The sequence below is a fragment of the Eretmochelys imbricata genome, chromosome 10 (genome assembly GCF_965152235.1).
Source record: "Eretmochelys imbricata isolate rEreImb1 chromosome 10, rEreImb1.hap1, whole genome shotgun sequence".
NCBI classification, from domain to species: Eukaryota; Metazoa; Chordata; order Testudines; family Cheloniidae; genus Eretmochelys; species Eretmochelys imbricata.
In genome coordinates, this window is record NC_135581.1 from 29,662,999 (window position 1) to 29,770,855 (window position 107,857).

Below are 107,857 nucleotides of genomic sequence, written 5' to 3' on the forward strand. Positions count from 1 at the left end.
CAATTGCAGAACATGGATGGTATTTGCCTTTTTACAAAATTTAATAGAGCAAAAAGTTTATTCTAGAATCCTTTAAAACATTTTTTAAAACCTGTCTGTACAAGGGTTATAAATAAAGGGGACTGCCAGCTAGAGTGGTTTTAGAAGTATCAGGGTTTTTTTTTTTTAAGCTGCCATACCAAGTTGTTTCCTCTGTCTCACATGCCAACAGGAGCAGGCTTTGACCTCTCCTTCCTATCTTTTGATATACTTCTCAACTTGCTGAGACCCGAATATTTTATGAAATGTGGAGGTGAACCCCCAAAATGAAGGGCACAAAGTTATTCATGCAGGAAACTTCCTTTAGTGCAAATTCAGTTATGTGATCCTTTATTGCTGATGTAAATGATTTTTATAGTAAAAACTAGAGGGACACCACTTTGGTATGGAACATGGTAAACTTTGGGACTAAACTAAATGAGGGACATACAAAAAGTTAAGTGGGAGATGTGTTTATAATTGCATTGCCACCTCTGAAATTACCTCTCTACAGGGGCAAGGTACAGAAAGATGACTTATTGTGCAAGATTCTCTCTGGAGTCTCCCCCTTACTGGTATACCAAACAACATCTTGAATTAGATCCAGATGCCATAGGATCAGTAGCATAGGCATCTCACTGTGTTACTCCATAATGACACTGAGGCTTTACTATCCTTATACACCCATCCCATGGATCAAGGCAATTGTGCAAAAGAAATATATATACACAAATCTACATTCAAAGAAAGTTAAAGCAGCAAAGTCAAGCACTCAGCTTAGGAAAAGCCAGAACTCAGCTTGTCTGTGCAAATTTAATTTGGCCCCTTATTCATTTGCATTGTGAGAGTCTTGAATTATGTGATCACATACTGTTTCATTCAGCACACAGACTAGAATGTGCCCACTGAATGAGTAGGTAGTTAATATTTCCTTTTATCCTCATTGTTCAGTCTGACCCCAGGCCCTATGTACTGCACAGAATGCCCTCCTCTGACGACAGAATTATTTATTTCCTTTTTGGTTTTTCCATGGTGCTCATCACTGATTCATCAGCATGCTTCACAAACATGCTTTACAGTAGCCCTGTGAGGTGAGCTAATATTATCCCCATTTTACAGATGGCAAATGGAGGCACAGACACATTGAATGTCAAAAGTATCCACCAATTTTGGTGTCCAATTTGAGATGCCTGAAATTCAGAAAAAATATTACTCTATATTTGTTCAGAGAACAGCTCTCATAGACTTCAGTTGCTGCTCTCAGTGCTCAGTACTTCTGCAAATCAGGGTCTAGGGCAGGGCAAGTAAGTTTTTTTGGTTTGTTCACAATTTTGAAAAGTCAAAAAGGGTGAGAATCAGACAATGTTTCATTTTGGTGACTGAGCATTTTAAATGTTTTTGAATTGAAAACGTTAAAGGAAATTTTGAAAGAAGTCATGTCAAGCTAGAAAAAAAATAACCAGAACATTTTAATTTGGATTTTTAAACAAACACACAAACCAATTCAGAGAAACTGACATAAGTTCACAGGAGGTTTCAGGGTCACTGAATCTTCTCTTTTACCAAAAAATTTTGGTAGAAAAATTTTGCCCAGCTCTACCCAGGCATCTCAAGTTGGATGAGAACCCACAAAATGAGAAACAATGTGGCCTCTTATGAAAGTTGGGGTTTAAGACACTTGCCCACTAACACACAGGAACTGTATGGCAGAGGTACAGATAGAGTCCTGTTCACTAGAACAGAATTTGACTGCCTTAGCCACTAAACCATCTTCTCTATTCCTGCAATCCCCTGGCCTCATTCTCTTCCTACCATCCAACTTCTGCAGTCAATAAGGGCAGGGGCCTACTGCAAATAGCACCTTTCATTGCACAATCCTTATTTCATCCCCACAGTAAGCTCCAGTGTGTGCACTGAATGAGACAGTGTCCTGCTGAAAAAATAGCATATGATTATGCAGTTAAACCCTGTATCATAATCCATACACACAAGGGGCCACAATTAAGGATGCAGAGTACTGCTAATGTTTGAGTGTGTGATTTTGTAATCTGAATGTTGTTTCCAAAAACCTGAAAAATTTCAGCGGAAACAAGAAAGTAATTTTCTTTAAAAAAAATTTCTTTGTTGAGTTTGGGGGGGAGAAGAAATTTATCAACCACTTCTATTTATGGACCATGGATTCTCTAGACAGAAATTCAAGCAGGCTGGAAGCAGTGCCTAAGATCCTTTTAGTCTGATTTAAGGTTATAGTCACAACCTTTGCTTGTTTACAGCTTCATTGCCTTTTTACTTCATGATTTTCTGAATAGCTTGTTGAGATCTGTTGATTTTATGTTGCACTCTGGCTTGGCAAAGTGCATTTTTTCATTCACTTTTAAAAGTAGACTTTTACCTGGGACATACTGAGCCATTCGACAAGTTTTTTAAAAAAAGACCTACCTACCTATATGGTCACCAAAGGGAGCCCTGTGTCACTTAGTGGTCTGACACAGAAACAAACAATAATAAAATCAATAAGAAGCTTCTTTTCAAGCTATCCAGGTACAGAAACTTGAGGGCAGACATTGCAGCCTATCTATGCTAGGATAGAGTCCCCAGGGGGCAAGGTATTTAGGTAGAGAGAGACAGAGGTCAAACAGCTCTCTGGGGAATAAATTATTGAAATCAATTATACCTACTGTAACCTTCTTGTACAGGGGTGGCCAGCCTGTGGCTCCGGAGCTACGTGCAGCACTTCAGAAGTTAATATGCAGCTCCTTGTATAGGCACCGACTCTGGGGCTGGAGCTACAGGTGCCAACTTTCCGACGTGCCAGGGGGTGCTCACTGCTCAACCCCGTGCAGTGCCACAGGCCGACTCCGCCCCTTCCCACCCCCTCCCTTGGGCCTGCTATACCCTCGCTCCTCCCCCGAGCCTCCTCCAAGCTACAAAACAGCTGATTGGGAGGCGCTGATTGGCAGGGCTGCCAGTGGGCAGGAGGCCCTGTGAGGGCAGGGAGCTGCTGACATATTACTGTGGCTCTTTGGCGATGTACGTTGGTAAATTCTGGCTCCTTCTCAGGCTCAGATTGGCCACTCCCGTTCTTGTAGATGTGATGCTGATGTTAACAGTTATTTCCTAAGCGTCTGCATAACAGACTCAAAACCCGTGTGTATTTGTTTAGAGTTTGAAAGTCAATTTCTGAATGCTTATATGACAAGGATCTCAGAGGCCATAGTAATTAACTGTGAAGGAACCTAGGGCTTACCTCCACCACCTTACTCATGTTAAAACTACAGACTGCCAATGAAATTCATGGGTAGCAGATTTAAAACAAACCTAAGGGAGTACTTCTTCAAAACACCCGCAGTCAACCTGTGGAACTCACTGGCAGGGGATGCTATGAAGGCCAATAGTATAACTGACCCTACAACCAGGACCATATGGACTCTCCTTTTTATTTGCATTCTTGGGAAGATAGTGAGCAATGAGTGACTGGTTACCGCAAATGTCACAATGGTCCTGCTCAGGGGGTAGCAAATGTATACTGGAGGGGACAGGCTTTTCCAGTGTTCTGCTTTTCCCAGATTTCATTTAAAAACAAAAACAAAACTAAAAAAAAACCTGACACTACAAAAGCACATTGGGAATCGTTCCATGCACACACTAATTAGTGGCTAAAACTGGTGCCCTGGATTCTCTAGACAGAAATGCAGGCCCTGCTGTAGATTGGCCATTAGCTTTTTAACCACTGCATCATCTGCACCTGCTCCGATAATTGCTTAAAATGCTCTGCTACTGCTGCAATGGTGAGAGCAATAGTGAGAAATATTAAGAAGTCATCTAGAGTAGAGAAGGCCATAGCAAAGCAGAGTTTCAGTTCTGGGAGTGTACTTAATTGTCATCACCTCCCTATCCTCTTCTGCCTATTTATTTGACAATAAATAACCAGGCTCTATGCTCAATTTCACTCCCCCTACCCCCTTGAAATCAACTAAAATTCAGATAATGCAAATTTAGTGCAATTTTCAGATAAGTACATTTCTACTCAGTTACATACAGCAAATCTATCAAGTAACCCCAACTTACAATGGCAGGATCAAGGTGCAGTCACCAGGCAGAAACTAAGCAGGAGTCCCAAGTTAAGTAGGGTAGGGAATAACACCTCTCAAAGTCAGGTGTTTTTTTCTGATGCAACCAAAATAGAATAAAGCATCAGGCCCTCTTCTTTGTGTGCAGGCTAATACCCCTTGAACTTCAAAGCCCACCATATAACCAGGGCAGCTTTCATACCTCACTGAAGTTAAACCCCCCTCTGTTCTCAGAAACATTGCTGTGAGCCAAGTCCCTTTTAACTAATTCAGCTGCATCTAATCACCTCAGGTGTAAACAGGCATCCTTATGGTTCCTACAGCCAGAGCTCAGGTCAGCTAAGGGAGTCTTAAAGGGATAGGTGCAATTGTCCTCTGTTATGCCAGTGTAATGCTGGATACACCATCACTAATGTCAGCATTATTCATGTTTCAGTCAGGGGCACGGTTTGCCCTGGAGGAAGCTCCTGCAATGCTCAATTCTATAGCCCCAACCCCAAACCCTGCCTACAAGGTCACCCTATGCAGAGAATGCCATTTTGAGACCCCAGGTGGCACAGAGCAGAATGGAGCAGCTAACTCTCAGCAGGCTGGATCTGGCTTTCAGGGGTCCCCTCACTGCCTCCAGGACCCCCTGCGACTATATGGGTTGCAAGTGCCTAATGCCACCATTGGTTTCGGTAGCTCTCAGAGGTCCATTGTGCCTAGTCACTGTACAAACACCTAGCATTTTATTGAGATTTGTACAAGATGTACAAAGAGCATCCATCCAAAGCTCTGGGACCATTGACTATTTTTTAAAATGACACTAAAATCGAAAGATTCCCTGCCCTGATGAGCTTCAATTCTAAACCAGGCCAGGGCTGGGAGGGAAAACAGGCACAGGTAGGCCACAGCGAGTCACCAGCAAAGCTAGGGATAGAACCCTTGTTTCCGAGTCACAGTGCAATGTCCTAGCCACTAGACCACACTGCCTCTCAGTACAGGTAGACTGGGATAAAATGTGTAAATAACAGCAGAATTGGGTCCAGCATCTGGAAGTCCTGAGATTTAACCCCCAGATTCCCAGTGTCAGTATTGGTTGGCTGGGCCTCCCTTTTGGGACAACAATGGGCTGTAAGAGACCATCATGGCTGTCAGGTCCCCTCTAGGGGGTATATACCCCCTGTCCCAACTACATGGCATCCCAAGGATTCCCAAAGCACTTTAAATCACTTCACCAGCCACTGAAATGCACTGGCTCTGGGGAGAAACACAGTAGCTGTTCAGCAGTACGCAACAGCACCAGCTACATAACAGTTTGGAGCTCATAGGGTATGTCTACACTGCAATAAAAAACCCTCAGCGCTGATTCTTGGAGCCTGGGTCACCTGACTTGAGTTCATGAGGCTCAGGCTGTGGGGCTAAAAATAACAATGTAGACATTTGGGCTTGGACTGCAGCCCAGGCTCTGAAACCCACCCCCTTTGCAGGGTCTCAGAGCCCGGGCTGCAGTCCAAGCCTGAATGTCTACACTGCACTTTTATAGCCCTGCAGCCTGAGGCCTGAGCAGGGGTGGCGAGTGCTGCTGGCCATGCTACAGGAATATTCTGGGCCCAGAGGCCTGGCTCCACCAATGTTCGGGGCTCATTCTCTCCCCTGGCCCCGCGTGCCGCCCCATGTGCCTCCCCTGGAGCGTCTCCCAGCTCCACCTACCACCCCTGGGTGATTTAAAGGGCCCCTGACTGCCGCCGCCACCACCGGCAGCGCAGTGGGGCTAAGCCAGCTTCCTGCTCACCCTCGCTCCACACCACTTCCGGAAGCGACTGGCACATCCCTGTGGTCCCGGCGGGGTGGTCTCCTCGTGCTGCCCCTGCCCTGAGCACTGAATCTGCAGCTTCCTGTTAGGATATAGATATTCAGGCCTGTCTGTAAAGGCCTATACTCTAAGAATTTAGGTGTATTCTTATCACTTGGCTAACTATAGAGGTATAAAAGAAAGAATCAAAATCACTGTCTGCTGGTGTAAGGGCCTTCTCTTACTGTGACAGTCTGAGGCCCTGTTCTTAGGCTAAGGCCTTTGGCTAAGCAGCAGAGGCAGCCATAAGCTGGGAAGCGACCGGTCACATCCTCACACTCCAAACTAGTCACATTGAAATAAGGTGCTATTGGGCTCTTAGGCACTATCAGGACAGGATTGTATTCCTATCACCTCCAGAGAAAGGGAAGTGCCTAGAAAATGTAAAAGGAAACTTAGTTTGATAGCATCCTGTCTGGCAAGAACTCACTTATCAATAGCTGGGATGTGAAATCCTCACTTCTGTATTGTTCTGTCATTATAGTTCCCACTTTGCTGTTGTTTGTCTATATAATCTCTGTCTGGTTCTGTGATTGTTCCTGTCTGCTGTATAATTAATTTTGCTGGGTGTAAACTAATTAAGGTGGTGGGATATAATTGGTTATATAATCATGTTACAATATGTTAGGATTGGTTAGTTAAATTTCAGGAAAATGATTGGTTAAGGTATAGCTAAGCAGAACTCAAGTTTTACTATATAATCTGTAGTCAATGAGGGAGGTGGGGAGATGGGAACAGGGAATGGGGGTAAGAAAATTGGAATCATGTTTTGCTAAAGGGGGAAATGGGAACAGGGAATGGGAGTAAGGAAGTTGGAATCATGTTTGGCTAAGGGTAGGAATGGGAACAGGGACACAGGTCAGTGAGCCTCACTTCAGTCCCCGGAAAAATCATGGAGCAGGTCCTCAAAGAATCAATCCTGAAGCACTTACATGAGAGGAAAGTGATCAGGAACAGTCAGCATGGATTCACCAAGGGAAGGTCATGCCTGACTAATCTAATCGCCTTCTATGATGAGATTACTGGTTCTGTGGATGAAGGGAAAGCAGTGGATGTATTGTATCTTGACTTTAGCAAAGCTTTTGACATGGTCTCCCACAGTATTCTTGTCAGCAAGTTAAAGAAGTGTGGGCTGGATGAATGCACTATAAGGTGGGTAGAAAGCTGGCTAGATTGTCGGGCTCAACGGGTAGTGATCAATGGCTCCATGTCTAGTTGGCAGCCGGTGTCAAGTGGAGTGCCCCAGGGGTCGGTCCTGGGGCCGGTTTTGTTCAATATCTTCATAAATGATCTGGAGGATGGTGTGGATTGCACTCTCAGCAAATTTGCGGATGATACTAAACTGGGAGGAGTGGTAGATACGCTGGAGGGCAGGGATAGGATACAGAGGGACCTAGACAAATTGGAGGATTGGGCCAAAAGAAATCTGATGAGGTTCAATAAGGATAAGTGCAAGGTCCTGCACTTAGGACGGAAGAACCCACACAGCTACAGACTAGGGACCGAATGGCTAGGCAGCAGTTCTGCGGAAAAGGACCTAGGGGTGACAGTGGACGAGAAGCTGGATATGAGTCAGCAGTGTGCCCTTGTTGCCAAGAAGGCCAATGGCATTTTGGGATGTATAAGTAGGGACATAGAGAGCAGATCGAGGGACGTGATCGTCCCCCTCTATTCGACATTGGTGAGGCCTCATCTGGAGTACTGTGTCCAGTTTTGGGCCCCACACTACAAGAAGGATGTGGATAAATTGGAGAGAGTCCAGCGAAGGGCAACAAAAATGATTAGGGGTCTGGAACACATGACTTATGAGGAGAGGCTGAGGGAACTGGGATTGTTTAGTCTGCAGAAGAGAAGAATGAGGGGGGATTTGATAGCTGCTTTCAACTACCTGAGAGGTAGTTCCAGAGAGGATGGTTCTAGACTATTCTCAGTGGTGGAAGAGGACAGGACAAGGAGTAATGGTCTCAAGTTGCAGTGGGGGAGGTTTAGGTTGGATATTAGGAAAAACTTTTTCACTAGGAGGGTGGTGAAACACTGGAATGCGTTGCCTAGGGAGGTGGTGGAATCTCCTTCCTTAGAAGTTTTTAAGGTCAGGCTTGACAAAGCCTTGGCTGGGATGATTTAATTGGGGATGGGTCCTGCTTTTGAGCAGGGGGTTGGACTAGAAGACCTCCTGAGGTCCCTTCCAAGCCTGATATTCTATGATTCTAGGTGTAAGGCTCTGTGGTGTCAGAGCTGGGAAGGAGGATACTAAGGAAGGAAACTGGAATCATGCTTGCTGGAAGTTCACCCCAATAAACATCGAATTGTTTGCGCATTTGGACTTCGGGTATTGTTGCTCTCTGTTCATGTGAGAAGGACCAGGGAAGTAAGTGGGTGAAGGAATAAGCCCCCTAACACTCCCATTGGCCAGAGATTTAGGCAGGTGGTGGGGGCGGATGGGACTTGGACCCATTCTGGGCACCACCAAAAATTATACACACCTGCTGCCCTGGCCCTGAAAGCCCAATCAGCTGGCCCAGGCCAGCCATGGTAGTGCTATGGGTCTTTTATTGCAGTGTAGATGTACTCTGAGGTCCCCGTCCTACATTCCCTCTATGTCCAAAGCCTCTCTTGACTTTGTAGTTAGTTTTCTCCTGTGCATGATCAGTTTTGTGTGGAAAGTGTAGTGATGGGGCCAGACCTTCGGGGTGTAAATCAATGAAACTCCATTGACTTAAATGGTGCTTCACTGATTTATACCAGCTGAGGATTTGACCCAAGACCATACAATACATCAGCATTACGTGCAAGAGCACAAATTAAAGCTGTAAGCCCTGACTCTCCTCTCAAATCAGTGTAACTCCAGTCAGGAGTTATTTCTGATTTAACCTAGAGTAACAGAATGTTGTTCTAGTCTACTATCAGCAAGGGCAAGGGTTGCCAAAATCCAGTGGACTCTTCCAAAGTGTGATCCTGATTCTCCTTTACTGTGCACCTGCTGCAGTCATTTACACCAATGCAAAGTGGGTGTAAAAGGCTTCCATAGAATGGCAGTAGTTTACACCTACACTGCCCCAGCATAAATTACTAGATAAGAGATAGGACAATAGGGCCTGTGCGCCAGATCCTCCTCTTCAATTAAACAGTGTCACTCCATGAAAATCAACAGAGGTGCAGTGATTTACACCAGCTGAGGTCAGCCCCAGCATGTCCCTGTAACACAGGAATCTGATGTGATGCTGGGTGGATTGTTATCAGAGAAGGCGAGGGAGAGAATCTTAGGCTTGTCTATACTGGCAAGTTTCTGCACACTAAAGCAGCTTTCTGCATCATAACTCCCAAGGTGTACACGCTGCCAAGCCACTTAGTGCGCAGAAACTGCACAGTTGCAGCGTTATAAAAAAACCACCCCAACAAGAGGCGTAGAGCTTTCTACGCTGGGGCTACAGCACTGCGGTGCCAGTGTAGACACCCTAGTCAATTACATTGCTGCAGTTGGCCTCTGGGAGGTGTCCTACAATGCCTGTTCTCATCTCTTTGGTCATTGGTTTGAACTCTACTGTCCTGCCCTTGGGTGACCAATCGTGAGCTCCACTCCAAAATTCCTTGGCAATTTTGAAAGTCCCCATCCTGGATCATCCCCCACTTGGAGCAATGCCGAGCTGCTGGACCTCATCAGCATTTGGGGAGAGGAGGCTGTCCAGTTCCAGCTGCACTCCAGCCATAGGAATTATGATACCTAAGGAAAGATTTCACAATGCATGACAGAAAGGGGCCATGACCAGGACACACTGCAGTGCAGGGTCAAAGTGAAGGAGTTGCGGAACGCCTACCACAAGGCATGGGAGGCAAACTGCTGCTCCAGTGCTGTGCCCATGAGCTGCCAGTTCCACAAAGAGCTGGTCGTGAAACCCGGTGGTGATCCCAACTCCACTGCAAAGGCCACTGTGGATACTTCATTGGCTCCCATGCCAGTCAAGAGTGGACCGAGCCAGGAGGAGGAAATCTGGGACGAGGATGTGGAAGGGGAGGGGAACCAGAGGCAGAGAACTACTCGGAGGTCAGAGATGCATGCAACCAGGAGCTCTTTTATACTCCAGAGGAGGCTAGTCAGTCACAGCTGTCGGAGCTTGGCAAAGCGCAAACAGGAGAGGAGGCCCCTGGTAAGTGGCTTTGATTTGGGGAATCGCTGAAGCAAGTTGTTGGGGCCAGGAGGGTTGCAGAAAGCAGGCTTGTGTCTGTATGATGCGCTTACCACCGCATGCCTAGTCTGAGCGGTGGAACAGGGTGTTGATTGACTCCCTCACTTCACGGGAATCTGCCTCAGATCTCCATGAAACTCTCATGGAGATACTGGGCAATCCGCTGCCGCAGGTTCTTTGGCAGAGCTGCTTTGTTTCTTGCCCCATTAAGGGTAACTTTCCCCCACCACTCTGCCGTCACTGGAGAAGTCTGCAGTCTTGGAGAAGACCCTCCATTGATTCCCTGCTCACCCTCAGCAGCGAGACATCTTCCATAATGAACACAGCCTGTGGAAAATGTGAGGACAGTAATGATTATAAAGCCCCCACCACAGTGCTAGCTCTCCCCAAGAGCCACGTGCCCAGTGTACAGTACAGTCCTGGAACACTGATTTCCCTTGTCCCTGCAGTTACTCACCATTTTGGGGGTCTTGTGGCTCATGTGTGCTTGCCTGGGGTCAGCCAGTTAGTGACAGGTATGTGAATAGTGGCTGTGTTTTAAATCACCAAATCAGTGGTCGGTGTGTTGCAAACAATACTGCTTCTGTAAAATGTTGCATTTTGGCTTCACAGATATGACCTTGGGAGCCCGGCCTCCCTCTTTGTTATTGCCAGCTTGACGGCTGCACACAATTAGAACGTGGCTATGAAGAACTAAAGAGGACTTTCTGCGTGATGTCATGATGCACACTGCGGCAGAAAAACAAGAATGGAAGGAGTGGCGGGACAGCGAGAAGAGGGACCAAAAGGAGAATGTGGCGCAGCAAAACAAAGCCATGAAGTGGCTCTTAAACGTTATAGAGCGCCAAGCGGACGTGATCCAGAAGCTACTAGCATTGCAAACTGAGCAGCTCCGCACTTGCCCTCCTCTGCAGCCGCTGTCATGAAACTCTTTCTCATGTGCCCCCACCAGACATTGCTAACACACTCTTATCAACCTCCTGGCTCCAGTCTGTACCTGCAGCATTCCATTTCTTCCCCCATCACAGTCCAGCACTGCAGACTCCCAGTACCCACTGCACTCAACACCCATCCCTCTGCAGTTTAGCCCTGCTGAAGTACAGTACCCACTGCACGGTACTCTAAAGGACAAAGTTGCATATGATACCTGAACAAAAGCACACTCAACAGTCATTCTGCACTTGCTCAGCCTGTTGTTGAACTGTTCCTTGCTGCTGTCAAGGTTCCCTGTGTATGGCTTCATAAGTCACAGCATTAAGGGGTAGGCGGGGTCTCCCAGGATCACAGTGGGCATTTCGACTTCTCCTACAGTGATCTTCTGGTTCGGGAAGAAAGTCCCTGCTTGCAGCTTCCTGAACAGGCCAGTGTTCCGAAAGATACGTGTGTCATGCACCTTTCCGGACCAGCCTGCATGAATGTCCGTGAAACACCCACGATGACCCAGAAGCACCTGGAGAACTATAGAGAAATATCCCTTCTGATTAATGTACTCAGTGGCAAGGTGGTATGATGCCAGAATTGGAATATGCATGCCATCTATCGCCCCTCCGCACTTAGGGAAGCCCATTTGTGCAAAGCCATCCACAATGTCACACACGTTGCCCAGCGTTACAGTCTTTCGGACCAGGATGCAATTAATGGCCCTGCACACTTCTGTCAACACGCGTCCAACAGTCAACTTTCCCACTCTGAACTGGTTAGCAACCGATCAGTAGCAGTCTAGAGTAGCCAGCTTCCACAGTGCAATCGTCACGTGCTTCTCCAAGGACAGGGCAGCTCTCATTCTCGTGTCCTTGCACCGCAGGGCTGGGGCGAGCTCATCACACAGTCCCATGAATGTGGCTTTCCTCATCCAAAAGTTCTGCAGCCACTGCTCGTCATCCCAGACGTGCATCATGATGTGATCCCACCACTCAGTGCTTGTTTCCTGAGCCCAAAAGCAATGTTCCACTGTGGTCAGCACCTCCATGAATACCACAAGCAATCTCGTGTCGTAGCTAGTACGGGTGGCAAGATCAATGTCGCACGCCTCTTGCCTTTGTAGTTTAAGGAATAACTCCGCTGCCCCTCATGATGTGTTAGTGAGAGCAAGCAGCATATTGGTCAACTGTGCGGGATCCATTCCTGCAGACTGAAGAGGCAGAGCGTGCAGTACACAAACCATTGAAAGATGGTGCCAAATGCGGATGGAAACACAGGGATTGCTGGGATGCGAAGCAATGCATCATGGAACATTGGGACAGGACCCAGGATGCCCCACTGTATGGGGAGATTTTGGCAAACCAGTAAAGTGCCTGAAACCACTATTGCTTATTGCTAAAAGCAGCCAAGTCAGCAGGCCGTAAAGTGGCCATGCAGCAGCAGCAACTTGACCAAGGCAGGAGGGGAGGGGGTTCTGGGTGCCCCAGAAAGGGCAGCTTGACCCCACATCCATCCTGATAAGAACTGTGTTGAATTTGCTGATACATGCATTTTAGAAAAGCAGGATGTGCCCTCAGGAATGTGCCTGTTAGGGCCTCAAGGCTGTAAACTCTGGGGAAAAAAAAACACAGCTGATTAATCAATAATCAAAAGGAACCTCTTGCTTGACCATTGAAACGGCTTGCTTAACAACTTTTCTTTAAGGGACATGTCACTGTATTATAAAGGTATAAATAAGGGGGAAAAGTTTGAGGTAGTTGGACTCTTCAAGACTGGTCTCTCCCTCTGGATGCATCTTGTGTTCCCCACCAGCAGATGGGCTGCCGCTGTGCCACTTGAGAGCCACCCTCAGCTTCGGTAATTATTGAGGATTGGGGGTGTTTTACTAACCTGTTGCGGACATGTGTAAGTGCTTGAGACTAAGTGAAGTTTAGCTTTAAGTGAAAGCACGTCTGTGTTGTCCTGTTTGTGCCAGCCCTCGATCGGTCAGAGAGCCGTGTCTCCCCTGATTTATTTCCTGACACCACCTCGCACAGAGTAAAAGTTACCAAGAGCTTTGGCTTGAAAGAACCCGGGTAACACCGCAACCCCCTCTGCCTTCCCACAACTCTTAGCAGCAAAAGAGGAAGAGATGTTCTGTGGGATAGCTGCCCAGAGTGCACCACTCCAAATACCACTGCAAGTGTGAACACACTACTGCGCAGGCAGCTGACAGTGTGAAACAGCAGTTTTCCTTCAGCGCTCTCTGAGCGGCGCTGTAGCTGCCGGTGATGTAACTCTGCCAGTGTAGGCACGCCCTTAATGTCATATCCCAGATCTCAGGGTGATACTTTACAGTGATTTTACTACAAATTACAGCAATTTTGCCCAGGCTATCACTCTGTAGATAAATTGAGCTGTGTCCCATTGGACAAAAAGAAGTTATATTCCACACTATATCAGGAGGAAGTAGGTTTGTTTAATCACCTTGATTTTTAAACTTGTGCAATTTTTTTGGTTTTGCTACCCAATAAGCAAATCTGTTTGCATAACCTGATTTCAAATGCAACTCGGATCAAGATTTTTACTAAGTGGATGATTTGTACAATGAGAGCCCCTCAGTCTCTGACAGAATCGCTTTGATGAGGGGGTGTTTCTTTAATTACGCTGAAGGCCGATTACCCCATTACAGCTGCATTGTTTTGCAGATTGTATATAATTTTGCTCTTTCCAGAGCTTCGTTGCTATAACTCTGAGGAAAATGCAAACACCAAGGAAATATTTGAGACGCATTAGGCAAGAGATGAAGATGTCTTAGTGCATTCAATTTAAGCTACAACATTAAAGTTATTTTGTTGAATAAAACATAATGTAATAATGAGCCTGCATATGTCAACTCTGAGGAGAAAGTAATAATAGTTGGATAGCTAGCTTTCCCTTCTACTTTCCTACACCCCCTCCTTTCTTACTTTCATTGGAATTAGAGAGGGTGCTGCAGAGGGAATCCTTCTGTAGTACATGCTTCATTTGGGGTTAAGTATATTTCCTGTGGTTGTACTTCATAGCAGAATAATGTGTTCAATTCACAAGCACTTCACAATAATACTAATGAGACATCACAGCTTGCATGTTTCTTACCTCTTTATCACCCAGGAAGAGTAAATTGCCTTCTTTGAAGCACTTGTAATTAACTACAATGTTTTGTGGCCTGTTTTTGTAGGGCACAGTGCACAGAGGTAGAGACTCACTAAGGGTTAATTTGTCATGACCATGGCAGAGTGATAAAGAACTGTTATGGCTTGGATGTAGGTAATATTGGTCTATCATATGAAAGCACCATTTGAGACAGGAGGCCTGATTTGCCAATGTGCCTTGCCTCTCGCATAGTCAATTACGCTTTTGCAAAGTGAGTGGAAAATGCAATCAAATCTGAACTGTAGCACTTTACAACCACCATGTTTTTACTCTGTTAGATACTACAGCTGGTCAAAGCTGGTTCTACGGCATAGTTACATCCACAGTTAGCCTCAACATGGATGCAGAGGTTCAGCTTTGAGCAATGCTTTACAGGCTCAGGGCGTTAGTGTGTGGGTGTCAATTAGTGATGTTGCCCTTTAAGCATGGAGAAGACGAAGGACTTTTCATGACCACCAGCTAAAGGAGACATTTAGCTCAAGTGGCTGAGGCCTATGTTTTTGGAGCTGGACATTCAGGCTTCTGGTGCTGGCTTCCTATTTGACTGATACCTGTGTCTGCTGCACAGATGGATTTCTGTTACACTAGCCCAGTGCTTTGGTGAGTGATGAAAATGACATAACTATGGGTATTTTTACTTACATCAGGAAAGTGAGTGAGCAGAATTTAGCAGTGCTTCCTTAAACACAGAACTTTGTGGTACCCTTAAAGCCACAGGGAACATTTTAGCAATTAATTCACTGTGCAGATCTGTTGTCAACAGTTAAAGGAACAGAAATTCCTGAAGTTATCCCCTATACAGAGCTTCTCGCACTCTACTCCTCTTCCCTTCAGGTACCTCAGGTCCTCTAACATCATCAGCAAGGAGCATCCAAGCTAGAATCTGACATGATGCTAACAGTCACTGAGTTCTGAAATCTCATAATTTCCACTCTAGTCTTGAAACTGCTTGAACCTGAATTCATCTAAGGATTTTTTTACCCCGGCAGGAAAATGCATCCTTAAGAAGACAGGTCAATAGGTCAGGTAATATTGTTGCAGATTCCACCAGAGGTGCTGTGAGTTCCATACAGAGTTAACCTGCCCTTCAGTTGAACGTAGCATGGGGAGCGGAAACTCCTTTTCAGATCTTTCAAAACATCTACAATCCTATACTAAAGCAATTGGAGTTTTGTAGGTTTTGGGATGACTTGAACCATTCAAAAACAATGATACCGATATCGCTCTTCAATTATTTCTGTCCTGCTCTTTCCTAATTTATGCTGGTTTAGGAAGACCAATTGTCTGCCCCATTGAGACAAGTTGCCCAGTACTCCCTAGATTATACTACTGCAGTATGCTAGAACTATATTAGCTTTAAGGAAAATATTTTTACTTAGTCATGGAGTCATTAGTTTCTAGGGAAAGGAAGTGTAATTAATCAAGACCACCACCATTAATCATGCTGTGGTGTGACAGTTTGCAAAATCGAGTCAAGTTTTAATGCACTGGCTTCATTTTATTTAGTCATCATCCAATGAAGAACAGCTAAGCCAAACAGCCAAGCTTACATAGCCCACTGGTGAGTGTGTTCTACAACTTGAGCTAAAGAGCCAAGGGTCTGCAGCTTGGGGCTGTATCAACTCGCACTCCATTGGGTGTATGAAGCTAAAGGGGAAATGGGAGAATAAATATAGGGCAAGAGCAGGAGCTAAAAACAAGCATCTTGAGCTTAGAAAGTCAGGAATTACTCCCCTGTGGGAGGACAGCAAAGGGCCTGAAAGCAGGAGGACAGCAGCAGTTTGGACTGGGGGATGGTGAGCACCATTGGGTTTTGGTCCATTGCACAGCTGAGTGCCCTGTATAAGGGGATGATCATGTGTGTGTCTGCAGACATGGCCACTGGCTTTGTGATTACTCCAGTCCAGTGTCCACAACACATACATACCCACCCCATGTGGGGGTTACACGGAGGACGCAGTCCCTGTGACATTGCATTCCATATGTTTATGGAAATATGCTTATGAGTGTGAATATAATGTAAATGGAATATGCTTTATGTTATCATTACAAAATTTATAATCTTGTAAATTATCATTACAAAGTTTATAATCTACTGAGTGTGTTCATCCTATTTGTATGTATGTATCATTCTTGTATCTGAAACTAGAAATATGAAGCATTACTCTGAGGTCCTATTGTAATTATGCAAAGTGTGAGCCATTAATGGTGGCTTAGAATCTTGATGGCTCCCATTGACTGGGACAATTGGTTGCAAATGGTTTATTTACCTGCAAGCCTTCTTGTGGACCTGGGGGCCAGCCTGTGGGTAATGAAGTATGAGGTCTTACAGTGGCATGTGACCATGTCACCTGATACTGGAATCCATCTTAAACCTGGTGCTTTTCCATTTAGAAGGAGGGGTGGGAACACAGAGAGACAAAGGATTCCCACCTTGGGCCAAAACTATAAAAGGGGGTGGAGCAGAACAAGGTGGGGGGACAGCAGTCATGAGAAATCCCCTAGTTACCACCTGAGCTGGAACTAACAAGGACTGTACCAGGGGAAAGGATTGGGCCCAGACTAAGAAGGAGTCTAGTCTGTGAAAGAAGCTTATTGGAACATCTCTAAGGGTGAGATTTACCTGTATTCAGTTTCTTAATGTATTAGGCTTAGACTTGCGTATTTTTGCTTTATTTTACTGGTGACTTACTTTGTTCTGTCTGTTATTACTTGAAACTACTTAAATCCTACTATCACTTTTGTTTATTATTAAACCCAGAGTAAGTGATTAATACCGGGGGGGAGCAAACAGCTGTGCATATCTCTCTATCAGTGTTATGGAGGGCGGACAATTTATGAGTTTACCCTTTATAGACTTTATACAGAGTAAAACGGATTTATTTGGGGTTTGGATTCCATTGGAAGCTGGGTGTCTGGGTGCTGGAGAGAGGTGACCTGCTGAGCAGTTTTGGTTAAAGTCTGCAGCTTTGGGGGCGTGGTTCAGATCTGGTCTATGTTGCTGCAGACTAGCATCTCTGGCTCAATAAGGCAGGGTTCTGGAGTCCAAAGCTGGCAGGGAAAATGGGCTCAGAGGTAACTCGAGCACGTCAGGTGACAGTCCGAAGGGGGTTTCTGTGACCAAACCCATAACAGTCCCAATGACTGGGTCACAGCAGCAGTTATGGAGCTTCCCCATTCCCTGCTCCCAGCCAGGGGTGGTCCTCATCCTCTCCAGCCCTTGGTAGTTCCCTTCACAAACACAGTTGACTTTGCCTTTGTGCAGGGCTCTGTGGAGTTGAACTTCATTTAAAAACGTTGGAATCATTTAAATCCTGGGTAGCTCTGAACAGCCTTATAACTGACACGCAAGAGCAGAGATGGTCTGATTAATTGTAGGGGCATTTTCTGATTGGTTTAATTAAAAGAATGAGCTAACCCTGAGGAAGAGTTACATTATTAGCACTAGAAAACTGAGGCCCAGGAGACTCCAGTAGGTAGCACCATATCTTCCTTTGGAAAAGGAAGAAACCAGTGAGTCCAGTTCCTTTCCTCTAACCAGAGTTTTTCATCCTTTACTCTAGTTCCTCTGTGAAAACAGAGTTCTAAAGAGGGAGGGATACCAGCAGTTCTCACCATCATAACAATATATTTGTACAACTTGGCGACTAGATTACAAGCCAGATAAATGAGTAGTCACGGGGCCTACACTTTCAAAAGGAGAAATACTTAGTTTTAAATCAGATACCTACAGTTTCAGACCCTCCTGTGATGAGGATAGCCATTCTCCTACACTTACCATAACCTAAAATGGGAACAGAATGGGCCTGGCTCCAAAACACCAACTCGACATCCGCAATCACCACATCTGGGGCAAATAGCATATTTGCTTTGCAGATGGCCAGCTAGATACGTGGCTGGCATTTGGGTGTACATAGAGCTCCGTGTGGCTCAAGAGCTTTATTCTCTCACCAACAGAAGTTGGTCCAATAAAAGATATTACCTCATCCACCTTGTATCTCTAATATCCTGGGACCAACACAGCAACAACTACACTGCGTACAAGCCTTTATTGTCTATCTATGACCCTCACTTGTCATGTCACACCTGAATTCATAGAATCATAGAACCATAGGGTTAGAAGGGACTGCAAGGGTCATCTAGTCTACCTCCCTGCCAAGCTACAGGATTTGTTGTGTCTAAACCATCCAAGACAAGGGGCTATCCAGCCTCCTTTTGAAAACCTACAGTGAAGGAGCTTCCACAACTTCTCTAGATGGTGTGTTCCATTTTCCTACTGTTCTTACAGTTAGGAAGTGTTTTGTACAGTGTTTTGCTATAGTTTGAACCCATTTTGCTGTAGCTTGAATCTATTGCCTCTTGTCCTGCCCTCTGTGGCAAGCGAGAACAACATTTCTCCATCTTTTTTATGGCAGCCTTTCGAGTATTTGAAGACCGCTTTTATATCCTCCCCTTAATTTCCTCTTTTCCAAACTATACATACCCAGTTCCTTCAGCCTTTGCTCATATGGCTTGTATTCCATCTCTTTCATCATCTTTGTTGCTCACCTCTGGATCCTTTCCAGTTTCTCTACATCCTTTCTATACATTGGTGACCAAAACTGGACACAGTACTCCAGCTGAGGCCTAACCAGTGCCAAGTAGTTTAGTACAATCACCTCCTGTGACTTGCATGCTGTGCCTCTGATAATGCAACCTACAATTGCATTTCCTTTTTTTGGCGACATCACCGCATTGCTGACCCATGTTGAGGTTGTGATCCACCACAACTCCCAGATCCGTCTCAGCAGTGCTGCTGCCAAGCCAGTTATCCCGCATTCTGTATTTGTGCATTTGGTTTTTCTTCCCTCAGTGTAGCACTTTACACTTGTTTTTGCTGAATTTCATTTTGCTTTCTATAGCCCAGTTCTCCAACTTCTCAAAATCTCTTTGAATTTTAGCTCTATCCTCCAAAGTGTTTGCAAACCCCAACCCAGCTTTGTGTCATCTGCAAATTTGATCAGTATGCTCTCTATTCCTACGTCCAGGTCATTAATAAATATTAACACCAGACCTAGAACAGATCCCTGTGGACCCCCACTTGAGATTGCCTTCCACTTTGATATCATTCCATTAATAGTTATTCGTTGTTTGTGATTGTTTAACCAGTTATGTATTCACTTAATGGAAATTCCACTGTGCCTGCATTTCTGTAGCTTACTTCTCAGAATGTCATATGGAATGGTGTCAAAAGTCTTGCCAAAGTCCCAGTATATTATGTCCTTCCCCTTCCCACCAAACCAGTTACCCTGTCAAAGAAGAAAATCGAGCTGGCTTGGCATGATTTTTTAGTAAATCCAAGCTGGCTGCTAGTGATTACCCCTAGCAATGGGTTATGATGACTGCAGTAGCATCTAGGGATCCCCAGCCAGGCAACAAGGATCCATGGTGCTAGGTGTTGTATACACAATAATAGGCAGTGATCTGGTTTCTGCTTGTTTTTTGAATCACCTAACACAAGTTTGGGGCATTCTGAACAAAATGGCAGAAAAGACCCAGGTGATTGCTGAAATGGGTTTTATTTTCAGACACTTGCTCTACTTCTCCCCCATTAATGCCATGTATCTCCATCCCACACTCTACACCATGCACGCATCTCCATCTGGCACTCTCCTAGGATAGCATTCCCTAGGGACAGCGCTGTGAGAGATGATCAGGTCATATACCAAGTGCATAACCTCGCTGGGAAAGAGCCCTGCCCATCCTCTTGCATTTAACAAACTGTGATTTAAGCCCAGTATTTATCATTAAGTTCAATTAAAATCTCTGAAGACATGATTTATTAAACATTAGTGCTAGCTCTGATTCCATACATTTCAGTTTTAGATCATTAGCATTAAAGGAAAGAACCATTTGTACAACTTAGGCAGAAGTCTACAAGTGACGAGGGACTGTAGAGTCTAAAATCTGCTAAAGTGTATTCAGAATTACATTGTTTGCATCTAAATGATTAAAAGTTTCTTTCTTGAACTAAATTTATGATTGCATTGGCACTGGCTCCATGGAAGTAAAAACTAAGGACAAAATATATTAGAGACTGTGCCGAACTGGGTGCTGGTGAGTGGAACTACCATGACCATTTACTGATGGAGAGGTAAAGAGAGAGATCTAAATGGTTGTCATTAAAGACTTCCCCACTTCTCCCCCTCTGAGCTAGCTAGCATCACTGTGGTACCCCTGACGCTGTAACTCGCCTACGTTTATGAGGGGGAATATTAACAATGCTACATTGTAGTTACTTTGTTATCAAAGGCCACTTAAAAAAAAGATTGGGGTAACCTTGTTACCTGCTTCAGTTGAACACACTGGGCCTGAGTGTCTGCTCTGCCCGAGCCATCTTTGGTGAAGGGCCAGAGTGAGACAGACAACAAGACTTTAAATCACCTTTACGTTCTCCCAATCCTGGGGCAGTCCAGGGCGAGCTCAACCTCCAGTGTAATTTAGAGCAGCCTGCAGGTCTCAAGGGGGCATTCTAGCAACGGGGATGTGGCCATGTTTCCTATGCTCTAAGAACGTCACCTGTACTAAGGTGGACTGGAAGGAGTGTAGAGCCACTTCAGCATCTCCACATGATCTGTGGTCCCCTATGCAGAAGGTGAATGATCAAGGAAACAGGTCCCTCAGCTTCTCAGCTGCTTCATGCCACTGAAGAAGTGCAAAGCAGCCCAAGCAGGGCCAACAGAGTGGCCCATTTCTGGCACACTCAGGGCCCCCTATACTATACACACTATCGTATCAGGAAACCTGCCTACAACATGGCTGTCCCTTCAATGTATTATGGACACATATGCAATTTGCAGTTGAGACTGGGCCAAAATGTGATATATGGCAAGAGCTTCTTGCAGCCAAGACGAGTTTAGCACAGCACCTATTAGCCTAGTTAGAGTTAAGCTCACGATTTGTTCCCTATTGGCCACAAGGGCCCCAGCTGGACTCCCATCTGAGGCAATCTGTGAGATAGATGCAAAATATAGAGTATCATGAATAGAGGATTCCAGCTAAGTCTGCTCTAGTCTCTGGCCAGCAACTGAGACACACAACCAGTCTAAATTGGAAAAACAGAACCGTATGGGCTAACCCAGTGTCCTGGGGATTGCGCCATTTCAGATTATCTGAGTGTGTCCAACAGGCTGGTGACTCTCCAGCTGTTGAGATTATTGCAGAGGCAGCATCCTCAGTTCCTGTGGAGTGGGAAGAATGACGATTAAGGAGTAACCCTTCTAGCATTCCAGAAGGAGTCCAATCTTTCTGAGCCAGAAAAATGCAACTGGGATGCTAGAGCCTGAAGGGTCAGCCTATATGAGGAGGAATAGCAGCTGGTGAGAGGGAGGGAACGTCTATGGCTCTCCATGAAAGATGGAAAGGCAGCAGTGCTCATTATTGTATAGATGTTCTTCCGCTTGGAAAACCATGACCTGGAACCAAGATCCTGTGCTTCAGGGAGCTCAGTGACAGCAGATGTGTCCCCATGCTGCCCGGGGATGCTTCTCTCCTTGATAGAGCAGCAGGGCAAAATCTGGCCCTTAGTGAGTCCAGAGGAAAGTGATTGGCATCAAGTCCAAGTTTGTTACCAATAACAAGACTATGCATGTAATCCCACCTCCACCCACTAACTAGAAACCAACACAGAGCAAAAGAACACTAGAGGAGGAAAGAGCAATGGGCTATACCATTAGTAATGAAATCATCCAAATTGCACATGATAGAATGGCTTTAAAATATTCAAGATTTCAAAAACAATTTCCTTTCTGACTTGATGGGCCTCTAGTATCTTATATTTAAAAATAAAATCCCTGCTGTAAAGCATTAGGTCTGTTTCATGGGGAAGAAGGAATACGGGTGTTAACCAGTCATGCAGAATTCCTTGAATTTTAAATATTTAGAGCAAATCCATTTATATTTCCTTTCTAAAATGCCAGAGTGAGATTAAGCTGGGATCTTTCATGGTTTCAACATAAGGATTCAGGACATCAATCTGAGAGGAAGGGGATGGTGCCTGTGGTGTTCCTTCAAATCAGATTTGAAACAGAATACTAAAACTCTCGTGCACTTGCTGTAGCAGTTAAGAGATGCAACTGCTTCCTAGAAAACATAAAGAAACATTCTGTGTAAAAGCAATTCTGCTTATCACTCAGTTTGTTTCAATTTCTATTCTCCATTTTTTTTAAATACAGCATGAGAAGAGTAACATGAGGGTAGGTGATTCAGAGTTCACTGATTCTTGCTGTTTATTCCCCACTGGAAGTCATAAATCCAGATGATGCCATTCATTTATACTGGTGCAACAGTCACTAATTTCCACCACTCAGGCCAAATTCTGCTCTCCTTCCCAAGATAAATTGTTATGGTCTCATCATCCTAATGCCCCATAGTGAGTATTCAATTGATCTACATCCCCTTACTAAAACTCAGTGGGGGTGTTTTCATTGGCTAGCTCTAGGGTGACCAGATGCCTTGATCTTATAGGGACAGTCCCGATATTCGGAGCTTTTTCTGATACAGAAACCCCCCATTTATCCCCCATCCCCTGTCCCAATTTTTCACACTTGCTGTCTGGTTACCCTAGCTAGCTCTCCGTACCAAAAGAAAGGGAAAGAGTCAATGGGAAATCAGGCCCCTGAGACTGACTGGCCCCAGGAACAATGGGGAGAGGCCAATGCTCCATATCAGCCTGATTGACAGGGCAGGCAGGCTAATCAGGGAGTCAGGAGGCCAGTGGGAGTCCCATCCTCTGTGTGAGCTGGATTTGCCTGGGTCAGACAGAGTGGGGCGGAGCTAAGGAGAAAGTAGGGGCCCACGCTGAGCTGGGGAGCAGAGCTGTGCCAGATCCAGAGGGACCAGAAACGCAGCCCAGGAAGCAGGTCAGAGCTGGGAGCAGAGTCACAGAAGCAGCCCCCAGCCTGTGCTGGGGGAAGAGCTGCAACAATCGGAGCTAGAGGGGCCAGAGAAGCAGCCACCCAGGGAGCTGGAAGCAGAGCAGCAGCAGTGCTGAAGCAAAGTGGAGCCGAAGTTGGAGCTGAGGCAGAGTGGAGCTGGAGTCCGGAGCTGGGTGCGGTGAGCAGCTGGGGACAGCGAGGGGGACCTTGGGCAGTGGGCCCAGTGCAGGGAGACGCCTCAGCCAAGATGCCCCTTGCAGGCTGCACTGGGAGGGGGATCGTAACCCCAACAGGGCGGCGGGGGGGGGTGGTGACGCTGGGGGGGGGAAGGGCCCTGCCACCTAGAGCCTGAGGGCGTGTGGCCACTGCCAGAGCAAGTGTCCGACCTGCAGCATCCCTGCAGCACAGCCAGGGCCTGAGCAGGAGGACTGGAACGTGTGAGGAACAGACTGTGAACTGCCCTGACATTCCAGTGACGGCTGGTTGTGATGTCCCCATGCCACAGAGCGGGGTTACATGTTTTCCTTTCACCTTTCCCATTTTTTTCCTTATTTTTTAAAATTAATTGCTGTTTAATAAGTTGTATTTGCTTTGAAGTGTATGTAATGATCAATGGGTCAGGGAAGCATCCAGTGGAGATAGAGAACCCCATAGCCCCTGTCCTCAGTGACCACAACAAGGTTGGGGGTCAAGCCCCCCATGAATCCTGTGCCCAGCCCTATTGGGGTTACAAGGACTTTGCCACACAGGATAGTGGAAGGGGAGACCTTGAGATCAGGTAGGCCTCTGGGTAAAGGAAGTGGGAGCGAGGACTCAGATCCTTTTGCTAGCCCACTTCACGGGCTAGTGTATAAGCCAGGAAAGTTCCCCTCAATAGTGGGACCGTTCCCCCACTTACATAAAGGCAGAGCCACCGCCAGCAGCCACGCAGAAGTAAGGATGGCATGGTATGGTATTGCCAGCTGCAGAGCTGGGCCCTCTGTCAGCAGCTGCCACTCTCCAGGCACCCAGCTCTGAAGGCAGTGCAGAAGTAAGGGTGGCAATACTGCAACCCTCCTAAAATAACCTTGCAACCCCCCTGCAACTTCCTTTTGGTCAGGACCCGCAATCTGAGAAACTCTGGTCTTCCCCATGAAATCTGTATAGTGTTGTGTAAAAGCACACAAAAGACCAGATTTCACAGGAGAAGACCAGATTTTGCAGCGGTCCATGATGCGTTTTTCATGGCTGTGAATTTGGTAGGGCCCTAATTAAACTTAAATCCCACTGAAGTCAGTCAGACTTTATCATGTATGTAAGTGCTGCCCTGAATGAGGATTTTTGTCCTGAATATGACCCCATATTTCCAGGATAATTCTCTACCCAATTCTTATTGCAATATTTGCCTTTTTTTGACGACAGCTGTCTACCCTCCTAGATGTCCACACCAATCTTTTGACAGTGATACCTGCAGTCCTATTGGCTTTAATTACAATGATGACTGTTCAGTGCTTCTGAAAACCAGACTCAGGCGTGGTCATTTGAAACACGTTCTCCTTTTAATACATGTGCTGGTTCTGTATAAAATCAACCAGGATAGTTTTCCTGTTGCCAAGTTTACATTTTATTTACATCAGTACTTTTAACATCAGCCATATTCTATGTATTGCAACTGGGTGGGTACTAATAAAAGATTTTCATGTATGCACAGTTCAATTCTGAAATGAATTTGCTATGCCCTTCCTACACCCCAGTGTATTCCCATTCTGTGCAGCTGAGTTCACAGATAGCAAACTTAGAAGTTCCATGTGATTACCCATGGAAGCTCAATTTAAATTTGCCTGGGCAAATATTTGCTCCAGAATCGCTTGTATAATCCAATCAGGGAATATAAACACTACCACAATGACATATGTAACCACTCACAACTAATCAAAACAGCTCAAATAAAGAAAACACAGAAGAGAACTGTTGGTGATCAATCCAGAGTTCAACAAAACCACAATAACAACAAAAAAATCAAATGCTTTTTAATGGTGAAGACATTTGGGAAAATCACCATCTGTCCATGGATGATCCATGAACAGAAGAGGCCTACTTAGAAAAATTGTTCATTTGGAATTTTTTTAAATATACAGGTAGCTCTACCTATGTTACCAAGATTAAATAGCTAATCAAATACATATTGCATCCCTTTTTGAATAAGCCAGATGCTTGAAATGTGTGGGTTAACTCTAGGCACCAGCTGTTGTGGCTGCATCATTTGCTAGAAAATTGTTTCTTACCAGAAATTCCAGGGAACATGTGAAAATGTGGTTTAAAAAGAAGAAGAAATGAATCAACAAAAATACCACTTACGAATACAATCTTCATTTTAAATGATTTCAAACTAATAAAAGTTAACTGGGAATATGGTGTAAATCCAGAAAAGTCCTATTTGTGACTTCGCTCCTTGCCAAAGCACTAAAGGAGTGCAAATCTGTAGCTACTGGTACAGGGGTGGAGTTTTGATTTAGCATGGGTCAATTAAACCACCCTAACAGTGAAAGGGAAACTGAGACATCATCAAAATTAAGCTCCTCCCACCTGGTATTGAAAGGAACAGTATGCACCTTCTGACAGAGGCAAGCAAACACACAAGGGTTTGAGGATGCAGACATATCTGAAGCCAGATTGCATTGCATTTCGAAAAGAATACTACTGCAGGAAGCATTCAGTCTGGATGGTGCCTCGCTTCTGCGGAATGTGCAGAGAGGCCAAGAGAAAAGGTTCTTCATATCCATCCTCTTCCTTGGCAGCATGAAATGGTTATTATGATTATTTACTATTTGTGTTACCATATCTCCTACGGAGTCAGGCCTTTAGTCATAGACCAAGACCATTGTGCTAGGCATTGTACAATTGCAGCCAGAATTTTGTCTGTCATATGTGCTAATGATATGCACATCTGAAATTCTACTAAGGCTGTATATTAAAGCCAAAAGCCTTATTTTAAAATATGGGACACATATCACATTTATTCCCTGTATATTATAGGACTAAATGATCCAGAAAATGTAGAAAAATAGCAAAGAAAAATTTCACAATATCTGGCCTTGATCTTTATTAATTTTAAGTACTATACTAATAATTTGGATATAGCAGACTATAAATTCACTGGTGCTGCTTAGCTTGTAATGGCCACAGAAAATGACATTATATATTAACTGTGTAAGTTATCTAATATTTTAGTGATTATTACATGATAGATATATCAGTAAAAGCAAAGCAGGCCTATGTTAAATACAGTAACAAAAAAATCTTAAAAATCAAAAAAGTGTGAAGTTTGATCAGAACAATAGGAATTTCTGGCTTTTTTTTTAAAAAAAGGTTATGGAATTGCGTGTATCTTGTTTATATAACTAAGGAGATAGAAGGGATCAAGGTTTGCTTATTTATTGCTTTAAGAGGTCTAGTTCAATGCCATAATTTCAAAAGACTGGCTGAGTCAGCTCTCCATCTCTGGGTGTGTCGACACTGCAGTCAGAGGTGTGGTTGCAGGTCAGGTAGTCATACCTGTCCCAGCTTTAATCTAGATAGTATAGCTCAAAATAGCTACAGTGGCACAGGCTGTACAAGCCCACCCAGAACCCTGGGTACATTCTCACATTGCTAGCCCGTGTCGGGTTCAATGCCACTGTGCCTTCACTGATATTTTTAGCCATGCCACCTAGACTTAAGCTAGGAGGCGATGACAACCCATGCTGCAATCACACCTCTGACTGCAGTGCAGACATATTAAAAATTAAACTTTATAATCTCATTAAGGTTCAATTTAACCAGTATTAGAGCTGGATGACGAGCTCTAATTTTTCCCCCTACAAAAAATTTCAAATGAAAAATTTTTGTTCAACTTTTTTTCCCAAAAATGTTTTGATATTGTAGGAAATTTTGGAATTAAAACATTCACTTAATTTTCATTTGAATAAAAAAATTCCAGACTTTTCGTTATATTCCAGTTTTTGAAATCTGAAACAAAACCAAAGAGGCTATTGGAAACACAACAAAATGAAAATTACCTGCCACACATTGAGCCAAACACTCCTCTTAGCCAGACCCCCAATCAGATGCCCAGTCTTAATAACCCCCAACAGACGATACAATGTAGTTATCTCCACATGCTCCTCTCTGTTCACCTAATCCTGCAAGCACTTACGCAACTGAATAGACCTTACTTTAGCCTGTCCTGGTAAAGTAACTAAAATTGATGACATGGGAAAATCCAGCTAAAATCAGGGACTGATATGGAACTGTCACATGGAACTGTCTGCTGCCTTTGGTTGAACTTTCACCCAGTAGATCTATTTGAACATCTTTTTTCTTACAGAGGACAGTGGGAAAGGACAATCCTAGTTGCAACATCTTGTGACTAGTCCTCCTAAGTTTTGTCTTTTCTCTCTTTATGGGTGGTACTTGTGTGTTAATCTCTTTCTGCCCATGCACTTGCTGAGTCAGGAGGACTAGATAGCTCTGGGAATTAACAATGGGATATGGATCTTTTTCATCTTTACTGCACTAATTAAAACCCCACTCAGGTTTGTAGTGACTGTAAATTGCTTAGATTGTTACAACCTGCATATGGAAATAGTTCAGAAGGTTTACCAGAAAACTTGCTATCCTGGGGACAAAACCTGCAGTGATTGTGCACACAGCATTCCCATTGAATACAATTGTTTTGCGCGGTGTTGTTGTAGCCATGCTGGTCCCAAGGTATTAGAGAGGCAAGGTGGGTGAGGTAATATCTTTTAATGGACCAAGTTCTGTGGGTGAGAGAGACAAGCTTTCGAGCTTACACAGAGCTCTTCTTCAGGTCCTTGTCTTATGGAATATGACAGCTGTATGCACAATGGTTGCTGGATCATGCTCATATTTGGTGATGATGTCAGCTCTCAACAAATGTACTGACTTTTGAGACTGACTAAATCACATCCCTTCAGGGCAGGGCTGAGACAAGAGGAGGGGAATGACCACGGCTGCTTGTGTTACACCTTGTCTGTAGCTGTGCAGAAGACTTCTGTCTCCCGCAGTATCAATATGGTAGACTTCAATTCAGTTTTAGGGGGAGAGGGTGAAATATAATGTTTCATTGGTATTCTGACATTGCACTCCGTGACGTTATTGACATGAACTGTGACCATGTAGATCATTGTTGCAACCAAGGTCCTATAGTTGCACCAAATTTTGTACAAAGGAGGTCAAGTTAGGTGTCTATGGAAAGGTTGTAATTTGCAGGTTATGATTGTTCTGTCTGTATGTGTGTATCATTTTTGTATCTGAAGTTATGGATATTGGCTATGTACTTGTATCTCAATGTGTTTGATTCTACGTAGCCTCAGTGACACATTTGGCCGGCTTCTTGAGAAAGGACTATTCTCAGTAAGTGCCCAATCAAGAAAAACTTAACTGACAATGGACTTTGAGAGACACCAGTCCACATCTGAGCTTTCCTGGGAACGTTCAAACTAACATGTAAACAATGGTGTCGGCCTGCAAAAAGCTGAATCATTCATGAACATGTGACTTGAACAGGTGGCTACAAACTCCATCTTGTTGCTGTGATTTTGCACAGGAGAACAAAGGGGTTTCCACCCACGAAAGAGAATATAAAAGGCCCTGGAAACCCCTCCATTTTGTCTTCAGCTGGCTCAAGAGATGGCCTCTCCACCCCAAACAGATGCCTGAAAGAAACTGGAACAAAGGTCTGTAACTATGGGGGTGTGAGTGATTGCTTGGGTCCAGGCCATAAGCCACAATGTTGATCTGAAAAGGATTGGGTCCAGGCTAGGAAGGAGTCTAGTCTGTGAAAGAAGCTTATTAGGACATCTCTGAGGGTGAGATTTACCTGTATTCAGTTTCCTACTGTGTTAGGCTTAGAGTTGAATGTTTTGTTTTGTTTTTCTTGGTAACTTACTTTGTTCTGTTTGTTATTACTTGGAACCATTTAAATCCTACTTTTTATACTTAATAAAATAACTTATTGTTTATTATTGAACCCAGAGTAAGTAATTAATACTTGGGGGAGCAAACAACTGTGCATATCTCTCTATCAGTGTTATAGAGGGTGGACAATTTATGAGTTTACCCTTTATACAGAGTAAAATAGATTTATTTGGGGTTTGGATCCCACTGGGAGCTGAGTGTCTGGGTGCTAGAGACAGGAGCACTTGCTAAGCCATTTTCAGTTAAGTCTGCAGCTTTGGAAGCATGAGTCAGACCCTGAGTCTGTGTTGCAGCAGATTAATGTATCTGGCTCAACAAGGCAGGGTTCTGGAGTCCCAAGCTGGCAGGGAAAATGGGCTAAGAAGTAATTTCAGCATGTCAGGTGAGTCCCAAGGGGATCTCTGTGACCGAACCCATCATAGGTATGTCCTCTTAACTGAATTATTATCTGTGTAATCTTCTGTGTCTAGTATAATTCTCATGAGTCTAATAAATTGGAGGCACTTATGTTTCCAGTGAAAATTCCCCTATCTTTTAAGTGTGTGTGTGTGTTTATTCCATTTCAAAAAAAAAAAAAAAAAAAAGAGGGCCAAAATCTGCTGTCAGTTTCACCCATGTTAATCCCATTTATGAAATTCTATTTGGTAAAATTATATAAAAACAAAGACTTTTGAAGGTTACTATGAAGAAAGCATGTGTATGTAAAATTTTGTGCAGCATGTCCAGTAGCCACTAAAACAGGCTGTTAACTCTTCATAGAAACTGGGAGTGAGGGAAAGGTGGGGAACCTTAAGTCAAAATTGCCATAGTTTAACTTACCTTAAGACAAGTTCCATTGCAATATGCTGCCCATAGGTAACTCACATCGTGATCAGCGTCAGCAATGGAACCCTACAGACAATTATATACAAGAAACCCAGAGATCACCACAGCAATCTTCATGGATCCAGTACCCTCCCCAAAACACACCAAGAAATCTGTTATCTACAGCTAGGCACTCAGATATGATGGAAATTGCTCTGAGGAGAAAGTCCAAGATATACACCATCGGAGGGCAAACTATAGCCCGCAGGCTACATCCAGCCCATCAGGGCTTTCAATCTGGCCCACAGGATTGCCAGCCACGTGGCGCAGCAGAGGCTAAGGCAGGCTCCCTGCCTGCTCTGGCCTCACACCGCTCCCAAAAGCGGCCAGCACCACATCCCTGCGGCACTTGGGGAAGGGCAGGGAGGCAGAGGGCTCCATGTGCTGCCCTTGCCTGCAGGCCTTGCCCCCGCAGCTCCCATTGTCCGGGAACAGGGAACTATGGCCAATTGGAGCTTTGGGGGTTGTACCCACAGGCGAGGGCAGCACGAGGCGGAGCTGCCTGCCTCACCCCACCCCCAGGAGCCACTGCCAGACATGCTGGCCACTTCCAGGAGCAGTGCAGAGCCAAGATAGGCAGGGAGCCTGCCTTAGCCCTGCTGCACACCACTGTGACCCTGGAGCCACTCTAGGTAAGCAGCGCCGGGCCGGAGCCTGCACCCCAAACCCTGCCTGCACCCCACCCCCTGCCCTGAACCCCCTGCCGCATCCCCTCCTGCACTCCCTACCCCCTGCCCTGAGCCCCCTCCCACACTCTGCACCCCATCCTGCACCCCAACCCCTTGCCCTGAGCCCCTTTTTGCACACTACACCCCCTCCCACACCCCACACTCCCTCCCACACCCCAACCCCCTGCCCCAGCCCTACATTAAATTTCCCCACCCAGATGTGGCCCTTGGGCCAAAAAGTTTACCCACCCCAATATACACCTTAAAACACTTACAACTGCCTTCACCAAACAAGGACAGTCCACCGGAGAAAAGATAACATCATGGAATGGGGCACCCAAAACCCACAAATAACGCCCCCATCAACTATACATCCCTAGTCGTCACCTACCACTCCACAATGGAACCCCTATGGGGTATCATTAAACAATTACAACCCATTCTTGATGGGGACCCCATCCTGAAATAAATCTTTCTTGAACCCCCTCTTCCAGCCTTCAAGCAACTCCCCCTGCAGCCTCTCCAAGCTCATCATCAGAAGCAAGCTCCCCCAGACCAGGACACACCAGCTAAAAACAGCAACAGACCCTGCCAGAACAACAGATGCAAAATCTGTAGACATATCTCCACTGCTATCATGATCATCACCCCCAAACTTTTCAAGATACATGAGTTCCACACATGCTTATCACAACATGTGGTGTACCTGATTGTGACAGGTTTCAGTCGGTCCTCCGAGCCCCTAGGGGGCAATGGAGAGCTATGATCCCACTGGCAGGCCTTAGTCACACCTTTCGGGCACTGGGGAATTAGCGGGAAAGGTGTGCCGGCCCGAGTCTGCAGCGCACCCCTCGGGCAGGGGGAGCACTGGTATGGGTTGGTAGCGCACAGTTTTGCTACCCAAGGCAGGTTGGCCGGGGTAGGGGAACTCAGGCCCACCCAACTCCACTGCGTTCCAGCCCAGGGCCCTGACAGTGGCGGGAGGCGAAGGTCCCGCCACCGGGTCAGCAGGGGACCATCCACGCCCGCTGACCAAACACACCCACCCCACGGTGCAGTTCTGCCCCTGGGCTACTTCCTACCCAGTCTCTCAAGCGGGTCTCTCCGGTCCCTCCACCTCGTCCGGGTATTCCACTGCTGGCAGCTCCAGCTCCCCCTCTGTGTCGGACTCATGCTGGCACGGACTACAGCCGGGCCCCTCCAGGTCCTCCGGGTACTCAGCAGCTGGCAGTCCTCGTTGCCACAGGCCTTCCTCCCGGTCAGGTTCCTCCTGGCCCAGGGCCTCCCCTTGGTCAGCAGCAGGATCGCGAGGGAGCAGTCAGCCGCCTGTGTCTTTCTCCCTCCCTGGTGCTCTCCTCACTGGGCTAAGGGCCCCGCCCTTTGTACTTCCTGTCCCACTCCTCCCCTTCCGGGGATTGGCATAAGCTTGGTCTGGCCCCGCCCACTCAGGCTGAGAGGGTGGCTCTTTACCCTCTGGTTCGGAGGGAAGCCACCCTGGCTCCCTACACTCATCCAGTGCACTAAATGCACCAATAACAACTATGTGGGTGAAACTAGGTAATTGCTATCCTCTCGAATGAACTCACACAAAAAATGATAAAAGACAAAAACACTATATCACATGTGGGAGAACACTTTTCACAAAAAGATCACTCTGTATCTGACCTCTCAGTCCTCATTCTCAAAGAAAACCTGCACAACACCTTCAAAAGATGAGCCTCAGAATTTAAATTCACAGTCATGCTAGACACTAAAGATCATGGACTGAATATACACAAAAAGAACAGGAGGACTTGTGGCACCGTAGAGACTAACAAATTTATTTGAGCATAAGCTTTTGTGGGCTACAGCCCACTTTATCGAATGCATGCAGTGGAAAATACAGTCGGACGATTTTATATACAGAGAGAACATGAAACATACACGCCATACACACTATAACAAGAGTGATCAGTTAAGGTGAGCTATTACCAGCAGGGGAGAAAAAAAAACCTTTTGTAGTGATAATCAAGATGGGCCATTTCCAGCAGTTGACAAGAACGTGTGAGGAACAGTAGTGGGGAAAAATAGACATGGGGAAATAGTTTTACTTTTGTGTAATAACCCATCCACCCCCAGTCTTTATTCAAGCCTAATTTAATGGTGTCCAGTTTGCAAATTAATTCCAATTCAACAGTCTCTCATTGGAGTCTGTTTTTGAAGTTTTTTTGTTGTAATATTGCCACTTTTAGATCTGTAATCGAGTGACCAGAGAGATTGAAGTGTTCTCCAACTGATTTTTGAATGTTATAATTCTTGACATCTGATTTGTGTCCATTTATTCTTTTACGTAGAGACTGTCCAGTTTGGCCAATGTACATGGCAGAGGGGCATTGCTGGCAGAGGTAAGTATAGCGGTCAGTAGGTTTCCAGTATAGAGTGGTATTCATGTCACCATCACTTATTAGCACTGTAGTGTCCAGGAAGTGGATCTCTTGTGTGGACTGGTCCAGGCTGAGGTTGATGGTGGGATGGAAATTGTTGAAATCATGGTGCAATTCTAGCAAGGGCTTCTTTTCCATGGGTCCAGATGATGAAGATGTCATCAATGTAGCGCAAGTAGAGTAGGGGCATTAGGGGACGAGAGCTGAGGAAGCGTTGTTCTAAGTCAGCCATAAAAATGTTGGCATACTGTGGGGCTATGCAGGTACCCATAGCAGTGCCACTGATATGAGGGTATACATTGTCCCCAAATGTGAAATAGTTATGGGTGAGGACAAAGTCACAAAGTTCAGCCATCAGGTTTGCCATGACATTATCGGGGTTGCGGTTCCTGATGGCTTGTAGTCCATCTTTATGTGGAATGTGTCATCATGAATAGGTCAGAAAATGAACAAGAGGCTGCTAGGCAGTTCTCCAACACCACATTCTGCAAGCCATTACACTCTGATCCCACTGAAGGTTACCAAAAGAAACTACACCATCTGCTCAAGAAACTCCGTGAAAAAGCACAAGAGCAAATCTCTACAGACACACTCCTAGAACCCCGAGCGGGGGTATGTTATCTGCTACACAAGATCCAAAAACCTGGAAATCCTGGACGCCCCATCATCTCAGGCATTGGAACCCTGACAGCAGGATTGTCTGGCTATGTAGACTTCCTCCTGAGGCCCTATGCTACCAGCATTCCTAGCTATCTTCGAGACACCACTGACTTCCTGAGGTAACTACAATCCATCGGTGATCTTCCTGAAAACACCATCCTAGCCACTATGGATGTAGAAGCCCTCTACACCAACATTCCACACAAAGATGGACTACGAGCCATCAGGAACAGTATCCCCGATAATGTCAAGGCGCTACATTGCTAAAAAGCAATGGTCACATAAACACCACCCTATACTGGAAACCTACTGACCGCTACATGCCTCCAGCTTTCATCCAGACCACACCACACGATCCATTGTCTACAGCCAAGCTCTACGATACAACCGCATTTGCTCCAACCCCTCAGATAGAGACAAACACCTACAAGATCTCTATCAAGCATTCTTACAACTACGATACCCACCTGCTGAAGTGAAGAAACAGATTGACAGAGCCAGAAGAGTACCCAGAAGTCACCCTCTACAGGACAGGCCCAACAAAGAAAATAACAGAACGCCACTAGCCATCACCTTCAGCCCCCAACTAAAACCTCTCCAACGCATCATCAAGGATCTGCAACCCATCCTGAAGGACGACCCATCACTCTCACAGATCTTGGGAGACAGGCCAGTCCTTGCTTACAGACAGCCCCCCAACCTGCAGCAAATACTCACCAGCAACCACACAACAAAAACACTAACCCAGGAACCTATCCTTGCAACAAAGCCCATTGCCAACTGTGCCCACATATCTATTCAGGGGACACCATCATAGGGCCTAATCACATCAGCCACACAATCAGAGGCTCATTCACCTGCACATCTACCAATGTGATATATGCCATCGTGTGCCAGCAGTGCCCCTCTGCCATGTACATTGGCCAAACCGGACAGTCTCTACGTAAAGAATAAATGGACACAAATCAGACGTCAAGAATTATAACATTCAAAAACCAATCGGAGAACACTTCAATCTCTCTGGTCACTCGATTACAGACCTAAAAGTGGTAATACTTCAACCAAAAAACTTCAAAAACAGACTCCAACGAGAGACTGCTGAATTGGAATTAATTTGCAAACTGGACACCATTAAATTAGGCTTGAATAAAGACTGGGGGTGGATGGGTTATTACACAAAAGTAAAACTATTTCCCCATGTCTATTTTTCCCCACTACTGTTCTTCACACGTTCTTGTCAACTGCTGGAAATGGCCCATCTTGATTATCACTACAAAAGGTTTTTTTTTCTCCCCTGCTGGTAATAGCTCACCTTAACTGATCACTCTCGTTATAGTGTGTATGGTAACACCTATTGTTTCATGTTCTCTGTGTATATAAAATTGTCCTACTGTCTTTTCCATTGCATGCATGGATGAAGTGGGCTGTAGCTCACGAAAGCTTATGCTCAAATAAATTTGTTAGTCTCCAAGGTGCCACAAGTACTCCTGTTCTTTTTGCGGATACAGACTAACACAGCTGCTACTCTGAAACCTGAATATACACACTGAGTTTATTGCTTATTACAACAATCTACAACCCACTAACTACCCCCACATCACAAGTTGTCTTTTTTTAACTCCTGCTTTCCTTCCCTCCCGCCCCCCGCCCCCCCCCCCCCCCCCCGTGACTGGAGGAGTGTAAACAGGCCACTTCACATTGACTGGGCCCTTGAAATATGGGTTAACTACTTATACTAAACCATCTGTTCCACCTTATATTTAGCGGTGACACTTTGAGTATATTTCCCAGACCTAAAGAAGACCTCTGTGTGTGTGGAAAGTTTCTCTCTCTCTCACACCAACAGAAGTTCGTACGATAAAAGATATTACCTCACCCACCTTGTCTTTCTAATAACGTACCTACATCAGTCAGCACAACAAAGGTATATCTTTACCTTCATAGAGCAACCTAATATTGCAATCAGCCTTGAAAACGTCCATTTCATTCCTTCTTTTCACCAGTTGAACAAAAAGTTAAAATGCCTCCCCCTTCCTTTCTTGGCTTTAGCAGCAAAAAGGTAATATCTATTGTTGACTAGCATGTGCTCACAGATGTATTATCCTTACAGTTGCTTACTATAAAATATCCCAGGAATATTTGAAATACACCTGTATTTGACAGGTAGAGGCATTTCAAGTCACGGGTTTCCAGGCTCCAAGGAATATTAGAACTGAATGATCTACAGTAACATGATCTTTGTGTGATAATACAAATACTGTAAAAATATATCTACTGAGTGTAAAGTCTTAGCCTTTTAGTGTTAAATTGTGAATCACAGTATACTAACAGCCTACAGTCTACAAAATATTGTGGAATAGAAAAGAGAAGAAAAAACTGCTATTTATAGCCATTGTGTGTATTTACTATTAATAAATGTTAATAGGAGCTGGTGTGACTTGAAGTTTGTTTGAAATTGTCTATGTCATGCACTCCCTTAAGGGTTAATGGGAATTCTGAAGGGAAGATAAAAAACCCCAATCCAACAACTGATGAAGTTAAGGGTGCCTTTGGAAGTAGATCAGACCTTAAATGTGGAGACCAAATTAGAGTTGCCTTAAGGGGTAGAATTGTATCCAAGAAAAGGGCATAAATAATGATAAGCATGGAATTGCTACTAATCTTGTGGCATTCGGTAGTACAGGGAATAAATAATTCACTATGAATAATTTTAATCAATGAATTTTGCTCTTTTAAAAAAAATTCCATTTAGAAGTTATCCACAAGCTGATTGCAAAAGTTCTCAAATTGTTTGTGAATTTCTTCATTGGATGATTCTTAGTCTGCAGCTCCTTGAAACTGCTAAGATTTCAGTTAATTGCACCATTTGCAATTCCCCCCTCTAGCCATATGCAAATGGCCTACGTAACTTATCAATTAGCTTGTATAACTTACTCAATTAATGACAGGTTTCAGAGTAACAGCTGTGTTAGTCTGTATTCGCAAAAAGAAAAGGAGTACTTGTGGCACCTTAGAGACTAACCAATTTATTTGAGCATAAGCTTTCGTGAGCTACAGCTCACTTCATCGGATGCATACTGTGGAAAGTGTAGAAGATCTTTTATACACACAAAGCATGAAAAAATACCTCCCCCCACCCCACTCTCCTGCTGGCAATAGCTTATCTAAAGTGATCACTCTCCTTATAATGTGTATGATAATCAAGTTGGGCCACTTCCAGCACAAATCCAGGTTTTCTCACCCCCACCCCACACACACACAAACCCACTCTCCTGCTGGTAATACCTTATCTAATTAAATAATAATAATAGCTTATCTAAATAATAATAATAATAATAAAATATTAGATAAGCTATTACCAGCAGGAGAGTGGGTTTGTGGGGGGGGGGGTGAGAAAACCTGGATTTGTGCTGGAAGTGGCCCAACTTGATTATCATACACATTATAAGGAGAGTGATCACTTTAGATAAGCTATTGCCAGCAGGAGAGTGGGGTGGGGGGAGGTATTTTTTCATGCTTTGTGTGTATAAAAGATCTTCTACACTTTCCACAGTATGCATCCGATGAAGCGAGCTGTAGTTCACAAAAGCTTATGCTCAAATAAATTGGTTAGTCTCTAAGGTGCCACAAGTACTCCTTTTCTTTTTACTCAATTAAGCAACCCAGCATGAATTCTGAACTGTATTCTCAGCTGTAATAGCCACACTTTGCCCTGTGGCCAATAGTTACATAAAACATCCTATCAGGGAACAGAAAAAAACATCATATGATCTTCTCAATTAATCTGTACAGTCCAAACATACATGTCACAAAGCATTGACAGGGGAGCAGTAGGGCTGCAGTACCAGGGTCCTAGTTTCCTTGGGTGCTTTTGAAAATCTCAGCCTGCAAGTACAAACTAAAAGTGAAGAGCTCACAGGATGGTGGAATTTATGTAGTCACTTATGAATGGCACTTAAACATTTTGCACCAGGATTCTCAGCCGGGGGAAGTCAACAACTTAAACAGAGCTACATCAGAGCTACAAAGCTACTGGCTTTGACCATTGTTGCCTAATGAATCAAGCACTGTACACAGGACAATACACACTTCTGCTGCTGCTGCATGTACCTGTCTGTCATCATGAAAACTTAGAACACATCAGTGGCCTAAGGCAAGATGAAACAGGTTGGATGCTGTGGGACTTTTAACAAGCCCCAGTTCTGTGACTGTGCCATCACCCTAGCAATCCACATGCAGACTTGAGGCCACATATATCTGGTGGATGCAGGTAACTGTAATCTGTTCTTGCTGAAACATCAGAAGAACAAAGCAGCACAGATCCTCCAGTTAAGTGGTTCCCCTTCCTAAAAGAGTTTACACTCTAGAGCTGGAGCCTGGATTGGACCCATTTCACTTCCCAAAAACATGTTACGGAGCCTATATTGTTTAAGTAGGATTGAAACTCTCTGGAATACTGTTCTCATGCCCCTACTTCATGGAGAAATCCGCTACCTACTGTATCCTTCTCCTAAATGAATTCATGTACCACAAGTGGAAATATAGCTCCCACAGGCAGTAACATCAGTGTGAGTATCTGCCTTGAATTCAAGCCAGTAGCACCATAAAACCATGTATCCTTTCAGAAGCTTCCCACCTGTATTTCAAACATTTTTTAATCTTTAATCTGTAACAAATAAAAGCATGAAGCCTGTTATAAGCTTTACAAGTCTAATGTTTGAATTAAAAAAAAAATTGATGGTATTCAAAGAAGTCCATCACGTTTATGAAAGCTGAAAATGGGCTGCAATTTAGAAAATAGTATTAAAACAACAACAGCATTTGTAGTCAGGAATGCTTTGAACTGGAGGGCTCTGGTGGTTGTTAACATTCTACTGTGATGTGCGAGCCTTGGCAAAACATAAAGAATTTTTAAAGACTGATTATACATTCTTTTTTATTTGTGCCATGTTTGTAATATTTGTTTGTCCCCAGTTGGTGCCACAGTCGGTGATATAAAAAGATGCATGAATAATTTATAAAAGTAGTCAAAGAACATTGCTCTGATGATGTAGTACACAAGAAGGTCTTGGATAATGGATTACAGTCAGAGATATTAAAGGGAAACATTTTGGTTTGTGTTTTTATCATTATTTTTTTAAGTCTGGGCACTTCAGTAGGCTTAAAATGTGAAGAGAAATTTTCTCTCTCCTAGTCAACTGGGAAGCATCCTTAAAAGTCTTTAAATTGTCCAGGACCCTGTGGAATAATGGGCTTTCTGATAGAGAAAGATCAGTGATTTCACAGTACCTGCTGTCTTAAAGGGCTCTGTGTATTTTACTCCAAGTTATGCTCACCATCCAAGATCTTTAGATAGCATGGCCAAAAAGGAGTAAATCTTGTATAAAGAAAAGGAGTACTTGTGGCACCTTAGAGACTAACCAGTTTATTTGAGCATGAGCTATCGTGAGATACAGCTCACTTCATTGAAGTGAGCTGTAGCTCAAAGCTCATGCTCAAATAAATTGGTTAGTCTCTAAGGTGCCACAAGTACTCCTTTTCTTTTTGCGAATACAGACTAACACAGCTGTTACTCTGAAATAAATCTTGTATGTAAGTCAATATCTTCTGTGGGTTAGCAATGATCATTCATAGTGGAGCAGGTTGGAGCTGGTTCTTTTTTCATCTGCCATACCAGTTTAATTTAAAAAAGGAGATTCAAACAAAATATCACGATGGGCTCAGTTCTGCATCCTGATGCTAGTAATTCCATTGAACCAAATTCTGGTCTCATTCAAACCAATGACCATGAGGATTGTGTTTGGCTTTTGGCTCATCGGCAATAATGGAAATGCTGCTCAACATAAGGGCTGCAGAATCTGGCTGTATGTAAACCTACCCTGTGTTGTAGTAAAGAGGGTCAGAAGTTCTATAGCACTGCAGTCCTGCTTCCATTTCACACAGTGAAATACAGCCGCATGCCCACATGTGCTAATACACATACAGCCTACTAGTATATTCACCACTTCATAATCTAGAGTACCAGAAAGGTAGTCCTAGCAATATGATTTACCAACAGGAACTGCATCTTAAGAACCTATTATTCAGCTCAGACACATCCAGAAGATGCATTTTAAAAAAACCCTAATATATAGCAGCATGACAGCTTTGGTTACACAGTCATTTTAAGTAGGTGATACTGATGAATCACTAATATTGCACAGAGATACTACATGCATACCATTCCCCAAATGCATTCCTGCAGGACATATACCTGAGGCTGTGATATTCTTCTATCAGAACATACTGTTGGCCTGATTTGAAAAGCAAGTGAGTGTGTCCAACTCCTGAAATCAAGAGAAGCTGTGAGCCCTCATTACTTCTGCAATCAGGCCCACATGGGTCTGTTACACTCTGAAGTAGAAGCTATAGGTTGTTGCAGGAAGCACATTGCAATATGTAGGTAGGGCCTTATTCTCCCTCTGTTACTCCAGTTTCACATTAGTGTAACACCACTAAAAATCAGTAGAAATCAGTGAATGAAAGCAATGGTGCTTCACCACTGTGGTGTATCAAACCTATAGCGTTTTGGCTATTAATTCACAATTATTCCATTTCATGCAAGAATAATGGATACTTGTTCATGCAATTCAGTCTTCCAAACATTACAATTCTGTCTGCTTTAAACGCATTATCTTGAGATACAGCGCAAAATATTAAAAGACAAAGCACTCTCCCCCCACAAATACTTCATTGTGTTTATTTTAAGATTTAATTATGAGTTTCTGATGCTTTTATTTTAATTCAGTTTTCAAAATAATGTGTTATTTCTTCCTAGAGCTATTGGTCTAAAACCAGAACCTCAAAAATGGTGGAAGCTGGCATAGCTCCACTGTCTACTTCTAATATTTCCATCCCCAAAAGACAACACCCCACATTGAGAGAGCATCCTCATTGCCATATTTGACACGTACTTTTTCTGTCATGGGCCAAAAAACTGGCTGGGACAGGGAAAATAGTTGATCTGCTTCAACATCTCCCAATAGAGAAAGAGCTGGTCATAGATGGGTGTGGAAGCAGTCTGAAGCTAGGGGGAACCTTAGCAGCCAGCCAGCCGTGAAGGTGATCTCAGAAAAGACCTCACTCCTTGTACTATATTGTGATTGAAGTATGTGCGTAATCAGTAGTAGAGATGGCAAAAAAAACCACCTTTTTTTAATTTATATTTATTTTTACTTTTTTTAATTTATTTTTTAAACAAAAATGGCTTTTTCAACTAAAATACACATTTTCACATTGGCCAAAATACCAAATACCTAATCATTTTTGGCACAATCTTTGGTTTTCATTTTCATTTTTACCAAAAAACATTTTCAAACGTTCATAAAATTTTTCAAAGAACTCAAAGTTGTTTAGAAAGGTTCCTGCCCCCCCAGCCAAAAAACCAACCATTCAACCAGCTCTAGTGTCTTTATTCAAAGAGTGGTTCTACTCTGAAAATCTCTAAGGTATCTGGCCATTGATGTCAATGGACCTATTTTACACCAATTTACACCAGCTGAGGAGTTTCTAAATGTTTCCTCATGTTTCTAAATATTTTCCTTGCTTTTTGGTTTCTCACTTGAGTCAGTTGTTGCAGCCTCTCTCCCACTAATACTGACTGCTTGGGGTAGTTAAATTTGTCCTTCTAATATGCAGCAAATCACTCATTTAGTTGCTTCAGTGACAATTTTGTTTCTAAAGTGCTGGGCTCCCCAGATTGGATGTCACAACACAAATCCAAAAGGAATTGCAAGGGGGGGGTCCATTAGTCCTGTATAACTTGTCCCAAAATGATCTAAGAAAACATGGTCTAAGTCCACTATTTCCTCACAAGCCCACAAGCTCTCATTTCTGCCAGCTTAGAGATTTGTTTTTGTCTGACCCTTGGTACATCATTTTATAGCAAGTCTCCTTTGAGTGTCACGGAATTGAAGCTATCAGCCCATTTCTAGAGAGCTGGCCATTGCTCTTCCTCTGAAGGAAGCACCACAGCTGGCCTCAACTAGGGCCCAGTCCTGCAAGGTGACATGAACCCTCATCTTTTCTTGCAGCACAACAAATAATGGTTTTGAGAGCAATGAAAAAGGGTGCATTTCTAATCACTTGTGCTAAATGGGGGAGAAAAATAAATAAAGCATGTTTCCAATACACTGATTATTAATACAATACACAATTAATACAATACAATTATCCAATACACTGATACATTAATTCATTCCAAAATAGAACTCTTGTAACGTTGCCACAGATAACGGTACCTAGAGCGATCTGCTGGATAAATTCTCAGTCGGGCCAGTCAAAGCTGTCCAGAGGCAAATTTAACTTCTGCATACATCAAAATTTCAAACACATTTTGCAGAAAGAATACCTGTGGATTGCTTGGATAGTTCACATCTCATCTTCTATTGCAATTTGAATATGTGCTTCAAGTTACACACGTCTTTAAATACCTTGCCTGCATGTACAATCTTTCCTCTCAACTAGGCAATTCTTCTCAAACTGAACTCCCATTGCTGCTCTAAATTCAGCTGATATTTAAGGAAGCCCCTTATGCAGCCCTTTCTCTTTCAGACCACAAGGAGTAGCTAAGTTATGCAAAGCCCAAGATGACTGGACAATTCCCTTCTTTAGAGTCTGTTCAGATTTGTTGTTGTGGATGGTGAGGCTGTGGGGAGATTTCTTTCCAGTAGCTATAGCTCTGTAGCTTCAGAGGAAAAATACAATCCCTTCATTAATGATTTAATGTTGCTACAGCTATTTTGAAATAAATCAATGATCTGTGAAAAGTGACATTTGGGCCCTTAAATCCAGGCAGTGCTCAAAGTTAAGTTAAGGTTGTCTTGCTGCTTTCATTCAACAAATATTAAGGAAATTAGCAGACTCCTTGAATGGAAGCAGGAGACAGAACTATATTTTAAACTTTATAAGGTCAGTCCCACTAACTTGAGAACAGGAACTAAGCATATATTGCCCACGCACTCTCTCTTTCTCCTGTGCAAATATAATAAGAGCAAATTATGGATTCTTATGAACCTGCTGCTAAAAATTTATTTTTATCAGCATTTTTCTAAGGCATCTATCTGAAGCATAGTGATCTCCATCTCACTGGGGTGAGCTAGATTATATACATGACTAGTTGACACCAAAACAGCTTGTATACATTACTGTCACCTTGTCCTCCTCCCATATCCTCACCCATTTATTTCATCCATCTCTTGCATCTTATTAACTAACTTTATACGTTCTTTGGAGCAGGGAATTGCCTGATGGTGGAGAGCCACTATAACTGGCTCATAAACCTGTGTAGGGGGCATATAGTGGACAGAGAGGAGTGAGTGCTGATGAAATGTATTGCCTGCGGCTGTCCCCAGATGGCTTTGTGGGAGCTATTAACAGCTGGTAGAACTCAGCACACAGCCTTCGGCTGCTCTAAACTTTGCTAAGGCCTGCAAAAAGCCAACCTAAGGGTCCAGGAGCTGTACCCAATTCCAAGACAGCCACTCCCCTCCTCACAGCACTCACTGGTGACGAGCTGCAGCAGAAAACCTTGGCCAACATTTTTTAATCAACTAGAGATGAGCAGCTGGGGATCCACCTTAGCAGCAGTGCTCTGGCCTGATCCCCAGTAGCACTGGCGACAGCCCCATGTTCAGGAAAAGAAAACCATTTTAAGGGGTTGTTGTTGTTACTATAGTGATGAGCACAGTACAAGAACCTATATAACATAGAATAGTTACTGTATTGAGTTGATCTGGAGGCACAGGGTTGCTGGAACAATTTGTATACTGGGGGTGCTGTGAGACTTTGAACCAAACTGTAAATCCTGTATATAATGGAAACCACTTCAAGTCGGGGGTGCTGCAGCACCCCCTGCACTCTTAGTTCCAGCACCTATGGATGGGTCCAGGTATTTTAGTATATTTTTAAAAAATTATCAAGGGCACTCAGAGCATTAGTTGGGCTGTTCTTGTTTCACTTTTATAAATCTAAATAAATAACTATCCCTTCCTTATCTATAGCCATATTATTGATATTTGCATATTGATATTTTAATTAACAGGTTGTAAATAGACACTGGACTGTCAAGAAAAATGACTCCAATTTTTACTGCATTGTCAGACTCAGCACTTCCTTAGCACTTGAGATATAAATACATGACTTCTGTTTGCAGATACTCAAGACAACTTCTCAAGATAAAACAGAAATTATTCCCTTTACCTTTTTATTAATGTTTAGCACTCTTATTAGAGACACTACAGTATCCTACAGCAATCATCCCAAACTTGCGACAATATTGCTGTCATATTGGAGGAAACTGCCAGAAAAAATTCCACTGGATTTTTTTTTAAACAAAAGGTTACTGAGATATAGAATATCTATTCTCAGTTATTTGACATGGCAATGCCAACTTAAAAGATTATTCTATCTTCCATGCAAACTATGAGCAACCCTGAAGAGCTGGAGACCTTGCAAAGGAAATTACAGAGAGCCACAAAATAATGCCGGTGCAAGACTCTTGAAGTTACATTGCCATGTTTGAATTGTAATGTCACATCAACATCACCCTATTGCGATGCAGCACCCACAATAAAAATGGTAATGCAACATTTGCGTTTAAGGCTTGATCTAAAGCCCACTGAAGTCAATAGATACTGTCCTTTTCCTCTCTGTTTACCCTTCTTCTGCTTCTTTCCCCTATGCACCCCAACTTCCTGGCTGCTTAGAAGGATGGGGAATGAACTTGGAACACTTTCATCCACTGACATAATTTAGATATGTCTACACTGGCCCTAGAAGTGTAATTTTCAGCTGGCACTGTGGAAAACAGCCATAAGGTTGCCCCCCTCCCAAGGACCACCTCATAAGCCCTGGTGTAGAGGGCACATCAGGGGCAGGACTAAGGCCAGGAGGAGCAGGCTGAGGGCAGGGCTGCAGTACAAATACTGCGAAAGATTCCAGGCAATACTGTGGCCCAGAGTGCAGCCCCAGAAGGCTGTTGTGATGTAGACAGGTAGCCAGGGCTATGTTACACCAGGGCCTCTCACACCACTGGACCGGCCTAGGAGCGGGAGGGCTTCAAAGTAGCTTAAAATCACCTTAGCTTCTCCTTCCTCAGGGCTGAGAGTTTTCTGCTGGCCCAGTATTGTATGCACAGTACAGAATCTCACCCCAGAGCATCATAAACTCCAGTCAGGTCCATGGATGCCATAATGAGGGGCCCCAAAAAGCCACAAGCTGAATATCATGGCTAGAAATAGCAGCCTTTGAAAAAAGGCACAGGAGAAGCCTTTCCTAAATTGCAGCTGGGTTTGTGTCACCCTGCTTAGGTTTCTTCCAAACAATATTATTCCAAACACATCTCTGATTTAGCTAAGAGAGTCCAGCCCTTAATTGTGAGAATTATTCATAACCCATGGTGATGCTTCATTTTACTCTTTTGTGCCACCTCTGTCCTGTCAACAAAGCATGGCATGTTCTGCATTCTGCCTGACAGTGATGTTTCAACAGTCCTATTTCAGTTGAGGCGGAGGGCTAATGTTGACAAATACTTGAAAGCAATTTCAGAATGCAGAACTCATTTGGATACAATGGGCATGGAATTTCTCTGCCCCCTCATGCCCAATGTCATGCATTCACTGGAAATTGAAGCCCATTAGATTGAGGCTGCATGATTCTTTACTCCAACTTACCCTTTTTCAATTAATAGACCATTTCAACAGCAGCTATGGACCCATGGTCTTTCTACTCACATTTGGCTCTGGGTTTCCCATCTCCACCTTGCTCAGAGAGAGAGAGAGGCTGGTACCACTACAGTAGGGAGCAGGGGCATAGCAGAGGCTGGGGATGCATGGGAAAATTTCTACCAAACCGATGGTTCCCCCGCCATTCTTGCAGGGTCCCTTTCCCATCCCATTCAAGCCCCTTCCCCATTAATGCCGTCGTGGCTAATCAACATGCCAGGCTGGTATTAGTTCTCATAACTCTTTTCATCTATTCCCCGCCAACATGTCCCTGTGTGACAGAGAGGGAGACTTAACGCAGACACATTTGCTGTACTAACTGTGACAGTCTCTCCCAGAGGCAAGCCTCATAGAGCAGCTGCTCCCAAATTCCCCCACCCACTTTCATTTTGAGACATTGTAAAACTGAAGTCCCCCACAGCTGATCTGGAAAAGATGCTGGGACTAAGGCTAGATGAATAATTCATAATGAATGCTTTATCCAACCTTTTTACAGCTGTTGTTTGCAATTGGCCCACAAGCAGATGTCAATTTTCTTGAATTTATTTGCTGAATCACCTCCAGAAATAATTCTTGTTTTGAGGATTATATACAAGCAGTTCAATGGTAGCTGAAATTCAGGCTTGTTTTTTTTGCTGGGCATGCAAGTCACATAGTGCATTCCTGTTCCCTGATTGGACAAGCAGAACTCTTAAATTCAGGTTTCCTCTATGTGCTTATGACTCCAGACTTTGCTTTCTGGGAATATTCATGACAAGGAGCTGGTTCTACAGGCATTCCTGTCATCCAGCTCACTAGCTAGAATATTAGAAGCAAGCAACATGAAGAGGAACACACTCACAGCTGAAGCCAATTGGTTTAAAAATTCAAACCAGAGTTCACATGGAATTGATCACAGTATTCACCTCTGTGAATATGTATTCAACTCTGTGCAATGGGGGAAAGGATACCATTTGGCTGCATTTCCTCCCTGTATACGCTCCCCTTTCCCATGGCACCTTTCCCACCAGATGTACTGTGTGTTTGTCCCTCCAGGCTTTCTAAACCAGAGAGGACTATAGGGGCCGCCTTTAGCTATGATGCTTGAGCTCTTATTTTTAGACTGAAAAAGCCTACTGCTTCAAGTGGCTGATGTGATTAGGCTCCATGATGGTGTCCCCTGAATAGATATGTGGACACACACTTCACTTCTCTGCAAAAGAAAAAGAACACTAAACTACTACATGCCACAAAGGGCCACAACAGTGGTTCCCTTAACCCACCCAGCAATATTGTTAATCTATCCAACTATACTCTTAGCCCAGCAGAAGAATCTGTCCTATCTCGGGGCCTCTCCTTCTGTCCCTCCACCCCCACGAACATGATACAGTTCTGTGGTGACCTAGAATCCTATTTTCGATGCCTCCGACTCAAGGAATATTTCCCACACCTCTGAACAACATACTAACCCACAGAGAGCTTCCTACCAAGACTACAAAAAGAAGGATTCTAGGCGAACTCCTCCTGACGGTCGAAACAACAGACTGGACTTCTACATAGAGTGCTTCCACCAACGTGCACGGGCTGAAATTGTGGAAAAGCAACATCACTTGCCCCATAACCTCAGCCGTGCAGAACACAATGCCATCCACAGCCTCAGAAACAACTCTGACATCATAATCAAAAAGGCTGACAAAGGAGGTGCTGTCGTCATCATAAATAGGTTGGACTATGAACAAGAGGCTGCTAGGCAGCTCTCCAACACCACTTTCTACAAGCCATTACGCTCTGATCCCACTGAGGGTTACCAAAAGAAACTACAGCATTTGCTCAAGAAACTCCCTGAAAAAGCACAAGAACAAATCTGCACAGACACACCCCTGGAAACCTGACCTGGGGTATTCTATCCACTACCCAAGCACCATAAACCTGGAAATCCTGGGCGCCCCATCATCTCAGGCATTGTCTGGCTATGTAGACTCCCTCCTCAGGCCCTACGCTACCAGCACTCCCAGCTATCTTCGAGACACCACTTACTTCCTGAGGAAACTACAGTCCATCGGTGATCTTCCTGAAAACACCATCCTGGCCACTATGGATGTAGAAGCCCTCTACACCAACATTCCACACAAAGATGGACTACAAGCCATCAGGAACAGTATCCCCGATAATATCACGGCAAACCTGGTGGCTGAACTTTGTGACTTTGTCCTCACCCATAACTATTTCACTTTTGGGGACAATGTATACCTTCAAATCTGCGGCACTGCTCTGGGTACCCGCATGGCCCCACAGTATGCCAACATTTTTATGGCTGATTTAGAACAACGCTTCCTCACCTCTCGTCCCCTAATGCCCCTACTCTACTTGTGCTACATTGATGACATCTTCATCATCTGGACCCATGGAAAAGAAGCCTTTGAGGAATTGCACCATGATTTCAACAATTTCCATCCCACCATCAACCTCAGCCTGGACCAGTCCACACAAGAGATCCACTTCCTGGACACTACAGTGCTAATAAACGATGGTCACATAAACACCACCCTATCCCGGAAACCTTCTGACCGCTATTCCTACCTACATGCCTCCAGCTTTCATCCGACCACACCACATGATCTATTGTCTACAGCCAAGCTCTACGACACAACCGCATTTGCTCCAACCCCTCAGACAGAGACAAACACCTACAAGATCTCTATCAAGCATTCTTACAACTACAATACCCACCTGCCGAAGTGAAGAAACAGATTGACAGAGCCAGAAGAGTACCTAGAAGTCACCTACTACAGGACAGGCCTAACAAAGAAAATAACAGAACGCCACTAGCCATCACCTTCAGCCCCCAACTAAAACCTCTCCAACGCATCATCAAGGATCTACAACCTATCCTGTAGGACAACCCATCACTCTCACAGATCTTGGGAGACAGGCCAGTCCTCGCTTACAGACAGCCCCCCAACCTGAAGCAAATACTCACCAGCAACCACACACCGCACAACAGAACCACTAACCCAGGAACCTATCTTTGCAACAAAGCCCGTTGCCAGCTCTGTCCAAATATCTATTCAGGGGACATCATCATAGGGCCTAATCACATCAGCCACAATATCAGAGGCTCGTTCACCTGCACATCTACCAATGTGATATATGCCATCACGTGCCAGCAATGCCCCTCTGCCATGTACATTGGTCAAACTGGACAGTCTCTACGTAAAAGAATAAATGGACACAAATCAGATGTCAAGAATTATAACATTCAAAAATCAGTTGGAGAACACTTCAATCTCTCTGGTCACTCGATTACAGACCTAAAAGTGGCAATACTTCAACAAAAAAACTTCAAAAACAGACTCCAATGAGAGACTGCTGAATTGGAATTAATTTGCAAACTGGATACAATTAACTTTGGATTGAATAGAGAGTGGGAGTGGATGGGTCATTACACAAAGTAAAACTATTTCCCCTTGTTTACCCCCCCCCAACACACTGTTCCTCAGATGTTCTTGTCAACTGCTGGAAATGGCCCACCTTGATTATCACTACAAAAGTTCCCCCCCCTCGGCCTCTGCTCTCCTGCTGGTAATAGCTCACCTTAAGTGATTACTCCCATTACAGTGTGTATGGTAAAACCCATTGTTTCATGTTCTCGGTGTATATAAATCTCCCCACTGTATTTTCCACTGAATGCATCCGATGAAGTGAGCTGTAGCTCACGAAAGCTTATGCTCAAATAAATTTGTTCGTCTCCAACGTGCCACAAGTACTCCTTTTCTTTTTGCGAATACAGACTAACATGACTGCTACTCGGAAACCTGTCATTACACAGGTGAGTTTATTAAAGGAAGCTGGTAAACATGGTCTCCCCAATTATTATTTTTTCAAACTCATTATTTTTTCAAATGTTCATCTCCACCTTAAGATTTTTTTTATAAGAATACAGGCTCATTAGCTGTCCAGGAGAACATATAGGTGAATAGCAATGATAAAATTAGTCTCATTGCCAGGTTGACTAAAGTCCTTTAACTCACTCTCTCTCTGCTTAACCAGATTCTTGTGCCTAGTTCTGTGGGGCTTAGATTCTCAGCACACTTGCCCCTCACCAACTCATTTTCAGTTAAAACTTTAGACTCTGGAGGAAAGAAGGAAGTATTAAGTATCTGTTCTGCATCACTAATTTCATCAAAGATTTCTCATTATTCATTGCTGGCAGTTTCATTTTTTTCCTCTCTCCTTTCCTAGAGCAGCCACAGCTTTAATTACTGACCTTCTCATCTTCTGAGAACTATGGTTTTCCTCCCTGGCTGGGCTCTCCTGAAGACTCACTTGGCATATTATTACTGTGGCTAGTCAGCTATTGGAAGGTAAAGTTAATCTGAGAATCCAAATCTAATGGCAAAAACAAGGGATCAGATTCTCAAAGGGCTTGTGAAAACATCCCTGTGCTATTTGTGAGTGTATTCCTCTGGGGGCACAAAAGCTGAGAGGTATCTTATGTTTGGGGACTTCTGTTGCAGAGTGCTCCCACTATGTTTTGTAATACACAGGCCCCAGGAGGGTATTATGTAATCAAGAGAACCTGGCTGACATAAAGTCCTTGGGGTTACCACAGAGGGGAAACTGACGCAGGCCACCACAGGGCCACCCCAGGCCATGAAGGGGTGCTTAGGAGGTGGCCAACCCTGCTACAGGGCCTGGTTTTCAGAAAGTGCTGAACACACATCCTGTGAAAACCAGTCCCCTTTTTAAGATACTTAGTCAGCTACCCCGTGAACTGAGGCACGTCAGAATCACTAATCTCTTCAGAAAACCTTTGCCCAGATGGTTTTACTTTAATAAATCCATACGCTATCAAGGATACAGCTTTGAACAGGTTTATCGGGCCTGAACTTTGCTCTTGTCGACCACCGATAAGAAAGGAAGAAAAGCAGAAGCAAAAACCTGGGCATGTGATTTCTGTGCTGTGAGCTCTCCCAGCATGAAGGCCCTTCATTCTCTTTTGCTTCTGCTCATCATCCTGAAGCCATTCACCTGCCATCCAGCTGGCAGAAATGAGAAGGAAAAGGGCTCTAACAAACTCCTTCTGGTTTCTTTTGATGGATTCCGTTGGAATTATGACCAGGACGTCGATACCCCAAACATGGATCTCCTGGTGAAGCAGGGAGTGAAGGCTGAGTACATCACACCTCCTTTCGTGACCATGACTTCCCCATCGCATTTCACAATCATCACCGGTAGGTCCCGTTCTGCCAGCGCACTCTGCGTTCTCTTCTCTGCTGTTATGCGTAGCAGTGAGAAGATCAGATATAAACAGCTTGAAGGCATTGTAAGGTTTCATTAAAAAAAAATTGAACATGGCTTTAATGTTTAATTGTGTTAGAAAACTGCACTTCCCAGTGCCACCCCTGCACACAGCCCATTAGAGAAGGCATTCCCACAGAATCGAAGGAATTTTCCCTTATTTTTCACTGTGAAGGAATTGCATTTACTTCTGGAATAAGCTACAGCTACATTTAGTAACATCTATCAGCTGATTTTCTTATTTTAATTTTATTTTTGGAGCATTCTCTAGCACAAGCTAAACATTTTAATTACGTGTTCATTTCACTTGTACTCATAAGGTTTAAGGACTTGGCAGCTGAGGGAAGCAGGACTTTATCTCTATGTAAGAACAAACCGACTCCTTCATTTTCATTCTCTCTCTCTCTAATTCAGTCCCTGGGACACTAATCTTTTCTGACCGAGGGTGACCCTTGTAAGCCAAATGCTGCAGTTCTCTTAAACAATGCCCCACTGTTCCGTCAACGTCCAAGTGCATTCATGTACCTTTGAGGTAGAAAAGAGACCATTGCATTATCTGGTAGAGATAATTTTGAGTGGCAGAATATCACCAAAAGGTGATACTTGAAAACATCAAGCCCAATTGTGATTTTTATTAGCTCTATTTTAGTTGCACCTGTGGGCTGGATATAAGCATGGCTGTACTGTTCGTGCACATAGTAAGAGCAGTCTCTGACCCAAAACGGATTACAATCTAAATTCTGCCCTCAGTAATACAGCCCTCATTAAAGTCCACCGGCACTGGATGGGCTCAAAGGAGGACAGAATTGTACATTTATTAAATTAACAAGCACCAAGAAATAGAAGAAAAGACTGAGAACTGAAGGTTCTAGAAAGCAGCATAAATATCACAGGCTGAGGTTTTCTAATCAGTTTACAGGATTTAGACATACTCTTCATTACTATTATTTACAATCATCTTCCTTCACTATGGCTACAGATTTTCATAGCAGTCTAGGGTTGTAGACAGCTCACTGCCCTGAAATTTAACAGAAAAGAATTCACCCAAAAACTAAAATACTTAGCCTTGTGCGCCTGTTGATCTACATTTCCTTTTTATATTATATTAGAGTTTCTGAAGCCTTGGACTTTTGTCCAGCTATCAATTTTTTTAAATGAATAAGTTACTTGTATTTCTGCAATAAGATAATGATGATGGAAAGCTTATCAGAATTCACTGTTCTGTGTGTTGCAAACAGACAGTAACATGACCCGGCTTATCCTAATGTGATAAAGAATATCTATGACTGGAAAATAATAAAAATAAAAATATTGGCAGTGCCTTTATCCAGAGGATATTCCTGATGTAAACCACCATAAAATTTGCTCTTTAGGGGCAATTACTAATTAACAGATTTGCTTACAGTGAACCTTCAGACATGTAAAAAGAGAGGACAAAGAGGAGATTGAAGGGAGACTGTATTTTGGCTCCAATCCTACACCAGGTTCTGCTACTGCTGGCCCTTGTGCATTGACATTAGCTGGGATCTGCCTTGGTGCAGAAGAGATGCTAGTGAAGGATGGTGAGGAGGGGATTATTAATGACCAGTACTTCTCACTGATGAGTTAGATAATAAAGAGCAATATTGCAAATCCACAGTGATTCCTGTGTGGATAAGGCCCATAATAATGTCATTATTTTCTACTATGAAAGGCCAAATTAGCCTGTTCCTGAGACACAAATAATCATAACTAACGTATATCTCACTTTCAAAGCCCAAAGTGCTCTCTACATGTTGATATGCTAGTTACCTGCAGAGACCTCGTCTCCCACCACTGAACTGTCGTCACCTCTGCAGTGAAATGGAGACAACTGTGGGCTCCAGGTTGTCAGCACCTCCGTGGCAGGCATTTTGCAGCACTGAGCACATCACTGATGTTGAACAAATAATATATAATAAAACTCTCAATAGGCACAACTCATAGGACAGGGAATGAAGAATATGATACCAGATGCAACTAAACTGCCAGGGCAGTTTTATGACACCAGAATAGAATTAACCCACGTTGGAATTTGGCCAAGACATCAGAGTTCCTACTCTGATGCGAAAGTGACATGGGAAAATTAGTGACCACAGGAGGTTAGGTCTCCAGCTTAACATCTCCTCAGAAAGTTGGCCGCTACAGGAACCGTAGCACCCCCAGCACCACCCTGGGGCATTGGTTTGGTATCAGCTCTGAGGAAAGAGTGTCACCTACTGTAAGAAGCCACCACGGCTGTTTCCTGCAGCACTTGTTCTCTGTATTCCCTGAAGAATATAATGTTCCACAAGGTTTTAAGCCAGTCGGGGTAGCAACAACAACTTTGTGAACAGGAGGCAAGCTGCCTGACCAATAGCAGTGGGTGTAATGAATATGGCTCAGGGAAATGTTAGCTGTCTGCACCAACCTGGCTCCCTACTCCATAGGAGGGTGATTTTACACAGAGATGGCATCACTGCCACACAAAGAGGAGCAGACATAGCTCATGGCAATAGGGGAGAAATCCAGCTCTATCAATATATGTGGCAAGGAGATGCACTAAGTAAGGACAGCATGAGCCACCGTGGCTTTGACCCCTTCTCATCCTATGCCACCTGCAGTGGAGGTGAGGTTATGGCTGCTTTGTAGAACTACAGCCTCTCCCCAACCACTAAAGGGGTTCTCTGTTGCTACAGCCCCATGCTGGGGTTTACATTGCCAGCAGCTGTCATACAAGCACGCTGATTCTGCCCCTTATATTCAGGCATGCAAAAGTCCAACTAGACGCAAACTTCAGTTGGACTAAATTTGGGACTTTCTATAGAGGCTGCGGATTGTGAAATTGATGAAATTTCACAGGTCAAGGTCTCAGATTATCAGTTACCTCACCCCAAGGAAGCATCAGTTACTGTGATGAGTAATGCTGTTGGTTACATTTTCACAGGGGTGTGAGGCTCAGAAAGGCGCAAAGAGAAAAATGACAAAGTAGTTTTAATTGTAGCTTTGAAGTTCAGTAACCAATTACATGCTGTTTATCTGTGTTCATTATTTACTGAGCATTATTTAAAATGAATAGATATGCTTGAAAACCACCTAGTAGATTTTAATTACTTTACACAAGTATAGAAATATGTTCATTAAAGAGAACATCATCAGAGTGAACACATCACCCAGGAACTGATTTAATTAGTATTAATTTGTGATCAATTAATTATATTTAATACAAATTACTTTCATCCTGTGGCAAAGTGCAATCTATTGCTTAGATGAGATTTAAGCTTCCTCGCGCCTATTCCCTGCTCTGCCATTAACTTGCTGTGTACCCGATACTGAAATCCTCATCCAGGCAAAAACTCTTATTGGTTTGTAGCAAGTTACTTGATTTATGCAATGTTTGTGCAGTGCTTTGAAATCTTTGCTGTATGCGTGCAATCTTCTTCTTCTAGAATGGAGAAAATAGTAACAACATCAATTTCTAATTTTCTGTAATAAGTGTGGTGCTCTATACTACTGGGGATCACCTTGAACTAAGGAACGGATATTCAGTACGGGGTATGAAAGCTGGGTTTCCTGGATCACATCTGATCCATGCAGCACTGACCAAATTTCCAAAGTCCATTTCCAGCCAATACTGGCCTAAATGTAAAATCTGGGATGGATTCACTGGGGATAGTCATTGGAATATAGAAATTATCACTGCAATGGCATATCTAGTAAAGGTCTGCTCAGACCTAATTTTAAAACCCGACATGAATCCAACTAGACCACAGCCAATCCAGACCTGATGCAATACCCAATATTGCACGGTTTTCATCCCGCACCCAAACCCGACACTTGTTGAGTGTTAGTTTTGCTTGGGAAGCTAGGGGTAGACACATGGAGGTCACTGCAGGCTCAGGTGGGGCCATCCATGCCCAGAGCATCAGTGTTTTTTGCCCTCATGGAAGCTCAGGACCCACAGGAGCTGATGAGCTGGGCCCCACTCACTGGGGAAGCCAACCCTTCCTCAGAGACCAGGGGGCCGGCAATGGTTCACTCAGATGCCCCTTCTTTGGGATAAGGCCAAGCAGCTTCCCCACCTCTCCCAGAACATCTAGCACCCAGCCATGTGAGCCCAAGGGTCAGAGCAGAGTGTGTGGGCCTGGGGGGCTATCACCGCCATCCCATGCAGAGGCACAGAAGGGAGATGGGACACCCACACCAGACCATCCCTGCAGCTGGCTCAACCTGCCAGCAGCCCCGGGGTGCTGCCAGCTCCCTGGGCAGTGGCAGCACCACGACAGCTACCACTCCCCTTCAGATCAACCCCAGTCCCACTGCTGGGAGCTTGAATCCTGCAGCTCCACCAGAGTCATTCCTGCTTAGGGTACCTCACTACCAGAGGCCAGGCTCTGCGGGCCTCCAGGGGTCAGATGGGCTAGGGAGCGAGGATGGTGCTGGTGGGAGGGGAAAAGGTATGGGGAGGGAATGGAGGACTCTAGGGCAAGGGGGAAACAGTGAAGGGGGCAGGGTTGGAGACACCTGTAGTCAGGTCCCATCAGATTCAAGTACAGCTGGACCAACTGCTTAAGAGGAAGGTGGAAGAAACCCTGCAAGCAACGTTTGTGGGATAACCTACCCCTAGGGAAACTTTTCCTCACTAAACCCAATCCATTAGAGGTTGGCTTCTGGCCTGAAGCAGGGAGTCTCTTCTTCAGTTGTTCCAAAGTCCCAGTCAGAAATCTGGAGGGATATTCCCCAGGACATTATTACAGTAAGTAAGTATTTATTTAATTAAATGAAGGGGAAGTGAATTCAAAGGGACAGATTACAGATCCAAGACCGCTATATTATCGGACAATCTCCTCTACTATATGAATTCCATTCAGACTCCTCCTGACTGCAAAACAATTCTCTGCACGTCAGCCTTATTTTAAGTATAATACATCCTTGATCTTACTCCCACCATCCCCCTCATGGAGAAGTAGTTACTGGTCCATCACCAGTAACGACAATGAACATTTTTTGCTATCTCAGTTTTTATTATAAAATGATTGAATAGCAGTAAGGATAAGTTATGCTGTGATGCTAAGAAAATCCTGTCAAGTAAATGGTGTGTGAATGGAAAGTTCTAATGGAGTGGCATATATTTTCTCCCCCAATGAATCAACTGAAAATAAGAAGCTATTGCAGCAGAGTTTTGGACAAAAGCTATCAAAAAGTATCACGCCTGATATTATAATTTTGTCAATTACATCTTTTAAGATTGAGCTGAATAGACAAGAAAGTAGACAGGTGAAGAGGGGAACATTATTATATATATATAAGGCAGACTTCAGCAAAAAGTAAGTGTGAGGGGATTTTGTCCCCTCTAGCATATACTTTCCCCACCCCCACCTCTCAATTTCAGATTTTCTGCTTCCACAGAATGCACACACTGGGCAGTGTCGGCAGAACAAGGGCTGCACCTAGTGGCTGATCATCAAGCCATGCCAGGCAGGATCCGCAGCTGCTTGCAAGACTCCCTCCAGAGTATCATTGTAGGATTGTTTCTATCAGGGCTTGCATCTTGCAAGCCTTTGCATGGTATGCAAGGATGTTGATCCCAAGGGCTTGTGGGGGTGGAAAGAAAGAGGGTTCAGAGCTAAGCATGGCTTTCTACACTGTGCAATATGCTTCCTCCCCTACTCTCAAGGGCAAAAGTATAAAATGGCAGAGAGAGGGAGGAGAATGTACATATCTGAGGTGGAATTATGGGTTTGTGTATGCTCCCATTGTGTTAACAGGACACTCCTCTCTTCAGTAATCCTCTCCTGCTTCAAGGCAGGAATAGTGAGGTAACATCGCTCTTATTATTACAGGATTAGGTTCTCTTGCTCTCCCTCTTCTGTTCACCCCTTTTTTACATGCAGCCCTGCCTCTCTGCAGCACAAGATTAAACTCTTGAAGCTTTCAGATACCCACGTGTCTCCATAAATGATGCATGGATCTCCAGGTGGGGGCTTGTTTGTTTCATAAGTAGACAGGTGCAAAATGCCCACTTCCTGCCTTTGCCTGCGCTCCCTGCTGCTTCACCTGCTATGTTCAGGTGTCATTCCTAGTAGCTCTGCCGCTGTGGCAACGAGTGTCTGAAAATTGTGACCTCAGAGGGAAGATGTGTGGCAGGGAGGGGAATAGCAAGGACTGCTACTGAAAGGCAGGTGTCTTTTTCTTATTCCATGTTAGAGCCTGCTGAATGGATCTGCTCACCCATCTCTAGATGCCAAGCTCAGAGAAAAGTCTCCATAATCTGATTTCAGTAGACTTAAGATCAGACCCTTCTTATCACCCCAGTAAATTACAGCCTTTCATGCCCATCCTGCATAGCCTTCCATGCTGTCCCCATGTATCATAGGAATGGAAGGGATCTTGAGAGGTCATCTAGTCCAGTCCCCTGCACGGATGACAGGACTAAGTATTATCTAGACCATCCCTGACAGGTGTTTGTCTAACCTGCTCTTAAAAAGCTCCAGTGATGGAGATTCCACAACCTCCCTTGGCAATTTATTCTAGTGCTTAACCACCCTGACAGTTAGAAAGTTTTTCCTAATGTCCAATTTAAACTGCCCTTGCTGCAATTTAAGCCCATTGTCCTATCCCCAGAGGTTAAGGAGAACAATTTTTCTCCCTCCTCCCTGTAACAACCATTTTATGTACTTGAAAACTGTTATTATGTCCCCTCTCAGTTATCTTGTCTCCAGACTAAACAAACCCAGTTTTTTCAATCTTCCCTCATAGGTCATGTTTTCCAGACCTTTAATTATTTTTGTTGCTCTTCTCTGGACTTTCTCCAATTTGTCCACATCTTTCCTGAAATGTGGCCCCCAGAACTGGACACAGTACTCCAGCTGAGGCCTAATCAGCACTGAGTAGAGTGGAAGAATGACTTCTTCTATTAGCAAGAGTGTTGAAAGCAAGACACATCTGTAGTGGTGCCAACTCACTGCTGTGGTGCCTCCTGCTGGGAATTAACTCTCTTGGACCACCAGGGTGCTTTTACTCACTCGCCTTTACTTCCACTTCCTTCACCATCAGGACCCGCGGCACTCCTGGACCGTGGCATCCTCTTCGGGACATGGCCCTCTGGCTGTGCCCCAGCCCACTGCCTCTGACAGGTGGTCCTCAGTCCTTCCACTTGTCTCAGAGGCCAACTGCAGTCTCTAGTCTAGCCCCTGGTTTCGGGGGCAAACTGCAGTCTGGATTTAGGCCACACCTCATTCACAAATGGGGTGGGGAAGGGGGGACACCCAGGCCTGCCACTATTCTGGGTCCCAGCCCATGGACCCTATAGCTGGCAGCCTCTTGCTGTCCCTCCTCCTATTCCCACTGCCTACTTTCCCTGGGGCACTTCCCCCATAGTCCTAGCACCTTCCCAGCCCTTGCTTCAGGGCCTCAGTCTGGCCATGGTCAGCAAAGAGCTCCTCTATTGTTCCCCTACCCTGCCCAGCACTGCAGTATCTTCTCTGGTGCTCCTCAGCAGACAGTCCTTGCCCTCCAGGGAGAGACTGCCTTAACTCTGCTGAGCAGCCCTTTATATATGGGCTGCTCCAGCAAGCCTTCTCTTGATTGGCTCTCCCAGTGAACCCTTTCTGATTGGCAGGGTTCTGCACAGCCTCCCCAAGGCTGCCTTAACCTTTCTTCTGCCGGTGTGGAGCAGCTGTCCCACCACAACATCCCAGAATGATCTTTGCGTTTTTTTGCAACAGTGTTACGCTGTTGACTCATATTTAGCTTGTGATCCCTTCCCGCAGTACTCCTTAGGTAGTCATTTCCCATTTTGTGTATGTGCCACTGATTGCATTTGTCCTTATTGAATTTCATCCTGTTTACTTCAGACCATTTCTCAAGTTTGTCCAGACCATTTTGAATTATAATCCTGTCCTCCAAAGCACTTGCAACCCCTCCCACCTTGGTATTGTCCACAAACTTTGTAAGTGTACTCTCTATGCCATTATCTAAATCATTGATGAAGATATTGAACAGAACTGGACCCAAAACCAATCCCTGCAGGACCTCACTTGTTATGCCCTTCCAGCATCACTGTGAACCACTGATAACTACTCTCTGGGAACAGTTTTCCAACCAGTTATACACCCACTTTATAGTAGCTCCATTTAGGTTGTATTTCCCTAGTTTGTTTATGAGAAGGTCAAGCGAGACAGTATCAAAAGCCTTACTAAAGTCAGGATATACCACATTTACAGCAAACCTTCACACCATAGCATCCCCATGGCTGTACCAAGGCCGGACAGTCTGGTGCAAACTACAATGTTCTCCAACTTTCTCAGCCCTGCGCTGATTGGTGGTCTGCTCCAACCCTCCCCCTTCAATTCTCTCCCAGTCTTCACCTCAATTTCACTCCTCCCCTGCCATCCCCCTCACCCATCTTCCCTTCCCCTTTAGTTGATCTCCTCCTAAGTAAACCACCTGCACAAGAAAGCCAATGTAACTCATATGACATTTGCTACCATGACACTGTTCACTCTGCTTGTGTGTTCTACCCTTTCCCCCCACCCTATGTCTGTGCTGTGTATTTAAACAGCATTGTCTCATTGGTTTCTTTCACTCCCCCATCTGTCTATATCCACCTGTTGGGTCTTTTCTTAAACTTAGATTGTAAGCTCATCTGGGCCTGGGCTGTCTTTTTGCTGTGTTTGTACAATGCCTAGTTCAATGGGGTCCTGTAGGAGTCCTAGGGCTCCTAGATTCTATGATCGTACAGATTATTACTAGTACACATTGAAATTAAATAGCTTTGTACTGTAGGGAGCTAGCCACTACAAACAGCATGAAGCCATCTAACAGTGCTGAAAATTTCCATACAGTTGTTTTCAATAAAAAGGTTTAGAAATAAGAACAATCAATAGAGTTTGTGCTGGAAAAATGCTTTCTATTGTTGTACTAAGGTTGAATAACTTTTTCCTTGAGTGAGTTGGTTCAAATGTTCAAAGAGAGACTTTTAAAGCATACAAAACTGAGGATAAAAGAATAAAGGAATCAAGCAGAATTATGCCAGAAAAAATTTGGGCCCATTTAGTTCCCATTACATCATGAGAAACTTGGGAACATAGGCATTGTCAGTCAGCCTCAGACTGATGGCCCACCTAGTCCAGTATCCTGACTCAGACAGTGGCCAACACCAGGTGCCTCAAAGAAAGGTGCAGGACAGGAGGCAACTGTAGGGTCATCCGCCCCCTACTGAGGTATCATCCTTGGGAATTTGCACCCTTACCTCCACCCTTGAATTTTGCTTTTAGTTTTTGTTCCAGTGTCGTTTATGGGCATCCACATCTCCCACTGAAGTTAATCAGAGATTTGGGTCCACGAAGACTGCATGGCTGGGCCTGTAATTGGGCACAAACCAGAAACCCAAATTTGAAAACTCCCAGGCTTTCCAGAAACTTTGATCCACATCTTAATCCAGTTGTGGCAGCTGTGGCCCATTTCTGCTTGGCTGACAGTTTCTTCTTGCTCTACTTATCTGTTTATTAATTTAGGGTAACTACAAAGCACCCGTCACTTTTGCTATCTAAAGTCCTGATCCAAAGCCCCTGGAAATTAATTGACTCTCACTGACTGCAGTGGACTTTGGATTGGGTCCTAAGTGCTTTAAATGTTATCATGAATGTACCTGATAAGTGAAATGAGAACTGGAGACTGTGTTCCCTCTTTAAGTTTGGTCAGTGTAACCACAGCTCACACCTTTAAGAAGTTCCACTCCATGGCCGATTTTTGAACCCACTGTGTTTAAATGGGTTGGAAGTTGTCCAAAATGACTTCTTCCAACATGGAGCAAATATCAGCGAGCAGACAACTAGCTCTGAGCTCAGTCAGTGTAGACCAACAGGGAGGCTAGCACAGAGGAGAAGACAATGCTTCCTCATACTAGAATGACCAACTGATAGCACACATACACTGTGTAGGTCAGAGGGGCCTCAAATTTAAAAAAAAAAAAATCCAAGTGAAAACAAAAACTCCAGTAGCTGCAGCAGACACCGGCAACAAGGGAACTTTACGCTACTGCTGGCAAATCCAATTAAAGCCACAGCAGATGGTTTTTAGAATCCTAGGTAGACAGAGCTGTAAAAAGCACTCAGCTAGCACACTCCTGCAGGAGCAGCTCATTGCAACTGAAAAATCCCTGAAATTAAATGAAGATCAAAAAAGTGCCAAGTGAAGACTGTAATGAAAAATGTGCTATCACTGACACAAAGAAGAACAAAGGAATACTGGTCATTCCCTCTCCATAATATATCCCATATTCAAGTGGAACTAGTAGTGAAGCAATAAAGTCCTAGAGCAGCAAGTGATACCGAAATAATAAAATAAATAATAATAATAATAATCTTTATTCTGAAGAGGGAAGGGATCCATAGAGCCCAATCTCTGAAAATCTAAGAACCACATGAGCAATTACATGCATGCATGGGTCCCTGAAAACCTCTTTAGGCAGAACAAGTTAAACTCCGTAGAGCAGGACAGGCCAAGCTGCAGCATTTACATCAGGGCACACACATAGCCACTGCTGGCTAGGCAACTGGCATAATAGCTAATAAATCCTAGAGCATGCCCAGCCGGAGAATGAGATTTGGAAGGAGCAGGGTTGTAAGTAGAAAAAGGTGGCTTATTAACTGCATATATAAACAGATTCATTGACTAGAATCAATGATAGTAACTAGCAGGCTAAGTATTACCAACACCATCATAGCTGTGTGCAAAACAAAACAGAAGCGTACAAGATTTGGCAATGGGTTTGAAAGGAGCCTATGTGCAGAAATGCTGGTCCCTGAGTGAAGGTCTGTACCAGGTTCAACCTTGAAAATAATGCATTGCTCCCTCCTTTAGAAACCTAGAAATATGTGACTCAAGCCACCAAAAAGCAAGCAAGCAAGCAACGCAGCCTTTACACTTTTTACAGTAGGAGAGCACAAAACAAGGGGAAGCAAATGGCCAATGACAAGCAATCAGTCACCAAGTCCCAAAACTGGGACATTTTCAAAAAACCACTCAACCAGATATGCATCTCCTCAGGCTGCTGGTGATCCATCATCACTATGCTACATCTCAATTCACGAAGGAGGAATAAAGGCAAGCCAAGGCCCTTTTAGAACATGCAAACGATGTTCAGGGTTCACATACATGTTCCCAGAACTAAAACAAGGAGCTTTATGCCTCTTTTAGACTCTAGAAACTGCTGAGTGGTCAGTTCCACCAGAAAAGATTTACCTTTGCCATGGATTCGTGTACGGGTACCCTCTCATATCACCTTGCTCCTTACCCCAACACAACTGCCACCATCTCTTTTCTTGACTGTTCTCTCTCATCTCTCCTTTTCTGACTGGTTCTTTCACCCGCTTCTTCTCAGCTTTTCCTCTTCTCCCTTTATCCGGCTCTTTTTTGCCATCTTGCTTTGTGACACCCTGGTCCTTACTTCCTTTGCTTTGGATTGGGGCTTTTCACTGGTGGTTGCTTGAGGCTGGTTGCCTATGGTCCTGCAGCTTAGCACAGTTCAATGAGTGTGGCTTATTGGCTCCTCCCTGACTCTTCAGCCCTGCTGATGTAAGGCTACTCTCATGGCTGTCTGCATACCAGGGGCACTGTGGAAGCAAGGAGAGAAGGTGAGCAAGATTTATGGAGCCATCCACTGCATTTTCCATAGCCACAGGCACACATGTGCCTTGGAGACAGTCCAGAGCCATGTAACTTTCTCCACAATCTTCCGCATTGTTCTTCTCTGACCCACACCTTTCCTGCACTAGTCTGGGGCTTCCCCACCCGAAACCAGGCTGATAGACACTGCATTTGGCTCTCCATTGTCCTGCACCTTGGGCAGTCATTCACAGCAGTTTGACTCTAGCACTATTTGGCTCAAAAGGCAGGATTCGTCCCCCACATGAAGGATACAGATATTTGGAAGCAGTCATTATTTGAAAGGGAGGACGAGTCCGAGAGGAGGCAGGGTCAGCTAGTGATCAGGACAGAGGACTGGGAGCCAGGAGAGCTGAGTTCTATTCCCAACTCTGTCTTGCCATGTGACCTTGTGCTTGTCACTGATCTCTGTTGGGGCCTCTTGGTTCTACTCTCACACAGCATTAAATGGGGCTGCATTTCCCTGCATTGTAGCATAGTGAACAATTAACTAAAGCCTTTCAGGACAAATGCTGTTTTCCCCTAATGGCACCCCAAGCAAAGTCTGACAGTGGTTGATCAGCACAACCCCACCACCACCACCCAAATTAAAGAAAGGAAAATGGACAGAAAACGAGAGCTAACGTAGCAGTGATAGGAACCAGAAACCAAAGTGACCCAATCTTTACAGCAGGCTATGCAAAAGGATTGCCAAATGTCAACATTCATATAGACAGCATACCCAATGGCCAGATGGAATTCAGTTGTGACTGTCTGTTCCCATCTACTTGAAAGGATAACTCTTCCAAGTCATCCAGTAGATGGATGAGTGGGCAGAGAGAAACATGCTTCTTTCTCTGTGCATCAGCCATCCTTAGCAAATGTTACCAGAGGCCTCCGTAGGGGTAGATGATCAGGGGAGCCACCCTGAGCACCAACACCTTATCACGTTTAGGAGCACCAAGTTTCCATTTTGGAAGGGGGAGGGATTGTTTTGTTGTTTATGTCTTTTGGGTTGGGGGGCTGAAAACGTTTTCCACCTTGGGCCACACAACACCTAGGGCTGGCCCTGATTATTTCTTTCAAAGGACAATTTGATATCTATCAGCTGTTATGATAACAGAGCATCTTTACATTTCTCCAACTCTGGATTAACTGTGGGCAGGAGATATTTTGACACTTGGCTATTTTAGAAATGGATTCTCTGCTTCCTTTAGAATAGGGCTGCTCTTATGGGATAGTCATGTCCTTCCAGGACAGTACTTGAGGTGGGAGCCCATAAGACTTCAGTCAATGTATTGTTCCCTTGCTCTTTATCTAGATGTACATTTTCATTCTTATCTGTTATTTGGGCTCCTAGCTAAGGGCTTCGTTCTGTGCATCCTCACACTAGCACATGTCAGCTTCTGTGCCTGTGCAGAGCCCCACTGAAGACAACTTGCACAAATCAGACCTTAGTGCCTGTTTTCAGAATTGATGCAGCTGCACTGGGCAACAGCACAATGCCAGCACAAGTGTAGATCAGACAGGTGTTTCTACTGTCAGGTTACGTAGTCCTGCCAGGACATGATGCTGTAAATACCCGAGCTCTGTCTAGTCTTGCACCGATACTGAAGAGCAGACACTACATTTGCTGGTGTGGACACAGCCTCTAACAAGACACCCAGTGAGAGCTTCATCTTGTAAGGTTCAGAATGCCCTGAACTCTCGTTATCTTCACTGGGATTAGAGAGTGCTCAGCACCTTGCAGGAGCCCCTCAGCAGCTCATAGGATCAGGATCTCAGGTCACTAGCAGCTTGGCCTATCACATTGCAAACTCATACGTAGTCATCTGTCTAGATCTGCTTTAGCATTACTGCCTTGCAGCTTTCCTCCTCCCATTGAACTCTTTGTTTCAGAGTATTTTTCTACACATACATTAGGCTGTATTTTTCCGAAACGGAATGTCCTTTTATTCTTTGCTGCTCGCATTTCTAAGCCCATTGTGTATCATTATTATACTACTCCTCCATTCTCATTGCTGTTAATGATGCCTCTCAGTTTAATATAGACTGAGAATTTCACTGATGTGCTACTCGCTTATTCTAAGTAGCTGCATCACAGTAAGGCCCAGTCTACACTAGGACTTTACTTATACCAGTATAGCTATAACTCTCAGGGGTGTAAAGAATCCTCACCACAAAGGATGTAGCTATATGGACCTAACCCCCAGTATAGACAGCACTAGATCTGTGGAAGAATTCTAGCTACTGCCTCTCAGGGAGGTGGATTCCCAATGTCAATGGGCGAACCCCTCTCATCAACGTAGGTAGTGTCTACATTAAACACTGCAGTTACACCGTTGTAGTGTTTGAAGTGTAGATGTACCCCAAAAAAGTGCTACAGTAACTTCTTGACAGCTACCTTGTCCATTAACCCACTAGACCATGGGGATACAATTTTGTTCTTTGGGCAGGATAAGCTGATAGACAGTTCCCCAGTCACCCTGCATCCAATAAAAGGAGAAGCAACAGAGAAGAAGCAGCAGCTCAGAGTTGAGTTTGATGTGCCATAGCCTGGAAGCCACGGGATCCACAACAGCAGCTGTGGCTAGCTTTTCCTTTTGTGGTTTCCCCATTTCCTTTGTGACTGAGTCTGGAGTCAGAGATTTTGGTTCCAGGTGTACAGATTTTGTATAGCACATTATTTGTTTGGGAGGCAGTTGTGTTCTTTTATCTTGAGCTGTTAATATTTTATGATTTGCCTGCACTTTCAATGATTGGATTCTCAAGTACATGTTTACAGTACTTTGATGTGAGATCCTTTTGCCATGCCACTTGGGCTGCACTCTCTCTGAAGAATTAGCTCATCATCTGTATGTTTTGAGTCTTCTAGTTCATTGCATTGCTGGAAGTTGGAAGGATGAAGGACACAGATGCTTGAAAGAAGATGTAAAACTGTTTCTTTGTCACTGAGTGGATGTTGGAATTGAATGCTTACTCAGATGTTCAGAATATCCTCATTTATCTTAGACTTTAGTATGTAGTCTACTGGGTTCTACTGGTCTGACTCACATCTCTTGATGTCTCACTGCAACACAACAGTATCAGTTTAATGATGGAGAGACTAATTCTCATTTACACTATGTCCTCTTTACATTGCCACAATAAGAACCACATTCTACCACCCTTACTCACACTGAGTAATCCCTTAATCCAAGAATAGTCCAGTTGAATCTGGCCCTAAATAAATCCACCATCCGAGCTAATTGCTGCACAATGCACTGCTTATTATCCTTTTAATAGGACTGTCTTCTAAACAAGACAATGTCAATGGAAGCCTTGGGGAGTGAAGGGGGAAAGAGTTCTCTTGTCTTTCATATCTTACTCTCTTTTGGAAAGTCTAGGTCAGATCTTTACCTTGTAGTGAGTATTTCAGAAACTCAGAGCCCCATCCTGCCAGCTGCTGAGTGCATCCTGCAAGATGGCACTGAGATCTATGGGAACGGAATGCTCCCAACAACACACAGGAGGCCCTCAGCACCTCACAGGATCAGGCCCTCCATCCATCAAAATGGCCTAGCTCTAGGATGACTAATTTCCACATACAAGATGGAAAATTAGAGAATTGCTTTGCCTCCCTCCCCGCCCCGTTCTCCTCCTTTTTTTCCCTCTTAACAGAAAAACTAGGCAGGAACAGACCTGTCTCCTGATCTCTGTTGAAGTGCAGCATTACACAAGCAAATACGATTTGGCAGGTGTCTGATATAATTACCCACAGATATAGATGCCCACCGTATATTTTCAAGACAGCAAACAAATCTATAAAAAATACCCAAAATATTACAGCCTGACAGTTCTGAGAGCATGGAACAGCAAACTCCCTGTTACCTAAACTCAGGATGCCCAGATGAAATTGGAATAGTTAAATGGCTTGTCGCTGATTTCTGGTTCACCTAGCTTGTTCCTTGAGCTACCTTTCCCATTAAGTGCTGCAGCTTATACTTTGCCCTGTTTTCCCTTATTCCAATATCTACACCCAGTCAGTCAGGATGGGATGAAAGTGCTCCCCAGTTCTGTTGACAGATCTTGTTCAAGCAAGAATAAAAGCAATTTAGGCTTACTGTCTATACATGTAAGGTCATTGTTAACACAACACCTTGGAAACCAAAGAGCTTTTATGAATGTAACTGATCATGCGAGAGTGGTACGTAGGGGGCATAGGAATCGCTTTGCCCCTCACTGAAATATAACCACCCTGGGGTGAAGCACAGGAGCAGTTTATCTGCACACAGCAACACTACAGAACAGGTTAGAATAAGGAATGAATAAAAATACCTGTTTCACTGTTCAAGGGAACTACACCTTTATTTACCCCTTGTGGTCCGGCAAGGGCACCCACTGTCAGGTTTCTGGCTCCCCAGCAGTCACCTGACTTGGGCAGAGACATGCATCTCTCTCCCTCTTGGCCAAGGTATTTCCAGGCTGCACAGTTCCCAGCTATACTGTGAATTCACCAGCAAGTCAGACTGCCTCAGCAAGCCTGCTTTGTGCTCTCCTAACAGCTGTTGATATAGCCTCAGAGGAATTACCGTACAGCTCTAACCAAGCACACTTATTCTTAAAGTGAAAGCATTACAGACAAACAAACGAACAATGAGAGTGCCTATACACAAGTTAAAATCTCAGCAGAGGTCATCCATCAGTCTTATGGTGCCCCAGTAGGTCAAGTCCTTCCAACTCCTCCACAAGGATTGGGTTACCGTGGGAGAGAAGGTCCTGTCTATTTGATGGATCAGAAGAAAGGCCCAGAATCAGTTTAAACTGTTTATCCAAAAGTCCTTTCTCTGTTGATCTCTGAAGAATCCAGTTGGAACCAGTATATGCTGATTTCCCCAGGGGGAGGTATCACTCTGGAGAGTTACTATCTGAGTGAATTAGCCTAGTCACCCCTCACTGTTCTTAGTTCCTGGAGGGCTGTGGTCACCCTCCCCCATGGAATTACATATACACCCTGGCAGGCAAGAATACATAAACTTCATACAGTGAGATCTCCCAACAATATTACAGAAAGTTGCCATAGCAGTCACAACCATATCCCGCTGACACTGCATTGGGGACTCAGATAGAATAAATGCAACACCCAAAGGAAAAACATAATAAGCAAAAAAAATCCTGCAGTGTGAACGATGAATGCTCGTTTTTACTCCTGTAACACATTGTCCAATTATATCTTTGTTTCTCCCTGGGGCTGACCCACAGAGGACAGGTCCCAGACATTGCTTCCAGCTAATGGATTCAAGTCCTTTTGCTTAGAGGGTGAAGATCTATGCTAGAGGTTCCAACTTCAATCTTTGCCAACAACTCAACCAAGCGTCGCTACGCTATTCATTCACACTGCATTTTCACTGCCTCTTCTTTGTTCCTTTCTTCCTGTTTAGACCAGAAGCTCCTCAACTTCAGACCTTATCATAAAGCAGCTAGCTCCATGCTGGAGATACACAACTGATACAGTTATAGTCAGACAGAATCCAGTCTCCCAAGTTGGAATTTGGCAAGAGTAATGGAGCTTCTCCTATGTAATTTCTCGCCTCCCTCGCTCGCCACCGCAGGAGCCTTACAAACAACTCCAGGGAGTCTTGTTCACAAGGTTCTAGTTAAACACAGTGGACTAAAGGCTTCGGTCTTAGTTCTCCATTGCTATGGGCCTCACTGATACAGAATGGACACTGCTGAGAGGCAGTAGCAACTCCCTTCTCAATATTTCTTAGAACGTTAACACCAGGCTAGCCTGGAAGAGCTGGGGCCTCATTTCAAAGCATCCAGCAGGAGAGAGTTGTGCTGGCCCATCTGCCAGATTACAGTGCTGATAACGGTTTCATAAACCTCAACTGTGTGACTTGTAGCCTCAAAAGCAATATTGTATCTTCTTCTAAAATACATGATCTAGCTCAGCTAGAAATTATAGGCTAAAGGCAAGAATTCATAGATTAAATTCTCTGCTCTGTGTTATGCAGGAAGTCAGACTAGATCAGCAATTCTCAAACTGTGGGTCAGGACCTCAAAGTGGGTTGCAACCCTTTTTTAATGGGGTCACCAGGGCTGGCATTCGACTTGCTCAGGCCCAGGGCTGAAGCCTGAGCCCCACCACGCAGGGCTGAAGCTGAAGCTAGAGATGCACTGCCTGGGACTGAGGCCGAAGCTCAAAGGCTTCAGGCCTGGGCGGTGGGGCTCAGGTTACAGCTCACCCTCCCACCCCAATTGGGGATGGAAGTCCTCAGGCTTTGGCTTCTCCCCCACCCTCCTGCCCAGGCCAGGGGGCTCGGGCGGGCTCAGGCTTCAGTCCTCCTTCTTGGGGTCATGTAGTAATCTTTGTTGCCCGAAGGGGGTCTTGGTGCAATGAAGTGGGAGAACTGCTGGACAAGATGATCTGAATGGCCATAGAATCTCTGAATCTTTTGCAAAGGTCTCACATCTTTCAAAGGGGCTGGAATATATTTAAATTTGGAAACATGAATATTTAAATATGTTTAGAGCAAACAGCCTTGTCACAATTTCCCTAACTGTAAATACTCATTAGCATTTTCCATTAGCATTTCGGTTTGACGGGCAATTAGGGTGACAGCCAAACTTGAGCACCTGAGTTCATGAATCTTCTTGGTGTTTTATAAATACTCCACAGCATGACAAAGAAGCCACCTTCACCAAATCTGCTTTACTTGCTACACCATGAAAGGAACTGGGTGTTCAAAGAACTGGGTGTTCATGAAAGGTTATGAGCCAAATTCTGCCCTGATTTACAACCACTGAAGTTAAGTGGAGTGATTTAGGGCAGAATGTACCCCTACGAGTCCATTAATTCAGTAGTTTGGACACAAAGCTTCCTTTGACCGTACATGTGCCCTTATTCACTGAGACAGTATTAACTTTTTGTTGCAACAAAAAGTTGAGAGGAATAAAATGTTCATCCTCCATAACGTGTCCCATTATTAAAGGCCTCTGCTCTCCAGTTTAACATTGATCCCCAGCCATGGGGTCCTTTGGAACTCCTCAGTGGTAGTGGATAACCATGGCAGCAAAAAAGATGTCCTCTTCCGTCTACGAAGAGCCCAAAGGTTGTGCTCCATCCTCTCAGGCACAGACCTGGCCACAGTGATTCATCCTCCTCCAGACTTGCATTTTGGTACCCATAGGAATGAAAACAAGCCTCTGAGAAAAGCTCTAACTGGCAGAAAACCCATTAGCAGCCTATCTGGTTTGCTACAAAGATCTCCACAGGATGCTGGTGCACTGATCACTGCACTGGCTCCCCATGGAGAGAGTCCAGTTCAAGTCTTTGTCCTGATAGTCAAAGCCATCCATGAGACTGGCCCTAGTGAACTGGAAAAATCTTCTCTCTGTCCACAACCATGATCTCCCACAACAGCTATTGGAACTGTGAAACTATTGACTGAAAGGGGATTGCAGGGTTTGGGACTTTCACAGGAGCTGGTCTAGACAATGGAACTCCTTGACACTAGAGATAAGAACTGGTCACAGGCATATAACCACTTCCAGAAGCAGGGGCCTTTGCCAGCAGAGTACTGAAACAGGTGCATCGAGCTTGTCAAAAAATGCCTATTATTTTTCATAAGACGTTTCCAAAAATATTTGTTTTATTAAAAATATTTAGTTTTCTAAAACAATTTGATAAACAATATATCAGTTTTCAGTAAAAAAATTGGTTTAAAAAATTGTTTTTTAACTGAAGACTGAATAACTTCTTTGGAGGGGGGGGTCGGGGTAGGTTTGTTTTGTGCAGTTTGTTTAGCAAGAAACTAGAAAAGTTTGGCCAAAATGGACATTTTCTATTAATCAAATTCAGCATCAAAGTGACCCAAAACAAAACATTTTGCCGACAAAACTTTTATATTGGGAGATGTCAATTAATTGCAGCTGTTCAAAAGGAAGAGTTAGATTTGATTAATATTCCTGTTCGAAACATTTTTGAATAAAGTTTCAAAACTGTCAAAACATCCCATTCTGACTTTTTAGAACTTACATTTTTCAATTCAGAATGACTTTTCTAAGCTTGTTAATTTACACTAAAAAGAAAGATTTAAGTGTCAAAATCAAAACAAACATATCAAATATTATTGAAACACATTCTCTCAATTGACTTGACCTGAAGGGAAAACAGAAAACCAAAACAGATTCTCAGTTCACAAAAATTTTCAAGATTAACATTTTATCCCATTTTGGGATGGGAAAATTTTCAAATCTTAAAAACCTCACAGGCCAGGAAAACTGGTTCACGCCTACTTTAATAATATGTAACTAGAAATCCTGGTGAATTGCATAAAATCATCTAGTCCTGTGCAATGCCAGGTTAACTGCACTTCTCCATACACTCAGAGTGGCAAGGCAAAGCATGAAGAGTAGCTATTTGGAACAGAGTGAATTATGCATTTGCTTGTGCTTTCCTCACAGTCTGTGTTGCCAGCAGAGCTTGTCACGTGAAACAGGCTCATGAATCTAGCCACTGATGTTCATTCATCTGTAACCAGGATTAAATGGAAGTCATATGATGATCAGCTCTCTTACTCTGTTTATCAACATGATAAATCCTATAAAAATGTATTGAAGAGTAGAGTTTGTCACAAGGACATAGCTCACAATAAAAGGGAGCCATGTAGCTGCATCAGCCCAGGAGCATACCAGGGATTTGGGGCTCAGGGGGCTACAGGTCTCTCTTGCTCTTCAGAGAGAGGTGGGTGGGGGAGGTGTGTAGCAAGGTACTGCTGTCCTATATGAGCAGTAAATTACTAACACTCCACCCCCTACCACATTGACTCAGCAATGCTGCCCAGCAAGCAAGGGATGGACCCAAGACTCTATCCATTCCTTGACCCACCCGCCTCTTCTGCAAAGGGAGTAAATGGCCTGTAAGCCCTCCTGCTCCACCCATCCCCTCACACGTATCCATCTGGACTCAGTATCCGGGCAGTCCCTGAAAAGTGTAACTGGGGGTTCACATCTTACTCCCATATGTGGATGTGTAGTCCAAATCATACGCTCTCCCCAGGGAACGAGGAGTGCTCTCCAGGCCCAAAGCATTTATTCAGAGAGCTCAGCACTTCCTCTTATCTAGCACAATTCAAACTCCAAGGAAAAGGGATTTGTATCCCAATGGGAGTTTATAAAAGGAAGAACACAATTCAATTTGGTTTGAGTCACCAAAGGTTTGATTTCTAATATTCCCATCACAGCATCAGAACCTCTGATGGAGGATTTCCGTTTGTTAATATGCATCATTACTACTTCTTGAGGACACATGGAGCATCATAGTAGGGCCAGCAAAATAATGAAAAAGCATGACAAATCCAGCACTATTACTTGAGATACAGAATTTTACCAGCTACTGAGCTGATCAAATAATGTAAAACAGTTATTCATGAAATCGTTTATTTGATGAAGAATTAATATGTGAAAAAAGGACCAGATTTTACTCACTCTTTCTTCCTTACCCAGCTCATCAGATCTAGGCAGGTTAACACGGATACATCAAACCACCAAACATCTAGATCCCCCTCTGACATCCCATTCACCAACCCCTTCAGTGAGAATGAAAAGGGCTGCAGATGGGCTTTTAACAAAACTGTGGTAAAAATAAAATTAGTAAAACAATAGAATTATTAAAATACAGTGCGATAGTCTTGCCTTAACTAGCTATAATTCTTTAGGCCACATCCTGCTTTATTTACATCAATGGGCAGTTCTTCCATGAAATTCAATATAATGAAGATTTGACCCTTTGGAAATTCAAGCCATTCATTTCTAGCTTCATCTTTGTGATTTTTGTGATTTTTTGCAATAGTGGTAAACCATTCTGTTCCAGGGAGGTCTACCCATGCCCTCTCTTTTCCTTATACTTCTTCCCAGTTAGCTGGAACAGTTGAAGCCATTTATCTGGAAAGAGCTTGTTCAATGACTGCAGTGTGTTTCCACGATCTGCAACATCGCACCTATGCGACATCCTTATTTATTTCCTTTCAGAGACATTCTCCATGTTTATCTCTTCTCTCATCCTCTTTTGCATGCCAGGTCGCTGGATTGAAGATCATGGAGTGATTCACAATCTGATGTTTAACCCAGAGACCCTGAGGAAGTATTCTCATAAGGCAACCCAAAACAAGACAGAGTGGTGGGACAATGGGGTATTGCCATTATGGATCACAGCTCAGAACCAGGTACCATAGAAAGTCTTGACGCTATGTAATGATACCTGCGCTTAGGTTTGCATTTTAGTAACTTAATCCCTTTGCTTGAATGGAACATGTACAGTACTACATCAAGCAACACTGAAGCTATGTTTGCTAAGCAGTGGCTAGATCAGTGACTTATTTCACACATCACGGCTAAGTACTGGTGGCATATCCAAAGAAATCTATATGGCCAGCGAAGTCATTGGGAGTTCTTCCATTGACTTCACTGGGGTTTGAATCAGGCTCAACATCCTCATAGGATACAAAACCAAAAGGACAAAGGAACATTACAATGTACATGTAGCCTTTGCCCTTGCAAAAGCCGTATTTGCATATGCAAACAGGATAACAGCCTGCTTATCTATTGGTGTATGGAATTACCAGCTAATAGGTACTTGTGTTTGCAACAGTGAGTTTGTACAGCATAGTGCACCACATGCATTTTGACAGGCACTTGTTTTGTGCTAGGCTTTAATAATATGGCCCTAAAGATCTTTATCTTACACTGGGGGTGCATATTATAGGATTTTGGGCTGTAGTTCCTCTGGTGTTTGCAATTTGTGTCTGATTCCTTGGGTTTGATTGCCAATTACACTTCCGTATTTGTTCCTCTCCACCCCCATCACTCATAATCTGAGCTTTTTTTTGTGCCCTCCCTTTCCTCTGAGTTTATAAGTGATTGTTCAGCAAGCTCATGTAATGAAGAACACGACAGACATCTGAATTGATGACTCACTCATCTGGCAGACAAATGTTAAATTGATGCATCCAGTTCTTAACTCCACAGTTACCCTATAGCAGACTGCAAGCATTCTTCCACAAACCAAAGCACTCTGGCTTACAGTTACAGCCACCTGATTGCTGCAGGCCAACTCACTCAACATTAGAACTCCATTCATCAAAATTTTACTTGCATGGGCCGCCTGGAACATGGTCTTGGACAGAATTCACCATCAAGAAATCCATTGCACTCCTTGGTCCATTATGGCAAGTTTTGTGGAGATTGATGAATTAACCTTTAGTGAAGCTAAAATGTTTTCTTTCTATCAAGGTGATTTTGCCAACATTCTTTCACAATGCAGGATATTTGGTATGCTTTCGGTGGAGGTAATCAGAGCAATGGTTGAATCACCTAACCGCCTTTTGTGAAAGAGTCCCATTGGGGCACCAATTCACAAATGCCACAAGATCCCTCAGCATAGCCTAACCAAAAATGAGAGGTTTGGGGACTCCTGAACCAAGAAATTTATTCAGAAAAGGGATTCATCTTTTCAATAAATATACCAGGATTTAATGTGGCTAAACAGATTTCTGTTAAGTCCAGGCTTCTTGTCCTCACCTTCAAGGTCCTTTTCAACTCTAACACTGTTCACTCTTCTCTCTCCTCATTGCAGAGAGACTATGTGACGGCTTACAGTTAAAGCACATGCTTAAGTACTTTGGTGAATCAAGGCCTAAGAAGTATTCTTGATAGAAATGGTTGAGAATTAAGGCAAGTAGATTGCACTGATATTCAGTATGGGGGATCGGCAGGAATGCCAGTGACCTGGCATCCGTTGAGCCAAGAGATTGCCTCTCTCTATTTCTGATCATGAAGTAAGAATCACACTGGGTCACTCGGTCAGTCACAGAGCTGAAACTTTCTATGACCAGCTGTTAGATGTTGTCACTGTAGGGACTTCACTTTGGAGCCTGCTCCTTCCAGCATTCCTAGTGAGTTTCAATACACCGTGCATTGATTTGGCTGGTCTTTGTAAACTGTTCTTGTTGGTGTCAGGTTTAGTGGGAGCCTTGGGAAAGGGGGACCCAGTAAAATTTCTAAACAAATTAATGTCAAGCTCTGTTCTTCCACTCTTTATGAATGGTGCTGGATTGAAAGCAGGAGAGAATTAAATGGCTTAGAACCTTCCTTACTGAGAGAATACCTGTCAACCTCCCTGTCAGACAGCCTGGCTGCCCTGTACCACCCACTTCTGGCCACATGTAGCATGATCAGTGATCTCTGCCTCAGTTTTCTGCTCCCTCGCCCCCTTGTGGGTCTCCTCAGCTCTCTAAGACACTGGTCTGTGCTGGAGATTTGGCTTAGCTCTCCAGTCAAGTCACATACAAAACATAATCCCTTCCAGCAAGAGTCCAACTAAGAATTCACAACAAACAAAAAGCTTCCACTGCCCTTCAGGAGCTACTCTGGGCCCTGTTCCTAGCCACTTTTGAGAGTCTTTCTGGCTTTAGGATAGTGCACCAAGCACCCAAGCTCATTCCCTTGGAGTTCTGTCCTCAGCCCCTGCTGGGTTCTGTTCCTGGTGTCCTTCCTTGTTCTGGACACAGGACAAATTGCAAACAGGGCTTTCACAAGAGCCTACCCACTCCCTGAGGCTCCTCTCCAAACTGCTCTCACTCAGCCCTTTTATGAAGCCCAGGTGTCCATTAAGCTATCACCTGACCCCCTTAGCCCTTCCCCTTTGGGCTAGGAAGCAGCTAATTGATTATGGCACAGATGTGGATCCCCCCCACCCCCACCCAGTGCTCTTAAAGAGGCCAGTCACTCTGTGACACTCCCCCATACCATACTGTTTAGATTGAAGATCTACCTGGAGCCCTATTGGTCCTCTGTGGAATTCACTCCTCCTGCCTTGGGCTGAAATAGTCCGGATTGAATGGTTTTACGATTTAAGATGAAGTCCATCAGTTTTCCCCAAGAATTTGAGAAGTGGGGAGGATTGCAAGGATGACTAATTGTTGGAAGAAGAAGATGGTTTAAGTTTCAATTCGCCTGGCTTGGTGGTTGGGGTTTACAGAGGAGAGGATGGCCGAGGTTTAGTGTCAATGAAGTTTTGACATTGGTAGTTTAAAGTTTCATAGAGTTTAAGGGCCAAAAGAGATCAGATCATCTAGTCAGGTCTCCTGTATGTCACAGGTCATTAAGTTTCACCCACATACCCCTACAGGAAGACTTGAGTTAGATCAAAGCATTTCAGAACTAAGACGACTAATCAGGGATGCAACAAATAAGACTAAGGGGCCACCAGCACTCCAGGGCCCTCCAATGGCAGGGAATTATCAAGAGCTGCTAGAATGTGTGGACTGCACTTCTCAGTGTGTGTAAATGTAAATAAATACATACAAGTCTGCAGCATATATGTAAATTTGTTCTTCCAAGGTGACAGAGCCCGCCTCTCCTCCCAATCTGGTGGGATCCCCATTGGAGGTGGGAGGACGCAAAAGCAGAGGTGAAGTACAAACAACCTTTGGCCACTACCAGTCTTGGCTGACTTTAGACTTTTAACCTTGAGGCAAAAGATTTAATATGCCATTACTGATCCCCTTAGTCACCTAGTTCCCTGCTGAAGTCTGGTCTAATCAATGTCAGCAATGAACAAAATTTTCTAGTGATTAGAATCTGGGATTGGCAGTCAGTATTTCTGTGCTGCATTCTCTCCTCTCCACTGACACACTGGCTGACCTTGGGCAAATTTTGAATTGGGAGGAATGGGGGTGGGCAGGGAGGGTTTGAGCATCCAATAACGTGCTAGGTGGCATACAATAGCGTGATGAGAGATGGTCTCTGCCCAGAGACTGTACACAAGCTGAATGCAATAAGGCACAAGAGAGCAACACACACATACAGAGGTCATTTACACATCCTGTGCCTCAGTTTCCCAATTTGTAAATGGCATATGGTTAAGACTCATCTGTTCACAGGGATCTTTGGAATCTTATTTCATTAGTGTCCACAGAACAATTTGATGTTCCCAGATCAAAGTCCCTCATCCCTATTTTAGCCTAAGTTAGTGCCTAGATGAATACAAAGAACTTTTACAGGCCACTGTTGTTTTAAAATATTAAACCATCTGTGCATGTCTGGACTGTTGGTAATTAAATTAAATGTTGACAAATGTCAACTCATCGATATTAGGTTTTAGAGTAATAAACAAGATTTAAAAAATTAATAAAATCGATCCACTGTTAACAGACTTTAAAAGGGAAATTTGAGTAAAGATTTATTTCCCTGGAGGTATGTTGAAAAGGCTGAGGGGGGTGGGGGAAAAATCAATGGAATGGTAGAATGAGGATCTAGAGCATTGAACCATAATATTGAAGGAGGATGACTCTCTAGAATGCCCTTATATGGCCTTGCTTGAATGACATTACCTCTGATATTTCTGTTCTGATCATTCTGTTTCCCATGGGAAATGTAGCTTTTTTTTTTCCTCTTTAAACAAAGAAATTCACCCTTACACAGCAAGAGAGCTGATGCTAATTTGACACTAACGTGGAACAGTAATAAAGCCCAAACTGGTGTTCAAGGTTCAATTCAATGGATTTTGTACTGAAAACAGAGTGCAAAGGAAAGTGCAAAAGGAGCACAGAGTCCCAAACTCCTTATACTGGGGAAACAGACTACAAAAAGTCATCACGCTGTAAGCGCAAGCATTTTCAAGATTAATAAGCATAACAGTAATAGCTGTGATCATTGTAATAAACGAATGCAGCTGGAACAGAAAATAATGGTCCCAATAAAACCAACAATATTGTAAATTGATTGCTGCTAATAAAGTTGATTACGTTAATAAAATGGGGGAAAGAACAGTAAATACCCACTTGTTTGAACAGGATATTTTCATAGTGTTTTATTAAATTGTTAGTTGGAATTAGGGATGTGAGGAATTCCCCTAAAAGCATTTGGCCACATCATCATTTCAGCCTCTTAGGCTGCAGAGACTCGCATTCAAAACATTCACACAAGAAGTATATGAAGCCAGTTAGTCACATGATTATCATCCACTCTAAGGCAAGTTGGGAGGTAGTGAGATCTAGGACAGTGGTTCTCAACCAGTGGCTCAAGACCCCCACAGGTGTCACAAAAAGCAACCAGGTGGGTCATGAGGTGTTGAAATTGCATTACCATAAAAAGCAAAGAAAAATCTCACTCCCCTACTCCCTACATCCTTCTATCCTTCAAAGTCAGCTATTCTATGTCAGCTTCTAAAAACAAAAACACACAAATGAATTAGCATTGCAACATTGTTCAGTCGTACTTTTATTATAAATGTGAAGGGGGGAAGATTGTGAAAAATCTTTGATTTTGGATAAAAGGATGGACAAGCTGAGAAACACTGGCATGCTGGACAGAGAAGTAAATGGGAGTCAGGACACCTGAGTTCTATCCCCATCTCTGCTGTGACCAGGGGCAAGTTACTTCCTCTCTCTGTGCTTCTATTTCCCCTCCCACCCTTTTCTCCTGTCATATCTTTTTAGACTGTGAGCTCTTTAGGCAGAGACTGTCTCTTTGTGTGGGTATACAGTGCCCAGCACAGTGGGGTCACCCATCTCAGGGCCTTTAAACATGATTATAGAACAACAACTTCCAAATTCTTGAAGCCAGTATAAGCAACTTGAAGAAGAGCTGTGTGCATGACTGATTTTTTGGTTCCTGGCTGATCTGAAAAGACAAATAATTGGGAGGAAATTTGTTTTGGGCTGACCTAAAACAAGGATTTTTCAAATTTTGAGACAAATCAAAAAGTTGGGATGGGGGAGATCATTTAAGGTCAAGTGAAATATTTTGTTTCATTTTTGTTTGTGTTTTTTTTAAATAACATTTAAGTAAGTTTTGAAACAAATTTATTTTGAATTTTAAAAAAAAGTTTTCATTCTGTCAATGTCAAAACAAAACATTTTGATTGGTTTAAAATTTGGGTGGGGAGGAGAGTGAAATAAATTCACTGAATTTGTCACAAATTCGCAGAACATTATGGCCAACCCAAATCTGCATTTTTCAGTGAAAAGAAGTTTCAGCCAAAGTATTTTACCCATTGCTTCCTCAGTTGATTTTTCTGGTCCTAAACAGGACATACAGCCTCCTGGAATCTGGTTTTGGAGCTGGTACTGTATTGATCATACTTTCTGCTATTATTTCTGTAATATTCTTTCATTAACGATATTACAAACTAGGATGTGTCTTCTGCCTTCTCTGGTGTTTCCCGTCGTAACATTAACTTTGAAGTTATTTTTGACCTTTCGATAATCCTAAATGATGTAGAAAAGAATGTCACCAGAAACAATTTTTTTTCAGATTTATGAGCCTCAGGCGAATAATCTATAATTAAAGTCAATGGAGAAAAAAAGTAAGTGCTAGTTTGAAAGTCATTTAATTAAATCAAAATACTATAAATTATTTACAGGGGTAGATTTCCCCCCCTAACTTCTGTGTAGGAGAAGGAAAGAGAATCTACAACAGCCCTGAGAGATAAATGACTCCTCATTGCGGCCTCTTTCATACCACCTACCCTCAAAATCTCAATGTTTTGACCACAGAAACTCAGTCACTGGGCATGTTAAGTAACCTGTTCAAGGTCACAGTGACAGAGCCCAGGAGTCCTGATTGCCAGCTCCTGCTCTAACTGCTAAACAGTCTTCTATGCTTGGGAACAGTAACTAAACCTGGCTCTCCATCCTCATAGTGGAGAATCCCAGGTGACCCCTTTTTATTAACATTTTATTCCTCAGTCCATACTCCCTCTTTCTCTGTCTCTGACATGGTTCAATCAAACTGGTGTCAAGGGGGCTGATTTTGGAGGCTAGTTAAGCTAGTCTGGTGGGAGCTTAGTGGTAGTTCTGTGTACTGTCATATGCTGCCAGACAGGCACAGATTCAGTTCTCAAAGCCTGTGACTAACAGAGAAAGTGCCTGTATGTTGTTTTTAGGAATATCGTGTTTAACTTGGTTTTTCCCCTATTCAAATTTGCATTGTTGCCTGGCCAAATGCATAGAATTCAATCAAAGGAGGCTGTAAAGGGGAGTTGTTAAGGAATCCAGGAAAGGTAAAACAATGGCAGCCTCTCAGGTACCTGCTTCAAAAGAGTTTAAAATGGCTGGGCCATCAATTGGGGGCGGGGGGGGAGAACCATCCAAAATAGGAGGTTTTTCTCTTACCAGCCTCGGGCTGAAATCAAAAGAACCTGAGGGGTTAAAAGGGTGCCCTTGGCTGAAGGGAAAGGGAAAGGTGGTCAGCTCAGCTGGAAGCCTAGAAGGACACAGAGTCAGCATGCAAGAGAGGTTAACTTGAGAGCCAGGCTCTGCAGCAAGCAAGCTGTAACTCAGTGCCCAGAGAGAACAGGGGACACCCAGATTAAGTTATGCCTACCTAGGGGAATGCAAAGCATTGGTAAGACAGTATGCAGATAGGTCTTTGTTAGCTTTAAATCTACTTCACCAAGCTCTTTATGTTGAGGCAGCCAGGAGCTCTTCCTCACTGCCCTGGTCCCTACTGGCAATGAGCTGTCCATGGTGCTGCAGTTCCTTTTGGCCAGCCAGGAGCACCATATGCACTCCTCTGGCTCCAGCAAGGAGCTGCCTGTCTCCAGCTCTACATCTCCTTTTTATATGGCCCTCCTGGGTCCTGATTGGCTGCTCCCTGTAGCCTCTCTGGTTGGCTAGCCCTTTGCAGCCTCTCTAGGCCACTTGGAGGACTTAGCTGCACTGTTCCTTTTCTGGGATGGGTGTGGCAGGACCATGAGGCCTCCTGCAGGAGGCCTATGGTCCTACTCACAGATCCAAACTCAGGTACATCCATAGAACTGCAGCTACTCCACAGGAGTGTAAATGAGAAAAATTTGATCTGCGATCATTTTCTTTCAGTTGTGCCACTACCAGTCCTGTCTCCAGTTTGCTATAAGCCCTCTGCCTTTCTCCCCACTGCTAAAAAGACTAAGTGGGGATAAGGTTATAAAGCAATGATCCCACAGAAAACCAATACCCTATTATAGCAGTTCTGTAAGGTTCTGTACATCACAAAATTTTACATTTCCTCATGGGCTTAATAGACATTTTCTAATTCATATGGTCTCTGATACTAGAAGTCTCTTTAAAATAACAGACAAGATCCAAAGGCTGAAAAGCTTAGATCAGCAAATTTCAAAATGGGACTAAAATGTACATTTTTCCACAATGAAGGTAATTGGAGCAGTTTACCAAGGGATACAGTGGATTATCCATCATTTGAAGTCTTCTCGTATGATCTTTTTCTCAAAGATATTCTCTAACTTAACCACAAAAGGATGGACTCGGTTCAGGAATCACTGGGTAAAATTCTATTGCCTGTGTAGGTGCAGGAGATCAGACTAACTGATCACGGTCTTCTGACCATAAAATCCTTTCCCCTGACTTCAATGCACTTTGGATCAGGCCTGAAAAGATCAAACCCACTTACCAGATGAGTGGCAGGCCATTGGCAAACATTCAGGGAACTGTTCCTCCTCTTCCAATAGCAGAAAGAATGTTCTGTCATAGCTCAACAATTTAGACATGCTGTTCCTCCTGCCCAGTGAGAATTAACTTCATAGGTGGCTTATGATGTGCTAGTCTAATCCAAAATAGCCTACAGGTAAGCCAGAGATATGGATTAAGGCAGTAATGCAATGGCCCACAGGTGTTGAGCTGTAAAGACAATAGCTTAGCCAAACTGAGCCTTGGTCTACATGACAAACTTATGGTGCTATAACTACATTGCTTATGGGTGTGGAAAATCCACACCCCTGAACAACACAGTTATACTAACTTAACTCCTGGTGTATACAGCGCTATGTCAATGGGATGGCTTCTCCCATCGACATAGTTGGAGCCCCTCGGAGAGGTAGAGTACTTACGCCAACAGGAGAAGCTCTCCCGTTGGCATCGGTAACATCTTCAGTATGCACTACAGTGACACAGTAAGTGTAGACAAGCCCTAACTAAGGCATAGGCCCCCAAAAGCCTTAGCATATTCAGCTAACCAGGAGTAACCCTAGATCTTAAGGTATCACTGGTTAGCTGCTTATGCAAAGGCTTTTTGGGGCTTATACCTTCATTAGTGTGGTTAAGATATTGTCTTTACAGGCTCGATACATGTAAGCCTTTGTATTACTACCTTAATCCATACCTATGATTTATGTACCTGTACCTATAGGCTACACCTCAAAAATGAGGGATTAACACTGCATTTAATAGAAAAACACTTTAAAATAGACATGTTTCTTTCTTTAAAAGAACTTAATTTCAGCAGCTTTCCAGGATGTTAATTATATCAGAATATCGCATTATGAACATGCTCAATGGAATAAGTACAAGGTCTTGTGTGACTTCTCTCCAGTATAATCTGAGAGTTTGTACAAGACTGTGAATCAGAGAGTGGCAGAAACAAAAGCCTATTTCACATTTTGGGTCAGGGTTCTTTAAAATCAACTAGGGAATTACCAGGCCAATGGTGACCTCCAAGCAAGTAATAAAATCTGAAGCACAGTGAAATGTGTCAGATAAATTGCAGGGATCAAAGGTCTTTATTTACATAACAATGAAAATGTACTTCATGTGCCGTGTGTAAAAATGAAATCTGAGCCCTCTGGCAGTGCAATTTTGATAAAATTCTTATTTAATATGTGCTGCTTGCTTTTTGTTCCCTCTTCAGTTGATATTTTCTGCATAATTAAAGCCATATTTTCCACCTCTTCTCATCCCCTGATTTTTGGGGCTTAGAAATATCACGGCTAATCTCAATTTTCATAACGAACCAGTGAGCCTGATTTTCTAGTGTGTAGCTCCATTTTACGTTTCTATATCACTAGTGATTTCAAGAAGTTACACAGGTAACAACTGGAGTAACTACATGAAGAATATGGGGGCAGTACGTTTCTGGCCCTTTTACTTACAAAGAAGAGTACCTTGGGATGGTAAACTAATTGCAAGGGATACAAATTTTTGACTATGACTTTTCCAGAAGCCATAGTTCCTTACAACTCTCTTCCCTAACTGTGGCCAATGACAGACTTTTCAGTGTGTGAAACATATGACCCCAAGGTCTCTTGAATTCTGCTTGAGCCACAAACCAATTCAAAAAAGAAGCCAGGGATGCCGCAAGCTGCTTCCAGCCAGTTGCCTGCAGCTGAGCAGGCTTCCCTGCTGAGAAGCCATTGTGACCCCTGGCTATGTGGTAAACTGCATGGAACTAGAAGGAAGGAGCACAGGTTGCAGAAGAAGAGTTTGGAAGAGGTACAAGGAAGTCAGTCTGTGTGCACATGGCTAGAATGGAAGCTGCAGTTGCAGCAGCTCTTTAAATAGTTCTGTTAATAAAGAGCCAGTTTAGTTTTACAAGTGTAGAGTCTTTCATGTTATTATCCAGCATGCAGTACATGAAACAGGCTAAAAGGAGGAGTAGCTCACTAGCTTGTGAGACAGCATGGGCCAGTGGACTTAGACTAATTGAAAGGCAAGAGACTCACGTGCATTTTAATCCTAGTTCTTGGTCATGATCTTGACATTTAATGTCTCTGCCTGGTGTGTAAATTTGAGATAATACCATGTATTGATCAACTGCTCATGTGATTAATTAGTTACGCTCTGTAAAGCATTTTTAAAGTGCTGAAACTCACTATAATGCACACAGAACCCATCAGTGAGTGGGACCCTAATAGCTCTGAGGCCTCCAGCTTATTTGGACAATAGCCCAATGGATAATAAATGAAATGCTGACAATGTGCTGATCCCAGCACAAGAGGTTGGCCCCCACTTCTCTTCCAGCAACAGGCAGGTGGTGACCTGAAGGTTTCCCTACCCCCACCCCACCACTTCCCATGTGCCACGCATCTGCCTCTCCACCTTCCAATCCCTCCTTAACACCCCCTTCTTTCACTTAGCCCTTCATTGCAGATCGCTGTTGACTCTGCTCCTGATCTTACCTCATTGAAGTCAATGTGACTCTTGCCAGTGATTTCAGTGGCATGAGTGGGTGTCACGGTTCCTTCCCCACTCTGAACTCTAGGGTACAGATGTGGGGACTTGCATGAAAACCTCCTAAGCTTACTTTTACCAGCTTAGGTTAAAACTTCCCCAAGGTACAAACTATTTTACCCTCTGCCCTTGGACTTCCACTGCCACCACCAAACTTTATCTGGGTTCCTGAGAAAACATTGTTTGGAAACGTCTTTCCACCCCAAAATCCTCCCAACCCTTGCACCCCATTTCCTGGGGAAGGTTTGGTAAAAATCCTCACCAATTTGCATAGGTGACCACAGACCCAAACCCTTGGATCTGAGAACAATGAAAAAGCATTCAGTTTTCTTACAAGAAGACTTTTAATAGAAGTAAAAAAGAATCACCTCTGTAAAATCAGGATGGTAAATACCTTACCGGGTAATTAGATTCAAAACATAGAGAATCCCTCTAGGCAAAACCTTAAGTTACAAAAAAGACACACAGACAGGAATATTCATTCTATTCAGCACAGCTATTTTCTCAGCCGTTTAAAGAAATCATAATCTAACGCATCTCTAGCTAGATTACTTACTAAATTCTAAGACTCCATTCCTGTTCTGTCCCCAGCAAAAGCATCACACAGACAGACACAGACCCTTTGTTTTTCTCCCTCCTCCCAGCTTTTGAAAGTATCTTGTCTCCTCATTGGTCATTTTGGTCAGGGGCCAGCGAGGTTACCTTTAGCTTCTTAACCCTTTACAGGTGAAAGGATTTTTCCTCTGGCCAGGGGGATTTTAAAGGTGATTACCCTTCCCTTTATATTTATGACAGTGGGAGTTTAAAGTCAGGGAGTTTTAGAGCAGGACTCACCCTTTACATTTGTATAATGCACCTCCTCAGATTAAATTGCATGCCCCTCAGGTGAGAGGCCATGTTTACTGGAGATAAGTAAACACTATGTACAGAAAGCACCTTCACCTCTCAGAACCCATCCCTGCTCACATGCCTTACCTTATAATCATTTAAATTTATCTCACACTGTAATTTAAACATAAAAAAGAAATCCAATGACATGAGCTAATCAGACAGTGGCCAAATATACCACACAATCCCTTTGCTTGTTTGTACTTCCCTTCCTCCTTCTTTTGTCTGTATTCTTCCCATTTATATTGTAAGCTCCTTGAGTGGGGGGAAACATGTCTTAGATGTCTATAAAGCAGAATGCCCACCAACAGCATCAATACAAATAATCCATGGTGCCATATAATAAACTTGAAAAGATTTGGAAAAATTGGTATGGTCACAAAAATTCAAAATTTTGTGGAGCAGAGTCACAGAAATGAACAGTCGGAATGAGTTGATCTTATCAATTTCTAACTAAATGCCTGCGGAAGGTGTTCAGAGTCCATTGGAAAGAGTTTCTTGCCACAGAAATTCTAAGTAGAACAAACCTACCTAAAGCATCCAATATGGTAAGATGATTATAGTGACCATATTTAAGACAGACTTTAAGAATGCCACCAACATGACTTCCATAGCAAGTGATAATATGGACACCATTTGGAAAAAGAAAAAAGTAGGTAACCTAGAGAAATATTATGCAGAATAGAGAGAGAAGTCAAATTCATCAACATGACACTCAAGCCTGAACAGACCAGCACAAGCCCCAGATAAGTGGCAAAAAACATGGACACGCTATGCCTTAAGGCTGTGGAAGGAGAAAGGAAGAATATATAATATGGTTTCAGACAGGCCACCAACCAAAGTTCATATTCACAGTGTTGTGTCTCTCATGTTATCCTGGGCTTTCCTTAAAGCCTCATCTTCTGGAATCATGTTATTTCATGATGATCTCTATTTTCATTAAAGATTCAATTTCTAGCCCTCAAAGTGGCAGAGGAAAGCTGGAAAACATGAATACCAATTGCTTCAGAACCACAAGACAAATGAAAAGAACCCAACATTACTTACGATTTTTATTAGTCCCATGATTTTGGAAGGCCTGACTCATGAATGCTGAATATTTGGGGTTGACCTTCCTGGATCCAGTTGTGTGACGCAGGCTTATTATAGAAGGGCAAACAGGTAATCCTGGATGTAAATCTCTCTGAACTTGGCATAAACGCCAAGATGGATCTGGATTCAGATCCAAAGTCAGCAGTTTAGGCCTTTTCCTAATTATAATTCTCAACTCCCAGTCTCACTCTGCCTGTGTCGATGTTCCTGCACAACCCAATCCAAATTCTCACTCTCCCTTTTTGTTTTGTTCTTCAATATTTCTAATTTCCTTGAATTGCATACACTAATATTCTACCATCCAGATGTGCACAGAATTCACTAAAGATGTATTTCATACCATAACATTTTTTCAGTCAATATGGCTCCAGCTGTACAGCCTGAAATCTTCCTCATTGCAGCATGACCTTCTTTCACAATGCACAGCCAACATGCTTCAATCCTTTTTTGGATGGGGTAACTCTGGATAAAGGGAGTGAGAGAGAAGGTAGTTGGTTTTCCATGTAACTACCTTTTCATAGGGAGTCTACCACCAACATGCCAATGGTATCTGTAGCAGTGATATTTTGGGGAGGATCTGGGGAGACAACTAGAGAGGAAGTAACGCTGAGAATGGATATATACATCCAATCTATCATCCCTTAAGGACTAAGATGAGACTGCAAGTTTATTTCACATATGCCAACAAATTATGTTAAAATGTTATTTTTAAGATATATGCTTTGTATTCATCCTAAGAGCTATGTTCATCAGCCTTTTCTTGAAATTTTATATGCTGATCATACACTACACTTAGCTCTCATGTTTTGAGATCTGTTTAATACATAGGTGTGGTACGCAGCTGTCAAAAGTAATTGACGTTATAGATTTTGCCCTGTTATTAATATAGTACAAATATCACCTTCCATTATTCAATTTTTCAGGGGAAAAAAACAGCCTCATTCCATTATCCTGGCGGTGGTGCCACTTACAAGGGGCAGGCGGTCGACAGAACTCTAGTAGAGTCATTTGATCATCCTGACAGCAATGAGACAGAGTGGAGAGAAAATATCGACATGGTTATGAGCTGGTTTACCAAAGAGAACTTTGATTTTGTCACACTCTACTATGGAGAACCCGATCAAGTGGGGCACAGAAAGGGCCCTGAAACAGAAGACAGGAAGATGATAATTCGACAGGTTGATAGGACCATTGGCTACCTTGTAGAAGCTATTGAGAAACATAGCCTGAAGGATAAGCTGAATGTCATCATTACATCTGATCACGGTATGACCACAGTAAAGAAGAAACCTGAAGTAGAGGAGATCTTACTGTCCAAATATATCAAATTCAGCAACTTGACCAAGTTTGACATACTGGACTATGGAGGCTTTGGGATGATAACCCCAAAACCAGGGAAAGAAGAGGAACTATATCAGGCACTTAAGAATGCTCATCCTCATCTAAAGGTGTATAAAAAAGAAGAGTTTCCTGAACACTTCCACTACGCGAAAAATGAACGTGTTTTACCAATCCTGGTTTATGGTGACCCTGGTTATAGTGTTAATGGGGTAAGTTCATTACTGAATCTAATACAACAATCAGGTTTCTTGGCAGCCATAGAGTAACCTTTAGAAGATTCCACAGACAAGTCACTTTACAGTATTTTTCCACAAGTTGTAATCGGTGTTGGTTTTGCTCCATAATAAATTAAGCAATTTCCAGTGCCGGTTGATAAAACATGTATTTTTACCACATCCTGAATAAGGACATATTAGCCTATGGTACTGATTGTAGCTTTTTGGGGCAGGGACTTCTTTTTTGTTAACACAGTGCTTAGTGCAATTGGCTGCTGATCCATGACTGGGATCCTAAAAGCAACTACTATAGAAATAAATATGTACATGCTATTTTACCCTGTTAATTGCAGGAAAATAGCAATTACACCAACAGAACATTTTCATTGCTACCAAGGGAGGAGAAAGATTTTCCATCTCTTGATGTCTTCCAGTCAATCAAGACTGGGTGCCTTTGTGGAAGACATGTGGGAGTAAAAACCCAAGTAATTGGGCTCAATACAGGAGTCACTGAGTTAAATACCCTGGTCTGTGTTGTACAGAGGTCAGACTAGATGATCAAATGGTCCCTTGAAATCTATGAAACTATGGAGCCCATATTAAAAAAAATAGACTTACGACCTTTCCGAGCGTGCCACCTGAGCTTTGCCATGAAGCCATAGGAGCCCCACACATTTTACTTAATGAATCTTTGAGTTTTATCAGGCTTTGAGGACTCTGGTTTGGAATTTGGAATAATTCACTTGCCTTAAAACCTCTGACCAATGGAACCTTATGGACAATCAAAACATTAAGCCATTTGGGGGATTTAAAGTGCCTGGTCTTTCAAGGTGCTCGCTTAGAGAAACAGAGTGAAAAGGGAGTCTGAAGGGTTTAAAAAAAAAACAAAAACCCACACAATTCCAAGATCCCACCATTGATTTCAGTGGGCTTCAGATCAGGCCATAAATGAGTTCCAGTAAAGTTTATATTCAGCCAACATTTTATTCTAGGAAGGCCAGTAAGAATGATATGTTCAGTTCATCTTTCCATCTTCATTTTAATAAGTTTTGGCATCTGAATGCCATGTCTTCTATCATACACCTCAAAGAGTAAGAAAGCTGAATCTCAAAATATAGGCAAGTGTAAGGATTCTGGTGCGACACTGTGTTCAGCTCTGGGCCCCAGATTACTAGTTGTGAGTAATTTGTTTCCATTGAACTTTGAAAAATCATCCTCAGAATTCTAGAAAGTAATATCCCCGCCCTGACTCTAGAAAACATACTAAGGGATCAGCTCTTCCCTGTTGCTAAACTGAGATTCCTTCAGTCGCTGTGCAAAAACACTGTGATTTTCTTCCCCACATGGATACCTCTATGCAAAGAGTATCCATTTGCCCATATTGATAGAAAGAGTATTTTTTCCCCTCTGTTAGGCTGATAGTTACATGACAGATCTGGGGGAGATAAAAAGCTATAGAGCTTGTCCTATAAATGGTAGGCAAACGCTCAGTAGTCTATACTATAACTTCCAGTTTTGTCCTCAGAAGTTTTGGTCAGCTTAATCTGAGCCAAAATAATGAGCCTGCAGCTACTTTATGGAGCAACAGGGATGTACAGTGGCCAGTGAGGCAGCTCCTAAGGTTTGCCAATTGCTCATTGTTCGAATTTAAATCAGATGGGAGATTTGGATTAGACTATTTAACATGGGTTGTTATCTTAGTGCAATTTACCAGAACCGTAATGCACAATAACATTTTTGGAGCAATACCTACTTTCTACAGTGGATCACTGCAAGTATTTTAACAATGCAAACCTTCTTTTCCTAAGATTTTTCTAGGAAGTCACCCTTTCTGCATGTCATGATAAATGGAATCAGGCTAAAGCTATAAATCCAGTAACAGAGTGCAAAGCTTTGGTGGAATCATACTCACACTGCTGTCATTTTTGGCAATTACATGTCCTGCATTATCACAATCCCCTAATATAAAAACAAGTTCGCTCATCTGGGGCTTTCCCAGGAGCCTCCAGCGAGAAGCAGAGCATTTTGTGTTGCTCCAGGAGCACTTCAGGAAGCAGATTGTGACTTTCAGAGTCACAATTTGCCTCCAAGTTCCCCAGCTGTGCAGATACTTCCCCTGCAGATGGCCTATACCCGCTACAGAATATTTTCCCCATTGTACCAGCATAGCTATGCAAGCCAGTGCATTGTGGGGGCAGGAGCAAAGGCTCTACCCACTCCCACAGCTGGGTAGAATCTACATAGCAGCCCCATCGAGACAGCTGTCCTTCCCATGACCTGGGTAACCAGCACAAGGGAGCATAAGGTGCTCCTTGCTTCCTTGCCCTGCTGCATAAATCAAGGCAAAATCTGGCCTCAGCATCCAGAGGGGAATCAGGTGTATTGACCATTGTCAGAGTTACGATGACATTTTGGCTCCATATTTTAACGAAACAAAAAGTGGATGTACTTTTGAGGTATTATCTGGAAAATCTAAACGAGACGCATGAGCTCAAATTGTCAAAGCTCAGTGTTACGCCAACCTAATGCATCAATTAGCAAACACCAAAGCATATTCTTGAATCTAATGCTTTTCTTCACACATTTCTTACTGAAATTGAGGGAGGTGGAAGACAATTCCCTTGCTGTTTCAGCTGGATACTGTATTTTCCTTCACTGCCTCATTTGTTTGTATTGGCGTGTGCTATTATACAGCAGTTGTATTTCACCCCAGAAGCATCTTCAGGTACGACTAGTGACTGGTGTATGAGAAGTTAAATTTGAGGGTGCCTTTGGGATGAAAGGCACTAGATAAAGCTAAACTTGATTGTTGGTTGTTTTTTTTCCCCCCAGAGGTTTATATTATATGTTAACAAAGGAGATCATGGATTTGACAATGAGGATATGGACATGAAGACAATATTCAGAGCTTTTGGTCCTGATTTCAAAGAGAATTACTTAGCTGAGCCCTTTGACAGTATCCACATTTATCCACTGATGTGCAAACTCCTGGGCATCAATCCACAGCCCAATAATGGATCTCTAGCAATTACACAGAAAATGCTCATTGATACCTCACAGCCAGAGTCAAACATCCTGCTTGCTGCTTTCATTTTAAGTGCCATAGCAGTGATGCTTGTGCTAATATTCATCACATCGGTGACTTACACTGCCATCCAGCGAAAGAAGAGGTAAGTAAAGTTTTCTTTAGGGCTTGGATAGTTACACCAGGGGAAAGCATTGGAAGGAGGGAGATGGGAATTACGGGTTTGGGGCTCAGATATTACAATGCTTGGGACCATGTATATACACAGACAAAAGGAGAAATAAATCTTGGGGCTGACACAGAGTCTAGGACCCTGAATAGGCCATTTAACTTTGCACTCAGCATTCCCATCAGTAAAAATGGTTACCAATAGCTACTATACAAGGTACTCAGTATAGTAATGGGCATCCCCATTTTACAAATGGCAAACAGGGGCAAAAACAAAAACCAAAAAAAAAAAAAAACCAGGTGACTTGCCCACGGTCACACAGGAAAGCTGTGGGTGGTGAAGCAAAGAATTGAATCCAGGTCTCCAAGTCTCAGGTCAGCACCCTGACCACTGGGCAATCCTTTACCCTCTAACAGTAGGGAAAGCCCTACAAGCCTACCCTGCGCCCTGAAAGTCTAGTCCGATGTCCCTGCCTTCCCCGCACATGAGCACCAGTAATAAAGAGGATGTCACGAACCTTTATTTATTCGGCCTCAGATGACTTTTAAGATGCATGTGTGAAAGGTGCTGCAGCAGTGCAGAGCGGCATTATTGACACGAGTGCTACACAGGCCCAGATCAGCCAGATGCTCTTGTGCCTGAAGCCCGTGCCTTAACTTGTAGCGTTGAGCTTCAGAACCAGGTGCCATGCAGTAGACCTGACTCTCCATCTCTTGCACCTTGTGGAGTCATTGACATTAGCGTGAAGCTGGTACGCAACGCTACTGTTCTGATTCAGTAGCATTTCATACCCACTTCACACAGTGGGAAATGGCTACACAAGGTGCAGGACAGTGGAGAATCAGGCTCTACTCTCTTGGGGCTTGTCAGCACAGTAGGGTAAGTCACTTCCCACCATCACAGAGTTCATTACCGAAGCACGCTAATGTTTTGTGTGCTAATTGATCCGTGTCGACCCTGCTGGTGCTATGTAATGTATTTGAAATAGCACCATGGTAAGGCACACTAGAGAACTTACAGTGCACCAGCGGGGTTGACAGGGACCAATTAACATGCAATAGGTTATAGAAATCATACCCTTGTAAATCATATTATGTGACCGTGTAAACAAGCCCCTATTTGTCTCCCCACAAAACAAAGCAGTCTGCCTCTTTGGGCCCGATTCTCTCTCTCTCACTCCTGGCAATCAGGAATAACTCCACTGAGGCCAGAGTTACAGAAGCTTAAGACTGGAACTTGACCCTTTACGGGTACGAGTTCTACAGCAGCAAATGCAACTGTAATTAAAGGCGAATATCCAGTTAGAAAGTTATCTTCTGGTCAGATGATCATTTTTGCACATGTTCTGGAGGAGGGACAGCAATATACATTGGCATGATGAGCTTTTCATAGAACATTGTCTGAGACTAAGTGAGGCCCAGAAAGAAAGAAAATTCCTCCTTTTACCAACATTGCATTCCATTCTTTAGCACAGATAAATATTAATCAATCAGTAATGAAAGCTTAGGGATTCATGGCACAGTCTCCTATCAAACGAGAACAAGATAGACTATTATTGCTGTCATAAAGTAGCTTTGAGGAAAAAAGGTAATACTATGGAAGCTTAAGAGGGAAAGAATAAAGAAGTTTCCTTTTTGCATTAGAATCATAGAATATCAGGGCCGCAGGTCCCTTACTGATATTAATTAATATTTATCTGTGCTAAGGAATGGAATGCAAGGCTGTTGCACTTGGAAAAAAAAAGAATCAGCAAATATGAGATTTATTTTCGGAAACACCAGGTTGTTCATTGCAAATCATGTTTTATTCACGCCTTTAAAATATACAAGACACCAAAAATTGCATTTCCACTCTTTGAAATCTCAATAAAACATTGGCTCAATCATTTTCCAGTCATAATTTAGTCATATTTCACACACACATTGATTATTCTGGATGAAATATATATGTGAGCATTATTACATTCAATGGAAACATTCTAGTAAACAGCATGCATCTGTGGAATGCTTCATTATTTAGGATTCTCTCAGCCAGCAATTATGAGGACCATTTTTCTTGTGACAATATAGAAGATGTCAAGGAATTTTAATTTTGTTTTATATTTCTTTAGTTATTTAAAAGGGGACTGCAGTAGCATTAACTATAGTACAGAGGGGTCCGATTCAGGGCAAGTAAATAGCAAAAAGTTACCCATTTAACTGTATTACATTGGAGCCTGCTAGAAAGTCACAATACCTGGGTCCAGGGGCTACTCAGGCTCACACTTCCAAATGGTGTAACCACCTCAAATTTCACAGGTGTTTTCCACATCCAGCTTTGAATTGCAAAACTATTCAGGCTGGATTTTCGAAGTGCTGAATTCTTATACCACCAACTGAAGTCAGTGTGAAATGGAAGGGCTTATAACCTCTGGAAACCAGGCCCTTGAGGGTAGGTCTACACCGCAAAGAAAAACCCACAGCACTGAGTCTCAGAGCTCAGGTCAACTGACTTGGGCTCATCGGGCTAAAAATAGCAGCAGAGACGGCTGGCCTCAGCTTGGGGCTCAGGTCCTGAAGCCCAGCACAGAGGGGAGGATCTCAGAGCCCAGTCTCAAGCCTGAGCAGGAACATCTACACTGCTATTTTTAGCCCTGCAGCCTGAGCCCCGTGAGCCCAAGTCAATTAAGCCAGGCTCTGAGACTTGTGCCATGGGTTTTTCTTTGCAATGTAGATGTATCCTTAGGGTCTTGAATTTATTTCAGCCTCTGCAGTGTCATTGTGAGTCAGATCCATTGATGTCAATGAGAATCTTTTCAGACCCTGTGACTTCATCTGATATTGGATCAGTACATAATACTGCATCACAAAGTGATGGGAACATGCAATTGTCATACAACACTGAGACCAGTGTGGTTGCACACATTCATAAGTGATCTGGAAAAAGGGGTGAACAGGGAGGTGACCAAGTTCACAGACCGTACAAAGTTACTCAAGATAGTTAAGTCCAAAGCTGACTGCAAAGAGTTACAAAGGGATCTAACAAAACTGAATGAGCGGGGAACAAAATACCAGATGGAATTCAATGTTGATAAATGCAAAGTAGTGCATATTGAAAATGTAATCTCAACTATACTCACAAAATGATGGGGTCTAAATTAGCTGTTAGCACTCAAGAAAGATCTAGGAGTCACTGTGGATAGTTCTCTGAAAACATCTGCTCAGTGTGCAACAGCAGTCAAAAACGCTAATAGAATGTAAGGAACCATTAGGAAAGGGATAGATATACAGAGGCATGATGATATTTTCTGTCTAAGTCCATGGCATGCCCACACCTTTAATACTGCATGCCTTTCTGGTCACAAAAAAAGATATTAGAATTGGAAAAGCTACAGAGAAGGACAACAAAAATGATTAGGGGTATGGAGCAGATTCCATAGGAGGAGAGATTAAAAAAGACTAGGACTTTTCAGCTTGGAAAAGAGATAACTAAGCGGGGGGGGGGGGGTAATAGGATAGAGATCTAGAAAACCATGACTGGTGTGGAGAAAGTGAATAAGGAAGTGTTATTTACTCCTTCTCATAACACAAGAGCCATGGGTCACCCCAATTAAATGATTAGGCAGCAGGTTTAAAACAAAAGGAAATACTTCTTCACACAATGCACAGCAACCTGTGGAACTTGTTACCAGAGGCTGTTGAGAAGGTCAAAACTATAAAGGGGTTTTTAAAATGAACTAAATAAGTTCACGGAGGATAGGTCTATCAATGGCTATTAGCCAAGGGATGCAACCCCATGCTCTGGGTGTCTCTAGCCCCTGTTTGCCAGAAGCTGGGAGTGGATGAAAGGGGATGGATCACTCAGTGGATTGCCTGCTCTATTCACTCCCTCTGTAGTATTTGGCGCTGGCCACTGTTCGAATACAGGATGATGGGCTAGATGGACCAGGTGGTCTGACCCAGTACAGCAGTTATTATCTTGGTTTTATAAGTATTATTCTTGTGCAGCAGCAAAAAGCCAAACCCACTGGAGTCAAAGATAGAGAGGCGATGAGATGAAATCTGGACAACTGATATACTGAATAGTGTTTTTTCTGGACAGCATACTACCAACAGGAAGGCAGATTGTCAGAGCAAGTGCCTCAGTGAGAGGAGCCCATTTCAAAGCCATGCTGATCGTGCTGTGGGTCAATTAGCTAGCAGTTGTCGATCACACCCAACCCCTTCATCAGAATGAGATCGCACTTAGCACAATAACTTAATTACCTGCAAAATTTTCCCCAGGAAACACACATATTAAGTAGATTTAAACAGGAAAGAGAACGACAACGTCTGGTTCTTTTCCTGTGCTACCAGCAATCACATCCCTTGCCACATTTACAGCATCCTCTTCAACCATGTGAATCACTTCCACTCATACAGAATGCTAAACTAGACAGCACTTCAGGTCAGCATTATGTTCCTGATCCAGTGCCCACTGAAGTCAACAGAAAGAGTCTCACTGCCTCCAAGGGGGCCCTGCCCCTTGTGCTCAGGGTCCACACAAAAAGGACCATGCCAAATATTTTGGCTACAAGAGCAACCCGTCTCATCTTTTACTCTTAAACAATCAGCAACAGCACCACAGCAGTGCCATCACTGTACCCATAAAGTTCTGTGAAAAATTAGAGCTGGAAAGAACGTTAAATAAAGTTACATTATAAAAATCCTTCTTCCCTCCACCCTTTCCCCACTGGGGGACGGGTGGGAGCAAGGAAGGTTTAACGTCTCCATTGTTTAGAAAGAGATCAGCTCAAGATAAAAAAAAAAAGTGCTTGCAATTCGTGCTGTGGTTGAACATTAAGGAGGAGAATGTAACTCATAATACATACTCCTGTTCATGCACATATGCAGGAGGCACTGCTGCCTTCTGTCCTCTGAACGCCCAGGGTTTCGTGAAATCTAAACTGCAGTTTACTCTAAACCAGTTCCGTGACAGGTTAAAAAATAAATAAAAACAGATTCTGCATCAAGTTCAGGGAACAATTCACCTCAGAATAAGTCTGTTGTAAGAGTTGAGCCTGACATAGCAATGTGTATTGCAGTAACACTGATGCCTACAAAAAGCAACAAGATAGAGAAATCTAAAATAATGAGCAGTATAGAAAACATAGGAAAAGGTCAACAGGATCTCCCAATAATATTAGAGTAAGGGAATGGCTTATGAAATTTAGAACAGCACCAAAATTTAAAATAGAATAGAAGAAATACCATTTTTACCGATCCATAAAATAACCTATGGAACTCACTGCTTTGAGGTACCATTAAAATTATGTACTTTGCAGGATTCAAAAGAATATTATTCACATAAATGTCTAATAAGCCATGTTCAGGGAATAACCATCTAGGGTTAGGGAGAAATTTCCCTAAGGACAGGTTTTTCCATATTTGTTCCTTATAGGATGCCTTGCACCTTTCTCTGAAGCATCTTGTACTGGCCATTGTCAGAGAAAAACACTGAGCTAGATGGGGTGTCTGTTTGAGCCAACAGGCCTATTCCTACTTTCCTACGTTTGAAAGTTGGACTGTGCATGTATAGGAAACATCTCGATTCGGTTTTTGTATGCTCAAGGTATTGAGCTCAAAATGTTTGGATGAAGGAAACCCATTAAGTGTAATGCAAAATGACATACAAAATCTGTATCTATAACTTGAAATAAATAGGTGTTCCGTCCCGTCCCCCCCACACACACAAAAAGCATTTTCAGTTTCTAATTAACTGTAACATACCAGATGTTTTGTTAGCTATATCATCTGTCTCTGGGTACAAGACACTGGAAATGGCTTGAACCATCTGTTATAAGCAGCAGTAATCTATAGCAACACTGGTGAAATGCACTCACTCAAAATACAGTTGGCAAGGCTTCTTTTTTAGTCTGAGCACGTGTTTTCCTCTGGTTTTGTCGAGTGTGAAATGTGAAACCACTCGACTCCTCAGAAACATCTTACCTACCGTGAGAGTCTAAACCTCCAAAATGAGCATAATTTAATCACCTCTGATAGCTGTAGTCATGGTGAGAGCAGTGCTTTAACTAGATTTAGAAGTGAAGGGTAATAGTCTTTGACATTCATGGAAGCTACCCAGGATGACAGGAAGAACAGCCACATAAGCTGGTTCTAGGTATTAGTAATAGTTGACAAAGTGGGTATTCACCCACAAAAGCTTATGCTCCAATATGTCTGTAAGTCTATAAGGTGCCACAGGACTCTTTGCCGCTATCACAACATCTGTTATTCGTATTTGTTGAGAATAGGAAAGATATGACCCTTTTTCAATGCAAGTGGAAAAGTGCCCAGATTAGTAGAAGGCCACTTAGTGAGATTTGTTTGTGTGATCTGTAATTATAAATCTGTCTCATTTCCTACATTCCACACCTTTACATTTGTAAGAACAATCCCTGTGTACAGATTTCAGCTGACATATTGTCCTCAGAGTTGCTGCAGACTGTAATGGACGCGACGCACACACACACAATGCTCTCTTGGAGACTTGACTTCTGTTCTCTCTTTAATCTAAAATAGGTCATTATAGACAGAGCCTGAGATGCGCAAAGCCCAAATGGTTCCCACTGAAATTAATGGAAATTGTTGGGTGTCTAAATCTCCTTAGTTTGCTTTGAAAATCTCAGTCTGGAGGTTTGCATTTTATGGCCTATGAAAACTTAACACCACTGTGTATACCTCTATTACATATTAGTTCCAAGTAACGGCAGTGGGAGATCTGTAAGTAGGAGTATATCATATGCAATACAGACCTGTGGCATAGCTTAGAGAGGAGAATTCTGCCCCAAATGTTTTTTGCAGTATTTATTGTAACTTAATGAACAAAAGCTTCCAATCTATTTAACAAGTATTTTCTCACCCCACCTACAGGCTAAAGAAAAATCATCACAAAGCAAAGAACAACCCACCTTTATCATCAACAACATTGTGAACCATTTTCATTTTGAGAGAATACATATAGCATTTGAAAAAATCAAGTCGCATCTTGTTCTTTCTGGTTCTATTTGCTGTGTCTGCTACCAGAAACTGGTAGAAAGCTAGATGAAATGATCATTTTACATGTTTTGAGTTTTTTAAACTTTTGGCTTGATACATTACAATACAGGTCCTAAAAAAATCCTTGGTCTCAAAACAGCGAGGATAGTAACACGTTATCATTTTACAAACAAGAGAGCATCAGCATGTGCAACAAAAAGCTGTACAATGAAAGTGAGTGAGCATGTGTGTGTGTGTATGTATGTATATTGCCATTCCTGTTACAAGGCTTGTCCCCCACTCTGGACAATCCGTTGCAAGTGGCCCCAAATGCTGGATCTCACACGCTCCTAAACCAACCGGTTCTGGGCAGAGTCAGGTCACTGTTCCTAGCTCTGGGTTTCTAAGGCACACTCCAAGGTGCTGATCTCATGTCTGCCACCCTTCCTTGGGATGTGGGGCTCCGCAGCCACCTTAAACTCCAGAATTAGTGCCTTAGCCTTCTCAAACCCCCCCCCCCCATTTGCTTATTTATATTCCCTTAGTGCATCACTGTGCTGTGAGAAATCTCAGCTACTGTCCTTTCAGGGACAACATGGCATGGAAATAAGGAATACAGGCTTAGCCAAGGAATTCCTTAACTAGTCACTTTTATTCTTGAAAGCACTAGAGAGTTACAGATCTTTGAGAAACAAAATCCTAAACACCCCCAGTTAGCATGATCTTACTCCTCCTGTGAATCCTGTATTTGGTCTGCATCCTTAGACTAGACAGCCCTTTTTGCCTTCTCTCTCCTTTTTCCTCCCAAAAGATATCTGCAAATTAAGCATGAACTAAAGTGACATAATGGCCAGTTTCAGACCTTCACTTAGCTGTTTTGGACAATGTTCAAACATTCCATGCACCAATTTTACGTTTGCCACCTACATGCAGTATACTCAGTTGCAAGGTTACATTGGTCATTTTCACCTAGCAGCATTCTGACCATTTCAGTTCTAAGGACAACTGACCAGACAGTCAATTGACCACAAGTAGTTGGCTTCAGTATTAACACCCTCATGACATGAATGTACAAACCCCAGAAGGCCACTGGACCATTTATCCTCTATCTCCACCAAGTTTGCCCAAAGGTTTATTAGAGTACCTAGATTCAGCTGGGTGTTCTCGAATTGTCTAAACATCACTGTTGAAGTGTTTATAGCTGAACAATGTAAATTTGAACAAAAACATTCAACACCCCTGCAGTCATGCCTCCTTGGACTGCCATCCCATTACATGTCATAAAACAAGCAATGCTGGGTTTGATAAACACTCAGGGACCTCTCCAAGAAAAATCCAGGGTTATACAGGAAGTTGTGATGGTGAGTCAGTATTTCTTGCTGAACTAAATACCTCGGCCATGTTACAGTCACTGTGTAGTACGAGGTGCCATCTTTCAGTTTTGATTTAAACTCACTGACATCCCAGGCCATACCAAAAAGTAATATGATGAACAAATTTCAACTGAGTTATTACATCTTGTCTACTAAAGTTCCCTCTGCATATTTTCTTCTTCACTTCCTGTCGTACACTAGCATGCAGTGTTGTGTATTGCTTAAACAGTGCTCATGTTTTACCTCAGAAGTGGGTACATTTGAATGACTAATGAAAAGACTGGTTATCTATTAACAGTGCAGCTCTTAGTACAAGCCACATGAAGGGTGCTAAAAACAGCAGGAGCCTGTGAAACTGCCTAGCATAAAGATCTGTTTCTCTGAAATAGATCTCAAATGCTTCACTTGGAATCCTTTTTTCTATGCACAGAGAATCTGTGCGCCAAACAGGTCTTATGGCATTCACGTAGGGAGATTCAAGTTGCCACTTCTTGTGATTTTTTGAAAGAATGCCATTGTAACAGATTGTACTGTGCACTCACTCAGATTCTCTACAAATTCATTCCTCAAGAAAGGAAACAAAGCTGACAAAAACCTGCTCCAAGAGGGCCAGGAAACTGCATTAGAAAGATGGCAGGTATTCATAAGGCACAGGTAAGGGGTGTCCCAGTGTCTTTTGTGAGGGAAGACAAGAGGTGGTAAAGAACAGGACAATTTCCATCATCATTCAGAGTGTAACACATAGTGCTCAGCTGAGTTTTACATATGAAGAGTGCCTTTAAACAGCAAGTGTAAATGAATAATACAACCGATATACAATCTGTTTACCTTACTGTTCTATGTGTAGATGGATGAAGACAAGTCTTTGACCCGCCTCATGCAAGCGTTCTGGGTCTCTACAGCTGGTCCAGAACTAAACCAGACTGCTGGCTCAATGAGTTGACATCTATAAATAGACCCAAAGTTAAGTTTCTTGTCCTTTCCTTCAAGGCCCTTCACAACTCTTCCCCCGCCCCCTATCTTTTTATCCCTATGCACATCACCCCTGCTCATTTCTGTTCTGCTTCACCAGCAATTCCCCCTTGAATGCACATTTGTCTGCTTCTCCCACAATACCTCAACACATTCTTTCATGCTGCCTCCTCTCTGAGGCAATCCCCATGGCCACTACCCCCTCCTCCTTCAAATCCTTTCTCAAGACCAACTTCTGCTGGGATGCTAAAGAGAACTCAGCTAGCTATGACAGGGAGGTTGAGCAGCACAGCAGGAAACAGAATGCTGTTATATAAGAAAACACCTACTGAATTAAACACACAATCAGGTCACACACTTTGGCTGTGTGTGCACTATGAGTAGGGCCTACCAAAATCACAGCTGTGAAAAATGTGTCACAGACCACAAAATCTGGCCTCTCCCTGTGAAATCTGGTCTTTTGTGCACTTTTACCCTGTATTATACAGATTTCAAAGGGGAGACCAGCATTTCCCCAAACTGGGGGTCCTAACCCAAAAAGAGGAGGTGGGGGAGTCACAAGGTTATTGTAGGAGGTGGGGTTGCAGTATTGCCACCCTTGTTTCTGCATTGCCTTCAGAGCTGGGTGGTCAGAGAGCGGTGGCTGCTGGCCAGGTGCCCAGCTCTGAAGGCAGCGCCGCTGCCAGCAGTCATACAGAAGTAATGATGGCATGGCATAGTAGTGCCACTCTTACTTTTGTGCTGCTGCTTTCAGAGCTGGGTGCCAGGGCAGCAGCCACCACGCTATGGCAGCCCAGCTCTGAAGGCAGTGCTGCCGTCAGCAGCAGCACAGAAGTAAGAGTGGCAATACTGCAATCCTCCTACAATAAACTTGCGACACCCCCACAATCCTCTTTTGGGTCAGGCCCCCTACAGTTACAACACTGTGAAATACCAGATTTCAATAGCTGAAATCATGACATTTGCCATTTTTAAAATCCTATGACCATGATATTGACCAAAGGGGATCATGAATTCGGTAGGGCCCTGTGAGCAAGGGAGGTGATTCCCTGCTTGGGCAGACATACCTGCACTAACTCACACCAACCTAGCACGTTAAAATTGATAGTGATGAGCAGCAAAGAACAGTCACAGGAGCTAGCCATGCCAAGTAAAACCTGCCTGAACCCTGCAGGTACATACTTAGCACAGCTAGCCCATGCCACCGCTGCTCGTGCTGCCACAGCTACACTGCTATTTTCATTGAGCTAGCACCATTGTGCCTACATGAGCTGGGAGTGGTGAAGCCGTAGCCTCAGACAGCTTATGTAACTGCCGCAGTCACTTATTGACCAGCGCACCTCCTCATGGCCAGGCATGACAGCAGTCCCATCTCAGTTAACCACACCAGACAGTTGCTTGGCCTGCAATAATCAGCCTCTTTTCACAACTCCATCCCTCTGGCCAGGTCATTTACTACTACCCCAGAAGGGATAAGAGTACAAGTACCAAAGGCCAATTGGCCTGCATTAGGTCACTAGGCCCAGCCCAGGCTCTATATTCCTTTCCCACTCTTCCTCAGGGAGGCTTTCCTATCCCCTGGTCTGGGGGGTGGTGAGGAACCCAGACCTGTCCACTGCTCTGGGTTCCAGCCCAGGGACCCTGCTTTTAATCAGCTAGAACCCACTCCTTGCAATCCCTTGCTGCTTCTCTGGACTGCTTCCTCTCTCTCTCTCTCTCTCTCTCTCTCTCTCTCTCCACAGACACCTTTCCCTGAAGTCCATCTTCAAGTCTTCTCTCAGTGGAAGTCTCACTCCTTGCACAGCTTCCCACCAGCCTACTGCTGGACAGCCTCCTCTTAGTAGCTCTCAATCTCTCTAACAGCTGCCCCTATGGCCCATCTGCAGCCTTCTTATCCCAGCAATTAGCAACTGCTGAGGAGGCAGCTAGCTTAGCTGTTAACCCTTTAGTGGCTGTGGTACACCTCATCAAAGAAACCATATGACATCATCACTGTTACCCTCATCCTTCCTCTCTGCCTTCACTCTATTACTTGTTACACCTACAGTACCTGTGTCCTGTTTCCAATTAGATTGCAAATTCTTTGGGGTATAGACTGTGTTTTCCTATATATTTCTATACCACCTAGTATCATGAGGCTGTGTTCCTGTCTTGGACCTTTGGGAGCTCCCACAACACAAAAAATAAAATAGGAAAACTAATTATAGTCCAACCATCTCACCCATATAATTATGTCTGGAGAAGAAGCCCCTTTCATAAATGACCAGTCCTCCATTTTGAATCCTGTCTAGAAAAAGGCAGCTCTTGATGGAGACAGCAGCAAAGAGCTGATATGTTATAAAAGGAAAGGAAATAAAAGGATGAACACAGAGAGGTGAAAGGAGGTGTGTACCTTCTGTTTTGTCTCTGAATAACAATATTGCCAACTCCTGTGATTTTACTGTGTCTCATGATTTTTTTTAAAGCCCCAGCTTCTGGAGTCAAGTGATTATGTCAAAATCAGACCTTTCATTTTTAAAGAAGAGTAAGTTTCTTCATGGCTGCAGAGAAAAGTTTGAAAACTTGATCCAAATACAGCCAAAGGCTCAGAAAACAGAAGGCATATATAACTACCCTCTCCCAAAAATTTACTATTTTAAAAAACTTGTGATTTTTGAGACCTGGCTTGTGATTTTTGAGGCTTGGAGGTGGCAAAACTGACATTAAAAAGAAAAGGGCAGAAAGGGAAAAAATAATACTTCCTGGATGTCCTGAGAGCTGCGGCTTTCCAGCCTCCCTGTCACAGAGGCTTTGCTTTCATTATCTTATAAACTTTATTCCTCTCCACTGGCTAGTCAAGAAGAAATTGATGATTACTTAAAAGACTCATTTGTCTGCATTAGAGGGACCCTGAGGTAAGCTTAGAATAACTCAGTTCTGTAGATGGAATTAAAAATGCTATGAAATAACAGAAAGCTAATAAAATGCCAATGGCTCCAATGTAACAACATCTTTATAAACATAGAATAAAGGGGGGAAATCACTTTTTATTGCAAAGTTACCCTGGAATTGTAAATTCTGGGCCCCACTCCTAAAAATTACATTCTAGAGCAATATTACTTTTATACAGAGACAAGAGAAACCTACAAAGACCCATCTCTCTACTAAATAATATTGTAAAGCTGAGAAATGTATTCGGTACAGTATCAGAGTATGAAACAAATTACCAAAAAATCTCCAGATCTCTAGAGCAATATGGACTATCAGATGATACCCTCTTTCCCCTTCATATGAAAAACTAAAACAAGCAAATTTTAGGTGGGAACATTCACCAAAGCCGATGGAGTTTTAAATATTAAGCTGCTTTTTTTTTTAACCTGCAAATTGAGGAGTTTTAAAAATAAAAAAGTAATGGCCCAAAAGGGCCTCTGTTATAACCTGCAGAGGAGGAGGTGTTGTACAAATTGAAATCACTTGGCTGATAGGAATTTATTCCCAACTCCTTATGCTCCTAGATAGAAGCCCAATAAAATTATTAGTGCTACATGCAGAATAAAATTGCTACTATCTTTCCATTGGGTAAAAAGAAAAAAAAATTACATTTCAGCTGTTTCAGAATAAGGAGAACAGATTCCCAGATTTTCTTTGGCGGCTTGCCTGAGACAGCTGTCAGACAAGCCAGCAAAGAATACCAGCGTGGTGTGCTATAGGGCAGCGGTTCTCAACCAGGGGTCCAGGGCCCCCTGGGGGGCCACGAGCAGGGCCATCATGATACTCACTGGGGCCCAGGTCAGAAAGCTGAAGCCCCGCCGCCTGGGGCTGAAGCCTGAAGCTTTGAGCCCCCCACTCCGAGCTGAAGCCAAAGCCTGAGCAGATTAGCTTCATGGTGGGGGCACTGTGGCATGGGGCCCCAGGTAATTGCCCTGCTTGCTACTCCCTAACTCAGGCCCTGGCTTTTATATGCAGAAAACCACTTGTTGTGCAATAGGTGGGCGTTGGAGATTTTATAGCATGTTGGGGAGAGGAGGGCTCAAAAAGAAAAAGGTTGAAAACCCCTGCTGTGGGATACTGACTGCCAATTTCACTGGAAAGGAATGGATGACCATGGACCAGGTCTTTCCCTTTTCCAGAACTTAGGACAAAACTCCCCACTCAAATCTTCACTGGGACTAGTCACATGAATAAAGCTACATACTTAAACATGTTTAGCATGGGGAGCCAAGCTGCTCGTGTGTAGGTTTCACAGTATTATATACTCTTCGGTAGTGCCTAGCAGCCCGTCATATACCAGGGCTCATTGTGCTAGTCCAGGGGTGGCCAACCTGAGCCTGAGAAGGAGCCAGAATTTACCAATGTACATTGCCAAAGAGCCACAGTAATATATCAGCAGCCCCCCATCAGCTCCCCCCGACCCCGCTCCCAGAGCCTCCCACCCACCAGCAGCCCGCCAATCAGTGCACATCCCTCCCTGCACCTCCTGATCAGCTGTTTCGTGGCATGCAGGAGGTTCGGAGGGGGAGGGGGAGGAGCGAGGACATGGTAGGCTCAGGGGAGGGGGCGGGAAGGGGTGGAGTGGGGGCAGGGCCTGTGGGAGAGCCAGGAGTTGAGCAATGAGCACCCCCCGGCACATTGGAAAGTTGGCACCTGTAGTTCCAGCCCGAGAGTTGGTGCCTATACAAGGAGCCGCATATTAACTTCTGAAGAGCCGCGTGTGGCTGCAGAGCCACAGGTTGGCCACCCCGTGCTAGGTGCTGTACAAATACAATGAAAAAAAAGGATCCATGCCCCCAAATAGTTTACAATGAAGTAAGAGAAGAGACAACTGGTGGAGACAGATGGGGGAGCATAAGGAAAAAATGAGTCAATATTGGTCGGCATGACAGGCAGCAGTCACAGCACACCAGCTGTCTGACTTTTGTGAAGTTTTTGTTTTAACGAGGGATTTTAATATATTACTTTGCACTTTTACAGCACTTTCTACTATCCAAGGATTTCAAATTTAAAAATAAAACACTAAACATTAATGAACTGAGCCTCACGGGCTAGGTCAGGGGTGGGAACCTATGGCCTGCAGGCCGCATCCAGCCCACCAGACCTTTTAATCTGGCCCTCGAGCTTCCACCGGAGAGTGAGGTTGGGAGCTTTCCCCACTCCGGTACTCCAGCCGGGGAGTGGGGTCGGCGCCTTGCCTTGTTCCGCTCCATGCATGCAGTAGCTCCACGTGAATCCCGGAAGCAGGGGCAGCCAGGGGGCTCCACACGCTGCCCCTACCCCAAGCACCAGCTCTGCAGCTCCCATTGGCTGGGCACCACGGCCAATGGGAGCTGCGGGGTTGGTGCCTGCAGACGGGCCAGTGCGCACAGCGGCGTGGCCCTGCCTCCACGTGGAAGCCGGAGGGGGGACGGGCCGCCATTTCCAGGAGCCACTTCAGATAAGCGCTGCCTGGATCCTGCACCCCTGAGCCGCACCCGCAACCCAACCTCCTTCCCCCGCCCTCCAAACCGTTTGATCCCAGCCCAGAGCACCCTCCTGCACCCCAAACTCCTCATCCTCTGCCCCACCCCAGAGTCTACACCCCCAGCCGGTGCCCTCATCCTCCCGTGTGCTCCAATCCCCTGCCCCAGCCGACCCTCCATACAATTTCCATACTGTGATGTGGCCCTCACACCAAAAAGTTTGCCCACCCCTGGGCTAGGTACTATTATCCAAACTTCATCCACCTTCCACTCTAAGTACAAGGCATACTTTTTTGACCTTGCCTTTGCTAATATAAACTATGAATGTGTAATATATTTTCTAAACTCCACTAACTAAACACTACACTGCACACACAATTTTCCCCCTGGGAAGAAGGTGAGAGACAGAATGCTGCACACATGAACAGATGTTAGTTATACTGCTTAATGTACTACTGGAAAACATTCAGAGATACTGCTGTGATGTGGGTGTTACAAGAATCTGAACAAAATAGAATTCTCATTTTACAGCTGAGAAAACAGAGGCATGGAGAGATTATGTGACTTGCCTGATGTCACACAGTAAGTCTCTGTCAGAGACAGGAAAGGTAATCAGAGCACCTGACAGTCTTGTTCTGTGGTCCCACGACCACCCTTTCCCTGCATGTCTGCCTGAAATAACTCAGATGGAAAGGAAAACAAAGATGATGGGAAAGGATTTATCTATAATCAAACTTTTCATGCAAGTGTATTCTTCTTTATCTCCTTTTGCCACACTAGCTTTCATTTACTAGCCCACTATTCTTTTTCCTATGTCTACAGATCCAGACTTTTAATGTTATTAAGGACATGGAATCTAGGATGATTAGAAGAGCATTAGACTGATTAAAGAACTCAGAAATACAGCTTTTTGTTGGTATGTATAAGAATGAAAAAAGGAAGGAAATAGAACTATTCAGTACCACAAAAACAGTTCCATCTTAGAAAATTACTTAGGCCCTGATCCTGCAAACACTGAAGTACATATATAACTTCATGCACGGGAATATTCTGACTTCAACAAGACTATTTGTGTGAATAAATGTATGCACATGCTTAAGTATTTGCAGGACTGGACTCTTAGGACAAAATTCTGGCAATTACAGATTCTTTACAGTAACTAAGATAAAAGTTGTAGTTTGAACAATACAGAGACAAGAAGAGCATGGGATATCATCTGTGAAAAATCCTGTTAACCTGAGGTCCATTCTATGGATGCAATTCTTTTTGGGTCACTTGAAAATTTCTCCCCAAAGGATATGAGAAACTCCCAAAACTCCTGTCTCCTTTTATTCAAAACGTGCTGAGGGTTGGAAATTCATCCCAACAAGCAGTTCTGAGGTGAGACATGACATATGGCAATGCCTGTGAGCATTTATATAACACAGATAGCAGTGCTCAGTATAAAAATACCATTCATCTTATTTGGGAATTGGCTATTGTACAAATGATCAGGGTTCAGCAAAGACCAAAGGGGAAGAGAAAGGAAAGGACAGAACCAAGGATGGAGCAAGAAAGAAAGAAAGAACATACTGATGGAGAGAAGTTATCGATGACGGATTACCAGCTTCATCCTGTTTGTTTCAATGTAGAATCTTGCACCTATTGATGCAAGAGCCTTCTCCTCTAATTTCTTACCACCTGGAACAACTGCCCTTTTCCTCTGTCTCACCAATTCCATCCTTTTCAAATACCATCTTTTCCACACTTCTTTCTCCCTCTTGATGTCGTTCTCCCTCTGCTACTCTGAAGCTCTCTTTTTGTATATAGCAATAAGTAATTCTGTAAATATGTCATTTATATTATGGTCGAGCACTGATTTTTGCAAAACATATCCATAAATGTTTCAGCTGTAGTTGAATTTCCAAGGGGAACAGTTTACATTTAGAGCAATAACATCCGTTTGCAACCCAGACACCACAGCATCCTACTAAGCATACAAAGACAAGAAAACAAAACTGATCAGAAAATTCTGATTTCACAGAATTAAACTGATCAGCCTATTTTCATTGACCAAGCTGAATGTACTGAAAAAAGAAAAACAAAGCATGAAAATTGAAAACGATGTTTTTACTTCTTTGTTTTATTTAATCGATGTTCTTGTTTCAGTAATCCATGTTATTTTTAGTAACCAAGGGTGCTATTAATTATACTAATTAAAGTATTAATTTTGTACCTGAGTGTCCCTTCGTTAAGGCCTGATCCTGCAAAGTGCTTCACATGGACTTCAAAGGGGCTCCTCTCAGGAGCAAAGGTCCCTCATGCAGAGCTCCTTGCTAGATCTGGGCCTGAAGTTATAGGGGCAACCGCACAATGACTCCCAGCCATGATTTAACCACCAGCAACCTCTTCAGAATTTGGGTATGGAATGTTACCATGGGGTACCATAATGGGTCATCCCCAAATTCACAGGAGAGCTCCTTTTTCTCAGATGTTCCCAGTGTGTTGCAGAATAATTAGACAGTCCTGAATTTAATGTTCTCCAATTTTTCCAGTAATTAATAAACCTCAAACCCTCTCTCTCATTAACTTGTGTTAGGTGACAGGTTTGTCTCTCCTGCCAGGAGTTCCACGCACTCAGCTGTGACAGATGCTGTTATGTGGAATCCAGATATCGCTCACTGTGTGGAGGTATTATGATGTGAGGCCATAAGCATTGGCCTGTGATGTAGATACCATGACATGGGATCCCAGAAACAGATAAAGTCATGTAGGAATGCAGGCAGCAGGCCATGAATGTGTGACATGAGAACATGGGCGCTGTGCAAAAAGACACAGAGCCATGCAGGGATGAAGGTGCCAGGCCATGACTTGTGACATGGGAATACAGAAGCCATGCCACAAGAACACAGAGCCACGCAGGGATGCAGGCACCAGGCCATCAAGTGTGACATGTGAACACTAGCATACAGTCATGCAGGAATACACATGTAATGGCGACAGACC

General features: G+C 43.6%; 1 protein-coding gene across 1 annotated transcript; it reads left to right on the plus strand.

Annotated features, from left to right (window-relative positions):
- Window positions 1–50,411: 50,411 nt before the first annotated feature.
- On the plus strand, window positions 50,412–90,878 carry LOC144271430 (ectonucleotide pyrophosphatase/phosphodiesterase family member 7-like). The gene is made up of 5 exons (XM_077828782.1): window positions 50,412–50,667; window positions 72,443–72,588; window positions 86,271–86,897; window positions 89,736–90,073; window positions 90,761–90,878. The coding sequence occupies exons 1-5, from the start codon at window positions 50,412–50,414 to the stop codon at window positions 90,876–90,878; spliced, it is 1,485 nt and encodes a 494-aa protein (XP_077684908.1).
- Window positions 90,879–107,857: the final 16,979 nt, after the last annotated feature.

Coding starts and splice junctions, on each gene's coding strand:
- LOC144271430 (XM_077828782.1), top strand. CDS start 50,412: ATGAAGGCCCTTCATTCTCTTTTGCTTCTGCTCATCATCCTGAAGCCA. Junction 72,589..86,270: donor GGATCACAGCTCAGAACCAG/GTACCATAGAAA, acceptor TCAATTTTTCAG/GGGAAAAAAACAGCCTCATT. Junction 86,898..89,735: donor CTGGTTATAGTGTTAATGGG/GTAAGTTCATTA, acceptor TTTTCCCCCCAG/AGGTTTATATTATATGTTAA.